At 39.2% G+C, this 122395-nt stretch overlaps 4 protein-coding genes and 1 pseudogene across 9 annotated transcripts; 2 read left to right on the top strand and 3 right to left on the bottom strand.

The window, feature by feature from the left end:
* The first annotated feature begins 13185 nt into the window (after window positions 1-13185).
* On the top strand, window positions 13186-65434 carry pot1 (protection of telomeres 1 homolog). Its single transcript, XM_005454213.4, has 20 exons — window positions 13186-13254; window positions 22803-22940; window positions 25532-25604; window positions 26447-26547; window positions 30426-30533; window positions 34913-34984; window positions 36098-36221; window positions 39311-39441; window positions 39618-39914; window positions 41305-41460; window positions 59068-59249; window positions 60404-60501; window positions 61136-61162; window positions 61488-61644; window positions 61961-62169; window positions 62297-62432; window positions 63160-63242; window positions 63962-64056; window positions 64436-64541; window positions 65161-65434. Exons 1-20 carry the CDS (start codon window positions 13198-13200, stop codon window positions 65277-65279), a joined length of 2469 nt encoding a protein of 822 aa, XP_005454270.2. The 5' UTR covers window positions 13186-13197; the 3' UTR covers window positions 65280-65434.
* Window positions 65435-67238: 1804 nt separating this feature from the next.
* Window positions 67239-74776, top strand: gpr37a (G protein-coupled receptor 37a). Of its 2 annotated transcripts, none has more exons than XM_005454215.3 (2): window positions 67239-69440; window positions 72457-74776. In XM_005454215.3, the coding sequence occupies exons 1-2, from the start codon at window positions 68535-68537 to the stop codon at window positions 73300-73302; spliced, it is 1752 nt and encodes a 583-aa protein (XP_005454272.1). In that variant the 5' UTR covers window positions 67239-68534; the 3' UTR covers window positions 73303-74776. The 2 variants fall into 2 exon arrangements, with proteins under 2 accessions (XP_005454272.1, XP_005454273.1); XM_005454216.3 differs by having other exon boundaries at window positions 67242-69440; window positions 72469-74776.
* An 8993-nt stretch (window positions 74777-83769) lies between these two features.
* On the bottom strand, window positions 83770-95940 carry LOC100702371 (hyaluronidase PH-20-like; annotated as a pseudogene).
* A 2944-nt stretch (window positions 95941-98884) lies between these two features.
* Window positions 98885-104914, bottom strand: spam1 (sperm adhesion molecule 1). Of its 3 annotated transcripts, XM_025909207.1 has the most exons (5): window positions 104032-104861; window positions 103836-103885; window positions 102346-103270; window positions 101488-101577; window positions 98885-100736 (listed from the first exon to the last, which is right to left on the bottom strand). In XM_025909207.1, exons 3-5 carry the CDS (start codon window positions 103258-103260, stop codon window positions 100407-100409), a joined length of 1335 nt encoding a protein of 444 aa, XP_025764992.1. In that variant the 5' UTR covers window positions 103261-103270; window positions 103836-103885; window positions 104032-104861; the 3' UTR covers window positions 98885-100406. The 3 variants fall into 3 exon arrangements, with proteins under 3 accessions (XP_025764992.1, XP_013129274.1, XP_005454274.1); XM_013273820.3 differs by lacking the exons at window positions 103836-103885; window positions 104032-104861 and adding an exon at window positions 104870-104914; XM_005454217.3 differs by lacking the exon at window positions 104032-104861 and having other exon boundaries at window positions 103829-103884.
* A 643-nt stretch (window positions 104915-105557) lies between these two features.
* hyal4 (hyaluronidase 4) lies at window positions 105558-121939 on the bottom strand. Of its 3 annotated transcripts, XM_019361189.2 has the most exons (6): window positions 121913-121939; window positions 121043-121204; window positions 114897-115024; window positions 113124-114113; window positions 108894-108983; window positions 105558-108257 (listed from the first exon to the last, which is right to left on the bottom strand). In XM_019361189.2, exons 4-6 carry the CDS (start codon window positions 114078-114080, stop codon window positions 107757-107759), a joined length of 1548 nt encoding a protein of 515 aa, XP_019216734.1. In that variant the 5' UTR covers window positions 114081-114113; window positions 114897-115024; window positions 121043-121204; window positions 121913-121939; the 3' UTR covers window positions 105558-107756. The 3 variants fall into 3 exon arrangements, with proteins under 3 accessions (XP_019216734.1, XP_019216733.1, XP_003449274.1); XM_019361188.2 differs by lacking the exon at window positions 114897-115024 and having other exon boundaries at window positions 105602-108257; window positions 121913-121937; XM_003449226.5 differs by lacking the exons at window positions 114897-115024; window positions 121913-121939 and having other exon boundaries at window positions 105602-108257; window positions 121043-121232.
* Window positions 121940-122395: the final 456 nt, after the last annotated feature.

Genomic DNA, 122395 nt, shown 5'->3' with positions numbered 1-122395 from the left:
GAATTGCCTTCTCTTGATTCATTGATATCTTTGCGTATTAGGGTGGTGACGACATGCAGGAATTTTTGCCCAGGAAAGATTACAAATCTCAAGGATCTGTGCACCTACCCAATATGGAAGTTCAAATTGCAAAAGACAGCTAGTCACAATCTCTGAATGCTATTATATTTATTTTTTTTACTATGAGATCTCTGAGAACACAATATGTACAAAAATGTGAGCATGTGTTGTCTTCCACCAACTGAGATCTGCATCCCACTTAGCATCTTAATCTTGGGCCTTCATTCAAGCTGCCAAGTGTTCTACTATGACTCCCTTAGTTCCTAAGTTACAGTCAGTATTCTTACACCACAGATGTTTATTCAGTACACAAGTATTGACTCAAAACACAGAAGAAAACATGACAGATTGGTCAAGGTAACACACACACATATATATATATATATATATATATATATATATACATATATGTATATATATATATATATATATATATATATGTATATCCTTGGCAGTAGGAGGCACGCTCCTACTGCCAGGAAGGCAGTAGGGAAATAAAGGTACTGATTTAAATCATTTGTGCTGTTTCATTTGTTATAAAAAGGTGCAAAAATACTTTCCAGCGACCTTCAACTGTGATAGAAATTATCATTTCATTTCATTTTCATTTGCAGTCCTTCATTCCCACAAAAGTACTTCTACAATGTTGAATTTTAATCTTATCATATTATGTGTTACATTACAATAATGTTCTCTTAATGAAAATCAGGACAGAAAGGAGTTTTTCCTTCCCACTGTCGACTACTATTATTCCCACTATTATTGTTTGGTCTTTACCTTAAAATATTAAGCACTTTGAGAAGACTATTATTGTGACTTGGCACTATATAAATAAAACTGAACTGAACTGCAGATACCACTATTAGTGGTTTCCACTGAATACGAACATCTCACAAACCTTCAGTCATTGCTCCAAATAACTGATGTCAGAAAACCTCACTGTCATATCAGTCTAAATTGTGTTTCAAGTAATTATACATACTAAACAGCACAACATTTAGTCAAATTTTAAACTGATTTTTTTCAAGTAATACCACTTGCATCTGTGGACAGTCTCAGAATGAAGACCTAGCTATTTGTGATTGAATTTATTGCTTTTGTGTTGGAAGTGGAATCAACAAGATTCATGAATCATCTGAAAGTTTCTGACTCCAATAATTGCAGCTAACCACTAGATGTCACTGGTAGGGTCAGTCTTTGAGGCTTCAAATCTTTTTTCAGTACAATCAGGAAGAAGCCTCAAAGCTACACAACACTTCATCTGCCTAACACACATTCAAAGGAAAACGCATTCTAAAAGGTAACGAATTTCACATTCCAATAAAACTACAAGAGCTGGAAAACACACACAAATCTAACTGGGAATGTTGCAGGAAGGAATAACAAATGCAGTGACAAAGAATGAGGGAAAACCGAGGCTACTTATATACATGGGGCAATGCAAGGGAAGTAATCCCATCTGTGGACAACACACAGTTGCAAACAATCAGGGAAATGAGTTTGTAGAAAGTAAAACAAAATACCAAACACATAAGACAAGGGGTTAACAAAATAAAAGAACTATAACAGAAATAGGAAGGAAGTTCTATTTTATTCTCTTTTGACTGCTAGTGGCAGTAAACATTGTGGATACATCTCTTTGGTCAATTTATCAAGATACAGCCTAGTTGCAAAGGAGAGTGACATTTTCGGAGATGTCTGTTTCCGCTGGTCTAGCAACCGGCTAGCTTCGCTAACTGTCAACTGACAGAGTAGTCTGAGTTCATGACTTTTACTTCCCTTGTGAATAAGTGGAGAACAAAGTGGTGTAGGGTTTTGAAATTATAGCATAGGTGTATCTACTGGGAGGCTGAGGGGTACCACTGGCCACCACCAGTATTTTTTAATATTTATTAATTTGCATTCTAAACACCAGCTGTATGTTGTAAGATTTGGAATTTTAAGATAACAACAAAATCAGATCAACATCTAATTTTTGTGCTTTTTGTTCAAAAATCAGTGCGACTATTAGGAATAAAATAATTCAATAAAGCTGTTTTTTTAATCATTTTTATATACACATTGCTATGTGCTCAATAAAGAGTTCGCACTGAATGAAATGAGAGTTGAAAGCTTCATTCAGCACTATGACTGAATTGAATTATCGTGATTGACATGTGGAACAGAATCTCCCGAACTTAGATGATAAGTAGAATCAGTAGGCTTAGGACTAATAGATAATATTAATAATCAAGGCTAGGCAGAGAGGTGTTTTTCTGTTTTTCCAGGAAGAGGAGCAGACGCGAGGTGAGGTCAGACGTGAAAAGAGGGAAAAGAAGATCCGCAGGGAGACGGCAGGACTGCCACGTCGCTTCCGGAAGAAGAAGTCATAATAATACGTGTTTTTTTGTGTATAAAACAGTACGGCCTACTCTGAGGGTCATCCTTTTTCTGAAAGCAGAACATTGATTTCACATCGAGGTCCAGCGCTTTAACTTGTCATTTCAGCTGCTGAAGCCAATTAAATTATTTCTCCTGTACCTCCTTAAGAAAAAGATGAACACGTCACAACCTCTGTATACACGAATAATCTTCATTAAAAGAGATGATGTTTGTGTTTCAGTCATGTAATAACTGTTAACCTTAACTGTGGAAGGCTTATCAGACATTATGAAACACATTACAGATCTCTGGATTTTAGAAGAGAACCATCAAGGTACATGAATAAGACTGGAAAAGAAGGAAAGTGTTCTTTAGATCTAAAGAGAAGATTAAAAGTGGTCATTGTCATAGTTTATAATCATAGTTTATATAGCACTTGTATGTTACTGATATGTTAAGTCTGTTGATTATATTTCAGTAATAGCCTGTTTATTTCAGTATAGTGGAGTACAGTTTTTTCACAGTTTGTACTTGCATCCTTCCTACTTGGAAAGTTCACAAGTGTCCAGAGCATGACTTAGGCTCTGGAACCAGTTTCTTGGAGAGGGGCTAGACTCTGTCCCAGTCTGCAGTTGCCTTTGGTGAGAGGCGGTGGGCTGGGTATCCCCTCAGGTTTGTGCCTGTATGTTGGAGTTATTCCCAGTGGATTAGTGGGTTTGTTACCCGCGCCTTTGGGTCAGGGAGGAGGTCCTGACTGTCGTCTGCACTTTTGCGCCAAACGACCATTCACAGTACCCATCCTTGTTGTTGACCGTGGATGGGGTGCTTGAGGGTGCTCCACTTGGAGACTCTGTCGTTGTACTGGGAGACTTCAACGTTCAAATGGGCAACGACAGTTGAAGGGTTGTGATTGAGAGGCACAGCCTGCCTGACCTCTTCTGTTATTGGACTTCTGTGCAAACCACACTTTGTATAATGAAAACCACGTTTGTGTCCATAAGTGCACATGGCACCAAAACACCCTAGGTCACAGGTCGATGATCAATTTTGTAATTGTATCATGAGAGGTGCCACCATATGTTCTGGACACTTATGCAGAATGTGGCTTGGGCAGTGGTTTGGGAGGAGTTTGGTGAGGCCATGGTAAAAGACTTTCGAACAGCCTCGAAACAATTCTGACAAACTGTCAAGTGACTCAGGAGGGGAAAGCGGTGTTTTACTGAGTTTTATTAAGTTTTCCCTCTTGATGTGTTTTCTGTGTTTCTGCCATAATGGTTAGTTAATGAGTTCCTGCTTTCTGCTTAGTATGAGTTGTTTTTGGGGGGTAGGTGGTTGTAAATATTTTGTTACCTTAATACTCCTGCTGCAGCTGGTGGGTACACTCATTAGAGGAAGCAATAAACTTGAGTTTGCAACTTAACACTGATGCTTTACCTTTAAACATCTTTTTTTTAATGATATTTCTATGTTAAGGAATGTTTAGCAGCACAGACTTTAAATCTTTCTTGGCTGAAGGCCTTCCTCATCAGACAAACAGTGTGGGCCATGTAAATAGAGCAGGGATAGAAAGGAAACAGTGAAGTGTATCTGGGCATACAGGTATACTGTTTGACAGGGGATGAATGCCTTTTTGAGTAATGAATTCAGAAAGCGGCAGAAGCCAGGAATAACATATGCTGCAGACAGATAAGTGTGATGAGTAACACCTAAACAGGTTCAGCAAATTTTTGATTGTTCAGAAATTTACCAGCGGAACACAGGTAGGATGGTGGGATGACACCAACTTGCTTGTGTTACACCTTCAAACAAAAGATACATTTAGTATCTTGTTGTGTTCATATGCCTAAACCAGGATTTGACTTACTAAATATAGCCTCATGTTTTTTTGTTTGTATTTCTTTTTCAGAAAAGTCAGTAGAACTAAAAATTTGCTAAGTTTATGCCAATAAATGGAGGAGAGGAAAGGAAAAAGGGAAAAAAAAGAAGACAGAACTATATTTAGGTGTTGGCTGCTAGAGATTCACATGATGTATTGACTATTTCTTCTTCAGTCTTTTGTCTTGTCTTCCTCCCATCACCCCAACCAGTCATGGCAGATGGCCACCCCTTCCTGAGCCCAGGTTTCTGCCTGTTAAAAGGGAGTGTTTCCCACCGTTGCTTGCTTATAGGGGGTCATATGACTGTTGGGGTTTTCTCTTAGCAAAGAATGAGACTCTTAGCAAAGTGAAGAGTGAATGAGACTGCACTCAGAGATGAAGAAAGATAGGAAAGACAGCACAGGACAGGAAGAAGACAGGTTAGTTTCAAAAAGTAAGGTTTCAATGTTGCACAGTGGCTGTGGTGCTCATGGTCAGAGTTGGATCACATTAAGTATAGTAGAGATGAATTTGAAGTCAAGCTGATGGTGCTTAGATTCATTCACTGAATTCCACTTCATACTGTTTGGTATAAAGGCAGCATGAACAGTGTACTGTCAGTGTAGCAGATGGAACAGGAGAACTCATAAAACACCTGCTTGCATCTTGTTAAATTTACAAAGAGCAGTAGAGCAGCAGTAGTCCAGATCAGCTGATCACAGCATGAACACAACGAAAATCTACTGGAGCCCATAATAAAAATTGATTCTTTTGCACACACCGAGCCACTACAACCTGTTTCAGGTTGTGCCACCTGTTGACTTCCACATTAACCTCTAACTGTACTAATTTTCTTTTTAGAATCAAATTCATTGCCTCCAAACATGCTGACGGTTTGTCACATTCGTCGGTATGTTACACGTTGGGATCAGAACGTGTTGACAACTAATATAACAACTGTCATCCTGACAACTATCAATACGAAGCTGCAAACTGTCCCTATATATGCCTTTTCTAAATCCACCAAACTGTCTATAAAAGTATTTAATATATAAAAATACGAAGACATTATCTCTTTGCTAAGATACCTGTTTGATAATTATCAGGGCAAAGATGATGTTTTCATAGCATTACCAAGAGCTCCTTTACCTTTTTATAGCTGACAAAACAGATTATGAAATGTGATTATTCACAACCTGAACTCTTCAATACCAAAAATAAAACATGCAGTTCTTGTTGTTGTTATTTTTTTTCCGAGTATTACTAATGAAGATTACGATATGCTGCGAAGTTGCTGTCCTGAATCTGTCAGTGCAGATGAAGCCTGGAGCTGCACCGGAGCCTTTGGTTTAGTTATTAGTCATCAGTCCTCCCCTGCTGTCATCTAACATGTTGTCTTCACTTCATGCTAAGATGGAAGAGCTGAACTCCATCATGTCGTCTACATATATTAAAATCAAGCCTTTTGTTAAAACAATTGTCAGAAGCAAGTCAGAAAAAATCCCCTTTTCCAAGTCATTGGCATCTACGTAACCTACGTGGATTTATTAGCCTGAAAACCATTACTGAGTGTGACAGAACAATTTCACAACACTGACTATTCAGTGGAGGTAATGCTACTCCAAACTGTTGCTGGTTTACTCTGCTAAGAGTCTAGATGTCCATGAGTTGCAGTTGCCATACTCCAGCATCTAGCTAGCGCTGCAAAAGTGGATAAAGCATAAAGGGAATGATGTTTTTTTAAGCAGCACTGTGTTGGACTGGTGCACAGTGGCTGTGGTGCTCATGGTCCGAGTTGGATCACATTAAGTATAGTAGAGATGAATTTGAAGTCAACCTGATGGTGCTTAGATTCATTCACTGAATTCCACTTCATACTGTTTGGTATAAAGGCAGCATGAACAGTATACTGTCAATGTAGCGGATGGAACAGGACATCTCATATAACACCTGCTTACATCTTGTTAAATTCACAAAGAGCAGTAGAGCTGCAGTAGCAGCACGGTAGTCCAGTTCAGCTGATCACAGCATGTACACAAAGAAAATCTGCTGGAGCCCATAATAGAAATTGATTCTTTTGCACATGCTGAGCCACTACAACCTGTTTCAGGGATCTGCCACCTGTTGACTTCCACATTAACCCCTAACTGTACTAATTCACTCTCTACAATGTAGGCAACAGAAATAAGAGCTATTTTGTTTTCCTTTTTTTCTCTGCCTTTTTTCTACTTCAGTTATTCAAGCTAAGTATACTGATTAGAATAAAAATGTAAACTGAAGTAAAATTTGTATTTTATTTTTACATTAATATAGCACATGGTTCATTTAGTTTTGCTCAAAGAAATGTATTCCTAAGAGTTACTTTTTGCTTACTTACTCTGAGTGCATTTCAGAGCCTGTACTTTTTCACTTTCACTTGAGTAAAAAGGTTGAATAAGTGCTTTTACTGGCGTGTCTGTGAAGGTTCTCAGTCATCCAGGTCATCGTAGTCTAAGGAGCTTGAAAAGAAAAGCGTCTGGACTTCTTTAAGTTTTCTTGAAGACGTTTCACCCCTCATCCGAGAAGCTTCTTCAGTTCTAGGGTCAGAAGGTGGAGAATCCCAGACTCACTTGTAACAACATGCCTTGTATTAAAGTCCCTACAATGTGATAAAGAGAACAGTCAACCCCCAGCAATGGAGGAAGCAATAGTGAGAGTGGGGAGAAAGAACTCACTTATGGTTGGGGAAAAGAAAAGAACAGAAAGCCAGATATAGAAAGTCACATAAAGTTACACAAACCCAGATATACACATGCATAAAACTAAAAGACTAAAACATATTTCAAAATTAATGAAAAACTAGAAGCAGCCAGCTGGCATGGCAACTTAAAGATGATAATCAAAAAATAAGACATCACGTGTGATAGACCTAAATAAAGGCAAGTCCCTAGATATTAGTTTTAAAGGAGAATTTAAGGAACTCCCTCATTCTGTGAGCCTTAGGCAAGTTGTTTCAAAGGTGAGGGGCCCTGAGAGCCAATACTGATACAGGTAAACAGGTCCACAGAGGATGCCATCTCTGCTGCTCTCCATCCAGCCGTCACCCACCTGGACACAAAGGACTCTTATGTGCTGATGCTGTTCTTAGATTTCAGCATTCAACACAATCATTCTGCAGCAACTAATACAAAGACTCTGATACTTGGACTCAACACCTCTGTCTATAATTGGATACTGGACCTCCGGGGCCATCACACTGAACACTGCGGCCCTATACAGTTACGTGCTCAGCCCACTGCTATTTACCCTTCGGACCCATGACCGTGTACCAACCTACAGCGCCGATAACATTATCAAGTTTGCTGATGACACAACTGTTAGTGATGAAGGCAACTACAGGAATAAAATTAGTCATCCTCTCCAGTGGCGTAAAAAAACCAATCTTTTCCTGAATATGGAGAAGGCCAAAAAGATTATGGTAGATAATCAATAGAGAGAAGACATGTCCAACATCCCCCAGTGACATCCACGGTGCTGCTGTGGACACAATGAGCAGCACAAAGTTCCTGGCGGTGCACATCTTTCAGAACCTCTCCTGGTCCAACGACACAACATCACTAGTGAAGAAGGCTCAGTCTGCAAGATTATCGGTGTCCCTCTGTCCTCCTTAATATACATTTTTGAAACCAGCCTCATCAGCAGAGCCATCAGCAATGCTGGCAACCCCCTCACCTTCAGCCTCCTGCCCTCAGGGAGGAGATATCAGAGGCTCAGTGCTTGCACCATTACACTGTTGAACAGCTTTATTCACCATGCTGTAAGGAGGCTGAACTATGTTTACCCCATCCACTGTGAAGTTGTCTTACTGATGTCTTCATTTTATTCAACTTCCTAAGGAGAGAATAAAACCTTCATCAAACCAGGTTTAATGTGTTGTATTCACCTTAAAGGAGAATAAATGTGAGCATACAAACTGCTGGCATGGCTGTGGACAAAAGCAGCATTTTACTGTTCTTCTAATCCTGTTGTCTGAATAAGCTGAAAATACTACCTGCAGCAGACTTTTGTATTTACAGTTGATTTGTTTGTTTGTTTTTAATGAAGACCCTTTATAAGGGTTTAATCTCCAGTTGGAGACTACACAGTAAACTACAATGTATAAATAATGGTACAATGTACCATGTTTACTGAGGCCTAAGTTAACATCGCCCAAGCTAATAGCCATCATCATCTTGAGCACCATAATAAAAAAGCATTGATTGTATTTTAGTGTATTTTATTGACAGTCCAGATAACTTTTTGCTAACCCCAACATGGAATATCTGCCACTGCTGATGGAGGAGTTTATTTTAGGATACAGTTATGTACAAAACTGCTCTGCAGTATATTAGGTTCATATAAGTTGTGCCTTCATTTGAGAATGCTATTTGTGCAAAGGGAGTCTTATATAAGAACCATGTTATGAGTGCTTTAAAGTAGACTGGAATGCAGAACAGGGCAGAGCTTGGCAAGTTGAGCAAACAAAACATTTAATGTAACAAAAGATAATGCATCAGAAGTTAAAACAACAAGATTAATTCAAAAAGCGAAAGAACCAACACAAATACAATGAGGGAGAAATGGCAGGAAACCAGGACTGTGGCTATTGTCGCCTGAAGACAGAGGACAGGGGAAGGGGAAGGCATGTTCAAAGGCAACAAGAGAGGAACATGTAGGAATGTGGATTTGAGACTCATGATTTTAATTATAGTGACTATGACTGGGAAAAGGAGTAACCTGGTAGATATGATGGAGAGAAGGAAGGTAGATATATTATGACAGCAGGTGGAAGGGAAGCAGAGCCAGGGGCATCAGAGGTTGATTCAGACCATGGTGCAGATAGGAAGTGTAATCTTTAATGAAGAGTTTTTTAGAAGTGAAAAGATTGTTAGATAGATTGAAACTGGATGGATTGATGTTGAATTCTTTTAGAGCATATACCCCACAAGCTGAATGCCAAGAGGAATTCTGGAATAACTCGATTGAAGCATTATTTAGTGTGTGAGCAGGTGAAGACGTGCCAACATGGCTGAAATGCAGTGACCTGGGTTTGAGTCCAATCCCTTTGCTGCATCTGCCTTCCATTCTATTGTTAAATACTGCATGAACCACAAGTATGCCTGTAGTCCAAGAACAAAGTACTCTATTAGGATGATATGGTCCTAAGTGGTGTTCTGGATTTAACAGGGAGCCAATAAAGAGATGGGATAATAATATGGGAGAAATATACTCTCTCTTTCTTGTCCCTGTCAGTACTCAAACTGCAGAATTCTGGATCAACTGAAAGCCTCTCAGGCAGCCTAAATTACAACCTGGTAATAATGAACAGCAGTCAAGCCTAGCACTAGTAAATGCATGAGCTACTTTTTCCAGCATCGTTCCAGTTTCTCATTTTAGAGATATTGCACAAATGTAAGAAAGCAGTCCTACACATTCATTTGATATGCACATTGAAGGGCATACTTTACTTAAAAAATTACTCCAAGATTGCTCTCAAAAACTTTTTATTGGAGACTAATAATCCAAGAAGAGTTCACAGGAGCAAGGATTACTAAATACTGTAGTAAGTAAAACAGGGCACTAAACATATAGGAAACGTATTACCAAAATAAAACATGAAAAAATGAATAGAGACAAGGACTCAAACATATGAACTCGACACAGAAAGACAACCATGGAGACTGGGACGCAGACAAGACTAAGGGCACAGAAAGGAAGCACCAAGAGGACTCATAAGCCAAGGAACTAAGATTAAAGGCACAAATAATTAAACCACAGAAAACAAATACCCAAGATGAGAGTGATAATCACAAACCTTATGAACGTAAGGAAACACAAAAAACAATAAACCACTGGGGGAGTAATGTGACAACACGCAGCACCAGTAATCTGTATGTGCGCAAATGATATTTTGTTTTGTTTTGGGGGGGTTTCTTTTTTCTGTGGCTCATTTTAGTTTGACATGCTCCTCATCCTGACACTGATTTATCACGTTTTGAGAGGTAGATATCCTTAGTTTCTCTGATATAGAGTCCCTTTTGTTCCTATGGGACCCCAACGTCAGACATGGAGCACACGGTGACCTTAGCCAGCAACATTTTTTGGTACGATTTCTTAGGTGTTGGAGAACTAAATCAATGGAAGAGGGGCAGACACGGAGTGAGACAGAGACTTCAATGGCAAGGTCATTGGAGGATCCCTCTTGTCACAATCATCCATGTCAATGCACAATCTTTACGCAATAAAACTGTATGTCTTCAGGCAAATGTCAGTTTTTTAACAAAGCACAAGAGTGTCAGCCTCATTACCCTGATGGAGGGACTTAAAATAAGGGCTTAAAATCTGACTTGGAAATCAATGGTTTTAAGTCCACTTGGTTCTGGTGTGGTCAGCAGAGGGTATCTAGATACGTATGTTTTTCTTGTATTGACTGAGCCTTATTCTAAAATGTTTGCTATGACTTGAATGAAATAACAGGCTGTCACAGCATATGTGTGAGGACCTGTTAATCCCAAAGGAGGAAATGCACGTATTTTCAAATATCAAACCTTGGATGTGTAAAACTTTGAAAAAAAATTATAAACCAGAGGACTGTTGCGTTTAACAGTGGTGATATTTTTCACAGCAGAGAGCTGCAAAAACAAGTGAAATGAGAGCTGAAGCTTGCCAAAAACAGATTCAAAGATAAAGTGCAGTCATTGCTGTGTACTGGATGTTCACACCCTGTCTAGGAGGGTGTTAAGTCCATAAAATGGTTGTGTACAGGGCAGCCCCCCCCACTGCTCAAAGAAGACTGCTCAAAGAAGTCCTACCATGAATTAATGGTAGGACTGATCATATTAATTTACAAATATGATGAGTCTATCCTCATTACAGGGCTATGTACCACAGGCCTTTAAAGTGCCAATGCTTAAACCATTACTGTCATGGTGCTGGGTCTGGAGACCCAGTGTCTATGTGTTCTGATTATTAGAATTCTGTGATTTAGTGGTTTTTCATGGTTTAGTTTGTATTTCTTGCTCATTTAGTCATCCTTTAGTGTTTCGGTGATTTCTAGTTGTTAGGTTTTGTTTCTGTGTCTGTAAGATGTTTGAGATCTAAGAGAGGTGATCAGGGAATCACAGGCTTCCAAGGGCTCACAGGCTTGGGAATCACAGAGAGAACTGGCTGACGCAAGGAACTGGCAATGACTAAATCTTTGTTCTAGCCTTGAGTAGCCAGCCGAATAGACGATGAGCAGCAGGTGAGTCAGGACAGCTGATTACTGACAGGTGAGCTGCTGACAGGGAGACAGAGAGACAGAAAGACCCAAAATGAAGTACAATGTGCACAAACACCAACACAGAGAAGCAGGCAAGTGAGAGAGACTCAGGGATCATGACACAGAAAAACGTGTTCACAATAAATGTAGGTGCTGTGGACCAAACTGTTCCAGAAACTGCCTTGTTTCTAGTGTTTAGTGTTGAACTGACACTGATAAAACTGTTATAGAGCTTTACTTACCGTTACCTTGTGGTGGACTGCTGACCTGTCCATGCATACACACAGCTTTGCAGTGTATGTGTTTGTGTTTCAATATCATAATTATTTATATTTACCTAACATCATTATTTATCGAGTGCCTGTAGCACATCAGGACGTCTTCTACTAGTTGGAATGTTGGTGGTTCTATCCCTGGCTGATTCAGTCTGCATGCCAAGTATCCTTGATAGAAAGCATTTCAGTGGAGAGAGAAAATAAGGGATAGTGCTTGTATGAATGTGTTTGAATGGCTGAATGAAACAAGTTTTGCATAGGAAAACTACATAGGAAACAGTCTATTTATGATTTAATTAATGTTGTTCCACAAGCAACACTTAAACTGTCCAATCACTTTGCCGTGAACACATAGCTTTGCAAAATAAAGTTTTTGCAAAGCTGGGAGAGGTTTTCTGGCAAAAACAAAGAAGCTCAAAGATGCTGTTGCTTTTCAACGTTTTTCAGTTGCAGTTCGTTCAGATTTAGCGAGCAGAACTACTCACTTGGATTTAGGCTATCTTAATAACATTTTTGGAAACTTGACACAGAAACTTGAAAAACAGCACATATTATAGACCTTTTTGGTCCATGTAGTAGGAGGGTTTTTCAGTACCATCTAATGTTTTTCTATTTCCCTTATCCGTAAGAAATATATTCATTTTCTTCAGTATCAGGTTTTTCAGGAGACAAATCTTCTATTTCACAGCTTATTGCAGTTCTTATACCTCCCTCTCTATCTTTTGAGGTATACTTCTATCCTACTTCTTGCACCAATAACCCATAGAGCTCACTTTGCATTTCCAACTTTTATGTTTTGTGGCATCACTTAAACCCAAGACCACTCCTTTCATGTAAACATGCAGGAGAAACCTGGATGTTAACTTTGGGATGTATCGGAAAGATACCCTAGAAATGTCAAACTTACATAGTACTACAGGACCAAGCCAAAACACAAAAAAGTTGTAGAATGGAAACTGCAGAATGTGGAGTGTGGAGAAGGTGACTTGAGTGTGATGGTGGAAAATCAAATGCTTAACTTACTTTTATAACTTCCACTTCACTTATCCCTGCCTTTTCTTATTGATATCCCTTAATTTTCACTTAAAATGAAAATATTTGATTGTGATATGTTTAAATTAGAATGAAGTGTAATTTGAATTGTTAATTTTAAATTTGAGTGTTGAAAGCAGCTTGTATTTTAACTATCAGGAATTGAAACGCAGTTTAAAATGATTAAACAATAGCTTAAAAAAAAAGGTTTTTCTATTTGCATTTCAAAGCTGACTTCGATTTTTTCTTAGTTTTTCAAGCAACATTTTCTGTTACGGTTCAATTATTACGTCTTTGATCGTTTTTATGCAGTGGCCTGGGTTATTTTCTACGCATGCGCATAACAGAATCAGCCTGTCAATTCGAAAGCAAGCGAGGGAAAACTGCTGTGGTAAGTTTTTCACGTTTATTGACAGCGTGTAGTATGCTCTTTTATTATAATGACTGCTTAAGATTCGCTTTCGGATTTTCTTTTACTAACTTTAATTAGTTTGCAGATAGTTTGTTCAGTGGGCGTTTGACGTCGTTGTACTTAGGAAAAGGCGTGTGTAGAGTTTTCATAGCGTTTTAGTTTCTTACTCAATTGTAAATACGTACATCATACACAACACATTCCCAGATGTTTCAATAACAAGCACACTGCATTCTGGAGTTCGATCGACATCTAAATTGGCAGTTGTATTATTTACGTAAAGAAAAGCAAGTCTATATAGATCCTCGTTGTCTTCCGTGTGTCCACAACTTCCCAACGTTTAAGCCATAAACGTGCAGCATTATGTGTCGAATATTATCCGAAATTCCCAGTACGAGCTATATATTTATAAAAAAACATATGTATAGTATCTTCTGTTTCATTGCGTTGTTGTCCAGATCAACAGAATTTAAATTGAAGCATTTCTGAGTGGAGTTTGGTTAGGGATTATTTGAAAAACAGAACGTATTTCTCGCTTTTCCTTGTTTTCTACCATAATCCATCAGGTTGCAGGGTCAATGAGAAGTATGTAATTTTCCTTAAAGAAGTGCTAAATGGGTTATGAGTTCGTGCTAAACTGATTATGGGTTCACGTTAAACTGGATGCTAGCAAAGCTGCTAGTCTTTGTGGTGGTGTTTGCTTAAGTTTGCTAGCTAACGACCTCGTTAACAATTTAATTCCCTGTGACATTAGTTGAACGGAAGATAATATTACAGTACAACAGTCCGTTTGGAATACCCAAGTACGCAAGTTTGTACTTGGTAAGTTTACTTGGAAGTCCAGACTTCCGAGGACTCTACACAAACATTACAATTGGAAGAGCGGAGTATTTGATGACGTCACAGCTCTGCTCAGCTCACAGTGTGTTTTTACTGCCACCCCCTTAATTTCATTGTGATCAATACTTACAATTGAAAGTGCTTGTCATACGCCTAATCACTAGATTTCTTTAAAAAACTGATTATTTAGGAAAGTGTTTGTAATTACTTTGGCAAAATGCTTGGCTATAAAACAGCCATCCATGTGAAATTATTGGGAAAGAGTTCAGTAAAGACTCATTATTTACATTGGTGTGATCTTAGAAGATGGTATTGAACTTTATGCCACTATACTGAAATAAATATTGAATAATCAATATTTATTTCAAGTAACATATATATTTGTGTAACATACATGTAATTATAAACTTATAAATGTAGCGGTGCTGCCCAGCATTCTATTATTCATGCCTTTAGAGCTAACGGACACCTCTCCACCTTTATTCTTAGTCTTATTCATGACCATTATTATTTGCCTTCTAACATCCATAGAATTATATGCTCTTTTATATCATCAATGATCTGCTTCATAGTGTCTAACAAATTTCATACAGGTAAGCATTAAGGATAAACTTCATCTCTCTCAATAAAACATTTGACCTGTATACATAGCTCACACTGTGTATTGAAAAACAGATGAAATGTTGTAATTACTTTATATCTTATACTATTATTCCTAGACTCTCAAAACTTACATTAAACAGTAGGTATTAATAATAAAGTTGAGTAAATATTAAAAAGATATAATTTGGTCTTTTCCAAAGGATTAATTTGCAAATATACTGAATACTCCACAATATACTGATATACTCCACTGAGACATAAAAATTAAATAAAACTACTCAGTTATGAATCTTAACTTTAAGCTCAGGCAAACTGATTTCGCCCAGCGAAAAATGAAACACTGACATAAACCAAAGATTGACCATTAGCCATAATTTAAGTGAATTATATATTTTTGAAAATGATGTGCTCCTCTCAATGGGTATCATCATGCATATTTAAAAATAGCCTGTGTGTACTGGCATTCTTGAAGTAAAGGTGCAAAAATTGCATTTGTTTCTTGTAGAGAGGAAAGCTGACTATGTTTTCACTGTTCACATTCGTTGTTGCTCCTAATTAGCTAGGAACTGTGGCATGGAATATGACAAGTGAATTTGCAGGGATGATAGTGGGTAGTAATAAGTGCTAATGATACTTTAAAGTGGACATGAAACACTAAATGAATTATTTAACATCTTACACTGTCATAGATTTACCACTCTTCATAAAGTTGTATTTAGGAAATAAGTGTTTAAGGTTTTTAGCACAAGTAGCACACCATCTTTTGACAGTACAGAATCTAGTGTCACTAGGTTGGTTGGTTGCTGCTAACAGAATTTACATTAGCTAATGTAGCAGTGTTGCAGCCAATTAGCAGTGTTATTTCCGCTGACCAATAATTTCTGTCATAGTTTTCCTCAAAAAAAGGAGGAGGGGGGAGGGGGGTGTCCCTATGCTCCTATGCTCCTTGTTTGTCATGAAAACGTGACAAAATTTGAATGCTTGGGAGGAAGAGAAGAGTCAACATATGTACACAATTCATATTTGGTGTTTAAAAAAACAAAACAAAAAGAAAATATGACACTTTTTAAACCTTTTGGAGCAACTCTCACTGGTAAAGACACAATAGACTCTATATTTTAGCTAACAAGATCAACTACTGTAGCTTTATGATATTTAGTCAACAAATACTAAAAGGATTTAGATGGTTAAATTATGACTAAAACTAAATGACACTTTAGTCAAAAGACTGTCATTAAAACTAAATTAAAATTAGCTGTCAAAAGTAACACTACTAACTTGTGCCAGAACTGATGACTCGGTGGAAAACAAGGAAGCTCTAACTAAGAAGCTTTCTTAAGAGGTTACCTTTTCTGCTGTTCGTGGCAGCAGCGATGACTGTTAAATTAAAAACCAAGAATAAACTGTCTGCTTATTCTGTCTCTTTAGCAGTAAGTGGTTCTTCATTGTTGTCAAAGGAGTTTGCAAAGAAAGGCGTCTGGACTTCTTTAAGTTGCTTGAAGACGTTTCACCTCTCATCCGAGAAGCTTCTTCAGTTCTAAGGTCAAATGGCCGAGAGGGCTCACCCGAAACCCTGGCTGATTAGGTCCCACACCCGCTTTCACACCTTGGCGCATGTGATTAGAGGATCACCAGGGGGTCCTTTGTCCCTCCTTGGGGGGATACTCCCACTGGGTTTAAATCTGGGACTCTCGGCCATTTGACCTTAGAACTGAAGAAGCTTCTCGGATGAGAGGTGAAACGTCTTCAAGCAACTTAAAGAAGTCCAGACGCCTTTCTTTGCAAACTCCTTTGACTACGATGACCTGGATGACTGAGAACCTTCACAGACGTTCTTCATTGTTGGCTAGCTGCATTGAAAGGGGAGAATCCACCTGTTAGCCACAATACTTGGGTTTGTTTGTATTGTACATATTTGTTTATAGACTTTATAAGTAAGGACTGTGGGCGAGAGCTGTTTGAGTCAGTTGCACGCTAGTGGTTCACAGGACCCACAAGATGAAGTTCAATACTGTCCCCCTTTTTGGGGGGTTAATTTTTTGGGGTTGTTTTCTGTCTTTTTTACTGAGTTGATTGTTCTGTCACAAGTTAGTTCAGATAAACTAAGTATATTAGCAGTAAACAACCAACCGAGTGATGTCACATTCAGTACTGGCACAAAATGGTGCTACAGATGCTCTAAAAATGTTACATTTAACCCTTTTTTTAATCCTAGCTTCATTGACAGTGTTAAATTGATGAGAGTATTTTTAGAGTAGGGGTTCAGTGTAAATTAGCCTTAATACATGTAGTGTTTTATGGACACTTTAAGATGCACTTGTTTTACTGTGTTTTGAGTGGTGTGTTACTGTTGTATTGACTTATGACAAATGACTGTTCAGTTGGAAGACATTTCTCTTCTCCAGGATACGGGCTGTTTCTGTTATTAGCATTTTATTAACTAATGCACTGTCGCTTACAAAAATTCCACCAGGTGTGTGGCAGGCAGCATCTTCCTAACTTCAGCCATCTATCGGATTTGACTCCTTTTGACAGAAGTTTCACATTGCAGAAAATTTGAAGTTGATTACTTTTACAGAAGCAGGTGGTGGCTATTAACAGACAATGCTTACATTGTAAGTGCCTTAAACTCTGAGTCACTGATGTAGGCCTTTAGGTTAGATATTGAATTTTCATTAACATCTACACCATCAAAATGTCATGTTTTCAGCAGAATAATATTTTTCATAAAGCACAGGGCAAGCTTCAGAATAATAACATGCTCGCTTTTCTTCATTGCAACCACCAGAGAGTAAACTGAATAGTGACTAGGCAGTTTAGTAGTCAGTGGTAGTCCCTACTAATAAGACATTCTCAAAGAAGAAACTTTGATCATTTGATAATTCATTTACAAAAGCACGAGTGCGCCCATATGAACTTGCACATATATGTGACCCTCTTTACCACAGTGAATCTAAATTTGTAGCAAACAATAAATAACTGTTCACATTTCATCTGATGTTATCACTAAATCTTTGTGAAAGAGAAAAAGAGCTCACTCATCCTTTTTCACCCACCTGAAGGGAGGAAAAGTCAAGTTCCCCAGGCTTTTTAAGTGGTGATCACTCGCTGTGCCGTAGTTTGCCTGGTGTGTGTCTGGTGACCTCCTGCTGGGCATGCTTATGAGACAGTGAGGACATTTTACTTTCATGTGGCTGCAGCTTGATGAAAGTGAAGAAATTAACAATTTTAAGTATTAAAACCAACAAAACTAAAAACTACGTGTATATAAAATTTTAGGGACTTTGTCAAGTTAATTAGTGTATGTATAGTTCAGGGCATTTTGGCTTTGGCTTCCTCTGTATAATAAGCTTGTCTCCCCCACAGACATATGGAGCAGGCCCAAGAAGATATGAGAAAAGTGAAATGAAGATAACATTAACAGAATCATTGTTAGTTTAAGTACAGTTTAAACTTCTTAACAGCTGATGATCTTTCTAAAAAGACAACGTAGTGTGACTGTGTGACTGTGTTTTTCTTTAAAAAAGAGGAAAGGAAAACTGCTTCTACTGCTGCAGTGTCTATATGCTCCCAGCACATAGCTTTCCAACATTATTTTGCTATATATACAGTATCACTGTATATGTTTAATAGGAAATGAATTAAAAGGGCTTCTCTATATTGTAAATCATATTGTTGAGATTTTTAGATACCCTTGTATAGCCACCTAAGCTTAGGTTGGTCTGCTGTTTTCGAACCTGCTAGCCTCCATCCAGAAATACTTCTGTCTATAGACCTTGATATCATTGACCTGTCTCATGCTTTACCAGCTCAATAACCTGTGCATGCAGTGAGTGTGTCTGTTTCAAAATGGTTTGGATGAGCCACACTGCTCTTTAAATAGTGATTTAAACCTACATAAATTAAAGCTGAGGCTTGGTATTTTTAATATAGTATTCATTTCTATACACAGATGCTCAAATTTGTTTAAAAAAAAGACAGAATAAATAAAAATAAATAAGGGAATTGATAAGAAAGAAGTCAAATACATTGTAGTAGGTGCTAAACTGATAAAGGCAAATCAGACAGACTCAAATGCCAATGAATAAAAATACGTTTTAAGTCTAGTTTTAAAATACTGAATAGAGCTGCTAGATGATTGACTTTAATCATCAGAATGCTGTTTGTTCTTGAATAGATCATTTTAGTTCCATCGTAGCTTTTGTGAGACAGATATCGCTATATCCGAAAAATTGAGCTAAAAGGGACTTAAAAAGCTTCATAAAGCTCAGGGAACTAAAGAATCAAATTCTTTTAATTTTTTTTAGATGAGTGGCCATTTGATTCATTGTCAATTTAAAAATAATAACTCGAGCAAGTCAGGAATTCAGTGTCTGGTATCAGGTTATACAATGTGTAGTGAAAAATGATTGTCTTTGTTATTTTTTATTTAATTAATTTAGTTTTTGCTTGTGGAAAAGAATCTTTATCTGAGATGGCAGGAGTGGATGCGTCCAGTCTTTCCCTGCATGTCCACAGGGAGCCCGTGACTCACTACTGTAGTGTAGTTTTAAGTGATTTTTATAAACTGTGTTCTTTCAGCACTATTGTTCTCAACACACTTCATGTGCTCAGCACTCAAAAACGGCTCCTCTAACTTGATAAAAGCCCCTATAGGATACAGTGTTTGGCTCAGTCATACTTCAGTAAATCACAATGGCTTATGAGGGGGGTCAGTCAGTACCTATATTTTACTGTGTGAATACTGAGCATCCTCCCACCCCAGCAGTCATGTCTTCAATGCACTTCTGCCACACTCTGTTTATTGTTCAGCGGTGAGCTGGTATTAGGTGGTTCATGTTTGGGAGTTTTCAGTGATGCTCTGAGCAATAGGAAGGCTGTCGTCTAGATGGGATGGCCATTCCTACATTTGGCAGGGATCAGCTGTTGTCCCGGTGCAGCTGACTGTTGGCAGCCGGCTGGTGGGCTCTGTGTTGCTTCTTTGTCGGTGAATACTCCTCCTGTCAGAGCAGACTGAGGATGACTAACAAGACTAGCTGTATACAGCTGTCATAATGAACTCGTCACAAAACTGCAGGCCTGTTCTTTCATTTGTAGGAAATAAAAACAACCAACTATTTAAATGCATAACATTTTGTTTATGTAGAAAAGTAAAGGCAGTAATCACTATTAGTAAATTCTCCTCTTGACTTTTATTGTTCTTTTTAGAGGTGATGCTGCATTTGTTAATAGGCTTTATTTTGTCTTAAAATGTTATTTTCAATCCAGTTTGGGTTCACTTAGTTTCCAGAGTAACTTTACTCATTTGTTTAGTTTTATGGTTTGAAAAATGTTTGGCTTTTATTTGTTTCAGTGTTAGTTTTAGTTTTTAATTACTACTGTGGAGGTTATTTGTTTTTAAGTCTGTTGTATGAAGGTTATTTGTCAGGCTAAGATTTAGGACAATCAGATTTTTTTTTCTAGGTGAAAGTGCTAAATAAGTAACCCAAATAACAATAACAACCCCCTCATAAATTTTACCATTTAAAAGTAGCTGAAAATCTGCCAGCACAGCTGCCACTCCTTGTCTCATTAATATATAGCTCATGAGACTGGACGGGTCCTGGCTGAAAGTTTGCTCAGCTTTGTGGCAAAGGATAAAACAACTACCAATGGGAGTAAATGATGCCTTCACAATGCAGGAACTCCAGCAACACTTAAGGGAAGCTGAACAACTTCAATAATTGACCAACGCGTTTTGGCTTGTGGCCTTCATCAGGGTCATAGTAAAACATTGTAAAAAATTGCTTAAGTACAAGACAGAAAACAGAAAAAAATTCAAATTAACCAATCAAAACTTCATAGATAGGTCAGCTGACATATAACAGGTAGGTATTGGTTAATTGGTTAAGTCACGCCCAAGTAAATACTGGACTAGATCATTAATGATGAGGACGGGGGGAGGAGACATAATCCCCACCTGTCTCAAAATAACACATCTGCAAAATACATACGCCAGGGGTCCCCAATCCCAGTCCACGAGGGCCGGTGTCCCTGCAGGTTTTAGATCTCACCCTGGGTCAGCACACCTGAATCACATGATTAGTTCATTATCAGGCCTCTGGAGAACTTCAAGGATGTCGAGAAGGTCATTTATCCATTTAAATCAGCTGTGATGGATCAAGGACACATCTTAAACCTGCAGGGACACTGGCCCTCATGGACTGGGATTGGGGACCCCTGACATACGCAGTTGAATTAACAAACAAGAGGACATCATCACATGTGAACACATTTGTTAAAAGGTCCTAATTTATGTCTCTAAAATGTAAAATCTCTAAAATGTAGACTTAAAGTGTTGACTTAAGATGAGATGTGATAAAATTAGAATAAAAACATAAAAAATAAAAAAGGTTCAGTTCACAAAAACTCATTGATAGAAAAATCCTCATTGATACCTCTGGGGTGATACCTCAGACTCTTAAAGCAGAATATCCAAAATGCTTTTCTTTTTTTCCAGATAAAATTAATATTACCACCTCTTTGGTTTAGTTTATTGGCTTCAATGCCTAGAAAAATAATGGTGAATTTGGATGTTTATCATTGAAGTGTCTTGTAACAGGGCTGGTTAGATCATTCCTCTTGATCGAACTTCTGTGTTCATTAATTCGATCTTTCAGGGGGCGGGATGTTTCTCCTACATGTATTTTATTGCATGGGCACTGTATCATGTAGATTACATTTTTAGTTCTGCATGTGATAAAGCCCTTTATGGCAATGGTTTTGTCACCTATAGGGTCTTTGAATGATTTAACATTTTTGGTGTATTGACAATTAATGCATGCCCCACACTTGAAATTACCTTGTAGGTTATGGCTTATCAGGGTTTTAACTGGAGTATTCGGGTCCTGGCAAGCTCTAACAAGCCTATCTTTAATATTCCTTCCTCTCCTGTAGGTTATCATTGGTGGTTCTTTAAAGGTATCTAATAAGTTTGGGTCATTTTGAGGGATATGCCAATGTTTTAAAATTATTTCTTTAATGGTTCTGGTTTTTGGTGTAAAGGTTGTGTGAAGGACAAGGTTAGGTTTATGTTTTGGAGATTTCTTAGTTGCTAAATAGAAATCCCTGCTTACTGTACTTACCTTCTCCTTCTTGGAGTAAATGATGCCTGACGCTGCTGGTAAATGTATATGAAACGGAACAAGTAAATGCATTTATGAACTCAACCCATTTTGACTTCTAAAATTCCCTATTTGTATACCAGAGTTTGCGTGTAAACCTCGCGTACACCATAAAGAAGAGTGCGCAGTTTAGTCTTTGATATTTTTACATGATTTGTAGTGGTGTGCAGCATTAACCAGTTAAATAAAAAATATGGACTATTTTTTGGTGTTTGAACTGAGCTGCCAGATGAGTAGCCGTGGCACAGTCCAGGCTGATGAACCTACAGGTGTAGGTGAGCCTGTGAACACAGAGCGGCTCTGAACTCATGAATAAATCACTCATGCCGCACTAATTCAGGCCTCAAGCTCCACCCCTTGGGTTTAAATCAGAGAGTTTTATTTGATGTTGTTTTTTTTTTTTTGCCCTTGCCGAGTTTCCACCTGACTGAGCAGTTGAGCACACGCTCTGCTGAACAGCTCGTCTGCCTCGCAGGCTGTTCCTGCTTTGCTGTCCTCTCTTGGTGAGGGTACCACCAAGGGACTCGCCAGTCAAATGTGCCTGAGATAAAACTAACCAGCTCTGACATGAAGCAACATGTTACCTGCTATGAACAGGGCCAATACTTTTCCCAAGTTTTTCTCTGAAATGCCTAACAGATTTGAATCCTTCTGCTGTACTGTTGACATGGATCTGGTGGTACCTGTCACAGGTATGTTCAGGTAATAAGTTGTCTGTGGTAGAGGAGGGTAACCAGACTTTAAACAAACCGCTCACACAGTGGATCAGTGTCTGTCAGCTGCTGTGGGTTCTTTGCTCTTGGGCAGATGACACATTCAGGTCTGAAGCTGCTGACATTCACTTTTGTCAACTGGATTGGTAGCAGACTGGAATTATACTGAACTTGTCCTTTTTTATTTTATTTTTTTTTTCTATCTCAGCCTCTCAGGTCTCACCTTGATGTCATGCCTGTCCATGTGCTGTTGGAGGGTACGGGGCCTCAGATACCAGCACATCTGACCAGGATTCCCATCTCTCTCATCACCACCAGCACAGATGTCACAGACAAAATAGTCAAGGTCTGTTACAGCAAGCCCAAAAACAAAATGTATAAAGTGCCCATGAACGTGTGTGTGTGTGTTTGTGTGTACACAAATAAGATCTGTGTGTCCCAAGCAATAATGGCTTTGTACTGCTTTAGCAGAATGAACATTGTGTAATGATGGTAAATGGACTGGTTCTTATATACCACTTTTCTACTCTACCTGAGCATCTCTCATTCTCACATGCACCTTTTTTCTACATCACATTGCATTCTGTTTAACATTCATACTCTGATGGATGCATCCAGTTAGTATCTTGCCTAAGGCATGCAGACTGGAGCAGGGATTTAACCACCAACCTTCCAAGTAGCAGATGACCTGCTCTGCCTCCATACCTACAACCACCCAGACTCACTCAGCATAAAAACCTACAATCTTAAAGATTACATAAAGGAGTTGGGGTCGATTGTGCGCAAAGCATGTATAGTCCTAGCTCTGGAAAGTGTATTAATGTAACTAATAGACTTGACCTGGAAGTTGCATCTGAGTTTATTCATATATCTGTGTTGTATATCTATTTAAATTTTTATCATTGTGGCTCATGAAAATCAAAAATCAAGTATCTCAGATTATTAGAATATTTCCTAATATAAATCAGAAAAGGATTACAATATAGAAATGTCAAATTTCTACAAAGGAGTAGTAGGGGCACTTTAAGAAAAAAATATTATTGATCATTTTGAGAATAAATTCAGTTTAGTTGTTAAAGTTGAGTTGTAAAGTTGTAATGCTATTTCAAGAAAAAATGCTATATTAAAAAAAGTCGAAATGCATAGATTACTGTTGTTGCTTCAAGACTGCCAGGGGCACTATAGCCTCTACAAAATGCCTTGTGTAGATGAGTTAGTGAAACAAAATGACCAGTCGTCTTGTGATACAACATACATATTCTTTATTGCACAAGGTGTAACTATTGATAACCTCGCATCTGTCCACTGCCAGCCATTTCATTTTGGACAAATTCACTCTTCTAATTTTGTGTTTTGTTTTGTTTTTCCATCTGACCAGGCGCAGCTTTCTGAACCATCTTTTCAACGTCCATATATTGATCACCACAATATGTTTGTGTGCTAAAAGAGAAATCATTTCCTTCCTTGTTACTAAAACTGGTTCTGAAGTAAGATTAACTCAGAGATTATGGTAACCGTAGTGGCTTATGTTGGAACAACAGCTGTAATCTCTACATTTTGTCTTTTTTCTCAATAGCATTTCGACTTTAATCTCAAAATGATCAATTACATGTTTTTTAAATTGCGGCCCTAAAACTCTGTCTGTATGTTCATTTATATACTTGCTACTTGGTTGGGACTCCTTTGCCACAAATGACTACCTCAGTGTGGTGTGCCATGACCTTGTGGCACAGCTGAGATGTTACTAAAGGCCAGGTTGCTTCGATAACGGCCTTTAGCTCTTCTTTATTTTGAAGTTGGCATTTACTCATCTTCCTCTTGACAGTACTCCATAGAGGCCCTGTGGGGTTCAGGTCATGCAAGCTGGCAGACCAGTCACTGTAACAACATGGTAAATTTGGTAGAAGTTTTGGCACTATGGGCAGGCACCAAGTCTTGCTGGAAAATGAAGTTGGCATTTCTATAAAGCTCAAATCATCACAGACTGGAATTGTGACACTGAAATTCAAACACCTTGGACTCTAAGATGAAAAAATAGACTGTTGCTCAGAGGTTCAAAGTCTTTTCAGATAAAAGTAAATTGTACATCTTCAATCTTCACCCAGACTCTAGGACCTTGATTTAGAAACAAAATCTACAAAGATACTTGATATTAGGAATGCAACAGTTGTAGCTCCTTTCCTGAAGAAGCCCCTTTCTGTACGTGGTGGTTCATGATGCACTGACACCAGCCTCGGTCCACTCCTTATGAAGCTTCCTAGTTTCTTGAATTGACCTTTCTTGACAATCCTGTCAAGACTGAAATCATCTCTGTTGCTTTTTCACATTTTCCTAGCACACATTTCTCTTCCAGGCATTTTGCAATTAAAACGCTTTGATATAGCACTCTGCCAGCACCCAGCTATAATGAGCAATAATTTGGAATCATTAGAATTAAAGCAAATAAGACCTGAAATGAATATAGATAAGGTGAAAAGTTCACAGTTTTGAATTAATTGTAAGAACCCCCCCCCCCCCAAACAAAAACCTTTCTTTATGCCCTTGTGTATAAAAACTGATTTAAGACCTAAATCACGGTAACATGTATATTTAACTATATGTTTAAAATAAAGAATTAAGCACAGATGAACTAAAAGATATTTTGTGCAGCCTACTGCGCAGCAAGTCTGTTTTGAGTCATGCAAAGTTGTTCACTGAGTACATTTTTCTCACTTTCTAGCTTCCAGTCTCCATCTTTTCATGATTTAGAGCGCAGCAGGGTTATAAGCATAATCACCTTTTGTCCTCCGGCCCATTTCTTAAGGTCTTATTAACACTGCTTGGTTTTCTGATGTGGCTTTGATATATTGACAGGAAATTTTGCAGAACTTCAGTCACAGCAAAATGCTTTTGAGTTCATTTTCACATCAGTATTTTTTTTTTTTTTTCAATTTACAGGGGAAAGTGGTTCACAAGGGGCCGCTAGTGTCATTGAACGATGACAATTTTATCCTGAAGATGGTCATCCAAGGTAATGTTTAAACAAGTATTAGCTGTCCATCAATAAATTCCAATACGTACATATTTTGTCATGCCTTTACTTACGATTCCCATTAGCCTCCATGTGTTTATGATAATGTGGTGGTTGAGTTTAGAGAGACTTTTGCACTTCACATTATATATAAGTGTTTGAGTTTTATTTTATTTTTTTCATTTTATAATTATTAGGACACTGTTTAAGTACAGATGACTAAACAGATTTCTTGTTTTGTGCAGCAGTCGATTCAGCATATGAAGAAATTCAGTTTATTATCGCACACACCAAAGAGAACGAGCATATCCTCTTTAGGCATCTATTACAATAGTTTCCCAATGTAACTATAACTAGTAATTCAAGTAGCCTAATAGTGTAGCTATAGCTATAGTTGCTGTACATAACATAAACAATCAAAGGAATTCTACCATGAGACCCATGTCCACAAATGCATGGTTATAAATACCTCTAATTGCTGATTCATCTTCATCTTTCATTGGGCCTGAATTCAGTGTTCTCATTTGGAAAAGAGTGGATTTGCTCACTTAGGGTTTCGAAGTTTCTGCCTCAGGTGGAGGAGTCCACATACAGTATCTCAGCTTCCTGTTCATGTGTAGAGGAAGAGTGGAACAGAAGATTGAAAAATGGATTGATGCAACTACATGAATTTGGTGAAGAGCGAGAAAGCAAAGCTGTGTATTTACAGGTTGATCAGTGCTACTACTGTCACCTTTGCTATTGGCTTTGTACTTAGACTGCTGCCCCTGCAACTCAGCACCTTGAATTTACCTTTTCCCTTATTCTTTCCAGTTTTAACACATTCGTATTATGTTTTCCAGAAGAAGATTCCATGCCGAACAGCTCATCTCAGAACTCATCTGTCAATGTTGTCTTGTTTGGATCACTGGCCAAGAACTTCAATCAATCTGCCAACCAAGGGGTAGGTCTCTGAATCTTCAAAAATAAGTCATTTTAGACTTTTGTCTTCACAAAGCATCACGGCTGAAAGAGATGGTGAAATAAGTGTTGCATTTTAAAGTTTGTATTATTTACATTGAAAAACTAAGGAATTCTAAGCAATTTCTAAATCCCTCCTCCCTCCCAGGTTAAGGGCTTAGTGTTTTTTTTGATAGCTCCTTAAATTTTGATACACATATCAATAATACCACTCAGTCTTCATATTTTCACGTACATAATAGTAATCTTCTACTCCTCTAAAATGCAGCTGCTCGTGTCATTATTAGAACCCTTCCATAGAACATATTACTGCTGTTCTTCAACAGCTTCACTGGCTTCCTGTAAAATATTGCATTAATCTCTTGCCTGCTACTGCTTTACTCCCACCCCCGTCAAATGGCTGATTGACTGTAGCACCACTAATAGCAACGATAATTTTACCATACAGTTAGGATCGTATTTATTTGGACACTGATACAAGTTTTGTTTCTTTTACCTGTTTATTGAAAAATATTCCAGTTATAGTTATATAAGGAACATGAACATAATGTATAGACATTAAGCAGAGTCTGGCCTGGAGTTGATCTGAGGTGTAGTGCTTGCAATTGGAAGATTTTTGCGATGAACAGACAACATGCGGGCGAAGCGAGCCATCCTTAAGCTGTGGAAACAAAAGAAACCCATCCAAGGTATTGCTACAATATTAGGAGAGGGAAAAAAAATCTACAGTTTGGTACATCCTGTGAAAGAAAGCAAGCACTGGTAAACTCAGCAACACAACAAAACCCCTGGACGTCCAGTGGTGGACAAACACAGAATCGTTTCCATGGTAAAGAGAAAATCCTTTACAACAGCCAACCAAGTGTTATATCCAAGTCTGTTATAAAGAGAAAACTGCATGAAAGTAAATACAGAGGATTCACTGCAAGGTGAAAGCCACTCATAAGCCTCAAGAATAGAAAGGCTAGATTGGACTTTGCTAGAAATATCTAAAAAAGCCAGCACAGTACAGATGAAACCAAGATCAACCTCTACCAGAATGATGGCAAGAAAAAAGTTTGGAGAAGGCCTGGAACAGCTCACGATCCAAAGCATACCGCATCATAACACAGCGAAGGCAGTGTGATGGTTTGGGCATCTATGGCTGCTAGCGACACTAGTGTTTATTAACCCTTTTATGCATAGTGGTCACTACAGTGGACAGCTATTCAAAGGCTGTTTTTATTGTATTTGTGTCAGTGTTGATGGTATACTAAAGATGAATAAAAATACTTAAAAAAAAAACCCTGATTGAGGTTGTCATAAATCATGCATGACAGGGTTGATGATGTGACACAGGACAGAAGCAGCTGAGGTGCTCAGAGACATACTGTCTGCTCAAATTGAGCTAAATGCAGTCAAATTGATTGGGTGGAGTTTAATTATACAGATGGACAATGACCCAAAATATACAGCCAAAGCAACCCAGGAGTTTATTAAAGTGAAGAAGTGGAATATTTTTGAATGGCCAAGTCAGTCACCTGATCCCAACTGAGCATTTCACTTGTTGAAGGCTAAACCTTGGATAGAAAGGCCCAGAAACAAACCGCAACTGAAAGCCGCTGCAGTAAAGGCTGGCAGAGCGTTAGAAAGGAGGAAACCCAGCATCTGATGAAAGAATGCTTTAGTTCCTCACATTTTTGATGCAATCTTTTTGTTCAACCCACTGAATTAAAGCCGAATTGCAACTGCATCTGAGTTGTTTAAGTTAAAATTTATTGTGTTAATGTACAGAACCAAAATTAGAAAAAAAAGGTATCTTTGTCCAAATATTTATCGACCTAACTGTATATTTGCAATTTCCAGTCAGTTCTGTTTTGCCATTGTTACAAGTGGCTCTACCTTGCAACAAAATGGGGAGTCCACACAACTAAGGTATGCATTAACTATTTTATTTGCAAGAGGTAGAAACGGGTCATAAATCAGTAAACCGTGGTGAGGTGTGTGCTTGAGAGTCAATCAGACTGGGAGGCTGTTTACCATGTGAAGAGCAGCAAGAGAAAAACATGTCAGGGCTTTATAATGGCCTTTATAATTAGCTCCTGATGACAACCAGTTGGCTAGAAATTCTTGGGTCTGTCCATGAGTCATATAACCTAACAAAATAGATTAACAGGCTCATTACACCATTTAAAAAAATGTTAAAATAATGTTCACATCAAATGTCTTCACAAAGTCTAAGGAACACAAGCCATATCGCATTTTTGACCAAAAAGATTTGGCTTTGGTTTTTATTTAAAGAGACTCGAGCTGTTCTAGCTGATGTTATTAGTCTTTAGTGAACACTTAAATGCAGGGGTTGGGATTTACCAATGATTGCCGCACTGAACTGTTAGAGACCAAATGAAACTATGCATAATAATATTTTTTTTGTTATTTATGAAGTTATTCAAATTATCTATGATGTTACTTTCTAAGAAAATATATATTTTAATACTTTTATTCAGTAAAAACTAACCCCGACAGTAAATACATTCATGGAATACTGGTAGATGATTGGTTTAGAAACTGCCGACCCTCACCCATCTTTTATCTTGGTCTAATTATTATGATTAATCACTGGCTCTCCTACACAATGTCTTTTGTACTGTCTTCCTCCTCTCACCACAAACCGGTCGTGGCAGATGGCCGCCCCTCTCTGAGCCTGGTTCTGCCAGAGGTTTTTTCCTGTTAAAACTGGGTTTTTCCTTCCCACCAAAGAGAAGGTGGTTAATACGCTGCTCATTTGAAACTAAGAACTGTCACTTACAGAGTGTTGAATGAGGAGCAAGTTTTGTAACGAGTTGTATTATGTTATTTCCAAATGGAAATTATATTTTTTCTTTCAAACCTGTTACTTAAATGTGTAATGAGCTGAGGGGGATTCATGTGATTTGTGGATGAATATAACATTATTTCTTTTTTGTTTTGATTAGCTAAATCAATTTGCACATAGAGTATTTGAAGAAATCAATGGTGAGTTGTGTTTGTGCCTCTGATGGTGTGACATAATGGAATATCTTTGTTCTGTATTTTTTAGAGCATAAGTATACGTTATCAGTGCTATCTTATGAATTTTATTTTATTGTAATAACAAATATTTGCCAAGAGCAAAGACTTGTCATGTCTCCAGGATGAATTTGGTAATATTGAAGACTGGATTCTAACAGTTTAAATAGCTTTAAAGAGTAGACTTTAATGGTGAGCAGCTGATTAGTTCCTCATGTTTCAAGTGTAACACTAAAATAGCTCGGTTAGCTCCTGTCAGTGTTGCTCCAGCTCACTGTGACAGTCTGCTATGATACTGCACTGTATAACATCTGTGATGCTTTTGCAGAGTTGAATTTGTTTGTGTCCAGGGCAGAGACATTGAGTACATCAAGGATAATCCTCCCCAGCAGCATATCACTATGTTTCTGGTTTCCTCACAGTAGCATTTTCATGGAACTCAAAGCTCTCCCATAAAGCTTGTTGAAGGCAGGAAGTCATCTCAGCTTGAGCTGTTGCACTCAGCCATATATCCCAGAGATTTTGTCAGGCTGTGTCTCTGTAACATGATTATTCAGAGTATCTGCTGTCCCCTTGTCAGCCCTGAGGGGAGGCTTTGAAGCCATATTGCGGTAGCTGACACGCCAAACAAAAGACAATCTACACTTTTCACACCAGCTTATCATCTGTGAGATGTGTTGACGTCTTGCTCCCAACACAAAAGTCTCTCAGGGCGCAATATTTGCTGCTCCAGTGCTCCCTCTGGAAGAAAAGTTGTATATTTGTCTCTCAGCTCCCTTAGTTTAAATCCCTGATTTCTCCGGTTGTTTTTTTTTATCTTGTGTTTTCTTACAGGATGTAGTGGCGGCCTCTGGCTTCACTGTGGGCAAATCTCCCACAGTTCATAAGGACAATCTGCACCCCTGTAACCTGCTGCTCACAGAAGATGGAGCCTGCATTTATGTAAGGACCAGTAACTAATCTTGTGTATACATTAGCATTAGGCATTAATGCAAAAATTCTGTTTCATATTCGCAATTTGACAGTTCTTTGAAGCTTTGTCTTTAATTTATTCTTCAGAACTTTTTATATATGTTGACTCATATATTTTTGTATTTAAAAAGCAACACTAATCATCCCTACATCAATTTTCTTAACTGCTTGTCCAATATATGGCTCTTGAGTTCTGAAGCTTATCTCAGCTGACATTGGGTGAGAAAAGTAAAAGGGACTAATGTAACAAAAAATGTAAAAAAAATAACACATTATTCTTTATGATCCTCAACTGTTCTTGTATCTCATCATTAGTTGAAATACTGTAGATGGCTGCCTGGGTCTTGGTAATAGTCTTTGGTCTTTATGTTAGTCACCCAATTGCTGCTGTGCTTTTCAAGGCACTTGAGTTCACTGCGTCCTGGGGCTCTTTTTGCCCCCCTCTCCACCTGAAGGCCTCTTGAAGACTCCTAAAGACTGTTGGTTGCCCTTGCAAGTTGAGCTTGATGGTTTAAAAAACAAACAAACAAAAACGCCAGTCAGGGACACCCTGTGATTCTGTGTCCCTTACCGCTCTCTTCTTTGAAATAAACATTAAAACATTTTTCATGGGAATTATTTTTAATTTCAATAACTCCATGATGTTTCACCATAAATAATCAAGATTATAATATTAACTAAAACATTACATTTGCTGTTATCAATGAGTAACATTTAATCACACACGCCTTACTAATGTGACTACTACTGTTCTGCCTGTCCTCCTACAGTCCAAAGATATGCATGTTAGGTTACCTGGTGATTCTAAATTTGCCGTATATCTTAATTTGAGCGGGAATGGTTTTCTCTTTACTTTGTGATAGACTGGAACAACCCCTTTGTTTTAAATGCTTTAATCTATCAGATGTAAAATCTGTTTGGTGTCTGATTTGCAATCCCCCATTGGGGTTGTGACCTCAGGTAGATATTTAATGTTTTCTTCTCTGTCTGAATTTGCGCATTACACTTTATTATCTGTGTGTGTGTATTTCTGTAAATTTAAACTGCAGGCCATAACAGTAGAGGTAGGGGCAGAGGATGAAGAAAAGAGAGAACTATGCATCAGTGCTATGCTGTGTTGTTTCTGTTTTGATGTTTTAGCAGACCTTTTAATAACTCTTGTGGCTGTGCTCCCTCTGTGGATTTTAGTGCAAGCAGGCTCAGGAAGCGCCTCAGGCAGCAGTTAGGGCACCTGTTACATTAGGAAGCATATCCACGAACCACTAAATACTTACTCATTGTCATTGATTTCCATTTTGATTGGGGGGGGAAGGGCCTCAGCTCACATTTTTTCCTGCTGCAACATCAGTCTGTTGCCACCATATGCCATAAATATATTTTACATTTAGTTTTAAATGTAAATGCCTCTTATCTGGGTTTAAATTGGCATAGGATATTTGCCGTGTATTATCTTTGAATCAGTCACACTGACATAAATTAGTGACAGCGATTCTAACATTACCTGGTGTCCACAGCTGCATTATACGGTAGTAAAAAAGCTCTTTCATTAAATCCCTGCAGCTGGTTGGAGTAAAAAGCATTTTGAGTACTCAGTTAAAGTAGAAAAGTGATATACAAGTCTAATTCACCCAATTTCAGTTAAATTCAATTCAGTTTTATTTATATAGCACCAAATCACAACAACAGTTGCCAGCGTTTTATATTGTAAGGTAGAGACCCTACAATAATACAAAAAAACAGAAAACCCCAACAACAATATAACCCCTTATGAGCAAGCACTTTAAGCAACAGTGGAAAGGAAAATCTAACAGGAAGAAACCTCCAGCAGAATCAGGCTCAGGGAGGGGTGGCCATGTGCCATGACCAGTTGGGCTGAGGGAAGGAAGACAGGACAAAGACATGCTGTGGAAGAGAGCCAGATATAATAATGACTAATTATAAAACTCTTTTTGTTCAATAAACACTGTAAAGACTGGAACCTGACATACTGTTATTGTGATCAATTTCAGCAGTGTCTATTCATGCTGCACACATGTAGTTTTCATGGTTTGGCACCCTGTCCACCAACTTTCCAGCTGGCCATACACAGCTCCTCCTTCTCTTCTTACTCTCATTTTCAGTATTTCAACCAATTCCCTCTGAATAATTTGCCTTTTATGTTCAGGTAGCCTGTAGGGTCGTGAACGCACCGTTACGCCCGGCTGTGTTTCAAAATGGTGCTTGATGAGAGTCTGTGTGAGATGGAGGGAGGAGGGAATGGTGAAATTTGGCACCTCTGGCCCCAACTCATCTCTTTCCTTCACCAGGCTCACCAAAGAAGCCTCAGCTCACATTTTTGCCCTTATATTTTAATAGTTTCAGCCTCTCCATGCTTTCGGGAGGTTAAGGTGATAAATCTGCGTAGACCCTCCCCTGTCCGACTGTGCCACCTCATAGTTGACATCCCCCACTCGCCGTGTGACCACAAAGGACCCTTGCCACTTGGCGAGTAACTTTGAGCTAGAAGGAGGGAGTAATACAAGCACTTTATCCCCCAGTGAAAATTGCCTGAGGCATCTGAAATGGCGCCTGTTCCACACTCTTTGCAGAAATGGTGCGCAGCGGCACTGCTTCTGGATATCGTATTGCATAATCCACTAGAACTAATACAAAGTGATAGCTGCGTGAACTCCAGTGAAATGGCCCAAAGGGGTACATGCCAATGCGCTCAAATGGGACCTACACTAATGGTAAAGGGCGCAAAGGCGCTTTTGGGATGACCAGCTGGTTCACCAGCTGGCATATCGGGCAGGAATTGCACCATTGGCGCACATCTGCTTGGATGCCTGGCCAATAAAATCGGGCTATTATTATTCGCTCCAGAGTTTTATCATATTCCATATGCCCTACCATGGGGTTGTAATGAGCTGCCTGGAAAATAATTTCCCGGCAGCTTTTAGGCACCGACAATTGGGTGTGTGTTTCCCCTTCGGAGTCAGTGTTGGATGACCCCGCATCACCGCTGACCGCCCCGCAGACACTACATGCTACCCCAGCCAGTTCGTACCCAGTATTAGGGAATGTGACAGGCGCGAGCTAACTGTAGCCTTGATTCTATGTTGTCCCATGATATTTTAATATCAGCTGCACTATGGAATATTTGTAAATATCAACATGAACACACTTCATCTCCACCCACTATGCTTCTAGCAATGCCCCGATAAACACACTTCATCACCACCCACTATGCTTCTAGCAATGCCCCGGGGCGAACCAGGCTTTGGTGCACAAGGGGCCAGAGCCCCGGCGACGCAGAACACCTGCCCGACCTCCATCAGCAGACACTCCCGCCTTAGGAGTCCCGGCCGCCCACACTTCCAGCACTCCTGCTTCGGTGTCTGAGCTGCTCTCCATGGCTCGGGTGCAGTGCTGGTCGCTTGTGGGCCCTGAGGAGGCAAAGCGGAGAAAAACGGGTTAGTGGGGTGCACCATGGGGCCTGCTCTACTGGAGCAGGCGCACGAATCCTTTGCCTCTGTGCTGTCACCAGGGCTGTCTGCTCGGCGGCTGGCTAGCTCTTTCGCCAGCAGCCCCTCCACAAACTGCTCCATCACGATTTTTCCCAGCATGCGAGCCTCCCCCTCCGACGGCCCGGGCTGCAGCCATCTCGCCTCTGAGTTGCGGGACGTCGGGGACGTCGCGGCCCCAGCCAGCCGCTCCAGGACTTGCTTCTGCCAATCCGCCTGGTCCTGTAGCTTCTCCAGCTGCTCTTGCTGGACGGCTGTCTGATCTCACTTCATGGCCACCAAACGTTCGGGCACACACTCATACTGTGATGGATGCATCCGGGGGGCAACTCGGGGTCCAGTATTTTGCCTGAGACTGGAAAGGACTACTTTGCCATGCAGACTGGAATGATCTGCCAACCTTCCGATTGGTAGACAATCTGCACTGCACTGTCCAATGTCCAATGCCTTTATTAAAATCAAAATGACACTGGGTTGCATTAAAGTTGCTCTAATCCAAACTGAATGCATCAAACTACTAGAGAAGTCACATAAGAGTTGCTAGTCAGCTATGTATTCTGTTGCCTTCTTACTACACTTCTTGTATGAACAATGATATAAATGCTGTTGCATTGCAAATCACATTGCATTATGTCTGCCAAGGAGGTGTACAGGAAACTTTATAGAGGTCATATAAAGTCATATTAACAGGCCATTAAAATCCATTTTGAAGACATCCACCAAGGTCTTCAAAATCAACTTAATCATTTATTAGTCAAAAATTGACAAAAGGCCTTATAACGTAAGGGAAAAAAATCACTAAAGCACCTCACCTCACCTCACCTCTGTCTCCTTGTCTCTTTTTAGGTGTTGCGTCCAGTGCTTCCTAACCCCAGATCCCCACCAGCCAACAAAAGGAGATCCCCACTCTCTGCTGAGGTCAGAGTGAGAATCCTGTTTAGTTATAGAGATTGCTGGAGTGTGTCTTGGAGGTCTTGTAGCTGTCAGAATGCTTTATATCATTTAAGGGCTGTCCTAAAGTCACCTTGCGTGAATTGGGATGTCCCCAGACTTTTGTGTCTGCCTATTTATCATTGTTTAACAGCTTCTTTAAGCCTTTAAAAATCCAGCTTTGAATAACTGCTTGCTAGGAATGGGAATTGAACCGGCTCTTGCAGAAAACCAGTTCTCAGTATTCCAATTCCTTTAAATTGTTGGTTAGTTAATGAGAACACAATGACAATCGATAAGTGAATCAATAAGGAATCGAATCGATCAGTGATATCTATAATGGAACTGGAATCGCTAAATTTGTATCAGTTCCCATCCCTACAGCTTGCTATTGCTGTTTTCACAAATGGCTTAAAACATGTACAAATCAGCAGATAATAATTTGTATATTTTTAACTAAAGCGAAAATGCTTTGAAAAAAAACTCAAATTACATGGTTGAAGTCTAAATGACAATATTCAGAAGCCTTAAAACAAGCTGATTTTGCACATAAAGACTGGATTTTTGGCGGGTGATTCTTGGCATCTTAAGCTATCCCCTCTGTTCAACGATGGCTGTTCACAGTGACTGCTTCTGGGACTTGCTCAGTTGTCTTCAGTCATAATACAAATGATTATGGGAGCACAAGGAAGATGTCAGAAATAACAGATACTTGTTTTTGTATAATTGTAGGTAGTAGAATTTAACACTTCAAATGCAGGAATTTTTTAAATGTAGTAGCTATAGCAAAAATGAAGCAGTTGATGAAACCCCTACTTAATGCCAACTCTTTGCAGTGATGTGACAGATGTTAACAGATGATGTGAGAGAGTTCTCTTTTTTCTGAAGTTTTATTATTGCTGGTGGACGGGCTGTCTTCAGCTAACACTGAACATTTGCTCACAAACATCTGCCAGGTAAATGTACTGTATGTATGTACTTGCATGCAAGGGGAACATCCCAGAGCTGAAGAAGGAAGTCAGTGCAGAATTGACATGATCTGTTGGAGTGTCTGTTAACATGCTCATATTGGTGTTTTAACACAGTTTTGCTTCTCCTCAGCTTTCTTTAGCCAAGGCTCCAAAATACACATATGCCAAACTGGACAACTTGAAAGCTGGATCTGTTGTCAATGTGTATGGTGTGGTGGTGTTCTTCAAACAGCCTTTTAAGAGCCGTGGTACAGGTCAGTAAGGAACCCATATCAGAGTTTAGTTTGACTTTTAACCAGAAGGTAAAGTGGATAAAGCTGTGCTAGTTGCTACTTAAGCAGCTTCACTCAGCATGCTCTTTGTTTCCTTGGTAGCCTTTGTCAAAATACTAAATTGGTAGCCTGTCAAAAAATGCATTCATCTTCTATCAATGTTTGTGGCAATGTCTGGCATTAAAAACAGAAGCTCGTTATCTCCCCGACCACATGATCTGCACCTCAGAAACAGGTTTACTGTCCTGGATGAACTTGTTCACTTTCACCTGTCTGTGAAGCCCTCTGAGCGTCCACTAGGAACGTCACCCTAGAACTTACTGTCTGCTAAAGAAATTAATCCTACTGTCTGTCTTTTGGAATGCTCCAAACGCTTATCGGGAACAAGCTCTGGAATACGCTTCTGCCATTTAGCTGTCTCATCTTTCTTTTACTCATACACTTCGAGTAGATGTAAACACCAGCTGTCGTAATTGTCCACAGCCCTCAACTCATCCACTTTTTTAAACCTCTACCTTGATAGTTGGTGGTTCCTTAACAAAGGGGTATGCCTCCTGGTCTAACTTCTCAGAGCTAATGCTGTGTTCTAAAATAAACATTCTTCCAGTTCTTCTACCTTCACTGCTTTATTTTAACCAATTCGAACTGGTTTTGCTTTCTGCCCTAATATTGTTGACAGATTAAATCTTACCACTTGTAATTTTTGCCTGTTTAAAGAAGTTTTTCACCCAATTGGCCCATCTATTTTTAATATTTATAAATGCTTGTTTAGTCTCAGGGTCAGTGACAACCTAAGATAAACATGCAATTGTATATCCTCTCATTGAGAAAACAAATTTTGAACCTACAGATCCATCAAATTTTAGAACGGTCTCGATCTTTCTCTTTCTATCAAGAGTATTAGAGATTTAAGCAGGTCAGCTGTTTAAATCTCTAATCCAGGGAGGAAACCAATCGGGTCAGCTGTTAGCATTGATTAGGGCGATTGCCCTGTTGCTATCCTAGCTATCCTTGAGTCTGAATTTTCCATGTCTCTCAAAGAATTATTTAAACAGAAAAAAGAAAAAAAAAAGAACCCCCTCAGATCTTGAGCTCCTGGCATCCCATTGTAAACTTCAGGTAAAAAAATCTTGCCGTTATTGTTTTTCTTTCTTAATTCAATGTAACCCTAAGCCAGATCAAACCATGTTAAACTCAACTTTCTGTAAGACTATTAACTAAAGTTAAACCACTTTTTTTTCTATCTATTCATCCCCATTCATGCCTTCATTATATCCAAACTATACTACTGCAGTCAGTTATAGACTAAATATTAGACTGTGCAAGACACTAATATCACTGGTTAAACACATTGCTAGACTGCAAAAGGAAGTGTGATCAGAATTCCTGCATTATTAAATCATTGTACTAGGTTCCTGTGACGTTTAAGATTAATTTCAAAATATTGTTACTCACATATAGATTATGGAAATAATTATCTGATTCCCTACTGAATTTAAAACAGCAAGTTAAGCAGGGTCAGGTTCAGCAGCACTAAGGTTAGCATCTATTAGAATGTCTGAATCAATTAGGTTTAATTAGTTGTTTTGCCAACGATCCACATTCATATTTTAATCCCCCTGTGGATATTAACAGTCAACCGTGTCACACACAGCTCAACCCTTTTAATTGAGCAGATTTTTTTAAAACAATATTTTAATATACTTTTTGAAAAATCAAGATTTCTGATAAAACAGTCACCACAAACATGATTTATAAAATATCATGCTGAACATAAATAATAAAGTATTTAATAAAGTATGTAAAATGAGTCTTAAACACATGCAGCAATAAAATGAATCTATCTTATTTTTACTTTTGATACTATATGCAAACTTTTCCAATAATAGATTTTTATGTGTACTAAGGTGTTTTCATAATTCTTTATTGCTCCCTTTTCTAAAGGAAGTCATTTAGCATGTATAGAGGCCTGCTTCTTTACGAGTGAGTGAAATCAATACTCATGGTTTTAGTATTTGCACGATTTATGAACACAAAGCCCAAACGAATTCACAAAAAGATTGAGTGAATGAATGAACCACACAAAATCAAATTACGTTTTTTTTTTAATTTCTGTTCTTGGCAGGGATTATTTCCTTGCTGACACTCTTGCAAGACAGCCAAGAGGCCATCACATATAGTTAAAAATTACAATAATGGTTTTCACATGCAACAGAGGTTTAGAAAAATGAACCTTTTATTTTTAACCAGTTGGATGGAAAGCAGGGGCTGAAGCCTCCTCTCCAACAGAGAGTTGGGGAATGGCTGCAATCACAGCATTGTAAGATGGCGAAAGATGTACCCTTAGGCCCCCTCCTCGATTCAGAGATGGTCTTTCCCTTTACTTTACTCTCCGTGAATGGTACTCATGGCCATTGATCAATGGGCTTTGATCAGTGGTTGTTGATCAATGATCATGAGAATTTACATATTAATGATCAGGGAACTGACCTCGCAGTCCATTGTTCATTCAATGGGCTAGTTTCAGTCATTGTGCAAATGTAATGTTTATAAGGTTGGGGAAACCTGCAGTCAGCTGAGACTGAAGAAGTCACTTGGATGAGTGACAAAACATTTCTCCTACTGAAAACATTACGTCCAGATCAACAGAATCAACCTTTTGGGGCTTCTGTTTAATAGTTTCCCTTCCTACACACAGTCATTCAGCCAGCCTGATTTCCCAGTGATTTGGGACAGTCTGTTGGGGAACAGGTAACAGTGGCTAAACTACCTTCGCTCGCATCTACTACAGGTACCTGGCTAGCTACAGGATTTTCAAAGGTGTGAAGGTGTGTCTTCAATTCACTGAGCTTGGCCTCCAAAGCTAAAGCCAGGTTGCATTACAAGTATCATTACCAAAAGAGCCCAAGGAATAGCTTAACATTTGACACGCTGAGGAGGAAGGTTCAGGAGGGACAGGTGAAGAAGCCTGGTGTGCTGGTGCTTATTGTCCTAGTCTCTGAAACAGCTGAATTGTTTTTATGGTAGACTAGACACTTTTTTTCTGATATCATAAAGTTCTCTTTTCACAGACTTCTGCTCCACCCTGAAGATTACTGATCAGTCTAATGAAAAGATTGGCTGCACCATCTTCTGTGAGAAACCGGAGGACCATCCCAAAATCTTTCAGAATGGAGACATTGTTCGCATGCACAGAGTTAAGGTGCAAGACTTCAGAGTGTCTTTAGTATCTATAATTTGTCCTACTGATTTTTAAATTTTCAGGTGAACTAAATATTGCAAAATCACCTCTATTGATAAATAGTAATATTAATGTATTGATAAATGAATCTGTATTCATGAAAAATGTGTTAAATAATTCTCCATCTGTCTACACAGGCTCAAGTTTTCAACAAGTCCATCACGCTGGTCAACACCTTTGGTTTTTCTGTGGTGACATTTGGTGGGGTGGAGGGTGCACTGGTCGAACCGCGGACATCCAGCCGTTCCTTCCACTTTGACCAAGACGACCAGCGGACGGTGGAGGAGCTGCGATCCTGGGCTGCCAGTCAGGCTCTCCTCGCCTCAGTCACCAGCACAGTCCCGCTATCTGCTGTTCAGCCCAAAGCCTACTTTGACCTGACCTGCCAGCTGCTGGCCAAGGCCCCTATTGATAGCACCTGCACCCTATTGAGGGTAAGAAACCTGAATAAAAGCACTTTTCAATGCCATGTGAATGTTTTTGAAAGCATTTGTTAACCCTTTTTTTCTCCACGTGGATTAACATCCATAATCTTGTGGCTTCAACTGGAAAGAGATCTCATGTGTTTTGTTTTGCTACTTATGTGTTTTACTTTACACCTCAGGTTTGAGAACAGAAGCTAGGCTGTAAGTGGTGGCTGGTTTCCTGCCAGTGATGGGGGAGATAAATTTGAATAGGATTTGGCAGTAAACGCCAGTCTCTTGCCAGTCAGCTCTCACCAACTTCTAGAGTCTGTTGTTACGCAACAACACATACAATCAGGAAAAGATGTTTTTCAAATTATAGTAGGCTATTTGATAAAGAAAAGAAAACCTCATCAAACACAAGTTCAAAACTCTCAGTGGAAAGTGGCGATTCACTCAGACACCAAAAGTGGCAATGCACATTAATTAACATGACCACTTGGGTTGAATCCACCATCTGGACGAGGCCTTTCTGTGTGGAGTTTGCATGTTCTCCCTGTGTTTGCGTGGGTTTTCTCTAGGTACTCCGGCTTCCACCCACAGTCCAAAGACACGTACTTTTGGGGATAGGCTAATTGGTAATTGTAAATTGTCCACAGGCGAGAATGTGAGTGTGAATGATTGTCTGTCTCTGCGTTAGCCCCGCAACAGATTGGCGACCCGTCCAGGGTGAACCCTGCCACTCGCTCTATGGTAGTTGGGATAGCCTTCAGCCCCCTGCATCCCTGAACTGGATGGATGCGCTTGAGTCCATCATGTAAATATACCAGATTTAACTATCTGCTATTAGGAATCCCTAGACTGTTGATGGCATTTATAAGCGTTAATAGAAAACAAGACACAAAAGCATGTACGCATAAAAATAGCCAGAAACACATTAATGATGAAGCAGTGAAGCAATAAAGCCAATTTGTATAAAACACATGAATGGAATTACTAAAACTCTCAGAGAATCACCCCCTTAATTGGTGGTAGAATACTTGCATCCTTGTAGTCTTGGGATCATGTGTTGGTGCTATCTGACCAGAACATTCAAACCCAGAACCTTAATGTTGTAAGAAGCCAGCGACAACTTACCATGCATCATCTTTGTCTGCTCCATTTAGTAATGTCTGTTTCAAATAGCTGTTCGGGTTTTGTGATTCTTTCATGATTCTATTCCAGTACAGCGTGATATTGCTTCTGCTTTTTAGGCACCATGTTTGTATTCAGGCATAGAGATTTATGAGACTGTACATGCTGCAAAATGCTGCAAAATTCAGGTAAAAATGTGTGTCATGTTCATTACCTATATCGTGTTTTTTTTTGTTTTTTTTTTTGTTTGTTTTGTTTTGTTTTGTTTTTTTTGTTTTTTCCCCAGGTGTGGGATGGGACCAGGTGTCCTCACACTCTGCTGAAGGTAATTGTTGATCCACATGTCACAGAGGGACAGTTGTCCTTCTCCAAGGAGAGGGAGAACCTCATTGCCGATGTCCTCGTCTATGACAACCATGTGGAAGTGGCTAGACAACTGAAGGTCAGAGATTATAGATAATCTTAGACATGTATTAATGTTAATAAAGACACAGTCTCAATTCATTTTTACTATGATAAGCCAGATAAGCTTCAGTATAGTGTTTTGTTTTTTATCACTTATAGCCTTATGACAAAGAAAGAATCACACTTCCATTGTTAAATGTGTTCTGGTAGAGGCAATTTGCAATCATTAAACATATGTTTTCTCTACTGTGGGAAAATGAGATAAAGAAAATATATGTTAATGGTTTACGAAGTAAAATTTTATTTCAGACTAAAACACCAAATAATGCCCTGAGTCAGTTTAACCCAAGGGATACCAGAGGGTCCGAGAAATGAAGACCATACAAGGGTTAAACAGACCGTCCATGTCTGAAAACCCTCTAATGTGACTGAATTAAAACAATTCTGATAAGAAGAGTGAGTTGAAATTCCTCTACAGTCATATGAAAGACTTATTGGCAGTTATCGCAAACACTTGATTGCCATTTCGACATAGCCATTTATTAGGTTTAGGAGGCAATTAGGGTAATTAATTTGAAAACTGCATTTTCTATTTACTCAGATCATCTTTGTCTAATATTAGAATTAGGTTGATGATTTGAAACATTTAAGTGCAACAACATTGCAAAAAGTAAGAAATCAGGAAGGGTGCAAATACTTTTTCATGGTAATGTATAAGTCTGTGAAAGACTGTGACAGTAGTGGGCGAGCATATCCATCTTTATTCAGAGCACCAAGATATAAATTACATTGTGTCAGTCAAGTATGGAACAAGACGCACACACAATTTTGTAGTTGGAGGTTGTCAGGTTCATCCTGCTTTTCACAGACTGGTTCATTATAAAACTCTGAATACATTGAATGCGTTTGCTGTTTATTCAGTTCAAACTGACACCAGTTTATGAAGCACTTCTCATGCTTTTGGTTTGAGTGTTGCATCAAACAGATGTACTTAATTAACAACCAAGCTTTTAAACACAAGTCAGCTTTCTTTTTTTGCTTGTTAACCTGAAAGCTCTGACCAGATGATCATATCTGCGATACCAATGAACTATAACTACATTTTTTCAATTTGGATATTTTAGGTTGTTGCAGGTCATTCTCCAGGCATTCCTTAATTTCATTTTATTTTTTAAATTTCCCTTTCCTTTCCTGCAGCCACTAATTTCATTTATTGGTATAAAAATTAACTTGATAGTTGCTGCAGAGAGCATAATGGATGTGTAGTCTATTTTCTTGTCCGCAGAGGTTTTGTTGTGTTGCATTACATAAGGGTCTTTGTGTGGTGAGTTGAAGAGTAGCAGATGGATGCCACTCATATTCATTAGGAGAAATGTAGCATTTTGAGAAATATAGCACTTCGAGAGTCATGTATTTTTACCAGCCACATAACAATACAATTTCTATTTTACTTGTATTATGTATTTTTGGTTTAGTGCAGTGGTTCTCAAAGTGTGTGGCAACAGATTTTAAAGCAACAGTCACAGTGATTCTACTTTAGAAACATGAACAGGTAGAAATGGAGGCTACAGCCTGATTGCTCATCACTACTTCTGTTACCTGTTAAAGTTTAATGGTCTGGCTGCTGGGCTGGGGTCAGTATTCACTCAACTTTAACATCACTCTGGGTTCTTGGCTAGCTTGGCATTAGCATGCTGTCTGTGCAGAGGCTTGCAATGAGCCGATGTCTTAGCAGGATAATGCAGTTTGCATTTCACCATTGTGCTCTTGTCCTTTTGTGCAGTAAAAATAAAAGTAATGTCCATATCCACTATGCAGACTGGGCCACTATTTTTCTCCTCCCGCACATGAAATGAAACCAGCTGATTCTAGCACAAGTGCAAGTGGAACCGATAAGCAGGATCAATAGGCAGGCAAACTAACAGTTCCAAGAAATTGAACTACAGGATGTTGCTATTCCTATGGAGCATTAATGGTAAGTAACAAGAAACAGGTTCTTTTTATCATTATTGCATATGGAACTGAAAAATCCTATTTTTTTTCAAGGGAGGTAATTTTGGGGCCTGCCTCAAGTGACAGTTCTCCTGGACTGCATTTTCAAGCCACATTGTTAGTGTTTTGGCCCATGTTCTTTTTCTGAGCCCCAAGTGACCATACGTGGTTGAAGCTCAGTTGAGAAGTCATTAACCAAGTTTGGTAAAAATGGATAACAAAGACAAAGAAACATCAACAGCATAAACATGATGGGGAGATACACTTCAATTACTCCTATAACTGGAGGTGGGGCCTAGCAGACAACTACTAGCTACAGCTAACCAATGTTAGTACATGTCATAGAGACTGCACTGCTAACTGAAAGCTTTACTGAATGGATAAGTTATGAAAAAACACACTCATCCACCATACAGCCATTATGGGAAAATTAGGGAATAATATAGCTATAGAGACGCTTCTTTCGTTGGCTGGTCCTTTTTAGAGGTACAAACTAGTATCTCGAACCAACCAATGATCAAACCACCAACCTTCTGACTAGGAAATGACCTGTTCCATCTCCTGAAAGCCACCCCGTGTTTTCATTTTGACATTTCATCTAGATCCTTCATGGTGGTTTCTTAATGCTGAATTCTCTTGCAGCTACTCTATTCCCATGTTGTTGCAGTATATTAATGACTAACCTCGTATTGTGGATGGATTATCACAGTTGTTCTCCTAACTGAAGTTTGGTCCGTTTGCAACATCCTGCCATGCGATTGCATTTGTCCCTAACCACCAGAAACCCTCACGTTAACTTTTATCGAGTGGAAAAAATTTAGCATTTATCCTTCAGCTTCACTGTGCTAATGTTATGCTAACGTAGCTGTTTTGCTAGTGATCACGTAGGACATCATTATATATCAGCTAGTCCAACTTCAGTAACCCTACAAACGTCGCTGCTGTTTAATTTTCTGTCTTTATTTATGTTGGAAGTGACAGCAGAGCTGTACGTTTTAAGTTTTTCAGAAATCTCTCAATCAGAACATGGTATATCATGTTTAGGTGGAAACTAGTGAGCTAACTTCCTGCTAACTTCTGACTCCGTTGAATTTGATAAATTCTGTTTTCATGGATGAGTGGATGTAAAACTTAATTGTTACACCTGGTAAAGTAGCAACACTGATCATTTTATTGAATATGAAAGAATTTAGACAGTTTTTAACTCTCAGTGATGCCGCAGTGTTCGTTTGACTTTGGGACCTGAAGCAGACCGTTTTGGACCCAGATTACTCCACAAGGCTCCTGACTACGTAATGCTCTGGCAATCCATCAAGCGGTGCGCCTTCATAGCTTACCAAAGTCGTACTAATACATTTTTTGACAGATTTCTGCATGCCGTGTACAACATAAAATTGGTTCAAGGTCAGTAAGCACAACCAGAATTCATACATAAGGCGCACTGTCGATTTTTGAGAAAATTAAAGGATTTTAAGTGTGCCTTGTAGTGTGTAAAATACACTATACAGAAGAAAATAATATATCGCGATATATATGGTTACCCCACATGCTTCAAATTATACCGTGATGTGGATTTTAGGCCATATCGCCCAGCCCTATTTCTGTGTATACCTGCATTCACCTGTTTGGAATCTCAGTATTTTTTACATTTTTCATGCATGTTCTTTTAGAAGCAGGTTGCTCATATTCATTATGAGGAATATATTTCTATGTGGAAAAAAAGGTTACAGACATGAGTAATAATAGAATTCTAAATCTTCATTTCTTCATTAGTCCATCTAAAAAAAATACTGCAGTAATTTACATTTTTTATTCTTTTATATTTTGTAACTCAGTATAATGTTTATGAGCAGACAGTGGGAGCTGTTTCTTTCTGTGGAGAACTCAGTGAATTACCACTTTTAATGTGACTGGAAATGATTGAAATTGCTCTGATGTTCTTTAATATTTAATTTACCTAATTTACCAACTGTTTGCCCCAGTGGAGCCAATTTCCTTTCAGTAATTTTCTCTCTAAGAAATGATTGTCTGTCAGTTGTTATAATCAGTAAAATTTTAAGTCTGTCAGGCTGAGTTAGTCAAGCCTATTCTACTATTACACATCCTAGTGCATGTAAATGTTTTATAACACCTAATCAAAGCAATTGAGAAATATTGAAATTATGTTGAATGAGATCATCTCCACACCAGTCTTGTTGATTGCAATATCCATTGCTTGTTATAAACGTTGTGCAGTGGAGAAATTAATTTAAAATTAATAGTATGCATTTATTATATTTTTTTTCTGTTTATATGATATGACAACTGCGGAAACACTAACACTGCAAACTTCTGTCATTGACAGCATTGACATTTGGTTAATTAAAAAGTGAAAAGCTTTTTTTTTTCTTTTAGGTCATTAAAATGACATCGAGAAAAAGATACCCATTTCAATACAAATTTAGCAGAAAAGATATTTTTACTGAAATATTTATCCCTACACCCTTGTTTCTGGGAGTCAGTGATGTTTACTGCTGTAACACTAAGCTGGTCGAAAATATGGGAGGTCATAAGCTCACTAGCAACACACAATGATCTATGAATAGCAATGCATTGCATACCGGACAGGTCGTCTTTCCAGTCAGGCCCTTCAAGGTTTCACTATAATCACCAATATTTAAATTCTCATCTTAAGAGACTTTATGTCAGTTCATACCAAACTCATCACGAAGCAAAACACAGAAACATAAAAACTGACCTTTATTTGAGTTAAAGCAAAAGTCCATAAGATGCAAAGATCCAAATGAAAAACAACAGATTGGGGTTTTTTTGGGGGGGTGGGGGTAAAAATTTTCTTTTTTTTTTTTTTTTTTTTTTTTATTTATTTTATTTTCAGTTGTTACAGATGGGACAGACATGACTGGGGGATAGGAAAGGGAGAAAGAAAGAGAGGAAGGAAAAGAAAAACAGAAGGGAAAAGGGACAGTGAGAAAGGGCACTTACAAAGACAAAGAGAAAGAAAAAAAAAAAAAAAAATCTCCTGGATCACCTGTTGAGAGAGAAAGAAGAGAAGACAAGCAAAAAAAACCAAACAAAAACAAAGCAACATACTAAACACAACACCATCACGTTAATCTAGCTAAGTGTGAACAGCAGTAAATACTAAATATTGAAAGTTGTTGTGCAGCACGCAGGATAGACAGCGCACAATGTGCTTTGAAGTAGCAGCTAAGAAAGGTGTAGTTTATGTCTACGAACAGTGAACACCCGTGTGCACACCTGTGTGGATCAACGCGCTTGTATACAAAAGGTTTTCCCATGTAACGGTCTGCTAGAGGGTGTGGAGGCCCATAGCCCCGTCCCCCAGGGCATGAAGCAGGCATGGAGGAGATCCAGGCTCCAGACATCCAGAGGACCCAGAGTGCGAGAGCCCAAGGAGTACCACCGGAGGGGCATCCGTGCCACCTTCCTGGGAAGGGCTGAGGAGATCCCCAGACGAGGGGTCACCCAGTAGCCACGGAGCAGAAGCCAGAGGGGGCTGCACCGGCGTGCCCGCCGGCTCTGCCGGCAGCCAGCTGTGCCAGAGTGAACCGAGTTGCAGGCCCCGAGGCCGGAGGCCCGAGGGCCCCCTTTGCCCCGGAAGAGGCCTGACCAAGCGACAGGCATCGGGCCCCGCCAAGTAGCCACCGGGAGTGAGCCGGTGCATACCTGAGCGCCCAGCCCCGGACACCAAGAACCACCAATGCACCAACCCCTGAGGGCATCAGTTACCAGCAGGGAGTGTGGTGAGGGGAGATAGGCCTCCACACTTGGAGGGCCTGGGAGTACCCAGGGAGGTGGAGTCTAAGACTCGACCTGACATATAGACACAGACAAACAGGCACACACAGACATAAACATGCTTTCCCACCCTCATGCACACATATACAAACACTCAGCACTCACCCAACGTAGGGACAGACATACATAGACATGTACACACAATCATACTCCCCAAACATACTCTATGCCCTGGGTCCAGGTACCCTCGCCCCCAGAGGGGGAAACGGCACCCAGACCCAAGAGATGTGACCCTTTCCCCCGGGGTGGAGGCAAGCAGACCGCCCCAGGCTCCGCAGCAGCAGGGAGGCCAATCGGACAGCCAACACCTCCTCCCAGCCCCCGCCCCGATGGCTAGTAGAGAACGGGGGTGTGTGAAGACCCCATACCTCCCTCCTAAAAATTTTCAAACCGACCTTCGTAAGTCCAGTAACCGATGATAGGCGATATATTTGGCAGGTGACTTTTTGATTGGCAGAGCAATGTAATCATGCACAAACTGATTTGCGCTTTACGTTCTTTTTGTGTTTGTTTCAATACTAATATAGCTACTTTTTGGATTATTCATTTATTTATTTATTTGAGATGCGCCAAAGACTTAACATTACATCTTGAGATTTTTTTTAATGTTCGCTGGAAGAGACATTTTGATTTTTAACTTACTTCTTGGTTAATTTTGTATTTGTTGTTTGGTCGAGTGTGTAAGACAGATAAACACTGTAACGGCCCGTAAACATGGTTATAGTCATAAAAAAGAAGCCAGTTTCTCTTTGTTTCCCTCCCCACCATTGAGGGTTTTTTAAATTTAATAACATTGATTTTTTTTCCGAACATGGGCTACTGCCTTTCTTTCTTTCTGTTATGAGTTTGAGTAAATGAATCGGTGCATTTGGGGAACTCTGAGGAGCATACATTTGTTTGCAGCTGGAAGAGGCTGTCGTTAAAACAGCGCTATTATTTTTTCCGTTAACTGCTTCTCTTAGCTTCAACCAGCATTATTAGCAAACTTACTCATGGGCAAATAATAAATCACTCTTGTAAAAACGATCAGTGAAAGGATCAGCCTATCGTTGTCCTACAAAGTGAATACAAAGATGAGACACTGAAAAACTGGAATATAAATGACTTCATAAACCCAAAGTAACTCACGAATGAGGGCATCAACGTCAAACTCATTTTAGCCGTAGTTTTTATACTGCTTCTACCAGTTAATTTTTCTGTAGCTTTGGTTACACCTTTGTATGCCTCTCCATATATTATCTGCGGCTGACACAATCAAAGGAAGTTACTGGAAAATGATCTGGAACAGTATGCCACCTTCTGAAATGGGACTAGATCATAACATTTATATGTGAAGGAATGCAGAGTGATCAACAGACCTCTTCAGTCCAGCTACTGATTACAACTACATTCAGATACTTCTAAAAAGATACTGTACTGTACAGATAATGTAAAATTTCGTGAGTTTTTAAGCATGTTTAACCCTCAAAAAGGTTCATTTGACAAAGTAATAATAAATAGAGCAGATAAAATAATATGAACTGTTACTTTACTCTGTGGTTTTATATAACTGCCAGCTTGATATAATGATTGAACTCATAGTAGCTTAAACTATGTAGAACTGGAGGGAAACTGGGATGCAGCCATTTAATTTCTTTAATGGTCAATTCTTGAAATGCTGTGAGGGGAAAAAAACAAAAAACTTTGCTTGCTTGAAGAAATAACTATGACAATGTGAACAAAACAATCAGTGTGTGTTCAACTCCTACAGCCTCCACTTGTTATATCATTTGTAGCGCTCATGCTTGACGAACTGCACATTTCCATGTCATTAAATCTTTTGGGGAATTGCGAGGTAGGGGGAGGGGGCTGTGTACTGATGCAGACACCCTTCACTCCTGCACTGTTTCCTGTTTAGAGATGACAGCATTGCGAAAATTACGCATTTATGTCGGCTTGTGGAGCGATTAGTTCTTTTCAGCACTCTAGCTAGGCCAACAAAAAGTCGGAGCTCAGTTGAGCCAAGCGTTGCTTTAACTTTAATCAGTAATGACTTCATGAATTTCTTCAAAAATAAAATTTTAACCTTTAAAGAAAAAGTGACTCATAACAGTCTTCTAGACATGTCATACAGCCGCTTTCAGTACTCTTGAAAGTAGCTAATTACTATTATTTTCACTTCTTTATCTCTGATTTTTCCAAGGTAACTTAAATAATTACTTCCTCCAAATCAGCATGTCTGTTAGACCTGATTCCTACAACACTGCTCATTGAAGCCCTACCTTCAATTAATTCTTCAATTTAAATATGATCAATCTATCCCTATTAATGGGCTACGTACCACAGCCCTTAAAGGTGGCAGTGATTTTTACCAAAACTTTTTCTATCCTCACTACTGGGCTACGTACCACAGGCCTTTAAATTGGCAATGATTAAACCATTATTTAAAAAGCCATCTCTTGACCCAATTATCTGGTCATCTGATTGTTGGGGTTTTGCTGTATTATTGTAGGGTCTTTACCTCACAATATTAATCTCCCAGGGGTTACTGTCATTGTGATTTACCACTATATAAAAAAATTCAATTCAATTGAAATTTGCTTTGTACATTATTGTCTCCATTAGTTTAAGAAAAGACGACTGGCAAATGGCTAATATAGGATTAGGTTCTACTACCCAGGAAGTGCTCATTGGCTAACGACATGTTAATCAGAAACTGTTAATCACAGTGAGATGCACCTTGCTTATTGTGCACAAAGCGGTGATGGCAACAATAATCTTAATGGGATTTCACAAACCAATGGGTGATGTTATGGAGCCTGTTTCATCTTGTAAATTGACTATGGGTAAGACTGGCATTTTAAAGAAGCCAGATGCAATAAAGACAATTAAATAATAATAGGATTTTTTCCACCGTGGTAGTTTAGTGGACAAGTGACAACATAACTTACTACTATATAAACTAGCTGATTTTGAAGGAGCTCTTCAATTTAAAAAAAAAAAAAAAAAAAAATTACTAGATGATTCAGGAGAAAAAAATGCTTCAATTTCTTGAGGTCTCGTTTTACCTTAGGTCTCAGAGTACATTTGATGTATTTAATTTGAATTGTGGTGTACTTCTGTTGGTCACAGCCCCCTTCTCCCATTGAGTTGATGTTCCAGCACAAAGAGCTCCACTGTCGAGTCATGCTGTATCTCTCTGGCTTTTAAAATCCATTTCCTGCAGCTCCATAAATAAGCCATTGTGAAATGAACAGTTTCTTCTTCTCAGTAAAGGCAAATGTTTTTTTGGCTGCTTTCATGGGCTTCTGATGCTCAATAAAGCCCAAAGCAATCTTTTGAACTTTACATAGTCTTTTTATGGAGCAACCAAGCAGCATTAATACCATAAGACGGCGGCAGTGGCGTCTTGGCTGTCGGGTGGTGAGCAGACAGTGGAGTGTTTAGTTTTCGTACAGACTCAAAGAGGATGCCAGGGGCTTCTCCACTCTGTTTCTTTGGCCCCTTTTAAAGCAAAATGATTTGTTTGCAGGGGAAGCAGCAGGGTACTATTTTTCTGTCAGAGGCCAATCAGTTTCTGAGCTCTGGACCAGTGCAGTGAGTTCCATATCCCATGAAAGCCCCCTTTGGCCCCATATAGATAGATGTTACCCCTTCTTTGCAGAATTGTTTTAATTCAATCACATTGGAGAGGTTTTGAGTATGAATGGCCTGTTTAAGGTCATGCCAAAGTATCTTAATCAGATTTAAGTCTTGATTTTGACTAGGCCACTCCAGAGCGTTCATTTTCTTTAGCTTCTTTTTTTTTTAAATTTCAGTTTCCTGTTTTTCTGAATATCCCAAGTGCATTTAAGATTTGATGCACAAACAGTGGCTGGAGATTTTCTTTTCTGCATTTTTTAGGGTAAAAAGCAGAAGTTATGTTTCCATCAATTACAGCAAGTTCTCCAGGTCTTGAATCAGCAAAGCAGCCACAGACAATCACACTACCACCACCATCATGTTTTACTTTTTGCATGATTTTCTTTTCTGAAATTCTGTGTTAGTATGCCTTGCAAAAAATTTGTCTCATCAGTCAACAGTATGTTTTTTCAAGTCTTGAGGATGATCAAGTTATTTTTTTGGCAATTGTGAAATGAGCCTTTGTGTTCTGTTTAGTCAGCAATGATTTTTTGCCTTGAAACCCAACAAAAATGGCATGGATGGGAAATCGTTTACAGACTGATACATTGTCTCTCAGTTTTTTTCTTTACATGTGACATTATTTACTGCTTTTTGAGATTTTTTTTGTAATTTTTTATCACACTTCAGTTTATCAGTTTAAGTGATTTCTTAATTCAGCATATCCCTGCAGTAATAAGGCCTGAGTGTGGCTTAATAAATTGAACTCAGCTTAACAAAAATGTGGTTTCAGGGCATATTTGTCTAATTCCGAAATTTGTTTGATGATCTGAAACATTTCACTGTGACAAATATGCAAAAAACTAAAACATCAGGAAGGGGGAAAATACCTTTTCACAGTAATACATTTTAGGAGTTTGCTAGAGTAGCTTTCAACCCTGAGATTGAGTGATTGAGAGTGAGTCACAGTTGGTATTCAAGGGATGAGTCATCTAGATAGATCACTGATGTTTTGCTTCCAGGAAAACAGCTTCTATATTGATGTCAGTTTCTATAAGTATAGTTTCAATGTTCATCTAACACTCCAATGTCATCTTTTGGAGGTAAACAAGGAAATTTTAGGTACAGGAAAACTGGTCTAAAGATGTCAAAATTTCAACAACACTTGTCATGTAAGAAAACCACTTTACTGGAAGACCATTATATCATGGTAGGTCTTACATTAATGTTGCTAATTGGAGATACATGTTGAATGTATAACTTTGTTTAAGCACGTGTGGGGCTTGCATAGTCTTCTCTGGAATTCCATTACTTGCGTTGTTCCTCCATTGTAGCGTTCCTACATCTTCTTCTGGGTGGGAGGCGTGAGGCGACCTTCACACTTAACTTCTGTTTTGTTGGTAAGACGTGGTGTAGTTTGGACCATTGGGGTTTGAAGATGTTCTTCTGAAGGACCTCTCTGATGAAGGTTGGATATTATGGACCACTTGAACAGTGGAGTTTAGAGCACAATAAAATTAAACTGTTGATTCGTCTGTGGCATGCAGGTTCATCTGATCCTTATGGAGAATAGAATTATTTGATGTAGTCATTGGTCTATCAGTGATAAACTCACAAAATGTGAATTTATGTTTTCTGATTGGAGTTGACTTCATTGACATTGGAGCTAAAGGCAATATTGTTGTCTATTTTATGCCAGTTTCTGCACAGAGTTTAGCCAGTTTATTCTTCGGGACAACCATTTTGTCTTTCAATTAAGTGTCTGGATTGCTTATTAATTACTGATAGATTTCAGCTTGTGTGATGACTTTCCATGCCTTTTCACACCTCCCATCTGTACATGTTCAATATTTTTTTTCCCCTGTGTCATTTCTGATTATTACATATGATTTATGGACATCTAGAGTTTAATTTATTTTCATGTGTAGATTGGATGGGTTGTTACTGACATCTGGGGAGAATTTCATGTCAATAGCACCTTTAGAAATATGTTTACATAGAAAATTGTTGACAATTTGCTTAATACTTAAATTACCAACTGTTATCACTGTAGTATCACTTATCAACCTGGTCTAAAGGGACACTGAGGAGTCATGCTTCACTGATAGTTCTTTGTTCATACAATTCAATATTATAGCTTTCCTGGCTCTTTGGTAAATACTCTTTGATCTACAAATTAGTTTGCTAGTAGACTGTGATTTATCAGTAAGATTAAAATTTTAAGGTCAATGGCAAGTTACCAATATGTTTCAGTAATATATGCACTCCCAGTTTGGATGTAAACAAAACCATTAGGGAAGATAGCCCATACTGAAATATACTGTAATTACACAAGTAATCACTCACCACTCCATATCATTTAATTCAGGTGTTCCAATCACTTCCATGACACTTCCATGACTGTGTATGAAAGCAAACACCTAGGCATGAAGACTGCTTCTACAAACATTTGTGAAAGAATGAGCCACTCTCATGAGCTGAGAAAATTTCACAACTGGACAAGTTGCTCAGGCGGCATCCTATCATGGCACCACACTGGAATTCACTCAGTCAAGAAAGTGGTAGATGATGTAAAATCACAGAGCGGCGTCAGCAGATGCTTAGGCATATGGTATACAGAGGTTGCACACTCTCTGCCAGAGTCAAGCACTACAGACCTCCAAACTTAATGTGGCCTTCAGATTAGCTTAAGAAAAATGTATAGAGAGCTTTGTGGAATGGGTTTCCATGCCCAAGCAGCTGCATCCAAGCCTTGTATCACCAAGCGCAAAGCCTCAGATGCAGACTGTAGAGCAGTGGAGACTTGTTCTCTGGAGTAATGAATGATGCTTCTCCATCTGGCAATCCAATGGCTGTGTGTGGGTTTGATGGTTGACAGGAGAACAGTCAGACTGCGTTGTGCCAAGTGTAAAGTTTGGTGGAGGGGGAATTCTGGTGTGGGGTCGGCCCCTTAATTCCAATGAGGGGAACTCTTAATGCTTCAGCATACCAAGACATTTTGGATGATTTCATGCTCCCAACTTTTCAGGAACAGTTTGGGAATGGCCCCTTCCTGTTTCAACATAACTGCGCACCGGTGCACAAAGCAGCGTCCATAAAGACATAGAGTTTGGTGTGGAAGAACTTGACTGGCCTGCACAGAGTGCTGACCTCAACCTGAAAGAACACCTTTGGGATGAATTAGAGCAGAGACTGCAAGCCAGGCCTTTTCATTCAACATTTGTGTCTGACGAATGGTCAGAAATTTCCATAAACGCATTCGTAAACCTTGTGGAAAGCCTTCTTATAGCTGCAAAGGGTGGATTGACATCATATTAAATCTTATGGATTAAGAATGTGATGTCGCTCAAGTTCACATGTGTGGAAAGACAGACCAGCAAATACTTTTCACAGTTTATTGTAGGCACAATAGGAACACTGTAGTATTTTAACTTTGTTACTAGCAATATACGAACTCCATGCTTGGTGTATAACTGAGGGTCTATTTAAATGTTTTGTCTCTTGTGCTACCTGAGAAGTTGGATGTTGGACCTGGAAGTGACATCACTCTCCAGCAAGGCAAAGGTGTCCGTGTATCACCAGCACTACCTAGGCTATTCCTATTTCTTTTTTGTTTTGTTTTTTTTTGTCCAAAGCAGAGCTGCATCATGTCTAGAGACAAAACCCAATCAGTGCTCTGTGTGCTCAAGCCAGCCAAAAGTACAACTGATTTGGATATCTGACTTGTGGAGCCATGTCATCTGAGAAGTCGGATACGGAGTACAGGATTTCCGATTTACCATTTGAAATGGAATGCGGCATTATCTTAATAGTCTGGGGAGTTGTGTAAAAATAAGATAAAGAAGCATGTAGTTGTGAAATTTGAAATGCTCTGATATTATCTCACCTTAAGAGGTAAATAAATGCATAGTCATGCCAAAGCCAAAGCCACATGATTTGATGTAAAACTCAGGACGTTCAGTGACCACGAAGGACCAGGCTACAACAAAAACACAAAGGATGAGCGGTAAAGTTAATGGTCTGGTCAGGTGGCAGATCAAAGGTTCAGTCGTATGAAATAAAAGCAAATGCTCACATCCAGTAGGTGAGGAGCTTCCTTTCCCCTGCGGTGACCCCTTGTGTATAACAGAATAGCTGAAAAAAGCTTTTCTTATATCATGTCTACATGTCAAATTATCCTTCTCAGATTAATGAAAAATGATCAATGTAAATGAAAGCATGCATTTGTTGACGTGAGAGAATAGCTTCAGCACCTTTTGTACGCAGTGCGACCTTAGTCTTCTGACCAGCTGAGTTAGGTTCTTGTCTAAACATAGTGCTATTTTTCTCTGCTGCTCATTATAATCATACCTGGGGTCTCTGGGCTGCTGCACAGGATTTAATGTGTGCATACAAACAACAAGCTCGAGTGGGCCACATCTGAGTCGACACCCCATGACACTGCCGTTATTTGTCCTTCCATCTGTCCTCTTGTGATTTCCCCCACTCTTCCAGCTTTAGTCACCCTCTCATTTCTCGCTACACCTTTTTCCAAACACTAACTGTGGTAAATTCTTTTAAACCGTCATGTAGCACTAAGAAAACACTGCCATCTTCCGAGTACTTAGGGTTGTTTTCTTCCATCTCACTCTGCTAAATATTCAGGTCTTTGGAGACCAAACAAAACTGAGACTCTGCAAGCAAAAATACTCTGTATTTGGTCTCACTGGTTGCTTCCTCCCCCAGTGGGAGTTTTATGATCTTAATTGTAGTTTTTATTTAAACATAGTGTTTTCCTATGCTCTTAGGAAGTGCTCCTGACCTTGTAGAGTGGTTGAAGTAAATTTAGGTATTAATGGTTACTGCAAAGGTTAAGATATTTTAAATGATATTTTTTTGACATCTTTTAATCAGTAGGTGAAATTAAAATGGCACATAGGCATTGTACATGGCCATGTGATGATAAGAGATTGATATACAGTAGAGGGAGAGTTATTGAAAAAAGGTTTCTTTACATCTATCTGACTTCTTTGCTCAAGGTTGCTGGCACATTGTTTGCTGTGGTATCATTTTTGTTTGTTGTGCATGAATGCAGAAGCTTAGGGATTCCCACATGACACAGAGGAAGACAGCAGCGACAGTTGGTAAATACATTATTGGTTAAATAAGCTAACTGCACTTGATGAACGCCTGGCAGCACAAATGAACCAGCTAATGGACGAGATGCACCCGGAATGGCTAACTGAAAGCCAGACACTTCTGACCCCCAGAAGAAACCAACCCATCCAGCCAGTCCCGGCATCATAGTGGCTAAAATGAACAGGCACATGATTCAATACATGAGGCCCAGAAAGGAATTGTTAGACACACCAGATACTGGTAGACAGAGCAGTCAATCAAGACTGTAAGACCATACTGACCAATCTGCGCACTGCCTGGATTGATTACAAAAAGGCTTGTGACTCAATGCCTCACACGTGGATCCTGGAATGCTTAGGGCTGTACAAGAAATTTAATGGGGATGTGGAGAACAACACTAGAGGCCAACTTCAAGCCAACTGCACAAGTCACCATCAAGTCCGGGATTTACCAAGGAGCTCTGTGCTTACTTTGTTCTGCATAGCCCTGAATTGCTCATTAACAAGACTGGCTATGTATACTTACTACAAAATGGAGCAAATGTTAGCCATCCAGCTATATGCCAGGAGTGATCACTAGGATCTATAGCAACGACATCAGAATGTCATTTGGACTGGAGAAGGGTAGCTGGGTAGTAATAAAGACAGGGAAGGTAGTCAGAAGTGAGGGAATTGCGCAAAGGCAACATTGCAGATACTGAGGATAGCTACAAGTATCTTGGAATCCCTCAGGCAAATGGGAACCATGAAGAAGCCACTAAGAAAGCTGCAACCACCAAATACCTGCAGAGAATAAGGCAACTCCTGAGGAGTCAGCTTAATGGGAAGAACAAGATCTGGGGATTCAACACCTCGGCCCCACTGTCATGAGATTCTCCTGCAATAATAACCTAGTCAAAGATAAAAGCCACTGACATCAAAACAAGAAATCATCTCACCATGCATTAAGCTTTACCACAGGGACCACGGCAACAGTGATTCCCATGGGAATTGGAGCACTCAGGGAACTGACCCCAAAACTAGGGGAGTGGCTTCCTAGTTATCACATTCACAATGTTTTCAGAAATGAAAACTCAAGAAGGAAGTCACCTAGGATTTTCAAATAAGTATCATAGGTGCATCTACTAAAAATCTCAGTGACCTTTTCCTCAAGTCAGAGTAGGTTTTCTGAAAATCGTGTGAACACAATAATTTGAGTAAGATGTCACCTAGGATTTTCAAATTGATACCAACAGGTGCATCTACGGGGAGGTTGAGAGGTTGCACTGGCAGCCAGTGTTTATTATGCTTATAAACTGTGAGGTGCAAAATGAGCTGACTGAACTATGCAGGAAATCATATTGTTACATTATTGCTATTCATTTATTTATTTGTTGATTATTTATTAAATTTTAGCTTTCATTTGCTTGGACAATGGAGAAGGGTGACAGGAAGGTGGGGGGGAGTGGTGGAGAATGAAAGGCAGAAAATGAATAAAGATTGAAAATCAAACCAAGGCTCCTGCTGCAGGAACTCTAACCTTAAGTACAAGTTTCCTACTCCCACATTTACATTATCTTCATAGTTTTGTGGTTACAGTGCCTGCGGTAGCTGATGCTTTATCCTGCACATTGCGATGCTTTACATTGTCATCCCAGAAGAAGCCATTCCCATTACGATTCTTAAATTCTTAATCAGAGCTTAATGTGGATCACTTAGAACAACTTTGTAGTGATTAGTAGTCACACTCTCCAGTCTAAGAACAACCGGGCCCAAGCCATAACCAGATCTTTAGTGTTTGTGTCAAGGATTCAGGACATTGCTTTGATTAGCCTTTGGCCATATGTATGTGTCTAGCTCTCAAAGCATCATTGAGTTGTTCAGAGACTTGATTACTGAAGTGTTTTTTGATAATAAAGGTGGGGACAGATTGCTTTTGGCTACAGGCTCATCACAGCTGAGAGGGGGAAAAAACCCAAAAAACAAAATGACAACCCCCCCCCAAATCCAATGAGCAGCCTCTGAATCACTGTCACCACCACTGACTAGGTAGGTTTGGTGCAACATTGCCATCTGCTGATAAGTAACTGGTATTAAAAAAAATATAGCTGGAGAAACATTTTGCAGCTTAATTGACAACAGGTCAATAACATGATTGGATATGAAAAACACCGTCTTAGAGAGGGAGAGAAGTGCTTCTCAGAAGTAAAAATGGCCACAGATTCACCAATCTGGGAAAAAAAATGTGGAAGAGTTTCAGGATAGGGCATTATAGTCGTGCTGTGGTTAGCACTGATGCCTCAAGGCAATAAGGTCCTCAGTTTGAATCTACCGTCTGACCCGAGGCTCTCTGTGTGGGGTTTTCATGGTCTCCCCATGTTTGTCCGGAAACTCTGGCTTTCTCCCACAGTCCAAAGGCATGCAGTTAGTGAGGTTAGGTTAAATTTAGAATCACCAATTAAACAATCGTTAGAAGAAATTGTCACATAAGGGCAAAACATTTGGGTTATTATATTTGGGATGTATGCAAGATTCGACTATATAAACGCTGACATGTGTACACTTTGTATTCATATTACTAACATTGCTTGTGTACACTGTATTAAAGTTTTGAAGGATGTTGAAGTTTTTCAAAAAACAACACAAAGCATCCAGGTGTTGTTACACTGCAGCTCTCAGAGTTAGACGAGGCTCTCTATAACTATTTTCTTCCTGTGATTAATGTTCCACATGTCGGTGTCACTGAACTCACACCGAACCCTGAGTTGTTCCAGATGGTGACTTGCGTGGCACCAGTGAGAGAGTGGGAGAATGTTTGTTGTTGCTCAGACTGAAAATAGTGACATCATCTGTTGTTTGTCTTTTGTCTTGCTAAATGTTTTTGTGAAACTCAAGCCAGAATACATTTACAACAAACTTCACAATTGACTTGCATTTTTGTGCTGAGGTCTTTATCTCTCTTGCAGGTTACTAGTTGAAAGCATATTTTGTTTTTTGTTGTTTTTATGGCATTTCAATAATAAAAAGTTTTTTCTTTGCTGAATTTTTTTTGTGGGTTGTTTTTTTTGTTTTTTTTTTTGTGTGTGTGTGTGGGGGGTTTTTTTTGGGGGGGGGGGGGGGTGTGTGTATCCCATCAGCCCGGAGTCTTCCTGAGGATCTTCAACCTGCGAGCAATTCCAGGATCCAGTCAAGTGCGTGGCCTTACCAGCAGCCAATTACAGGTAGATCACCTGGCTTTTCATCTGCACGGAGGGACGTCGTATAGCAGAGGGATCCGGATTCTCCCTGATAACACCCCCGATGTGCAGGAGCTGAAGAGGTACGGTGGGAGATGAGAGAAAAATGTGATTATGTTCCTCGACTGCAGCAGAGGGGTGGAGCAGTGGGTTCAGGGTGTGGTGTCAGGTGATGACTGACCAAAACAGCTGACCTCCATCATCTTATTGTGCCTATTTGGGTAGTTTGCCGGGACCTGGTTTCGGAGCATTGTGCAAGCTGTATGAACTGAAATTGAAAACCTTTTGTAAACAAACAGTCATGTGCATTACAAGTCTGTGTGAGTGGGGTCCTTTTGTCACAGCACCACTGGAGAATATAAAGAAAGATGTGTTTATTAGTAGCACACTACTGCGCACCAACACTGTTTTAGTAACTGTACCAGTTGAGTAAGTAAGAACTACTTTAGACACTTTTTTTTAGATAAATGGTATTTTGTTGAATTTAAGTTTTAAGGTCCTCAAAAGGACAAAAATAACTTCATAAAGGTGATCAGGTTACAAAACAGGTAGTCAAGACACAAAGTTATTTGGCCCTTTTTAACTTTGTGAAAAATTGTAAGAATCCAGTCCCAAAAACATTTAGTGGGCTTAAAGAGCAGTTTCCTGTTGTAAATAAAGTATTGTCTGTCTTATTCACTTGTTTTCACACAGACGCATTGCGCACAGGTATACCATTGTTTACAGTGTGGCTGGTCGCTTTTTTAAGTTTTTACTTTGCAAAAATGAACCTAATTTCTGCGATTCAGTACCTATGAAATTTCAGCTTTCATAGATGGTGCCAAATTGCAAAATGCTTAGCTATGTCTAAAAAACCCACACCAGCGTTGATCTTTCCATAGGTAATGTCCATATATCGATTCATGGTTTTCTTCAGTTTTTGGTTATATGCTATAAAAGACAAAAAAATGAGGCCAGGAACTCCACACTGTCTTGAAAAAACAGTTTTAGGGAAACCTACTCCATGGTTAGCTGTCCATAACAGAGCATTATTGCCACCAAGACTTAATCTTGGTTAAGAATCAACCCTGTAGTATGGATGCTCTTGTTTTTGTCTGTAAACTATAATTTTATTGTAGTATTTGATTAATGTCCCCGGTTTTATTTGCTAAGTGTATAGTATTTTTTGTATTCATCTTTGTTTTTAATAAATAGCAGCACTAAATGCAATTTTTTTTCTTTTTATTTCTGTTTTTAGAGTTATTGAAGCTTTTCATGAAAATGACGAAAAAGCACTCTCTGAAATCAACGACTCCGATCTCTTGGAGGTCTGGAAAACTCCACCAGAGTCTCTTGGTACGAATGAGCTCTAGATTTCGCATTTCCATACTAACTATGGTCACTGCTGCTCCTGCTGCTGTTTCAAACAAGCCTGATTTTGCAAGACACTTATATCATTGCTCATGCAGTAATATTATGTGTATAACACTCCAAAAACTGTAAATTCCAAATTCACAATTTAATTTATACCTTTGTTAAAAAAGATGGAAGATATCATAGTTTCTTTTAAAATTATGATTGTGAAAAACAAATATTATGCTGTATTTGAGCTTCATATTTTACCTTAACAGACCTAAACATTACAGGAAGATAGGAATAATAATTGAATTCATGACATAATTAACACCCAAATTAATTTACTTTTGTCCTTTGAAAGCTTCTGTTTGTGTAATGCTTGTATAGTGTTTACCTTTTATCTGTACTGAATAACTAAAGAAATTTATAAATACAAATGTAGTGTTTATTGTACTTCCATGTACTTCTTCAGATATTGCTTTAAAAACCGTTGTTCAGTATCAAGGAGATGTTGACTTTAGGATAGTGAGCTGCTCTTGGGTGCTTAATTTAAGCCTGTCCAACTTAATGCTTATTTATTTGCCTTCTTGTGTTTCGTTCCATCTTTGATGCTTCGATTTGTTCTCTGTTGTAGATGGTGAAACAGTGGATTGCAGTACAGGTATGAAATTCAGCACTGCATTGGTAAATGCTAATTGGTTGGTTTTTGAAGTGCAGGTAATGTATTATAATGAATATAAAGCAGTAAATTATGGATGACCTATCCTGTCAAAATAAAAACCCTCAAAGAATGACTCAGTGCATATAATAATTTTCAAAATAAATCCTCTGCTTAATTTATTTTAAAAATGACATCTGTATATAATTTCTAATGTGGTTTTGTATTTATTTACCATTTTAATAATTGTTATCCATTTTATTTACTATTTACTACCAAGTGTTTAATCATTAACATTTTTCCTCTGTGGTTTGGTTTTTGTGTTCAGAGAGAAGCTGTGGCCATGACATGCAGACGGTGACACTATCTGAAGTTAAGCGGAGTGGCCCGGGTCGAGTTCACCATGTCAGGGCCCAGCTGAAGGCCTATGAACCCCACAGACTCCATGAGGCGCTCAAGCTTTACTGCAGCAAGTGTAAATCAATGTAGGCACATACGCTGTATCCCTGTAGCTGTATGTGGTAATGTGTAGATTTTAGTGCTGTCAGCGTTAATCTCGTTAAAGTGCAGCGTGGGGCTGCACAGCGTCAACGCGTTAACAAGCTAACCGCGCTAACGCGTTGACGCCGTCCAGCCCCACGTGCGAGGCAATCCGCGGTAACTCGTTAACTGAGATTTTCCGCATTTAAGCAGTTGTGGTGTTAGCATCATTTTAACGAGATTAACGCTGACAGCACTAGTAGATTTTGATTTGATCTCAGATGGTGTTGATATACAAGTTTAAAATGATGCTGATCTCAGGCAGGATATCCCAGATGATGAGCTGTTGGAAAGTATCTTCTCTGAGGCATCAAAGGACTGTGGACCCTGCAGTCCCCCACCATGGACGCTCTCTGGACAAGTCAGCCTCCCAAGACACGCCCCAGGTCCCTCAAACCGAGCTCTGACTGTTTACCTGCTCACTCAGCTTATGTCTGAGGGCAAAATCAAGGATGTCATCTTGCTCATGGGTAACAATCAGCAATTATTAGAAAGCATAAAAGCTAAAAACATATCAAAAGAAATATCAAGACTGTTGTCTAAGAATCCTTCCATCATCAAATCCACAAAAACTCCGATATCTTGGGTATCTTACAGGTTCAACACTGGAAGAAATGTGCCAGCTCATGGCCAGCTACCAGAACATCATCCCCGTAAGGTCATCAGGAGGTCACCTGTCTCTGCTCGACCTATCTGCACCTTTTCTGTTCAGAGGCAGGAAGAGATACTACGGGTCAGAGATAAATCTCACACACTGATAGAGGGCAGGTGGAGCTAAGCAGGAGCTTGATCGGGCATTACTTTTCCATCAATATTGACAACCACTGATTATTATTTATACTTTAAATGGTTTTCTAAATTATATATTAAATGGTTATACACATATGAAATTTAAAGGTTGTAACGCAGACAAATAACAAATAAATAAATTCTAACACACCCTTTATAATGACTCAAATACAAGCGAGCGTAGTCATTTTAAAGGGTGTGTTTGAATTTTCATGACCTTGCCCACTTAAATGATGGATATTGAGAGACTGTCATAGGCTGTTATTTCCTGTCATTTTTATTTCTTTATTTTTATATAATTAAATATTTTAAGAGAATTCTCAGGAATAATTCGGTGATAACAAAAATACAGAACAGATGATGCATTTATTAATCCACAGAGGGACAGACTGTGGGGTCACTTATGTCACCACCAGATCAATTTCCACAGTGAGACAGTATGCTTGGTTTTGTGTGTGTCTGCTGTTGTTGCCTTGTCATTTTTCATATTCATAAGAACAGGTTACTGTCCTTAAACACATTGGCAGTTCAGAAGCTTTTATATAAAAATGTTTTTTGACCTTCAAATTCTGAGTCAAACAGTCGTGTTAGTTCTTGAACATGTCGATTCCATGACACCCTCATTATAGTGTGTGTGTGTGTGTGTGTGTGTGTGTGTGTGTGTATTCTAGTTGTAAGCGGTGCTCCGAGGCTGCAGTGAGGGAGCTGAGTGCTGAAGGAGTTGAGATGATAGATGAGAAAATTATCGCTGAAGGTGAGACAGAGATTGGTTTGAATCATCAGACTGTTGGAGTAAATATTGGAGGTGGAGAAGAGCTGAAAGCAATTCAAACTAACAGATAACACAAAATTGCCAATGCTGCATGTTCGTAGGGACCTGTGGGTTTGGGTTTTGGGAGGAGGGCTTTATTTTGTTTTGTTTTGTTTTTAAATGTAAGACAAAAGGAGGCTTTGTAGTAAAAATGAATATGGAGAAAGTAATCATTTTTTCTCCCGACTATCTTGTTTTTTTACAACTTTTTCATAACTGAAGCCAAAATCATATTTCAACTTCCAAGTTCCCAACAGCGCAACAGAGAACAAAGCCCAAGTGAATAATGTGGAGGATTAATGTGATTATTGTGGCAAAACAAACTCCTCATTTATCAGATGTCAGCTAAGACTTCTCAGGCTGCACTTTTTCCTCCGTGAATATTTGCACATTTTTTCCTTTTTACTGTCATGGCATTTGAGTATCTTTGTGTTTAGAGTGTTGGTTAGACAAAACAGGACATTTAAAAATGGCATCTTAGGAAAATTTCTTAAGCACTTTTGGTCTTAATAATAATTTTTAAAAATTGTCATGCAACCCTGTGTTTTCCTGCGTTTGTGTCTTTTTCCACTTCTTTGTAAAAATTCCTGGCTGATCTCTGTCCAGGTCATTTTTAACTTCTGAAATAAATCACGTGGTGTTTCTGCTTCTCTGGTCTGCAGCTCTCGGCATTCAGCCACTGCAGTTCATCCTGCTGATGAAACTGGAGCTGCAGGATGCCACCGACAGGCTGGATGTCTTCCTGTGGAGACATGCTGTGAGTTTCACACTTTGTTTGGTGTCAGATGGGATTAGACAAAGGGAGAACATCTGGATTTATTATACATTTCACTGTTGTCTTGTAAAATTTTGCCCTGTTTGAGTTTTTTTGCCCTAATAAAGTCAGGTCCAAAATTGATATATTTTGGTGTTTTGGATGTCAACAAATCAAATTCTGAATTTTTAAAAGCCCTTGTCAGAAGGCAAAACATTCCCGAACCAAGAATGTGGGTAAAGTAGAAACATTGGTTTGCTTCTTACAGCAAGATATAAATAAGAGGATAACTGAAAGTAAGTTTTGTTCATAATGTCTGTGGGCTTTGTAGATGTGATAAATAAGTGCTAGTTGTGAGTTTTACTCTTTCTTCTTTCATCAGGAGTCGTTCTTCGGTGTGTCTGCAGAGGATGCTTCAGCCAATCAGGAAGCTCAGAACAGCATCTGCCAAATCATGGACTCTCTCTGTCCACCGGGTGGCAACGTGGGTATGTCTGTCAAACCCATATATATGTACCATAACCCATATATGCACTTTAAACCTGCATTTTTTTTTTTTTAAAGACCAATAGGTCCCAGTTCCTCTGGTCATATAAAAAGACAAGTCTGCTTGTATAGACATGTCCAGCTACCTGGATCTGTTACTTCAGAAAAAAAACTTTTCTGATGAGTTTTTCATATCAGTTGCATCTTTCATGGTTTTTTGAAGTCCAGTTTCAAAACAGAAAGATGGAAATTGCAAAACACTCATAAAAATGTGACTTGACTCATGTCCATCTTTCATACAGTGTGTATGGTCAAATCATTAGAATGATTCTTCAGTTTTAGTAACAGAAACATAATAACTTTAGATCTAAATTGTGTAACGAACTGGACCAAAACATAGAATCAGACGTGACATACTGAAAGCGTCAAAGGCATTTATTTGGCTTTTTAATATTTCTAAGTTTACAGCTCTGTGGTAGAGATCTGGGGAAACGAAACATTGCACAACATTGAACAATATATATCTGGACAAAAAAACACTGCCTGAAGCTTTGCAAAACCAGAAGCAGCAGCAGGTTTGTGTTGCTGGATGCTTTGTCATGTCTGCCTGTTCGTCCTCAGGTCAGCACCCATGGCTCGACTTATGTTTGATGGCATATCAGGCAGAGGACGATGATGGACAGACTAAGACCTGCTATCAGGTCTGTCACACCACTGTCGTGAAACCCTCATCCGAATGATCTGACACCACCTGCACCGCCTGTGGGAACGATTCAGATAAAATTCTGATGAGAGGATTCTGATTCTGTCTGTTGTTGTTTTATTTCTTTACATTTCTATTTATTGTGTACATACAAATAAAGTTCAGAACTGAATAAAATACCAACTACATTTTCTTGGCATTTCCTGTCCCGCCTGTTTAAACTTTTGATTACTTTTCAAAATAAAAGGTGAAAACTTTATTTTTTGTTACAGTGTATCCAGTAAGTATTCACAGCATTTCACTTGTTCCACATTTTGTGATTTTTACACCCTTATTTCAAAAATGGAGTAAATTCATTTTTCAGCTCAACATTTTATACACAATGATGACAGCGTGAAAAGGGTTTGCTTGAAATTCTTGCACATTTATTACGTGAGTATTCACAGCCTTTGCTCAATAGTTTAAGTACCTTTGGCGGCAATTCCAAGTCTCAGGTCTTTTTAACTATGAAGCTTCAAGCTTGGCACATCTATTTCTGGCCAGTTTCTCCTGAGAGGCTGGATAGATTTTCAGATCTCCTCAGAGATTTTTGTTCGGGTTCTGAGTCTGTCCAAATCTGAGCAACCCTGAAGCCATTCCTTTGTTATCTTGGGTATGTGCTTTGAGTTGCCCTATTTGAAGATGAACCTTTGCCCCACACTGAGGTCCAGAGTACTCTTACATATTTTATCTAGATGAAGATTTTTCATGCAGGGCTAAAGACTGTTCGAATTTGGCCTCAGTCTTTCCTGAAGATTCTTATCCTGAATTCCATGACATCACTCCATGACCTGAACTCAGAGTCCGTTTCCCACTTTTGCCAAATGCTTGAAGCTAGGATGTCTAATGTTATGAGATGATGGTTACCACATTAATATTCCTCCCTGTATACTTATTATATCTTGTGGCAACTTTAACTCCACAACTGCTCTGAATGCACCCTTCCAAATCTGAGAATCTTGTTAGCTGGATTGTCAAAATCGTTTTTTACAAAATCTTTGGTCAGGAGATTTTTTTTATTTTGCTAATTGCTCTGCACAGCACGCAGGACAAAGACAACACTTTGTATGATATAAATACCATGAGCAAACAGGAAACAAATGACATACCTGGTATCCATGCATTGGGATGGTTTACTGTATATTTCTTAAATCTACCTGTTATTCGCCAAAAAAAATTTGTAATTTGTCAGTCAAAATGCTTTCTCTCTCTACATACATACATACATGCATGCATGCATGCATACAGAGAGACAGAACCTCAGGACATAAATCTGAAGTAAATGCACGCCATGAAAAGGTGTCCAAGCAGCAACTGACTGTTAAGTCTATATTTATTGTTGACATTTTAACAATTGCTAACATGAAATGTATTTGCAGGTTAAGCTTTTTATTTATCTTTGGAATGATGTGTGGCATCACATTCTAGTGTCCTAAAACACTGAGCAGCAATATTTGCGCTTTATGGATGCAGTCTCACTCTCCATTTTATGAAAGCAGATCCTCCAAACACCTTTCAGTACTTATCTGTGGGTTTGCAGCACCGTCTGCTGGTCTACTGAGTATATTCGTGATGTGATCTAGTCCCCCAATTAAGCATTAAGTATGAATGCCCTTTACACTCTCTTTCATTTGCAAGGTTTAATCTATCAAGACATAATCAAAAATAATTTGGTCCTTAGCAGGTCTTAAAATGAGGTAAATCAGAATTATTGTTTGAAGGGCAAGAAAAATGCCAAACAGATTTACTTTCCCAAGTGGACCTTTTGCTATACTGGTCCACTTGATTGTCATAGTTTTTTTTTTTATCTTTGTTTTTTATTTTAAGTTATTACAATCAGAACAGGGGGCGGGAAAGAGAAATAAGAAGAAAAGAGAAGTTGGGAAGAGAGTTAACAAAGAGAGGGAAAGAAAAATGGAGAAGAAGAGGGATAGAGAGAGAAAAGACACTGAAAATCTGCTTCACCACCTGCTAAAAAAAAATAAACAAGCAAAACGAAAACACAGTAGGGAAACCACAGTAACAACCAACATAAGCATGAGTAACAGTAAATAATAAATACTAAATCTTACTGAGCAGCACATGAAACCTGCAACGCACAATATGTTTACAGGCAGCAGCCAACCAAGATGTGTCTGTGAGTACCTGTTTGTACGTGTGTGAGCGCTGGTATTTATAAGGTTTCTCCACCTAAGTGTCTAATAGTAGGTGTGTGGAGGCATAGCCCTGCCCCCAGGACATGAAGCAGGCATGGAGGAGATCCGGGCCCCAGACAGGCCCCTCAGAGCACGAGAGCCCAAGGAGGAGCACCGTAGGAATTTTAACCCACTCTCCTTTACACTAGGCTCAATTCATGTCTGCATCAGGTGCACCTGTAGCTGGGATATAATATACTGAGTGTGAACATTTTATATCCTGTTTAACTTTGAATAGTACAGGTCAGTACTAGTGCACTATTTAATACCCAAATTTTCCATCTGATGGCACACAAGAGTAAAACAACAACACATTTCTTTTAAAGGAAATTTCAACTTATATGTTTTGTTGTTGTTTTTCATATGCTCCCCTTTTGTGCCTGAAAACCTTTCACGTGAACTCTTAAGTACAAAAATATAAATCAAATAAACATGTTTCCAAATTCTGGAGCAACCATAAACATCATTTTTCTGGCGATACACATCGGTACCGTAAAGCATGTTTAGAATATTGGACATAACGGTTTAATGTAGTATCCGATGGGATTTAATAGCAGGTTTAACAGACGATAACAACCACCACCCTCGGCCCTAGTCCCCCTCCCTCCTCCTCCTCTTCTTAGACGCTCTGTTACATCGAGCTTGGTCGTGTCTCTACTCGCATTCGTCGGTGCTCCACTCCGGTCTCCGGGCGCTCCGGCCCTGCCGCGCGTGCAGAAACGTACTGTGGACCTACTCGGGGATTCTCCATCCCAACACCCAATTCCTGACGCTGAGGATTCACTTATTTAGTTCGCAGTTTTCAGCCCAGTTTGAAAACTTTTCCGATCAGATTTTTTTTTCTCACCGGTGATGCCTCCGGACTGGAGACGCACTGGGACGCACCCGAACTTGAAAGGTGCAGCACTCTTAAACGGCCAAAGACTTCGAGGAAGCTCTGTGTACACAAAAATGAAAGAAAGTTGACGGCTTGGCGGCAGATTTGAGTTTAAAAACTATTAAAACCCAGAGATGGATCAATCGATCACACTGTTTCATTTTGCGGTTTAGCCAGAGCCATGAGGATGTCTGCAGCCCTGAGTCTCTTGTGTTTGTGGCTGTGCAGCGAGGCCGTCGTTTGTCAACTTCACTGGGACAAAACAAAGACGACTTTTAGTCCTTATAATAAATCCGCCACCGCTGAAAGGAATGTGCACAGCCGGAGATGGCGCACAGTCAGCGAGGAGGACCGTGGGGGGACACGCAGTGCGAGTGCAGAAGCCTCATGGCTGGTTCCTCTAAACTCCTCGTCGTCTGAGCTGCTAGAGAAAAAGATCACCAGGCGCTCTCTGCGTGAAGGTGGCGCCCAAAGTGGAACTCCGTCATTTTTACCAGAAGTTCTAGTTTTAGGCACGAAAGAAAATAATACAGGTGAGCCGAGCAATGAGGTATCTAAACAAACCCAGCATGGACCCAACTGCACGCGCAGGATGAGTGGACGCACACGAAGGCAAAGGCGGGTTGCCGTATCCGGCAGGGCGACGCACAGCGAGCCGCTACCTGTGGCCATGGCGCAGGAGCTAGACGCCGACCCCCCCTTCAGACTCAATACAAGTGACTATGAGGACGAGTACTCTCTCCCGGACTTCCCCGACACCACGCAGCTCGTTCCGGTGAACACGCGAACCAGACGCAAGCAGGTAAAGAACCCATTCTATCCGGTAACCGCGGAGTCGTACGGAGCCTACGCTGTACTGATAACCGCCGCCCTCATCTTTACAGTGGGCATCATCGGGAACGTGTCGATCATGTGTATTGTGTGTCATAACTACTACATGAGGAGCATCTCCAACTCGTTGCTGGCCAGCCTCGCGCTCTGGGATTTCGTCATCATCTTCTTCTGCTTGCCGCTTGTGGTGTTTCATGAGCTCACCAAGAAATGGCTGCTGGGAGAGTTCTCATGCAGGATTATCCCCTATCTGGAGGTGAGAGGCATGGTGGTGGGGTAGTGGTGGTGTGGTGGTTTGCTAGTCCCTCATGGTGCAGCAGATCTAATTGTAGCCGAGTTCATCTTACAGGTGAGACCATCGTGGTCAAGTGAACCGCCGCTTAAATTGTTTTGCGCATCTACACAAAGCGCTCTCCTTCGTTCTCCTCCTTCACACACAATAAATCCTCTAATAACTACCTGAGACTGGCTTCGAAAGTGAGTCAGTCCCTATATCAGTTTTTTTTTTTCCAGGACCTTTTTTCCCCAATCCCCAAGTTTCATTTTTTCTTCTTTTCAATTTTGCTGGTAATGAGCTTCTTCATTCATGATTTCTTGAAATCTTAAATGTGAATAACATCCACAATATATCTGTACAGAGTTCCCTCTCAGCCGGGTGCTGACATGTTAAAAGAACATTATTCTCAACTTCAACACATGTTCAAAAAAATTATCAAAAGTCCCTCTTCATAGTTGACATGAAACTTTCAACACATTTCTCCTCAGGCTCACCTACTCTACATCTGTGCTGAGTTTTATTTCTAAATTAAAGGTCAACACTGCTCAAATTGAAAAATTTAAAGGAATGTAATAATGACATGTTAAAAATGTATTAAACATCGTATATATGACAGTTGACATGAAATGTTCCTCTTCTTGGAAACCCACACTGTGTGTGTAGAGTTTCATCTTAACTGCATAATTTCAGGAGAAATCAAAGGACATTTCTGGTCAAACTCAACATGCTCAATCGAATATAACATCACATTAAAAAATATATATGTGCCACATCTGGTCTCTGCATGTTATAGAGGCCACACATGAACTCAAGAACAGCTTTAGTGCTGGAGTTTCATCCAAAGACAAAATACCAAATCAAGTGGAGCCAGGAATACACATTCTAGGGAAAACTGGGTACATAATCTTGGGAACATGTAGCAAGAAGCACACAACTATGGTAGGACAATGACAAAGGACAGCAGAAGACAGATAATAAGTACACACTGGATATCAATAGGAGAGGCAACAGGTTGGACACACAGGTGGAAGCTATAGACATAACAAGGCAGAGGAAGTAAACAACATGAGCCACAGAGAGCAATGGTTACCACAATAAAATAGGAAAACACAACTACATGGGCAACAAGGCTTAACTTACATGGAGGAGAACAGGAGAACTAGACAGAGGAAGATGAGAAGTCACAAGAATAAATGCAGATGAGACTGGGACAGCAAGGAACACAGAACGGAACAAATTAGTATCAACGAGACAGGAGAAGTAAAACTCAATACCAAGTACACAAGACTATCATTTGCTGCCTGGAAACTGGTTGTAGTTTTGCAGACCCAAATGCAGTAAGCAAGAGATGAAGGTTACCAAAGTGAGTCTTTTTAATGAATGTGCGATAGACGGTTCAAAGCAAAAGCCAAGACTCAGGAGTCAGAAGGAATAATTACTAAATTGGGAAATGCTGTGGAAAACACAACAATGTGGGACAAAGGACAAAGAGAGACTGAGACAATAAATGTAAGAGACAATGACTGAGGCAAGTAGAGGACAAGTGGAGAACCACTGCTAGAACGAGAAGACAAAGCACAGGTGACAAAAGACTACTAAAGTAAAAATGGAAAGTGACTAAAGAGATGACAGACTCAAACACAGAGACTTGACATAGTGAGTCATGATGGAGGATTCTATACTTTCTGTGACCCTGTGGTGTAAATTTTGTCATCAGACAGTTAGCATGAGGGTCTGCATGCCTGCCTCTTTTTGTGACCTCGTGAGTTGTCCAATGCATTAACTATGTGAACATCAGGTCTCCAGCAAATGAGTATAATCCAGGCTTAAAACCTGCTTAACAGTAATATCTACTCGGTTGTTGGGGTTCGAGGTCCCTGTGTCCGCCACAGAGTATAATCCAGGCTTAAAAAGATATAAACTATACAAAACAACAAATAGGCAGGGTACACATGGAAATAACCAGAAACGGACACAAAGAACTAAACGGTAAATAGGCTGCACTTTGCTACTCTACTTGAGCACTCAAAGCGCTACAATATGCTTTATCCATCCATTCAGAGGAGCACTTTTTGCTACATATTCTACAAGGATAGTTTAGCATGAGGACTGAAAGAACTAGGGATCGAACCATGACCCGTGGTCTACGATGCTTCACAATGTGGCAAACAAAAACAAACAACATGGATCAAAGTGAGGGCCAACAGAACATTAAATAATGACAAGAATTCAAAGACTATAACAGAAAACCCCAGGTCCAAAACCCTGGGGCAATCAGAACATTTCCATAATTTCTTCTGTTTCCCTACATATTAATGAATTCATAAGAAAGTTTAGGGACAATGGGCTGTACATAAAAGAGATGAGGCTTAGCTGACACTCATCAGCTACAGCTGCCTGTTTCTGGATACCCTCTGGAAACCAGTATCCAGATGGGTAATAAATGAAATGTACCAATGATACAGAGTAAAGAAAAATCCTTTGAGTCAAACTGGTTTTTGTAAAAAGATATTTCTGCTTTAAAGTTGGACCTTTATACCATGACTCTTCAGGGACTGACTCACTTTTAAAAGCATTTATTCTCACAAATGTATTACTTTAATTTTAATTGATTTTTTTTATCTGAATATCATCCCTTCCACTGACTCTATTACAAAAAACATCATATCCTTGCCTTTGAGACACTGATACTTGTTCAATTGTTGCTTACCTAAATTGCCACAGCAGGTTATCATGTCTGCAGCTTGTGACAACTGAAAGGGTTTTAATGTGACATCTGGAGACAAAAGGTCTTATTTATTGTGTTTAAGCTTCTTAGCAGTGGAAGCTTTTTGTCTGAGGCAGTGACCTACATGAGTTTATTGACGTCATTACCTCGCCACATTGTCACCTAATTGTCTAATTGTCTAACTCGGTTGTACTTTTTATTTTTACTTTACTTCACATAATTGTTACAGTTATGAAATTGTACTTTTAACGTTTAACCTGATTCTAGCCTTTCTCCCAGGTGGTTTCTCTTGGGATCACAACCTTCACGCTGTGTGCTCTGTGCATTGATCGTTTCCGGGCAGCCACCAACGTGCAGATCTACTATGAGATGATCGAGAACTGGGCATCTACCACTGCAAAGCTGGCGGTCATCTGGGTGGGCGCTTTGCTGCTGGCGTTGCCTGAGCTGCTGATCAGACAGCTCGTCACTGAGGACGACGAGCCACCTGATGTGACACCATGTGAACGTTGTGTAGTCCGCATCTCGACAGACCTCCCGGACACACTCTATGTCTTGGGGCTCACCTACAACAGTGCACGCCTCTGGTGGTACTTTGGCTGCTTTTTCTGCCTGCCAACGCTGTTCACCATCTGCAGCTCATTAGCCACTGCCCGCAAGATCCGCAACGCCGAGTGGGCCTGTGTCCGTGGGGGCAAGAAGCAGCTCCAGCTGGAAAGCCAGATGAACTGTGCCGTGGTAGCTTTGGCCATCCTCTATGGGTTCTGCATCATCCCAGAGAACATCTGCAACATCATAAATGTGTATATGGCGGCCACCATTCCCAGGAGAGCCCTGGACATTCTGCACCTTGTCAGCCAGATGATGCTCTTTTGCAAATCGGCTGTGACGCCCGTTTTGCTGTTTTGTCTATGCCAGCCATTCGCCCGAGCCTTCTTGGACTGCTGTTGCTGCTGCTGCGACGAATGTGGCCCGCCCCACTCCCCCACCACTGCCACTAGCAACACTGACAATGAGTGCACCACCACCGAGCTTGAGCTGTCACCATTTAATACCACCCGCAGGGAAGCATCCACTTCTGCCACCTACTCTGCTGTGGGGACCAACTACTGAGGTCACTAATCAACATTGCCATTGTACCAACCCATAGCTATGATTTTGCACACAAGGGTTCACCCTGCTTTCCAGCACTCGACGCTTGAGAGGGGAGGTACGATGCAATGTTATGATAGATTATTGACAAGCGGTCTCTCCCACAGTGTCCAAGAGTGGAACTACACCTGAGTGGATAAAGACCTTGTCTCCCCAATTTTAAACCTAAACAAACATTCAATTAAAAAGTTTAGCAAAAACTTGTTTCTAAAATATCTGAGATAATTCAAAGGACATACAACTATATATAAAATGAACATTTTATATATGAAGTAGTTAGTTACAGTTGTGTTCCGTTATGAGAGGAATTGCCTAAAACAACCCAATGTACGGCAGGGCTGGAATGGCTGCGGTGAAAGGAATGTGTGGATACTGTGGATACAAACTCTGAGACTGAGCTTCATCTGAGGGGATCAGCAGATAGTTTTTTGTTTGTTTGTTTGTTTTTAAAACACCCCAAACTCTTGAACACGCTTATGTTTACTGACTCACCGAATGAACCTGCTCTCTGTCTATTAACTGTTAAATATTTTCTATATTTGAATGAACAGTATTAGCCACTGGCAAAAACTTCAGTATTTTTAACGAACTCACTGGTATTTTTACTGAATCTGAGGTCAAAATCTGAAACAAGACATGGTTGGTACATTTCTGATGTCACGAGAATTTGTACCATAATTCAATTTGTTTAAAGATACTTTAGTAATTCTCCTTCGCACAGTTTAACTTTCAAAGCCAGAGGAGTGTATTTTACCTGTCGCTGTGCAGAAATCATTTTACATAAATATGCAGTTGTTTTAGCTCCACCAGCATTTCCTCCTGTGGTACAGACTTGTGTTACATTAGTACCGAGTGCAGTACCTAGATGTTTTAAACACAGTCAGTCACAGCTGTTTTTTCTCTTTCTGTTGAAAATTGTAGTTAATTATAGAAAAGTGTATAATTATCTTTTTTTTAAACATTTACATTTAGACAGACTCTATGTCTGTTGGCCCTTTGACACACTGGCGACCTGTCCACAGTATACCCCACTTCTTGTCCTCTAGCAGCTGGGATAGGCTGCAGCCCCTCTGTGACCCCTGATTGACTCCTAACCTTTCAAAGAAAGATTTTAAGATTGTATTTATATTATTGTAGGTTTCTACCTTACAATATATAGTGCCTTGAGGCAACTGCTGTTGTAATTTGATGCCACATAAATAAAACTCAATTGAATTTGAAGTAAATTTATATAGTAGTGAGTTCCCTTTCTCCAAACGGTCCTTTTAAGAAACTGTAATCAAAGTATAATTTAGTATAAATAAAGATTTCATTAAAAACATTTTCCCTGAAATTCATGCAACATTCAATTTTTAGTTTTTATCGTTTTATTTTTTTTTTCATTTGTTTTTTTTTTACAAGATGAAATATCACGTCAATAAAAGAAACAAACATATTTTTGGAGTATGGTTTTAATATGATATTGTCTTTTTTGTGCATCAAATTTCCACATGGCCACTTCAGTGTGGTCCCAAGCTGTGATCAAACACGAATCCCTTTTAAAAAGCAGGTAATGTTTCTACAAGAGTACATATAAGAGTACAGTGTTTCTATAAGCCCTCACTTATTACTGAACTGCTCCATTTAAATTTCTGCAGTCTTCAGAAATAACGTTACTGAATGAATGCTTTCTCCACATGCTAACATTTTTCAAAGATGATTATTTGTTTCACTGAGTTGAGGTTGGCTGTAGCATACTCCTTTGGATTTGATGTTTCTTTTGATGAGTTAAAAAATATATATATACATATCTATATATATATATATATATACATATATATATATATATATATATATATATATATACCAAAATTCACTACTGAGAAATTGGTCTCATCTTGCAGATTTCCAGAAACAAGCACCTAGAATGGTACTTAGCTGCTATGGGCCTGAGTTCTGTCAAGTTATTGGCACATTTAAATGTAGTGATGCTAGGTAGTGATTTGGCTTGGTCAACCGGGCTGCACAACAGAAATCAAGAGGTGCCAAAATGCAACCAAAGTGTAGTCTGGCTTAATGTGCACCTAACTGACTTAAGATATGACTATATGAGCAGGTTGCTCTTTACAGGCATTTTAATTATATATCATCGCAGGAGCTCAGGGATTCGCTGATAGTGCGATGCTGCAAAAGACTGAAAAGATTAGACTTTCTGTCAAGGTTTAGCTGTTCATAGAGCTTTAACACTTAGAAGACAAGAAAACATTTCTAAATGAAGGCAAGAAGTAGAGTGAGAGACGTCATTGCCATACATCCAGAGCACACAGCTACTATTGTTGCTGCAGTTCAAATTGAACTCGTTTACTCAGAATTGCAATCAGTCCAATTAACAGTTGAACCTCCTTAAAGCACGAACAGAAAGCAGACAGAACTGAAAAGTCAAATCAGAAATATAATTTATTATGAAAGTTTTTTTCCATCAAAAAACTGCTCTGATAGTTTATTTGCTGCATCACATTCAGCACAAACCTCAGCTGTTTTTTCTCTCACCATAATTTAGTCATCATCGTCACCATGCAGCTAACGTGGACAGAGCACGCCATTGTCCATGCTTTGTGTTGTCATGACAACTTAGGGAGTTTGTCTCTCAGCTGGGCCGGCACACTGAATAGTGTTACAGTGCCACAAACTGCACATCTAGCCTCATTTATGCTGAGACAATAAGTTGTTACTGATGGTCTTTTTGGCCTGAAACAGTGCAGTCAGTAAAAACACTGTAGGCAGTTTCTTCTTCTAGTGAAGTTGTTACTCTTAATTTAATTTCATTAATACATGTTTCTAATTAATATCTTAATTAAATTAAAGTGCACCCCAAGACTTTTTATTTTTTACTTTGCTTTTGTCCTTAAAGCAGTACCCCTTACCAGGCAGTGTAAGTACTGATGCAAAACTGCCTAATGCATTGAAAGCATTGATTTCAAAGTCACTTTTCTTGTTTGTGCCTATAAAAACACATCAGTGAAACTTCAAAAAAGAAAATATTGTCCAACACTTACTCCGCTGATTGCAACAATGAAGATGATGATGAGCTTATACAGAGGTGTTTCTTGACATGGGCTGAAAGAAGTTTTCACATTTAGGCCGTATTTACACTGAACATTAACACGATACTCAAAAATCTGATATATTCATCAAAATGCTCCTTATTGTTAACATAAATGACTTCTTCATTTCAGGAAAAATGCCACACATTTAACCCACTACCCAAGTAGTGGGTTAAATGTATTAACATGGAGGCAGAGGCACTCCTGTTACTCATTTTATTTAGGCTGTTTTAGGCTATAAAATCAAAAGTTTTAATGTTACGCAAATATTTTAGCATAAGTGCTGTTTCAAGTGTAATTACTGTGTAATGCAGGTTACCTGTAAGTTACAGTAGGGCTCACTACAATCATTAATACTCGTGAGTAATGCTGGACTCACAAAGAAGTCCTACCATTAATTAATATTTCAATCTTAAATATGAACAACCTGTCTCTATTAATCAGCTATGTACCACACGCCTTCAAGCTGACAGTTATTAAACCGTTACTTTAAAAGCCATGGCTTGACCCAGCTGTCTTATAGGCTAATCTCCAACTTAGCTTTTATCTCAAAAATTCTTGAAAGAGTAATCGGAAAAACAATTAACAGATCATCTGCAGAGGAATGGCTTATTTGAAGAGTTTCAGTCAGGTTTCAGAGCTCATCACAGCACAGAAACAGCTTTAGTGAAGGTTACAAATGATCTTCTTATGGCTTCTGACAGTGGACTCATCTCTGTGCTTGTCCTGCTAGACCTCAGTGCAGCGTTTGATACTGTTCTCAATAACATTTTATTACAACAGTTAGAGCATGCTGTAGGTTAATTATGGAGTTCCACAGGGTTCAGTGCTAGGACCAGTTGTGTTTACATTATACATGCTTCCCTTAGGCAGTATCATCAGATGACACAGTATACATTTTCACTACTATGCAGATGAAACCCAACTTTATCTATCCATGAAGTCTTAAAGACACAAAGACCTGGATGACCTCTAATTTTCTGTTTATAAATTCAAATAAAACTGAGGTTTTGTACTCGGCCCTGAAAATCTTAGAAATATGGTATCTAACCAGATTCTTACTTTGGATGACATTACCTTGGCCTCTAGTAACACTGTGAGGAACCTTGGAGTCATTTGTGAATAGGATATATCATTCAGTGCACATTTTTAAACAAATATGTAGGACTGCTTTCTTCACTTTGTGCAATATCTCTAAAATTAGAAACATCCTGTCTCAGAGTGACACTAGAGAGAAAAGACATTAAAAATCAGCTTTTTTTTCCTGCTGGGAAAAAAAGAAAACAAGCAAAATGAACAACACAGTAGGGAAACCACAGCAACAACCAAGATAAGCATGAATAACAGTAAATAACAAATGGTGAATGCTACTGAGTGGCACACAAGACCAACAACGCAGTAACAACAATACGCTTAGAGGCAGCAGCCAAGGAAGATAGTGTATCAGTGAACACCTGTGTGCATGAGCGCGCTTGTGCTCATTCACAGTTACACAGTTTCACCATCTAACTATCTCTCTAGTGGCTTCTGACGAGCTCATGGGCTGCAGTTGGTTGATTACTGTGAGGTGTGTGGAGCCAAGAGTGGGAGCCTGAATAAGCATTGCCCCAGAGAACAGACATAAAGAACAGAGACAGAGGAAAACAAACTTTGGCAGAAATACAGGGAGAACAGAGGGACCATGACAGAAACATTGTTAAAACAAAAATCACACGAATGTCCTTACTTTTTATGCCAACTTTATTTCATAAGGCTTGAAAAAAGCATTTGAGACTTTGTACTCATTAGTTTACTTTGACAGAATCTGACGGCCATTAGAAAGAAGGTTTAGAGCACTTGCATGTTGGCTTCATTTTTCAGACCAAAGATTTATGTCAGTCTTTTATAAAGTCTGTTGGTTAGTTGTGTTCCAACATGGGATAATTTTAGATCTATTCTCATATGAACTCAAGCATTGAGAAGTATAGATATTAACCTGATGGTGAAACTAAAAGGAAAATGTAGGGCTCACCAAACTTAGTAAATGTGAGCTATTTCATTATGATTCAGTGTTTCATTGTTGGCAGAAAATTTTTTTTATTTTCTTAAAAATCTTTACTTTCATCTCATCTTTTCGATTAACAGTGAATTTGTATTTATAGCATTTGTGTCGTCTGCTAATGGCATAACATTCTTGTTTAATTGTGTTCATAGCGGAATGATCCCGATGAGGCTCTTTTCATGTAAACCAAATTCTTCTCTAATCACCAGTTTGCCTTTGATTTGTTCTCTGGCACAAAATGTGCATGTTTAAGTCTTTTGTAAATGAAGCTGGCAGCCCCTGTTGCTGCTTCAGTAACTAGACAACACCATTCATTCAGAAACAAAGGGGTGATGGGTACACAGGCTTCAGTATTGAACAAGCTGCTCACTGACCTTCTCCCAATTGCTCCCAGGGCTGTTTTCTGGGATAAGAAAGATATCCCGGGAGGGCTGGAACTGCTGCCTCTGACTGGTGGAGGGGAGCCAGGCTTCCAAAGTAACCAAACTACTGATCCAGGATTTTGCAAAACAGAAGAAATTTGGTGGTCTTAAGCAAAACAGCGATAAAGCTAACTATCATAAAAAACTATGAAAAAACATGAAGTTCCTTAATGCAAGACAGGGCTTGCTGCCAAATTGCCAGGTCCATATTTCTATATTTTTTTGTCCTGGTTATAGAGCAAACACAATGCAGTTAACATTTCCTAATCTAGTTGAGATGGCAATGTTCAAATGATTGGCTCTGCTCTTTACTTCATTTACACAGGTGATTTTATGTGTAACCATCACCCTGACATCACGCAACTGAATCTGCCTCAACAGACCTAAATAAATATCAATGGTATTGAAAGTAGCTGTACATAATGTTATATCTGGAGATGGTCATGAGTAATTTTTTCTCTAGTGGTTAAAATTTTATTTGTGAAGAAATTTATGAAGTCGTTACTAGTTAATGTTAAAGGAATCCTTGGCTCAACAGAGCTCTGACTTTTTTAAGGTGTGCATTTGAGAGTTATACCAGGGAGTTAAGTACTTCCGATGCTTTCTTTTTCACAGGAGCTACAGTATCCAGAGTCGTAGGTAGTGAAGAAGTAAAATTATTAACTGTGATGAAGTCTTTTTCCCACTGCTTTTGCCATTATTGTAAAATTAAATGTATTAAGAAATGATCAGACAGGAGAGGGTTTTCAGGAAATACTGTTAAATGTTCAGTTTCTATGCCATATGTTAGAACAAGATTGAGAGTGTGATTCAAGTGGTGGGTGGCATCTACCACTGGAGAGTTAACGGGGGCTATGCTGCCTCTGGCTAGCTATGGGATTTTCAAAGGTGCGAAGCTGCGTCTCCAATTCAGTGATCCTGGCCTTCAGAGCTGCAAACAGGCTACATTTGTTACAAGTATTGTTATTACTAAAGGAGGCTAAGGAGTAACTAAACAAGCAAACTGACACAATGATCAGAACTGTGCAGGAGGGGCAGGTGAAGAGGCCATGCTGCTAGCAAGTTGGTTATGAGCTAAGCTAAGCTAGCAAACCCCTAAAGACAAAAAACTATAAGTCTGCTGACTGATGTGACACTTATTGGCACAGTCTGCTGCTGGCTTCCACATCCAGAAAACAAAAAGACAAAGAAGAGAAACTTCAAGATTTGAAAGTTTTGAATTTCCAGGGATGCTATAAAAGACATGTTTCAGGATTTCGCCTCAACTTATGTTTGTGGAACCCAGAGGGTTCATGAACTGCAGATGTTTTTCACTTGTCAAGAGAAATAGGAAAAGGAATACAAAAGGTCCTTTTAAATTAAAGTCCAGTTAAAAGTCCCTTTAGTCAAAGTTAATGTGATAACTGGGAAACATGAACAGTGACCATAAATATGAACATAACAAGCACCTCTGTTAGGCAGTGGAAAACATAGTAGTGCTAAATGCTAAAAAGGAACCACTAACATGCAAGCATGCATCTAAAGATTACAGTATGTTAATTCTAAATTCCTCTTAGGTGTGAATGTATGTGTCAATGGTTTTCGCTCTCTCTATGGCTACGTCCACACTAGCCCGGATAAATTTGAAAACGGCGTTTTTGTCTGAAAACGCTCCGCGTCCACACTATCGTTTTCAGTCATTTTCACAGAGTTGTGCGTCCACATTGAAACGGCCGAAAACACTTACGTTCTAGTACTGCGCATCCGTGAAACGCCAGATGATTCGACCTGCCTCATTTCTGTCTGCTGTTTATTTACTTTCCGGCTCTTTCAAACGTCGTGACAAAATGTTGAGGAAAAGCACCGAGTTTTTTAAATGGACTAACAATGAGGTGGAGTTGTTGCTGCGAGTAACACAAAAGTACAAAGTTGCAAAAGCGAGTGAGAATTAAAGAATTTGAAGAAAAGATATCTGGAGCATGTACAGACTGATATTAATCTTTAACAGGGCTGTCAAAATTGAGCGCAAACAAAACAACTACTGTATAATGCCCCCGCTATCTTGGTTTAATTGGTCACAAGAGTGCATCACATGACTAAAATGTGTCATCATTTTCAAAAAGTCTCCGGGTTTGCTGTCCACATTGCAACGTGAAAACAGTGTTTTCAAATTTATCCGCTTTGGAGAGCGTTTTCAAAACACTGAGTTTTCCTTGACCGAAAACGCCATCTCAGTGTGGACGGAAGGCCAAAACGGAGAGAAAAAGATGCGTTTTCAAACGAAAATGTATTAGTGTGGATATGGCCTATGTTGGCCCTGCAACTGCCTGACAACTTGCCCAGGGTGTACCCTACCTCATGTCCTATGGCATGGCTCTTGCCCCACCGCAACCCTAAACTGGATAAGTAGAAGAGAATGAATGAATGGATGGATGAATGTATAGCTGTATTTGTTTTGTACATTAACACTAATAGCCCAGGTTCTACCCTGTTCTTTATCGTAAGAACCTGTTGGTTGCACTAATCATGCTAAAAAGAATATTTTCTGGACACTGAAATATGTATGCAGATGGTGTTTTGTTCAACAATCTGCATTCTCGCTTTAGGCTGTGTTAAATCTAGTTGTTTCATTATTTCCTCAGGACCACTTGCTGCTTTGAATGACAATACACAAAGAGAGACCATATTATGCTTTTCGGGGCTTTCTCTTTCCTTTGGAGTATTAAAGCTTTTGCTTCATATGTAAAACATTTGCAAAGTTGCAAAGGCCAAAGAGACTTTCTCCCAAAATACCTCTCACTGCCTGATATGCCTTATTGGCAGGCTTTTCTTTTGGTATGTTTTTTCCCATGGAACACATTTGCATAATTCCTTCCTAGCAGCATGTTTGGTACATGCTTCAACAAAGCTGGTTATAGCAGACGCCTGGGAAGAGTTTAGCTAGAGGTGTCACAATAGTGAGATTGTGTGCACCAATCAAGGCAGAATGGGCTTCTGGGATTGAGGAAGAGAGAAAAAATTGAGACTTACAGACCGAGAGTGAAATAAAATACCACATAAGACCACAAACGTAGTAAAGATGACATTTTGACATCCAGGTCAATGGAGAATGACTCACTTTGGGAGCCTGCAGGTTGTTGCTTGCTTTAACAAATCAAAAGAGCATTAATCTTGACAGCTAGACTGATCTGTGAAATCAAATAATATCACACAGTCTGTACCACACAGACTGCATAAAAACTGCATCAGTTTTTATCAAAGCCTCCTTTTTTATTAGGACCTCATTCCTTGTGAAAGACAGGTAACTTTTTCGGTCTCAGTCAGGAACAGCCAAGATTTTGTGACTTGATAATTGCCTAATCTGAGTTAGTGACCACTGTAACAAAATTTGCAATCTTTTAGCAGAACTTTGGCTCCAGTTTTTAACAAAAACATTTCATTTAGCTACAGTTTAAGTATTATATATTAGGTTCACATTTTTACATGCAAGATACTGCTAAAGGGCTTACGATAATCAGGAATAACTGATACCTCTGGTTGTAGCATCCAAATCTAAGGTGGGAACATTAATGTGTGCTTAACCTATCTGAAAGAGAACAGGGTGAAAGAAGATAATTATGAGGAGAAAAGTGGGGGAAATGATCATGGGGCCTTTCTGCCCAATTATCCCAATGAAAGAGCCTATTAATTGTGAGTCAGTATCCATAATGTATCTGCTCTGACAGAAAACAGAAGCTGGGATCCTTTGGTAAATTGCAATCTGGCTGTTGTTGCTGGAACTGGATTTCTAATTGTGTTCCCCCAAAAGTGCTGGGTGAAAGGGTGGGGTAGGATCAGCATGGGAAGCAAGTGCGTTTCCTCAGTGAAGCATCAGTATGGTCAGCAGAACATTCAGTCACAGCCAGTGACCTAGAAATGCTCTGCAATCCCCAACAAAGCAGAAGAATCAGGACAATAAAGCTCTTATTACCCCCGGACGACAGTTTCCATCTGACAGAACAGATTATACAGGCAGCTGAGCTGAGCCAAGCTGGGCCAGACTGGGACCAGACCGCCAAAGCACAAAGGGTGACGGCTCTACCAGGAAGAGACTGTGGATCAGTCAGCTTTTGGGTGTCTTCTTGTTCGACAGTTTATACATGTACAGTGAGGCCTCAGGGAGGAAATAGTATCACCAAAGAGGGATGAAATTTGGTTCACCTGTCTTGTTCAACTTTCCCCTCTGTCACCTAACCCTAACCCCATAACTGTAACCACAAGACAGTTAGGAGACAATATGCTGAGGTTTAGTTAACAGTGTTGGATGTATTTGTTTATTTTTAAAAATGACTAAAATAGTCGCAGAATTTGTCTGACTGTGAAATCATTGCACAAAGCTGCAAAGTAGTTATGTATCCAATCCTTTGATTATGTCTGTGCATGTAATTGTAAGGTCACTTAGCTAGATTTCAGAGAGGACAGCTGTTACACTGTGATTCAGTATTATGTTTTTGATCATAAATGTCTGTCAGCTGTTAAGGAGCTCTAGTTCAAATGTTGAAGACGCACCTGCAAGAGAAGCACACCAGTGCTGAGATACCAGTGAAGAGAAGAACAGGACCCCTGGTTTAGTTATTCCTTTTTTTTTTTTACAGTCTTTAAATCCAAGTCTAATAAGACTATAAGCTGTATTTTTATAGATAAAGCTAACCAGCAGTGTATAATCTAGCTGCAACATTAAGCTGATATGCAAATCACCGATAATTATCTGGTAATACAATGTTTTGAAAAATACCAGCCTGCATATGGAGTCTTACTTTTGTTTGCCTGTTTTGTTTGATGACAGTGTTGTTTTATGTAATTTCATCTGAATTAGTGTACAGGTCTACACATGACTATAAGTAATAAAAAAAGTAGTGCCTATTGTTTTTCTACAGCAGTTTATTTCTGATCACATTCTAATTACCTGTGTAAGAATCAAAGACTGTAGAGAAAAATCTACAAAGCAACATTAAAAAAAAAAAAAAAAAAAAAAGAGAGAAAGAAAAAAGCTCAGAATTTCAAAGGGTTGCTAAACTTTCAAACCACAGCAGAAACCAGGAAGAGAACCCAGACATAAAATATTCATGCAGCCCACAACAGGCAGGCAGATACTGAATTCTTCTGAATGCTGACCAGTCCTGAATATAGATGAGAGGATGTGAACAGAAGCCAAACATGCGTTCTAACATAAAATGTCACTGTGGCCTGGAATTCAGTTATTCACACAACTAAACAATGAGTGAATGTCTCAGTACTGCACTCTGCACATACCACAATACAGCACATTTTTACAGCGGACAATGTATCTTGTTGTCACTTTAACGTTTTGAATCGTTGTATTGAGGCAGGTTAGCCTCCACTTATTTCCAGTCTTTATGGTGAGCTAATCTAACCAGCTGTAGCCCTGTGTTTAACATGTGGACGTGAGTGTGGTAATAGTCTTCCTCTCTGCATCCCAGTTAAACTTTTCCTGTAAAATATGAGCACTTTTTACTCAAATTTCCCACTATTATAAGGGATCATCTTTTCTAACACTTAGGGTTGAAATACCACAGTAGTAATTCTTACTGTCTTTTATGGCAGAAACATTTATGGAATTGTAGAATTTTTAGCATGAGTATTCTTGCATGCAACTTTATTTTTCAGTGCCAGAGAATTCAGTTAAATGTCTTGCTTATTCCAGTTATTTGTAATGCATATCTTTTTAAAAGGTGCAAAAAAGTGTAACAGTAGGATTTTGATTTGGAAATAAAATGTTCTTTTTTCAGATAGAAAAGGGGGGTTGCTTAAGTTGGTGTCAAAGAAAGAGCACCACCAGTGTCTGTTATTAAAACACGCCTGAGACTATATTGTTCAAAAATCCTAAGCATGTTATATTCACTGCTCACTACTACAGTGACAAAAAAAATGTAAGTTATCTTTTTTATGTTGCATCAAATTTGATAGAGTTGCAGCTGATAATTGTTATCATTGTTATTTTATTCAGCAGCTTGCTTTAAGTACCACAGCAAGTAAGAGCCAATGGGAAAGCCAGTTGCAGGGCCTGTGGTTGTTAATTTTGGCATGACAATGTTGCATTGTTTATAGACAAAATTTTGGGAGGCTTTTATAGAGTAAATGCATAATAATAATAGCATAAGGCAGTTAGCTTATGTGCGTGAATTTTGTGCTGGTAAAAACTCTTCCTGTGGTGACCTCTTGTGGCAAGATAAGAGCCATTATGGAAAATGGCACACGAAATACCCAGTTCTTTCTGCTCTTTGGTGTCAATTATCAGTATATAATTGACAGGTATTCACAAAAACATAGGTTAAGTCCATTTTAACCCTTTTTTAGTTTAGACATATTTGATGAAAGAAAGTTGTGGAGATGAAATAAAAAGTTCTTTTAAACAAGCTTATGATATGTCTTTCCACAGGGGCCAAGGCAAACAAACAAACACACAGCTCACTCACTCACTCACAAACACCCACACCAAGACACACAAATATAAATGTACATGGAGGATGGAGTGTGTCCTATCAGCAGCGCGGTTCCTTGTGTTGATGACTGCGTCGTGGATGACATTGAGTGTAATGACCGACCGGCATGGCATTTCAGTATAGCACATGCAGTCAAAGTTTTAGTCGAACCAGTTGATGTCATCTTGTGAGAGCCCACCGCTCACAGTGAAAGGTCCACCCCGGTGTTGCTCTTTGATCCGGTAGCAATGTGAGTCCAGATGAAGGAACACGTCATCATCCCAGTGCTTCCTTATACGGCGACCTTGGCCCTGGCAAAGTGCATCACTGCAGAGGCGTGTTGCAGTGGAAACATTCACAATGTACCTGTTCATAACCTGCTCCAAGTGACGTTGTGCATCAAAGCAAGAGTCCTGCAGGTTTGTGGGACATTGGAACATTTGATTAAAATGTTATGATTGAAGTCTTGCATGAAAGATACCTAAAAGCAACCAATTTCCTATCAAAAGTACAATCTACCTCTGTGTCTGTGACATTCATGTCTCCCCAAGATACGACGCCAGCAGCGCCCAGAGCAGCAGCTTCTCCAATGGTGTTAACCAGATCAAACTGCACAAACAGAACAGAAAGAGTCAGGGTAATGTTGACTGATAGTTGCAACTCATTATTCATGTATAAGACTAAAACAAGTCTATTCCCTAAAATACATACTTTGTAGCAATGACCTAATTCCCTGATAGCATTTGTTTGTGTGTGTGTTTTTAAATGTCATGTATTGTTACAGGTTTTTATAAAATCATTGTTTAAGACTGAGTGCATGCACGTGGGTGTAATCCTGAGTAAAATGGAAGATTTGATGGGAAAGTAAGTAAACAAACCATGTTTATTGTTGTTACCTTAAAGCTTTAGTTTAATCCAGTGAGTCAATAATACACTTATTAGAGTTAAAACTTTTATAAAGATAAGGATAATGAAGAATGTAGCTTCAGGACAATTAATATTGGTTTCACTTTTTAAGGCTTTTAAAATTTGAAACATAAGAACAAAAAACAAAAGCAAACAAACAAAAAACAGAATTGTATGTTTCCATGTACTCTGTGCTCTGCTAGAGTAGCTTTCCATGATTCACTGTCTACTTTGACATTAGAATTAATAAAGATGAAGAAAACATCTGCCTGAAAAAAGAGTTTTTTGAATAGTCTGAAGCCTGAGCTATAGTGCTGGAAGATGTTACTGAACAAAGTTTACTGTGAATGAGAGCCTTGTACTTAGAGTTTGTACTGAAAATAGTTCATCCCTAAATTCTATGTTGGATGGCAGATACCTTTCATTCATTCAAGGATTAGTGAGGCATGCAGAGCACAACAAATTGCTTCTCAAGGTAACATAATACTGTGTCTTGAGCAGTGATGTCTTGCTTCTGACATGTAGTCATTAACGCTGTCCTTGTACACAGGTCTTATGTAGGCATAGATAGGGATTGAATAGGTGCTTTGGGGGAGGGTTGATACCCTCATGACTTCCTGGATGCGATGGCAAACAAACAAACGAGCTTTCCGGGAGTCTTTGAGGACCAACTCCAGGTAGATGGAAGGAAAGAGTGCCGTGGACTCTTCCCAGAGCCACAAAAGATTGTCATTCCTCTGCTTCTCAATATCAGGACACTCTCCAGCAAAGCCCACCATGTCCTGGTTGTAGTCATAGTTATAACAGTAAGGATACAAGTAGTAACCCCAAAGTCTTTTTGGCCTCAGTTTCTTCCCGATTTGGATGGATCAGACAAAATACCTCTTGGCTGCTCTTTCAAACAAAATCTTCGCCCTTTTCTCTGCCTCGTCTTCAGAAAGTGAAGCATTCTTCTTTTTGACCTTTTCAGTGGAAACCTCTCGGTAGATATCTTTCCTTCCCCAGTTTCGAATCGTGCTGCTGACAAAGCTGAAGTAGGAGAGGTCAAGGGGCATACCAAAGTGGATGTTACACAGTTCAGTTGGAGCATTCCACATGAACATGAAGTGATGGCCAGGAAGGATGGGGTAGTCTGTCCTTGGTAAGGACCTACAGGAGGCTATCAGGGCCATTGCGCTGAGAAACAGGAATAAAAAATGCTGTGTTTCATGGATCAGTTTCACTCCATACATTTTGTAACAAGAATGAGATCTGTCATAAAAGGAAACAAACACCAGTTAGGTTAAAGGCCCTGATATTGATATTCATCTTGCTTAGACAGATTTGTGCTGATGCCAGACTTATTGTTCTTTTTCTGTCTTCAAAAGGGGCAAAGTATAAAAGATGGAATTTCATCATTAAATCATTTCTTAATTTTCCCAACATTTCCTTGTTCTTACCACATTTCAACATTTCTTTTGTATGCATGACAACAAGACGGGCTTGCCCCTACATGTTCACAAAGTGATGACTTCAGCATTTAGCTTCACATGTAAAGACACTAAATTCCTTTTGCAGGAGCAAAATTTGTTATAAAGCTACATTAATAAGAGCACTTATTAATAACACCTTATATCCAAACAAAATTCCATCTTATAAAATCTTCCAAAACAATAACTTTTTTTTTTTTTTTCAAGTTTTCAATGTTAGTTTTCAAAGGAGTTTGCAAAGAAAGGCGTCTGGACTTCTTTAAGTTGCTTGAAGATGTTTCACCTCTCATCCGAGAAGCTTCTTCAGTTCTAAGGTCAAATGGCCGAGAGTCCCAGATTTAAACCCAGTGGGAGTATCCCCCCAAGGAGGGACAAAGGACCCCCTGGTGATCCTCTAATCACATGCGCCAAGGTGTGAAAGCGGGTGTGGGACCTAATCAGCCAGGGTTTCGGGTGAGCTCATTGTGAAACCTGGCCCCACCTTGTCATGTGAATTCCTGAGGTCAGATGGCCCAGGATGTGAGTGGGCGTTAAGGCGTCTGGGGAGGGAACTCAAAACTGGATTATAGATGGCAGACAGTTGGTGTCGTAAACCACCGCCTCTGTTCAAAGATGGTCGCTCACAGTGGACATAGATGGCCTCTTTCACTCCTCTTTCAAACCATCTGTCCTCCCTGTCCAAAATGTGAACATTGGCATCCTCGAAAGAGTGACCTTTATCCTTAAGATGCAGGTGGACTGCTGAGTCTTGTCCTGTGGAGGTGGCTCTTCTATGTTGTGCCATGCGCTTGTGAAGTGGCTGTTTGGTCTCTCCGATGTAGAGGTCCGGGCATTCCTCGCTGTACTGTACAGCATACACCACGTTGTTCAGTCTGTGTTTTGGAGTTTTGTCTTTCGGGTGAACCAGTTTGTGTCTGAGTGTGTTGCTGGGTCTGAAGTACACTGGGATGTCGTGCTTGGAGAAAACTCTCCTGAGTTTCTCTGATACACCGGCTACATAGGGGATGACAATGTTGTTGCGTCTGTCTTTCTTATCCTCCCTCGCTGGTTTCTGACGTGTGACGTGTGACGGCGCGCTCCGGAGCAGAGCGTCCCGAGTTCGACTCCCTCACGGACTCGCTGCCACGGCCCGGACTTGGGGGACGGGGAGGCACCAAGTCGCCTCTCCCTTTTCCTTTTCCCTGCTCTCGCCAACTCCTCCGCCTGCACTACTACATCTCTCTTATTACCCTTTATTCACCCAAAATACCCGTGCTTGGCAGCTCTTCATTCCTCAACTATTTGCTCGCTTATTACTCCACCTTGGACAACCTGCACTTTCTCTCTTCAGGCTAACAACTCTGCCTTCATTTTTTCATACTGTCTCCCACACTTTTACAGCAAATTATTAGCACCTAATAAGCACAGCCTTGTCCTCAATATTCAGATCATTAATATAAAGTACATGCACACACTCAAGCTTTTTTTAAAAGAAAAATCCAATCTTTAATGCATTATTTACATCCCGTCATTTGGCCTTTTCTTTCTACATTTTGTCTCAATTGACTTCAAATTCGTATCATGTGCCAACAAATGTCTAAACCATCACTGCTGCTCCTCACACTGAGCAGGATTTGCAGTTAAGCTCCTCTAAGGAGCCATAATGCCTTTTCACATTGTAAAGTCACACATACATACAAGTACAATAAGTTAACCTGAATATTTTTTTTTTTTTATCTTCATTTTTTTAGTTGCTTCTACTTGGCTTGCTCTATCATCATAATTTCAGGATGTATTTTGCATCATATAACACAAGGCTGTTCAATTGGGCTAAAACCTCATCTTTACAGCTTTGACTGGCAGCTGCAGTCACGGAGAAACTTGCTCATCTCTGTTCGGGAATGGCAGATAGAGCGGGACTCCACTATTTACTCCACTGCCAGACCTAAAGAAGAGTTGGCAGTTTTGGCACGCGACGCTGAGAAGGCATTGGACCAGATCGAATGGCCCTATTTGTTTGAAATATTAGAAAGATTTAAATTGGGTTAAAAAAGTATGGCTTATGAGAAGCTCACTTATCTGGGCATTCAGGTTACAAAAAGCTATTCCTCTCTATTAAAATCTAACTTTTCTCCCTTAATATCTGAGCTTCAGTCAAGTAAACAGTTCTGGAATACGCTTCCTAAATCACTCATTGAGTTAATCATATAAAGATGAGAATTTTGCCTAAGTGGTTGTACTTATTTCAAAATCTCCTTGTGTTCCTTCCTAAAACATTTTTTAAAAACCTAAATTCACTCATCTTACCTTTTTCATGGGGCAATAAAACACATGGAATTGCTGGGAAACATCTTTGCAAGTCTAAAACAGAGGGTGGATAATATATGAGTAGAAAAACCTTTCTACAAAGAATAAGCCATTCCAGATGAAAATAGCATAGCTCAGGTTTTAGCTCAGGTTTTCTGCAACTGCATTTCAGAAAGTGAAGAACATTGTTCTCATCAAAGGAAGCATTACATTTAGAAAGTTTGGGGTCCTGAGCAATGACTCTTTGGGTTCAAAGGGATGAAAAGCTGCTGGAGTGTGTGCTAATGTCTATAGAAAAAGGTTTTTATACAACTGGACGTGTCACTCTCTTTTCAGGAAAGTGCAAATTTGATCTAATCATATTAGAAACGTTGTGTTTCAGACACAGATGTTGCTAGATTTACTATTTTTGGAGCGAGTATAATATTTTGTATAAGGATGAGGGTGTTTATGTAAGAAACTGGAACAAAAAGTGAAGATTTCTTACACCGTGATGTGTCACTCCCTACAAACAAAAGTGCAAACTGGGTCCAGTTATGTCATGATGCATGCTCAATCATCCAGGTAACTAAATCCCAAAAGGTTCATTCTGTTAGATAAGATAAGATAAGACAAGATAAGATAAGATAAGATTTTATTGATCCCACGGCGGGGAAATTTTTGTGTTTCCTCAGCTGAGGTACAGATAGCAGAAGGAAAATACAAATAAAATACAAACAAATATAAAACATAGAATAGAATAGAATAAACCTTTATAATCCCACGGATCAGAAATTTCTAACCCTTACAGCAAGGGAAAATAAAATATAAAAGGAAGACACAGGGTGGTCCTATGAACGTAAGCAACCGAAATTCGTATATACAGGTAACAATGTACAGAATATATATAGAAAAATTGTACGGCGATATGTATAAAATGTAGAGTAAACTAACAAACTGCTGAGTAAGATGACCAAAGGAATGTTAAGCTGCATTATAGAGTCTGACAGCTGCTGGTAAGAATGACCTGCGGTAGCGCTCCTTCCTACACTGTGGGCGTAAAAGTCCACTGCTGAAGGAGCTGCTCAGTGCTCGTACAGTCTCATGCAGGGGGTGGGAGGTGTTGTCCATGATGGATGTTAGCTTAGACAACATCCTCTCCTCCCCAACCTGCTCGATGGACTTCAGCGGACAGTCCAGGACAGAGCTGGCCCTCCTGACCAGCTTGTTGAGTTTCCCCCTGTCCCTCTCTGCCATTCCACCACGCCAGCAGACCACAGCGTAGAAAATAGCCGACACCACCACAGTGTCATAAAATGTCCTTAGGAGTGTCCTGTTCACCCCCAAAGGACCTCAGCCGCCGTAGCAGGTGGAGACGACTTAGACCCAGTAGAGTGGTTGAAGGAGAAGGAAAAGTGGGACAGGTGAGGTGCATTTCATGTCCCCGGTGCTATGGGGGGTTGCAGAGAGGTGTGACGAGCTCTGGTGGATGGGGGAGGGAAGGGCTACTGAATCAAACCTGTTAAACAACTGGTTCAATCTGTTAGCCAGAACCTGGTCTCCAGACTCTGGACCCCCTCCGCTCACAGTGCTCCGTCCAGTGATGGTGTTCAGTCCTCTCCACATACCTCTGGTGTTGCTCTATGAACAGTAACTCTGGAGCTCTGTGGAGTGTGCAGATGATCTCATGACTGTCTAAAAATGGATAACAAAACCGAAGGAGTGCTGAATCATTGACAAATACAGAGTAACAGGTGTGCAGCATGGCTAACTAGGTAGCAACAAGCCTCTAACACAGCGTGTATGCTAGCGGCTAATCTAGCGAAGGAATGAACAGAGTGCTTTTAGGTGTTGTAGAAGGATAAGATGATAAGCTGTGTGTGTTTTTCAGAATGACCTGCTTGTATTTACCTTCATTGATGAGTGGGACTAGGTAGGTGTGCTGAAACGAGGCAAAAAAGCCGAAGTTGAAGAGCGTGGTGTAAACATAGTGGCGCCGCCAGCAGGTTTCCGAGCAGGGATTCCGGGTAGCAGGAAGGCTTTGTCTTGATAAGCCGTCCAACATTGGCAGTCCCATTTAGTGAATGGCAATGGAAAAATAGCTGGGTTTCCATGTGTAATTTGTGTGGAAGAATATTGCAGAAGAAAGTTAATAGGTAATTTAGAGAGCCCGCCCCGCCCCGGCCCGTCCGTCCCGCCCCCCCAAAAAACAAGTGTTGAAGAACAGAAGATAAAAGTCCTTTTTTTCCTGCTTTCCATGCCGGCTGTTTGGCGGCTCTGATACACCGGCTATGTAGCCGGTGTATCAGAGAAACTCAGGAGAGTTTTCTCCAAGCACGACATCCCAGTGTACTTCAGACCAAGCAACACACTCAGACACAAACTGGTTCACCCGAAAGACAAAACTCCAAAACACAGACTGAACAACGTGGTGTATGCGGTACAGTGCAGCGAGGAATGCCCGGACCTCTACATTGGAGAGACCAAACAGCCACTTCACAAGCGTATGGCACAACATAGAAGAGCCACCTCCACAGGACAAGACTCAGCAGTCCATCTGCATCTTAAGGATAAAGGTCACTCTTTCGAGGATGCCAATGTTCACATTTTGGACAGGGAGGACAGATGGTTTGAAAGAGGAGTGAAAGAGGCCATCTATGTCCACTGTGAGCGACCATCTTTGAACAGAGGCGGTGGTTTACGACACCATCTGTCTGCCATCTATAATCCAGTTTTGAGTTCCCTCCCCAGACGCCTTAACGCCCACTCACATCCTGGGCCATCTGACCTCAGGAATTCACATGACAAGGTGGGGCCAGGTTTCACAATGAGCTCACCCGAAACCCTGGCTGATTAGGTCCCACACCCGCTTTCACACCTTGGCGCATGTGATTAGAGGATCACCAGGGGGTCCTTTGTCCCTCCTTGGGGGGATACTCCCACTGGGTTTAAATCTGGGACTCTCGGCCATTTGACCTTAGAACTGAAGAAGCTTCTCGGATGAGAGGTGAAACATCTTCAAGCAACTTAAAGAAGTCCAGACGCCTTTCTTTGCAAACTCCTTTGACTACGATGACCTGGATGACTGAGAACCTTCACAGACCAATGTTAGTTTTATTGAACTTGATCAACTAATGATATATGTTCTTGATAGTAAATGTAATTGAAGTTGGGTTAAATAATGGCAGGGTGCAAGTATTTAGAGCATCTTATTGATTCAATGCTCAAGATTATTTTTCACACAAAGCGATTTCACCAAGATTTAGGGGGTTTTTTTTCCATGCTTTGCCAAGAGCAGTGAAACCTTATGACTTGCTCTTATTTTAGCAGAAGATGTGTTATTTTCTCAATATACTGAAGAAAAAGAGCTGACTAAGCAATTGCTTGGCTTTCCCTTTGGTCTTCCCTTGTTGTATAACAGAAATGTAGCTACTCAGTAGGTACAGTTAATGTCTCTGATGTTCTCAATTCACTCAGAACAGTTACAAAGTTACAAGAAATATTGATAATAGCAATGTGAAATGTCCACAAAATGTTTCCACTCTGAATCGACAAAGGCTGTAGGGGGATATTTTTTTTATCCTTAAGAAATGAAATCATCATTTAAAAGTATTTTGTATTTACCTTGGTTACCTTTGTTTAATATAATTAAAATCTTTCTTTTGATCTGAAATATTTAAATGAGTTGATTGCAACAACTAAATAAATGTTAAATGGACTGCTATTTATATAGAGGTTTTGTATTCTACTTCAAAGTGTGCCAACAACATGCCTTATGTACCCATTCACACAAGCACCTTTTCTACATCTAAGTGCTTTCTATTTAACATTCACACACACGGTCATATGGTCATGCAACATTTTGCCTGAGTTGTATGAATTACTTGGTTACTTTGTTACCCCAAGTAACAAATCATAAATAAGTGTGTGTGTGTGTGTGTGTGTGTGTGTGTGTGTGTGTGTGTACATGTTTAGACATCTTCGTGAGGCATCACGTGAGACATCTTTGTATGTGAGGGGAAGGATTTAAAATTTGATTCTGGATTTAACAGGGAGCCATAAAGAGAAGCCAGTATGAGAGAAATATGCTCTCTCTTGCTAGTACCTGTCAGTGCTCTTTAAGCATCTATTCCTCAAATCTACAACCTTCTTAAGAAGAAATTAAGCCTTTGGATCAAATGCAGCATTTTCAAATGTTCATCCAATTGTTTTTTTATAGTACAATTTACTTTTCCCAGCCCTTTCTTACCCTCAAATCAAATTTAAAATGAGTTAATATTTTTTTTTAACATTGTGTATCTTCTCAATTCAAACATCTAATATGTTTGTTTTATTGTGAATAAATTTTTGGTTTATGAGATTTGCAAATCATTGAATTCTGTGTTTATTTAAATTTCAAACTGTGTTTCAGCATTTTGGGAACTGGTGTAGTTTTGCAAGGACCATCCCTGGGTTTAACATAGTTTTAACAGTTATTAAAAAAACAAAAAAGCTTGACCTTAGAAAATGTTTCATAACACACATAGTGACAGTTTTATTTGAATTCTATTTATTCAACACTACACTCTTGCCAAGTTATATTTAAAGTAGAAAGCATTTCAGAGGTGCTGGCAAACTTGACCCTATAATAAATCCCTACTAAGCTCTCAATCAAACTCAAAATATAAACATGTTACTCAGGTAAATGAGATATCATTAATTATGTACTTACTTGTTCTGGGGGTCCAATTTGTTTTGGTCCAAAGTGAGTCCTCAGTGAGTAATTAATGCCTGTTAGTCTCCTCTTTAAATAAGCTCTTGCAAGTGCATGAATTATAGGTAGAACACTTGTGGTAGCTTGTCAGAGCTGAATGATCTGCTGCCTCGAGGTGTTCCCTCCTTTTTGGGCTGTCTTGATGTGTTCCAGGTTCCCTCCTTACTGCCTGGAGGAAGATAGCTGAGGAACCTCTGGGTTGAGGACAATGTGTCCTACTGCTACCACTCGCAGACAAAGTCTCTGTCCAGATACGCAAAGAATGTGAGTGTTTGAACTTGGTCATTTGTGTATGGAAATGTACTAAGAGGGAAATCCACCTTTAGGTTAGTTATCAAAGTGATAAAATACATGAAGGACCAGGTGGCTGGTTTCACCAAAGATCTTTACTCATGACAACAGATTTTTAAATGTTGTTTTTACATAACAAAAGGAAGGGTATATTTTAAATTGTTCCAAGTAAATAAATTCTGCAAACTGTTTCTACAAATTACTAACTTTGATTAACACTAGTCATTTTAAGGAAATTTCTTGTTTGGTTAAGATTTGAAACCCCATAAGTCAGTACAAATAGTCTAACCTTTGTGGAACTATGTACGGATGGGAATCAAGAACCAGTGCCCAGTAGTTCAGAGCGCATGATGCCATAGTGCAAACTGGATCCAGGACAGAAAGCAGCACAGACAACACGGTAGCATTACGCTAGCAAAGAATCCAGAGTAATGTTAAAGCTGAGCAAATGCTGATCTCAGTCACCCCAGCAGCCAGACCCTGAACTTCAACAGGTAAAAAAATGATGGGCTTCCGTTTCTACCTGTTCACGATTCTAAAATAGAAATACTGTGTTACAAAGACTTGTTTTCCTCTTTGCTTTGTGCTGACGGCTTTGTGCCCATACTTAGCTAATAGGAGGAAGATAATATGCATGTCCTCATAAGGAAACGGATTCGTGTGGGACTGTAACCGATAGGTTCAGTGGCGGTCCTAGCCTTTTTGGCGCCCCGGGCGAACACTCCCTCTGGTGCCCCCCCCCCCCACCTCCCCCAATTGTTACACCCTTTTTACACACGCTCTTTTCTACGCTGTAATATTCTTGTCAATTTTCTTGATATTTATTTATAATCACCTCTGTTAATCCTTGATATTTATAATTGAGTGATCTGTATATATTAGTGCTATTTCTTAAATGGGTAAAATCTGTAACACAATGTATTGTTTGGAGTTTAGTCTGTTACTGTTACTATTTTTACCATTTCTTCTTGGAGCAACTGTAACCCACATAATTTCCATAGGGATTAATAAAGTATTCTGATTCTGATTGTTTCAGGATGACCTGCCATTGTCCAATGACACATCTGCTTACCTGTATCTTTTGCTCATTTTTCCTCCTCCTCTTTTCTCTTTTTTCTAAACTGAGGACCTGATGGCTTTGAACTTTTCTTGTCCATCTTCCATTGGTTTAAATTTTGCACTCCAGTATGAACACCCATCCCCCAACTCGAGGATCACCACAACATAACCTAATAGACCTACACCTTAGTTCACAGATTCACTTTGTCTGGGGTTTATTTCTGGGATTTTGCACAACCCAGGATTCAAATCATGAATACATAATGGGCTTGGATTTACAACATCATGAATAAAATGTGCTCTATTTGGAAGCAGCTGCTCCCCTCCCCTTTCGACAGGTTGTGTGTGAGACTTTAAATCATCAAACTGTAAATTATAAATTTTAAATTGTTATTGATCCCTTTACCCCGGTCCTTATTTTCTTACTCTTCTTATATTTATTGTTTGTTTACTTGCACTGCTGTAACTGGAGCCTCGTCCTCTCGTCTCTCTATATACTGGACTGTATGTAGCGGAGATGACAATAAAGTTTACTTTGACTTCAGCAGAGAGCAGGCGCACCGAGGGCTCTCGCGCTCACTTTTCGCATATAGAATTTTGAAAAAACATCGGTGCAAATTATAAGTCTGTATCATAATGTCTCGTGTTTGTTGGTTTGTTTTTATTTTGTTTTATTTTGCGAGTTGGTTATTAGATGCTACTCCAGCCAGCGAGTGAATCCCCCGCCGCCCCGCCCTCTCCTCCCTGTGCCGCAAGCAGCAGGCGCACCTCACTAACGGAGGGCGCCCTTACTCCCAGCAAATGGGCAATAGAAAACCGATCGGTGGCTATGCCATTCCCAATATGGCATCATGTCGGGGCAGCATGAATACGAGTAAAATTTTTTTTTTTTGCCGATGCCCGTGATGCCGCCCCCACCACGATGCCGCCCCGGGCAACCGCCTGTGTCGCCCGTATCAAAAACCGCTACTGGATAGGTTTATATTGTTAAATGATAATTGTGAGACAACATATTTCAATTCATTTTACATTGAAACAGTAATGTAACGTACTGCATTACTGTAAGAAAAATATTCTGCATAGTATGTGTAATACATTACTTTTGAGTACTAAAAAATGATCCCAGCAGTGATCTCAACAAAGCCGGGAAATACCTCCAACATGCAGAAGCATTTGACCACATAGCAGTCAGTCTGCAAAATAGTAATATTTTAATTCTGTTTAGCAATCGTGATTACAACAGTGAGAATTGATAAGAGAATTTAATCGATAATGGAATCAGAATGGCTAAACTCTTATCAATTCCCAGCCCCAGTTCTTTAGTTGTGGAAAAAATCTTCAGTTTTTGAAACAATGTAATGTTTAATTTTAGAATGTTGAGTTCCAGGTTCTTGTGAGGCTGATAGTGTTCTGTTATGTATTTTTCTATCTGTGTATGCTTTTACTGCATTAGCAGTGTTGTGCAGGGCAGGCGGGACGGACTCAGGCGCAGACTGAGGAATACAGTTACACAGTTCTTTATTAAGCAACACCGGGTGCTCTATATACAGGTGGTGGTGGCGGGGGGGGGGAGGTGGGGGTTTCCAGGGGTCCACGGGGTTAGGGGAAACGGGATCACCACACTCACTCAGCTCCTCTCGCTCCTCACGGAGAATTCCTTCCTCACACACAAACTCCACGCCAAACTGCCAACACTCACACTCAGGGGCTCCAAGATTCATGATTCGGGACAGGTCCGGGAAATCTAATTACAAAAACGAACGTTAATTCCAAAGCAAGCACTAGGAGAAACAGAAGTTTGCAGAGCTGAGCTTTCACTAACATGAGTTACTCAATATTCCAGCGACGAGTAGCTCAGCGCTCCTGCCTTATGAAGAGGCCAGCAAACAAAGTGATGAATCTCAGGTGGGTGATTAACTGCAGGTGTGTGGGTGAAGGCACGAGCCCAACATGAGCTCCGCCCAGCCAGAGCGATAGGAGTGCTCGAGAGAGAGAGAGAGCGAGAGGAGGCAAAAACCAAACCAAAACATTTGTAGCTGCGGGGCTGACCGGGCAGGCGCAGGGACCATGGCAGCTCTGTCAAAATCACAGTCTTTCCAAAGTCTGACTTTACTTTTCTGGGTTATAATCTCTACAGTTTTGAAAACATCTCCAACATCACTAGCTGAAATGCAGCCTTAAACCATAACAGAGCCTCCCGTGTGTTTTACTTTTAGATCCTGTCCATCTGTTGTACAATTTTTCATACATTAAAATGGGAATAACATAAAATAAAATAAAAGTAAAATAAAATGTTTTTGCAACATATAATGTGGCTAGATATAAAATTTAAAAGGAGTTCTTAGCTAAGTTATATTTCTCATATTTCTTTATTTCTTATATTTTGTTTTGTTTTTTATTTTTCTTGTATTTTGTACACCGCTGTTGCTTCCTTTAAAAATGGCCAGGCACAAGGACTAGACTGAAAATCACTGAATAAGGAGTCGGTGTCCAAAGAAAACCTTTAAAGACCTTCAGAGAGCCTGGAGAACTAGAAACATTTTTTTTTTTAAAGTATGGAAAAATAAAATATTTGGTCTGTCATGGTTATGATGCAAATTCATGTGTTGCAAATCATTTTTGCTTCAGTTTAATGTACAGTGTATTAGATTGTAGGCTGTCACCATTAGTTGTTTTTCTCATAATGTGGCTTTGAAAAATGTACTTTTAGTAGTAATCCCGTTAATAAACCTGGTAAAGTAGCTATACACTTAAAAAAGATGTATCAAACACAAAGAAATAAAATACAACTTATTCTCTTTGTGACACTCGTGTTTATTTCATTCATCAAATCATTCTGATTTACAAGCACACGAATAAGATGTTAAAGACGAATGATGTCACTGTTCTGAGGACATGAATGTATATCTGCATGCATTTGTATTGTTGTTGCTCTGTTCATGTCACTTATTAAGGAAACGTTTCCATTTTTGTTTTGTATTATTTATTATTATTTGTTGATTCATACACTCAGCGGCCACTTCATTAGGTACATCTGTTAAACCACGCCGTACTGTTAATGTGTCATCAGCCAATTAGGTCAGCAACTGAATTTAGGTGTGTAGCCATGGTCAAGATGACCTGCTGAAGTTCAAACAAAGCATCAGAAGAGGCACTTTTTCTATTCTAACTGAATACTCAAAGCAATTTTCATTACAGGCCTCACTCACCCAGTCATACACTGATGGATGAATCCGGGCCAACTAAGGGTCGAGTATCTTGCCAGGGACTGAAGCACCAACCTTTCAACTGATAGACCACCCGCTCCACCTCCGTCCCTGCAGTTGTTGTCAGTAGTTATGTGGCTGACAACAACTGCAGCAACTGTGTGATGCCATCAAGTTTATATGGTTTAAACATTTCTGAGAGACACAATGAATCTGTGCCACAAAGAAGTCAGTTCCAGAAGCAAAATGGTGTCTATCTACAAGGGGTATCCAATAAAGTGTCAAATGAGTGTATACTTCATGTGTAATAAATACAGGGTAGTATTCAAAAAGGCATATTACTAATAAACAGATCGAAAAAGCACTGTGTGAGTGAAAAAGAGAAAAGCAGAGCCCTTTACCTGCAGGTCAACAAAAGCCCTGATGAAGTAAATGTATTATTGTCTAAGGTCACTGAGAGCAGAAGCAGACACAGGACGTGTACAATCAAGTCACTCAGAACAAAGTGTTTTCCTTACACTATGTACAGTATGCTTTATACATAGTACACTGTGTGGAAATGCTGATGACTAAGTAAGACTGCATCCCTGTTAGAATGTTGAATCATACATGCCAGACTTTTGATATCTGACGCATCAATTGTGAAAATTCATATTTTTTCAAAATATTTTGAATTTATTTAGTTAGTTCAAAGTTCAAACCTGTATGACAGGCCTATTTAAATTCATAAAAAAATTAACGACAGTTGTGCTCTGATGTTTACAACACAGGTAATGTTTCCAAATGTCTTTCCAAATGGTTTCTTTGTAATGTAACAGACAGAGGCTTCGTCTACTCAACTTTACATTAAGTTACATTTTTTAAAATTCAGTTTAGTTGAGCTGAATTTAGTTTAATTAAGGCACATTTACATTTAAATAGTTAAAACTGAAGTTTAAAGGTATAGCTTGTCTTAACAATTATTATTATTATTGTTGATGTTGTTGTTGTAGTTATTATTATTAATAGCACTATGTTTTGAGGGAATCATTTACTTACATTCCTTTCTGTTTTTGAAAAATAGATGACTGATAGATAATCACATGAAATAATTCTACTTTCCCTACAGATTAAATCCAAATGAGTTTCATGGTGGTTGGGTGTACTAGTTTGGGAGAACAGTTCCGCCCTGCGTAGCACTGACAGGTAAAGTTTTCAGCCCAGGCACTGAGGTCTGCAGCAGAAGGGAGGCCAATAGCCACATACTTCCTATAAGCTCGTATGATGTGGAATTGGGTGGGGTTTAGGTGCAGGTAGTGGCGAGAGTTGTTGCTCTTCCGGACACAGCGGCCTTTCCCCTGGCACAAGACTTCGCTGCAGAGCTTGGCGGCTGCGGTCACATTAGCAATGTAAGGGTTCAATGTGGATCTCAGGTACTTGGACAGAGCATCACAGGACGCCTGCAAAGACAGGATGGAGTTTATATGACAGGCTCGGGTGTTCAAAAACTTCAAGATGAATGTCAGCAAAAATATTTTATTGGGGTAATTAAAGTCCAAAAAAACCAAATTGCTTAATGAATGTTTGTGGCCAAAGGAGGAACGTCAACTGGACTGAGAACATGGATAGTGGCAGTAAGACCATCTAAATGGTCTGTTTTATTCCTTATAGCACACTATAAGGAATAAAACAGACCATTTGTATTCAATTGTGCCACTTTAAATTGGTTGCAAGACAATAAGATATTGTGATCATGTGAACATCAAATGAGGAGAAATTGAATCAAAAAGCAGCTGCAGCAAATGAAGCTGCAATACCTCTTTCACATGTCTGGTAAACAGAGATAAACAGTCACAACTGTTAGTTCCTCTTAAGAGAGGAAACAAAGGCATGTTAATTATTTGTTGATGAAAGGCGGGTCAGTTGTGTTCCTGTTTTCAGACCTGTGAAGAGTTACTAATATAGAGTGTTTTTATGGCTAAAGACAAATGCAGAAACTTAGGGTGGTTCATGTGATAATTTAAGTCGTTTCTCTTCTCAAGAAACAAACAAACACTGGATTTGCCATGTTACCATGTTGAGAAGGAATCACATTGCTCAACTGGTAGATTTTTAATGCTGACGTGTCAATAGTGTGTTGAGTTAGAATATCCTTTAATGACAGGAGACCAGATCAAAACTTCCAGTAAATATCAGTAAGCTGTGAATTACCTTGTTGTTGTAGTCTCTGGAACCTCCCCATATTATGACCCCAGAAGCTCCAAGTGCTGCAGACTCTCCGATCGTGCTGATTAGATCTCCCTGAAAGAGCAGGAACAAAACATTTTTTTTACCATCAAGTCCCATTTAGAGGGCTGATTACAGGCATTTTTGTCATTGTCAGCTTGTTGTTTTGAAACTGAATGGTCTATCTCGGTCTGTTACACCAAACTTAATCTCTATTTTCTGTATGTACTATTGTAGGGTCTACCTTACAATGTAAAGAGCCTTGAGGTGACTGTTGTTGTGATTTGGAGCTGTATAAATAAAACTGAAATAGTGGCAGATTCCACACTTCTTGTTGTTCTCTAAATAAAAAGGCTCAAAGTAATTTCTTCAAGAAGAAAAAGTTATTTCAGTCAAATAATCGCATTTTTAATGCCCTACGGCCAAGGCCCCCAAACACCCCACAGCTTCTCTCTCATTCAAATCTTTTAGAATCCGTTACAGAAAATATCTTAGATATTTCTTATAGATGGAGAAACTTTGGTTGAGTTGATATAAGGTACTACAAACTGTTCAAAGTGAATGAACTCCAAACCTTTATCACATTAGAGTTCTCATTTGAGTCCTTCATTCTCCTTTCAGAGCAGTATTAATTGATGTTTTTATGTCGTTTTCAAAAGTTTTTAAAAAATAATTCTTTATTTGTTGAGTTGTTTTTCTGTTGTGTTCTTGTGAATGCTTTTTGAAATTTAATAACTGTATTTAGGTTCAAATGACAAAACCCTCATGTGATGGGCTGTTTACTGTAATCATAAAGACGAAGTGAATAATGTGCATAAATGTGATTTTAACACAAACACTCACCAGGGTCTGAAACTTTTTGGTCTGATCCCGGTACAGTGGCCTGCAATAGACATAGACTGGCATAATGTATGGACGTTTAGGCAATGCTGCCACCCTCAGAGCCTCAAGAACACGGTTACGAACAAAGAGCGCAGCCCGGGGAGAGTTCCTCAGCTTCTGGTGAAGGTAGACTGATGGGAAGAGAGCTGTGCTGCGTTCCCACAACCAAAGCATCTGGTTGTTCTGCTTGTGGGTCTTGTGGGAGCACTCTCCCGTGTAGCCAGGCTTGTTCCATCCATAGTTGAAGCAATCAGGAAACAGGTAGAAGCCCCATCGGTGGTTTGGACGCTCGCCAGTACCAAGGCTAATGGTTTTTTCCATGAAGTGACGCCCAGCCCGCTGGAACTGTTTCTTTGACAGGTTACGAATATGTTTTAATGATAAAAACGGGAGCATCTGCAGGGTACTACCGATGGACAATTTCTGATAAATGCGTTTTGAACCCCAGTTCTGGTCCCACAGGGGGCGCCAGGATTCCCAGTCAATGACAGCCAGCCCAAGAGAAGAATCCTGGGAGATGTAGTGATCTATTTGTTTTTGGGCTCTGGCCAGGTGCTCTGTCAGGTTGCCATTTTGGGGGACCCCACCGCTGTAGAGCTTATGCTTGACAGTATCAGCTCTAGGGTAAAGGCCAAGGCGGTCCTCATAGAAGGTGGTGAGAAACTGACCTGGCACAGCTGCGGGTGTTGTCACTGACTGGAAGGCTGCAGTGTCCAACGGGATGCGAAGACGTTTACAGTGCTCGACTGGCATGTTCCATATAACCACAAAGGGATGGTTATTGATGAGCGGTGGCTCAGTTGGAGGTAGGGCAAGGGCTAAGGTGATAGACCCAATTACACAGAAGCCAACAGAGGAGAAGAAGGATGGGGCCATGGTAATAGCTCTGGACAAGCAGGGCAGACAGTGGATAAAAGTCAGCAAACATCAACATAAATCATAGCTATTTTGACAAAGTCTGTTTTCTCTTTGAAATAACCAAACTCCGCCTTCTTCAAATGTGATAAAAAGTGGGCACTTTTTATCACATTTGAAGTTACTTGAAATATGACTCTCAGTGAAAGATGACTTTTCATCATTTTTACATCTCAAACAATTAATGGAGAAAACAGTTATTAGATGCTCTATTAGATCATCAGTAATAGGTGGATACATAATAGTTCTGAAAGAGCTCCACTTGAAGCTACAATAGTTAAATACTACTTTTATAATATATAAATACAACAGGACACAAAGGTTTTTCTGCAGTTAGAATGTAAGATACTTCCTCCATTATTATTTTATGTGTGTGTGAAAGAGAAAGAGGAAGATAAATACCACATAGCTCTGCTACATGCATGCTCTGTGCTCAGAGCTCAAAATGTCAGCAGTGGCTCCAATTTATGTAAATGATCATAATCAGCAAAACAGGGACAATTAGACCATTTTAGGTGTTAGAACATACACATAACTGCTTGGAAAGATGAACCAAACCACGAAGCTCCCCCAGTGGCTGAGCAATCTGCTCTAGTCAAAGGAGTTTGCAAAGAAAAGCGTCTGGACTTCTTTGAGTTGCTTGAAGACGCAACTCAAAGAAGTCCAGACGCTTTTCTTTGCAAACTCCTTTGACTACGATGACCTGGATGACTGAGAACCTTCACAGACAATCTGCTCTAGTCACCTAGAGTAGGGTAAGATCACTTCCTGACTCCTGAGTGTTCAGAGTTCGAGTTCACTTCCCTAATCATCATCTGTAGGGGAAAATATATGAAAACAGACTAAGTTTAGTCCCTAACAATTTCCTATGTTCATGCCATAAATGTATATTTCATTATATATTTAAAAATATTTATATTTATGACAAATTTTAAACAGCATATCATTTAGAAAATGATATTTTGTAGGAGAACTGAACAGGTTGTCAAGTCATGACTCGAAATGCCATTAATACACATTCTAAAAAGTATTTTAAAAAATATGGTTTATTTAATTTTAGTGTGACTTATTGATGTCTAACAACAACAAAATAGATTTGGCCTTTTAGGCTGAGTCCTTTTCAGTTCTTCTTTTTCCTCTTGATCAATAACCATTTATACTGACAAAATTAACTTTTTGTTTGTGGATGATATTATTTGTAAGCAGCAGAATAGTCGTTTTACAATGGACTTGGAGTGATAAAAGTGCTAAATAATGATATAAAATAAAGATATTTGTAAAAACTTCCTTCATATTTGGTGTTCAGATTGAGCCCTTGTGAATGTGAATACATATGTTAACTACATTCTGTTTTTGATATCCTTTTTGCTCATCCTGGTAAATCAATATAAAATTTAAAATGACTTAAGGATTTCACAGCATATCTATAATCAAATTGTCCCCATTTTGAAAAGATTGATTCCATATTAACAAATCTTTTTAATAATATCCTTATCGTACTAGGTTATCTCACTATTCTTTTCAAATCAGTCAACATTTTTTGGATATAATGTAACGTTTTAGCTCCTACCTGTTGCTGTCTTCAATGGCTTGTCATAATACTTCAGTGTTTCTCAAGTAATTTTTTTGCTGTTTCATGTGTCAGAGGAAACAGTTTCTTCTCTCTGGTAGATCCTTATCTAATTAACATACTAACTGGTGAGTGGGTTTAGGCTGTCAGGTTACAATAAATGATACAAAACATTTGGAAACAGTTTTGGACAAATACAATCAACAGTAAGATAATTTAGTGAAAAAAGTTTTTAAAAAGTTGCATATTTGCAAGATGAAAGTAAAACTCAAAATGCATGAAAAACAGAATGGTAACGAAAGTTAAAAAATAAACAACAACAGCCTGGTTCATGTATAATATTTCTGGTTTGTACTGATTTATCGCAAAAATGACGCGACGATGGCAACATGTTTTTCATACTTTAGCTTTGTGTGTATCAATTTCATTTGTAAATCAGGAGATTGTAGTGCATACAGTATTATTTTTAGTTACTTTTTCTTAAGGTGTTCATTGTTTTGACAACATAAAATAATCTTATTTTAACAGAAAAGGTTATATAAAATCAAAACTTTTCTGTATAAAAACATATTTGCATACCTTTTTACTTATTACTAAATTTTCCTAAACATTTTCTTTGTTCTTTAGAGTTTGTCTCTTTAAAAAAAAAAAAAAAGACTTAAAAAGGTTTCCACAGGGTGGATCTAGCTGGGACTTGATGTTTGAGCTAAAAGGGCCTCTGAGCAGAAAATATTCTTGCCAGGGCAGTCATCTCACACCAGTGACTCATCATTGGTTCAGCCTTCTGTTCCTTTTTCTCTCTGAAACGTCTGAGGTTCAATGACTGACTGCAGAAAAGGTAGTCAACGTTTTTCAAGGCACAGTTTTTTTTTCATTGTTTGAAAGCCTAATATAAAGACAAAAATAAATAATGTGAACTGAATATGAATCTGCCCCATCAGATTCATATCCAATCTGATCTGGATCAGTAGATTATCCGGTTGGCTTCAACTCAACTCACTAAGCGGAAGTTGTGTCTTTGTTGCTTCCCCTGAACTCATCACTTTATGTAATAATGGCAAGAAACGGAAGAAACACACTGTAGCTTTGGAAAGTGTTTATTAGCAGTGCATTTACATTCAGGTAACATTTTTCATGTGTTGCATACTCCTTGTTACATATGTAGTTTACAATCTTAAGATTTAATAAAGAATAAAGTGACTACAGAAAATTGTTACAATTGCTACACAAAGTCTGAAGTAAAAACCTAAAAACATTAACCTGAAGCCAGGCTTGAGCCATCCATGTGACGTGCGTCACTGTTACTTAATGTTAAATATTAAAATTTATTGGTTACCCCTTCTACCCCTTTTTTTTCTGTCTCTTTGACTACATAAGCAACACAGGCTGCCTTTTCGTCAGCTATATAAACTGCAACAAACTGCCAACTTCTCCCAAGGTAATCTTTCTGGTTAGTGTCATTACAAATACTCAATACTGCTTGTTCAATCTGAATGTAAAGCAAACTTTCGATTTTATTTAGAAAAAGTAACAACATTGAATTTTATTATCTAATGACTTTAAACTGTTTTTGTTAGGAACAAGGATACCAAATTAGAAGATTTTCTTACATTGTGATATGATTGGTAAAATCAACAAATTCCTAATAGATTAATGAAAGTTAGACCATCTACAGTTTTATTACTGAGCAGACAGTATTTGCTGATGGAGGCTGGTTCTAAAACAACAAATGGCGAATAGATATGACAAGTTTGTTTTGTCAACTTTGGCATTGTAGTTATAAGTATGCTTTATACTTGGAATTATCCAGAGAAAAGCACATTGGGACACAGAGAGAGAGAGACTGAATAAAGAGTTTCACGAGAACCTGAGGCATCAAAAAAACAGTAAACTCTGGTAAAAAGGTGAAATTAAAGGACCTCAGTTTCCAGAGGCTGTCTGTCAGATACAGTGTGTGCCATCTCCTGCATCCAGTTCAGTGCTTCCTTGCACTTTCAGTTGTACATTCAGAGACAGTAGCCGTTTACCAGTCACACTGAGATGAAGTAGAATCAAATACAAAATCCAGAGATCAATAATATAAAAAGTCTTTCTGTTCTTTAGGGTAACAAACCCAACAGAATGTATTCTGAAGTTAAAAGCAGCTATATGCTGCATCCTAACAGGCTCCAAAACTGTTTGTGACATCTCCTGGAAAGACTACAAGTAATAAGTAACAATACAAAAATATAGATCTGTGCATATACCGCAAAGTATAGTAACAGTTCATTCAAGGTATTGGAAATAAAGGATGTCTTTAAAAATGCATCAAGTCTTTGTAATTGTGCTCCTACATATGGATGTGCAGTACTGTATTTTGAGCACCCTTTGGCTTTTGTGGACAAAAACGGAGGATCATCCTGCAACAAGCCAGCTCTGCCTTTTTTCATGAATCATAAGGCATTTCACATGATTTCTCTGCAATATGAGTTACAATGAATAAATTCAAGCATGTATATTGGCTGTGCAGTTCCATTTTTTTCTTCTGTTTTAATGGGTACACTGCTAATTTAGGCCATAAATAATGTTTAGTCTGAATAAAGAAATAATTGACTGACAGGAAATCATTTTCTGATGGGGTTAAGTGTTTTCACGAGACATGTTTTCTGCATGTATTGTATTTCAGGTGGTATTTTGCAACTGTTTATAGCACATTTATCAAACAGCATCAGCAAGACGTTCCTATTACTGCAATTAGCTTTATGGTGCATAAAGTCAAGTTTATGTCAGTATCCTTGGATAAAATAAAAAATACATTTTGAATTAGAACATTATATTTACTGCAGTGTTGAAATGCAACATCTACCTGCAGCTAAATTGAAACTAACTTTCTCTTTTGAAGCCATCTTCAAACATATATCTTTACTAATAATAAATTCAACAGGAGCAACAAAGTTAAGTGATGAGTGACGCAAGTTGGCGGTGCCGCACTCTCTCCTGCCTCCTGCTGTTCACCCTGTTCATCCTCCCACTCTGTCCTCTTCTTGTCGTGATCTTTGTACTCCTCCTCCTCCTCCCATGGCCCTTTATCTTCTCTCACTTTGTTGATGCTGTCACAGTTCTCACCATTGTGGCCTTCATAGCAGTGGCAGCGAAACCTCTCCATTAGTAGCTGCTGTTCATGCGGTGAATGCCAGCCATTCACAGCAAAGTCCCCATCCCCAGAGGGATGGATGCGGTAACTGTCAGCACTCAGGTGGAGGTAATGCCGGGCGTGGGGGTCCCGGCGGACGCAGCGACCATTACTCTGGCACAGGAATTCACTGCAGATTTCTGCTGCCCGTGTCACATTGGTGATGTACAGACCCAAACGGTGGCTTAGGAAGGACTTGACGTGGGTGCAGTTATGCTGTGGGAACAAGGTGAGACTCGTAATAGCTTATATGATACTACAGCCAAAATTTTTCAAGTGTGTCATCATGTTTTTCACAGTTTGTTCACAGGCAAAGTAACATGGCCATTTTATTTGGATTAGGTTATTATTGTAACATTTTGAGTTTAGTGGCATCACATCAAGTTCTGCTTTAAACCAAATGATGACCCAGACTCACTATAACAAAGATGTGTCAGTGCTTAAATATAACCTTAAAATGAAAATGTATAGGTTGGAATGGATTGGCATCCTTACAGATTCAGATTCCTCATGGATGAAAGCAAACTTTCAAATTCAGCAGAGGTTGAAATAATTATTTCCCCCACTGTAAAGCAACTTGAAGAGACTGTTGTTGTCAACTGGGACAATATAAATAAAACTGAACTAAAATGAAGTGAATTCCTAAAGATGTGTTAGGAATTCAGCTTTATGTATAACATCTCTGCACAAAAAATATCAATCACAAACGGCAGAAGAGCATATGCATACACAGTCTCCTCTTGTGATTTTGTTAGATGTTCATAATTATATATCTCCATATGCAACAGCATATATGATGAATACATACTACAAATAATTTTACTTTGTTAATGTAGGGCAAAGACCACCTACCCTGGATGAGGTCAAATTTAAATCTCCCCAGATAACAAATCCTGCAGCTCCCAGTGCAGCACTCTCCCCTATGGTGTGGATCAAATCGTCCTACAGGAAAAATACAGGTAAACCCTCACATCACATCACACATGTCTGTCACCATCACTAACACGCCACCATTTAAGGCAGGGATCTCAAATTATTGATGGCCAAGTGCTGATGAAGTAGCTGAAGAAAAGAAAGATTAAAAAAAGAGCAATAAAATAACACAAAGATCAATATATAAACTTGTGTGTGTGTGTGTATGTGCACCGTGCATCTCTGAGATCCTGGATTTGAACGTTGAATTTTTAATACTGCTTGGACCACACTGCATTTGTCAGTGTTACAGTAAGTAATTAGTTGTGTTGTGTTGTGTGTCTTCTTTTCAAAGACATTAGCTGTTAACCTGCCAAATCAACAGATCATGCTCAAACATTTGGTTTTCCCTGAACTTCCACTAGATGGCAGTAGGGAACAGATTCAGAGTATAGCCTGACTGTTTAAGCATATTGTTACTGAAAATGATGTTTACTGAATATAAAAAAATAATAATTAAATGACAATTAATTTGAAGGGCTTGGTTGCAAGTTTACCTATTAATAATATGTAATCATATTAAGCATTACACAAAACAATATTTGGTTTTTGACTTTTTCTTTGGAACTTCAGGATTTGTAATTCAAATGCTGATTTTTCTTTCTAGTCAAAGTAAATCTTTAAATTGAGGCCAAATGGTGATTGTTTGGCAGTCATGTGAACGCACAAAATGACAACATTTTCCACTATAAAATGCAGAACTGATCCCTTTGTCACATTGTGCTTGTGTGTCTATTAGTACCATGATGATTCCTTGTACTTTGATTCCTTGTTCCTCTCCTGTTAGGGTTTTATTTATATTTTTTTTATTAAAGCTGCTTTTGTAAGCTGATCTCATTTCCAGAGTCTTGCATTTGGGTCTATATTTGAAGCTTGGCAATGCAATAAAATTGACTTCAGGATTTTGATTATGGATGATTACTGCAACCACCATACAAACTGAAGATTAAAGTTTCTCCAGGATATTTAATCCTGTTTTCTGTGAAGTATATCACTAAAGGTTGCCATTCATATTTTAACATAAGTTTGACATATTTTATTCCAGCCCTACCGATTCTGATGAATATGGTGTCTCTATTGATGCTGGAAACGCCTTTGATCGAGTTGTGTTCGAGTATCTCTCCTTCCACAGATTTCGTTCTGGAGCAAATTTTATGGTGTGTTTTTTGAGTGGCTCAGAAGTGGAATAACTTGCTTTAAGGACCTTGTCATAGTTTACAAACTTGCATCATTCGAACAACTTGCTAGTACAGTCTACCACCATCACACTTTTTTAGATACTTGCAAGCCAGGCACTTTATTTGTTCCTAGATTTCAGGCTCAAGCCCTCCACCAGAGCCTACCCTATTAGACAGTACCCTACAACTTAATCCAAACAATAGAGGGCTGATCTCCCTGCTTTACAATAAAATGTTATACTTGACACATACCTCAAAACATTATGGAAGAAGACTTAGACTTGGGCCTCTATGCTCACAACATGACATCATTATGTGCCCGCCACCGTTTAATCCAGTTCAAAGTGGTGCATGGAGCCAACTTCTCAATATCCAGATTACCTTGTATCTATCCTGAAATCACTCCATATTGTGATAGATGAAAAACTGCTGAAGCCTCTCTGATCCATGTCAGTGGCTCTATATTGTTCTACCACTAGTAAAATCCTGCTTTTTTTCTAGTTAAACTTTTTAGAGACCAGTATGGAACAGGACTGCACAGGTGCCAGTACTGTTATATATACAGTATAAAGAGTCTTAAGTCAACGTGGAGGCTGAAACATATTTTCCTTTGCGGCTACTGCTGCTGTACTTTTTGTCCTTTCCAACCTTTATCCTCTGACTCATTCTGACATAACTAAGGTTTTGCTTATGTGTGCCAACCACATTTTGCATACATCCCAAACTGCAGTTCAAATAGCAAAGAATATGTTCTGCTTAGAGGTTTCGATTCACATTTACTCATAAGACTGAAAATCAGAAAATTCAGACATTGCCTAAAGTTCTTGTTGTATGGTTTTGGAATTTTAAAAACCAAAAAAGCTGTTACTTTTTAAATTATCTTTTGAAAATGCATGTTGTATTTAATTAATCCACAAACTTTTTAATGCAGTTTTGATCAGAATGGTATAAGGAAACAGCACAATTGTCTTTTATTGTCTAAATAATACAGTGGTTTTGATGTCAAACATTTAAGACATATAGTGTGAGTGGCCAAGAAAAGGAAGGTACTCAATTCAAATTCTGATGTTATGTTATATTCCGCTGAGCTTATTGAATTTGAGCAGAAACTTCATTTAATTTCTTAGGAGATTTATCATGAAACTTAGCACACATATTGTGTGGGTATCCAAAAAGAGGAACTCATTGAGTATTTCATGTCAACTATCAAAGATGATTTTTTAAACACATTTTTGATATATCATCATGTTTAACTAACTTTTTTCAGAATTGTCATTAATGTTTAAAATAATTTTACAGTTCAATAAATCTGGAAAGATTTGAATGACTTTCCCATAGAAGTTAATCATGAATGAGGAATTGCATTACCAGTAAAATTCAGAAGAAGAATGAAAGAACAACAACAAAAATGCTTTTGGTTCTATTTTCTCTTAATTTGCTCAAGATAACATGAAGCAAGGCCGACCTACCACCCCTAAGCTGCCATAGGGTGAGAGATGGGATTCATCCTGGACAGGTCGTCAGTTTGCAACAAGGCTAATGTAGAGACACAGACAACAATTAATCAGGCAATTAACCTAACCCCACTTACTGCATGTCTTTAGACTGTGGCAGGAAGCTGAAGTACCCAGAGAGAACCCACACAAGCATGGGCAGAACATGTAAGCTCACACAGAAAGGCTCTAGCCAGAAGGACTACTGTAAAACCCAGAACCTTCATCCTGTGAAGGAACAGTGCTGTGCTGTTGTGTTATGGTATGTCATAGTGCTTTAAATAACAATTTAAAAACCAATAAAAAAAAATTGGTTTAAAAAAATGTAAATAAAATATTTAAACACGCGCCGGGGACGCGGATGGACTCCTAAAATAAAATGTAAATAAAATATTTTTAAAAATAAATTACAGGTTGGGTTTGTTTTGTTTTTGTTTTGTTTTTAGGTCTGCTTCAAAATTCAGATAAAACTGAGGTTATTGTACTCAGCCCTACTAATCTTAGAAATATAGTGTCTATGTATGGCATGGTACAGATGGCATTACCTTCTCCAAGGTAATGGAGTGGTTTTTGACCATGATATCTCCTTCAATGCACATATAACACAGATGTAAAACTACTCTATAATTAGAAACATGTCTCATTGTGATGGTGAAAAACTAATTCTTGCATTTATTACTTATAGGCTGGACTACTGCAGTTGATTATTATCATGTTTTCCTAAAAGCTCCCTGAAAAGCCTTCAGTTGATCCAGACAACTGCAATAAGAGTATTTGAGAGAGCATATTTCACCACATACTACTATATCTGTCCAATGTTGCTCTAGCCGTACTTGTGGTTCTTAGGGTAGATCCTTCAGCTTTCAGGCCTTTCTTCTGTGGAACCAGATCCCAGTTTGGAATCAAGGATTATTGTAGGGTCTATCTTACAACGTACCTTGAGGTGACTGTTGTTGTGATTTGGTTCTGTATAAATAAAATTGAATTGAATAAAATTGAATTGAATTGAATTGGATCAGGTAACCCTGAACCCTCCCTTAGTTATGCTGCAACAGGCATAGGCTGCGGGTGATGAGGTGGTCATTTCAGCCTCTCTGTCTTTATACACGTTTCTTTATTTAATTATTAGTTATTATAATCTCTGTGTCTCTTCCACAGTGTGTCTTTTGTCTCACTTCCCCTCACCTCAACTGAAGGTTTCCTTTTGATAGAAGGGATTTTTCCTTCCCACTGCAAGAGCTTGCTCATGGGGGGTCATCTGATTCTTGGGGCATTAGGCTACCTTAAAGGAAGTGTTGTTGTGATTTTGTGCCATAAAAATAAAATTGAATTAAAAGTATCCCTGAAAAGGAAAATGAACTACTTTGTTGCGTAATGAATATTATCCTGAACACACAGTAGAAAAAAATATATAATATTTTGGTAAACTTTGTTCTTACTGTAGTGAGAAAGTTGAGGGCCTCATCTCGGTAGCCCAGCCTCAGGTACACATAGGTGGGGAGATCATACTCCTTTGAGGTCAGTGAGGCGACTCGGAGCGACTCTCTGATCCTGTGCTGGGTGAAGTGCAGGTTGCTGATGCTGTTGCTGTGATGCTTCCTGATTGTGACAGAGGGATAGAGGGCCATGCTGCTGTTCCATAGCCACACCAGCTCATCATTCCTCAGCCTCTCCAGCAGGGGGCAGAAGCCTGTATAGTTCTGATCATGCAGGTTGTAATTGTGGCAATCAGGGTAGAGGTAGAAACCCCAGAGTGCACTTGGCCGGAGCTGTCTCCCCAGCTGAATGGTTTTTAGCATGAAAATCTTGGCACTTTTCTCAAACCTCCGCCGTGCCAGTTCCTCCACCTGTGCTGCAGTCACGTTGATGTATGCTTTCTTGGTTAGCTCCTTTGATTTGCGTCTATAGATGTCCTTTTTGTGCCAATTACGGCTCCACTGAGGTCGCCAGAACTCCCAGTCGATAACAGCCAGGCCACGAAAGTCCTCTGCAGGTATGAAGTGGTTGATGTCCTGGTAGGCTTTGAACAGGTGTCGGTCCAGGCTGCAGTTTTGAGGTAGGCCACCAAAGACGGCTTTGCCATGTGGGGTGTAGTGAGGGTAGTAGCCCAGCCGGTTGGCATAGAAAATCGTGACGTTCTGGCCTGTCCAATCAGCACGTGGGCTTCCCTGGATGTGGAATAGGTGGTTAACGTTGGTGGTTATGTTGTACCTAAAGGTGCACAAGTCCAGTGGAGCATTCCAGGCAGCAATGAAAGGTTTTCGGCCAATCAGAGGCAGTTTGGCAGGTTTCTGACCAAAAGCTGAATGAAATAGCAGAATCAGCCAGGAGCAGGTGAGCGCAACAGGTACAGCATGGTGGGAGGAGGAGTCCCCAAGCACTGGCACTACAAGCATTCTGGGATTCAGAAGGTGCAGCTGTCAGTCATCCTGACAAAGGAACAAGTGACAGGGAAAAAGAAAAACAAATGAAAAACAAAACTCAGACATTTTATTGATCTGTAAGCCATTTTTAAAAAATTATCTATTATTTCACCTTTTTAACCTGCATGAAAATTGTTGTATCATCTGTCTAATGAAAGGTACAATAGCAAAATAGTAAAGGTAAGGATGGCAAAACAATAAAGCAAAACAGAATAGGATACTAAGATTTTCTCTGGGGATTTTATATATATTTCACGTGGCACCAGCTTGGGTCCCGACCTCAGAGTTAAGAGACTCTGTTGTCACATATAATGCAGCATTTCACTAAACTGACAGAGACTTTTTTATATATAAAATGTTGCAGTACATCTGGTAAGCTCTCCTAAATTTCATTTGCCCCGACTGTTTTTATATTGTTTGGCAATTTTATGGAAGTCACATTTGATGAGCTCAACAGTTCTTCTGAATTAACAATGGTCTGGTTTAACTGTTTATTTCATCTTTCAACACAATAGAGGATTGTCAAAGCTTCAACATCTGACTTTATGAGTGTGCATGGACATGGAAATTTGCCATGTTCAAGTCTTGAAAACATGTTGCATTTACTCAGCTTTGACATTCTACATTGCTTACTCTTGGCCTTTTACTCTTTCCAAAATACATCAATTATTAAAAGGATTTCCATGGTATGAGTCAGAGGTCACATAGACTAAGTCAGTTGACACCTAGGTACATGGACTTGTGCTAGACACAGCACAGCTTTCCTGCCCACATGTAGTCTCCCCTTACCATAACTGAAGCCTCAAGCCGTAATGACAGGTCTTCCTTCCAAATTTCTCAGGAAGTTTCAGTGTTTGCTGCATCCCAACTTTTTCAAGCAAATATCCAGTCACAGAGCAGAGACAACAATCAGATGTCTGAAATGTGGATGTTCAAAAAAAATTTCACTTGAATTTCTTTATTAAAGAAAATGCAATTTATTTATATGCTATTTATTTATTGATTACCCTTTTAGTCATCAGATCAGATCAGATCAGATCAGAGAGACTTTATTTATCCCCAAGGGGCAATTAAGATACAACAGAGCAGCATAATGTTAAAGATAACGACAGGGCATAAACAGGCAATAAGAATAAGATAAAAAAATACTTAGAATATACAGTATATACATTGTTTTAAAATTAAAATGACTGAATAAGTGAATAAATAATTGTAAGTGACTAAAAGTGAATAAAGTGTCAGCAGTATAAAAAGAGTGTAGAGTAGTTTATGTTTATGGGTGTGGGAAATGGTCTTATCGGCTGGAGTTAAAAAGCAGAGTGGCTTTGGGGACAAAAGTGGCTCTCCTCCTCAGTCCTGCAGGAAGTGCAGCAGAGGCGCCGCCCAGAGGGGAGCCATTGAAATGCATGTCGAAGAATGTGAGAGGGGTCATTAATAATTTTGGCTGGTCATCCAGTGTATGAGCAGCTTACTGGCTGAATATTTAGTAAAGTACTGATGGCAGATCCTGTCCAAAGTTTCATGTGTTCCTTCCTTTGCTGAAAATACAACCTGAGGCTAGCTGTAACGAGTCATTCGTAGTTAATGTAAATCTTCTATTTTATCTTCTCACTGGTGTTCTTGAGATATAATGATACACCTTTTTAAATGTTGTTCTCATTATATGGAAAGGTTATTTTTCTCTTTTTTTCCTCTCTCACTTTCAGTTCTGCTCAATACACAATGTCTGAATCAAATTACTTTATTTTTGCACTGTTTCTCTCTGTATTCATGTGACTGCTGCACTTACTGTTAGCAGTTTAGTTTATAAAGTTCACTATACTGTAGAATTACAGTAAATGCATAGATGATTTGATCAGAGGAATGTTAGTGATTATTCTCTTTGTTAGTTTATGTTTTGAGCAAAATGGTTGAGCTGATTCAATTCAATTTTATTTTATTTCTGTAGCACCAAATCACAGCAACAATTAGCTTCAGGTGCTTTATATTGTAAGGTAAAGAGACTACCATATTAAGAAAAACCAGAGACAACTCCAACATCATATGACCCCTTATGAGCAGTGGAAAGGGAAGAACAGTGGGAATGAACAAACTCCCTTTTAACAGGAAGAAACCTCTGGCGGGATCAGGCTCAGGGAGGGGCGGCCATCTGCCATGACCACCTTAATGCATATCAAGACATGGCAGATTTCTTTTCTGGAACCCCCGTCTGTGGATACCATCAAACATTAGGTCATTGGTTTATACAGCTCTACAAACATACATGTTTTAATTTTTATCCATTGTTTAGATCATGATGTGAACAATGGCTACATACAATTGTTTTCTACTTTTGTTCAAATGATGACATCTGCATGATACCATATGCTAATATTAAACCACATTCACTTTATTTTTGATTTTTTTCTGAAATTGCTCAATGTCTTCCTAAAACTCCTATTGCCTTTCTGTTTTTTCCTAGTAAAAGTTGTCATCTTAGTCATGTTTAAAAGAGAAAGCTGAAGTTGATTCTTTAGAAAACAGTGAGATAAGAGTCCTTTGCTTTGCTTTTTGTTTTCCAGGAAAACAGTTTACACATCCTAACTATTGTTACTGTTCATAGACTGTATTTGAAAAAGATGGGCATCGCCACCGTCTTCTGTCAGATTTTGACCAAATTTTGACCATTTTACTGTTTTTGCAGCCGCCATGTTTTTTGTGATGGGGTTTCTTTTGTTTGTTTTGTTTCAATGAGTGGGACAAGTAAACATTTATCAACTAACAGAAGTAAGCTTGATTAGCAGTCTGAGTCCATCATTGATGGTAAGCTGTACTAAGCTTTCATATTCTCTACTAAGTGGTCCTTATCACAATAAATGATGAAGAAGAAGCCACCGATTAAACATGCTGGAATTTATATTCAAAGTCTGGCTTTGTGTTAAAATAAATTATTTATCCAGAGTAGCTCAGAACCACAACCCGGTCTGGCATTGATTAAGATAAGAGTTTGTTGATGTCTGTGGTTCTTGTGGACTGGCTCCACTCATTCAACAAATATTGTACAAGAAAGGATGAGAATATCTCATTTTCAGTGATTGTAAGAAAATTTGGGTGAATATGACCTACAGTTGCCAGTGTCTGAAATGTAGGGTTTATGGGAGGAATGTTGACATACTATGGTATCATTTGCAGTTACTTACTCTTTTGTAAGTTCATATAAAGATTGGAGGAATGGCAATTATTATTTTTGGTGAGTCATCTAAGTGTTGCTGTATAACCTCCACAACCCTTGTGACCTCAAAGAAGCTAATTTCACACCAGGTACTTCTCTGTAGTGGACCTCAGAAGGAAATGCTACTTCCTGTGTGAGGTGTTTTTAAAAGAGGACATTATTCTGAAAACAGAGATGTGAGGAGAGGGAGACTCATTTCTTGCTTTTGATGCTTGGGAACTGAGCCAAGTTCCCAGTGGGCAGGGCAGAGCAAAGAGTCGAAATAAAAGATATTCTCACAAACACCGTCTGTCACATAAATATGTCTCAGCACCAACTAAACATCGCCAAGTCACATTACTGTTCATTCAGTCAGATTCAGAAAGCTTAACACTGCAGGCTTCATATTCGTTGGTTATGTCTGGTTAAGAAGCAGACCTGATTTTAAATTCAACTTCCAATCTAATAAAATGGTCTCAATAAAATAGTTGAATAAAGAAAAAAAACAAACATCCTTACTAATTTAACCTACGTGTGTATGTAAAACTAGAATAGGAGGCAGATCCTTCAGCTTTCAGGCCCCTCTGCTGTGGAAGCAGTTCCCAGTTGGACTTGAGAGACAGACACCCTCTCTACTTTTAGGATTATGCTTTAAACTTTCCTTTTTTGACAATGCATTTGGTTAGGGCTGGATTAGCTGACTCTGAATTCTCCATTAGTTATAGGCCATAGGCTACTTGGGTTAGGGTTGGGAATAGGGTTTCCCATGATGGACCAAGTGTTTCTTCTTCAGTCACCTCTTTTCACTCACCATGTGTTTATACACCACTTTTCATTCAATCATTAGTTATTCATCTGTCTTCCACAGCAGGTTTTTTGCCTTGTTTTCCTCCCCTCGCCGCTTACCACTGGCGGCAGATGGCCACCTTTCCCTGAACCCAGTTCTGCCAGAAAACGGAGGGAGCTTTTCTTTTGCGCTGTCACCAAGTGCTTTTTCATTGGGGGTCATCTGATTGTTGGGGTTGTAGGGTCTTTACCTTACAATATATAAAACCTTGAAGCAACTGTTGTTGTGATTTGGCACTATTTAAGTAAAACTGAATTGAATTTAGTTCACTTAATTAGTTATTGCAGTTACTTACTCTTTAATGGATAAAAGGTCTAGGATGTCAACTGGTTTTAGATGTAATCAAACAAATCTTTAGGACAAAAAGGGTTCAAAGAATACAAATGAAATGACAAAAAAATGAAAGGCATTAACAATTCTGATCAGTACGTGATAGAATCTGACAGGAAAGACATGTCATTCTTACCCAGAACAAGCCTGACGTGCAAGTCTCAGGCTCATGACAGGAATCGTCTTCTTAAAAGCTATTGAAATATTTGCTACAGTAGTGTCTTGCAGTTTATCATCTTTATACAGTGTTACATTCGTACAAATGTGAGAGTTGTGTAACAGTGCTCAAAGAGCTTTGTTTTAAGTTTACCCAACTGATTTTGTATTGAATTTTCTCAAACTGAAAGTGGCCTTGCAGCTCGTCTCTGCTATCATCTCTTCGAGCACTCGAACATGACTCTGCCTCAGAATTTTCCACGAGGCACAAAAAAGCTGGTCAAACCATGTTAACCAGAGGAGAGAGAGAAGCCTTTTAACAAATGTTATTGCTGAGCAAATGTTTTCCTGATTCCAGAAAACAAAAGCTGGAAAACAGGAACTACCAAAGTTGAAATCTTTCCACTTGGCAGAGCCAGAGCCCAGAAATCGTTCTGCCAAACGAAAACGACTGGTGATTTGGAGTTTGGGGCTGGTTTGTCAGATGGAGAAAACACATATATATTCTGTTAGCGGATGTTTTTCGTGAAATTGTACAGGTATGTTTAACTACATAAGCTGATTAAACCTGCAAATCTCATAGCTCAGTGTAAATATTATTGTGGTTTAACCTACAATGGAAACAGTGATGAAAGCTCAGCCACAGAAGGCATGAGACTTGATGAAATTAAAATGATTAGTCAGTTGGAATTTGGTTAGACTGGATATATCGCATCACATCTAATCACATATCATATATCACATCTAACATGAATTAGATGCACTTGATTTTTAGGGCAGATATAAATCAATTAGGCTGCACGATGACATACAATCAGGATGGTGTCTGTGCATTTTCACAGGCATTACAGTTCAGTGCCATTTTCAGGGAGCATTTCCTTTTTCTGAAGATAGGTTATTAGGGAAATGTAAACATTTTAGATGTAGTCAGGCATTACTTGGGGTTTTTACACACACACACACACACACACACACACACACACAACACAATATAAAATTAACTTGATTTTCAAACTTTATATAGAAGTCAACTGTGCAGTTGATTCCATTTATTGTAATGAATTTTGTTTGCCGTCTCTCCCTCCCCTCACCCCCAACAGGTGGTGATGGATGGCTGCCCCCCACCCCCCGAGTCTGTGGCTCATTATAAAGAATTCTGGTTTAGGCCATTTCTGCTTTTGCTTCACTTTCCAGACCTGGAAGCTACTTTCATCTTTTATATACAGTCTATGGGTAGCTACCATCCCATCAGGTGTCACCTGGGCCCTGTACTATTAAGCAAGCTCAGCATGCCCAGGGTTTCTTTCTGTTATCTGGATTCACTTACTATAACAACAGCAATCAGGCAAGTGGTCACAGAAATGTGATTATCAACTTAAGTGGAACCAGTTTCCCCTGTGTGGTAACATGAAATGTGTGGCAAATCTATGACCAGTCATATTTATGGTTAAGCACCGCAGAGTAGAAATATTTGAAGAGGTTAGCATAATACTAACTCAAAGCAAGCGCAGCAGTGTAAATGTATGTGACAGGAAAATCACTGCACAGCAATTTCTGTTAAAAGCTGCAAGAATGTATCAAATCAAAGCACTTTAGTTGCTTTGATCAATAAGACTGGAAAAGAACTGCTGTGTAAAAAACATTTAGCCTGTTTGAGACGAGGAAAGAAAGCCGACAAAAATGCCCACTGTGTAAGCTTCCAGACCTATCAATATCACAATTATATGATTATATTATGAGAGAATTTGAATTGATTATAATCAAATATTCAGTAAATTAATGTTTAAAAGACAATTTTAGTTTTAATTCTTTCAGTTGCATGTGAGAAAGAATAACTATAAAAACAGGAGTCGATAGTAAGTTTGATCTATACTTAAATTTGAAATAAGGTCAGCAATTACAGTATAGGTGTACAGTATAGGTGAGTATCCAGCTGCTTTTAGTAACAATCCTTGAAAACTGTGATCTCACTTGTTGTCAGGTATTCTTGCTGTGACACTTCATGAGTCAAAGCATCCTTAAAATGATCGCAATTCTTCCTAAATGGGATTTTCTGTGTTACAGCTGATGCACAGCTTGTGCCTGTTGGGTAAAAACTCCACTCAGATGCTTAAGAAATTTGCTACCGTGCATCTGATTTCTCAATGGGAAAAACTCCTCACTTTGAGGGTTATTTTTTAACATTGAGCCAACATTCCTTGGATGATTGGGCACTCCTATCCTCCTCCTCCCCTTCCTGCATCACCCAGAGCATTCACCAAGGGTGGCTGCTTCCCTCAGGGTTTAAAAATACTATCTTCCTCTTTGTGCAGCAAAACAAAAGGTCCCAGAAAGCCATGATCCTTCAGCCTGATAAAATAAAAGTTTTTAACAGCTATCTGGTGAAAACATGCTAAGGGTGTAAGAGCTCACCTATAGATGCTTGGGTCTCTTCTTCAGGGTTCAAAGCAGGAGTCATGGTGGCTGTCTGTGCTGCATGCTTGCATTCATTCCCTCTTGCAGTCTGAAATACAAGCCAGCCATCGGCACTTATATACAGCACAGAGAGGAGACGAGAGGGAGGAGAAAGTGTGACTACCACAACACAGTGATTAGAGAGCAGAGAGGGAAGGAGGGAGGAGGGAAGAGAGGCACAGAAACAAAGGAGAGAGAGTGAGGGTTTAAATTTGTTAGCTTGTAGAGCTCATCAGATGTCTGATCCTCCCTGGAAAAAAAAAGTCCACTCATCCACTTCAGTCAGTCTAGAACACACATATAAACAAAAATGTCATCAACTGTCTGTGAGAAAGTCTGATCACATCAAGTCTCATTTTTTTTGCATATGAACTTTACATTCGATTAAAATAAGTTGTCCCTTGCTTTTTTACTCTAATATATTAGTCGTACACACTGATCTATATGTAGTATTAACATCATATAAAGATGGATACAGCTTCTGGGTGTGAAAAATGAAACCAAGTTGGCACTGTCTTAAACCTACATTATTTTAATGGCATTTTTGTCATATTGTACACAGAGATGGGCAGTAACTGTAATCTGATTACTTTTTTCAAGTAATGAGTAATGTAAGGGATTACTATTGCAAAAACGGTAATTAGATTACCGTTACTTTCACGTAGGAACGCTGCGTTACTGCGTTACTAAAACCGTGGTTTTTTGCGAGAATGTCTCATAAGCGAGTGCGACGTTCGTGACAACAGCTGTGTGCAGATCAACAATGGATAATATATGGAGTGCGGAGAGAGTATGAGCATGCAGCGTTTAAAGCGTGGAAGTACTGACCTTACTTTGAGTTTGATTCCATAAAAAGTGACAAAAACATTAGCGTCTGCTGTTCACTGCATGGGAAGAAAACTTCTTTTTAAACCCCTAAACTTCCAAGCAAGCACCGAGTGCGCTATGACGTAATGTGAAATTCACAGAGAAACTCGCGGATTCTTCCACTGACCGCTGCGGCACACCTGCACCAGGGTAAACCTCCGCCTAACCCACTCCTGCTTTATAGGTGAAAATAGAGCAACAGGACCGCTAGTCTTTGATTTTATTTATTTTCTGCTGTGTTTTACTTGCATCTATTTGAAAGAGTGAGTGTAAACACAAAAAAAATATTTTATTTTATGTGCTGGAATGTGCAGAAAATAGGTTTAAATGTTAAACAAATTTCTTCCTGTCAGAGAATGTTGCATATAATTTAATTTTTGCTTGATGCATAAAGTTAAAAGATTAAAACTAATAAAACAAGTTTTAAAAAGAGACATTTCCATT

Source organism: Oreochromis niloticus, linkage group LG7 (assembly GCF_001858045.2).
Source record: "Oreochromis niloticus isolate F11D_XX linkage group LG7, O_niloticus_UMD_NMBU, whole genome shotgun sequence".
In the NCBI taxonomy this organism is placed as follows: Eukaryota; Metazoa; Chordata; class Actinopteri; order Cichliformes; family Cichlidae; genus Oreochromis; species Oreochromis niloticus.
The sequence above is the reverse complement of the archived record's forward strand: the minus strand, read 5'-3'. Positions and strand labels throughout refer to the sequence as shown.

Excerpts from the sequence above, each read along its gene's own strand:
- pot1 (XM_005454213.4), top strand. The coding sequence starts at position 13,198 with ATGCGCATAACAGAATCAGCCTGTCAATTCGAAAGCAAGCGAGGGAAA. Across the intron at positions 26,548-30,425 it reads ATCAATCTGCCAACCAAGGG|GATGTAGTGGCGGCCTCTGG; the intron begins GTAGGTCTCTGA and ends GTTTTCTTACAG. Across the intron at positions 41,461-59,067 it reads AAGTGGCTAGACAACTGAAG|CCCGGAGTCTTCCTGAGGAT; the intron begins GTCAGAGATTAT and ends GTATCCCATCAG.
- gpr37a (XM_005454215.3), top strand. The coding sequence starts at position 68,535 with ATGAGGATGTCTGCAGCCCTGAGTCTCTTGTGTTTGTGGCTGTGCAGC. Across the intron at positions 69,441-72,456 it reads GGATTATCCCCTATCTGGAG|CCTTTCTCCCAGGTGGTTTC; the intron begins GTGAGAGGCATG and ends ACCTGATTCTAG.
- spam1 (XM_013273820.3), bottom strand. The coding sequence starts at position 103,260 with ATGGCCCCATCCTTCTTCTCCTCTGTTGGCTTCTGTGTAATTGGGTCT. Across the intron at positions 101,578-102,345 it reads CCAAAAAGTTTCAGACCCTG|GGAGATCTAATCAGCACGAT; the intron begins GTGAGTGTTTGT and ends CTGCTCTTTCAG. Across the intron at positions 100,737-101,487 it reads CCAGAGACTACAACAACAAG|GCGTCCTGTGATGCTCTGTC; the intron begins GTAATTCACAGC and ends CTGTCTTTGCAG.
- hyal4 (XM_019361189.2), bottom strand. The coding sequence starts at position 114,080 with ATGCTTGTAGTGCCAGTGCTTGGGGACTCCTCCTCCCACCATGCTGTA. Across the intron at positions 108,984-113,123 it reads CCCTCAACTTTCTCACTACA|GACGATTTGATCCACACCAT; the intron begins GTAAGAACAAAG and ends TTTTTCCTGTAG. Across the intron at positions 108,258-108,893 it reads TAAATTTGACCTCATCCAGG|CATAACTGCACCCACGTCAA; the intron begins GTAGGTGGTCTT and ends TTGTTCCCACAG.